The sequence below is a fragment of the Pleuronectes platessa genome, chromosome 6, assembly GCF_947347685.1.
Source record: "Pleuronectes platessa chromosome 6, fPlePla1.1, whole genome shotgun sequence".
Taxonomy (NCBI): domain Eukaryota; kingdom Metazoa; phylum Chordata; class Actinopteri; order Pleuronectiformes; family Pleuronectidae; genus Pleuronectes; species Pleuronectes platessa.
In genome coordinates, this window is record NC_070631.1 from 9030256 (window position 1) to 9173163 (window position 142908).

Below are 142908 nucleotides of genomic sequence, written 5' to 3' on the forward strand. Positions count from 1 at the left end.
TTTTTTTTTTTCCACCAGACACTATTGGTAATACTCTGCCACATCCAAACAGCCACAAGCTGACTGGCTAATAAATGTTATATTTTTGCATCTCTGGCAATGTCAGGTTTTACATGAACAGATGGCAGAGGGCTCAGGGCTGTGGGGCACAGCTTGCCTGCCAGAATGCAATGGAAACTTTCTCTGCAGGGAGTCGGCTCCGAACACAACAATGTATATTCTGAGCTGGCCATTTCAACGCAATTGCTTCTGATGATGTCCCATTTCAATTATTGATATAACAACTTAAGCAATTAGAGGAGGATGTCAGCGAAGGGTTTGTCTCAACACGCAGATACATGGTGCCAAACTGACTTGGTCCAAAACATGGGAGGCGACTGCAAACTGGCGTCTTCCCTGTTGTCTGGGATATATTGTTTATTTGGGAATAAGATCAAGTGGGATAGAAGTGTGCAAACTGGTGACAAAGGAGAAAGGGGAGGTGCTTCAGTAATCAACAGAGTATAGGTCGGTAAAGTGGACTGGTGTCACGGTCATATACGACTCAAGAAAAGCTGATTAGAAAGAAGTCGTTTTAAGGTGTAAGGGCCCGAGCACTGACAGGCACTGACACAGTGGGGCCCTATCGAAATTGTAAGGATTATTATTATTCAGGCAAATGAATAGCTAATGAGCATGGTATAAGAACAAGTTCATTATATCATCTCGTTGCTCCCATGTTTCCTTTTGTTCTACTCCCACGTTTACAGACATCTTTAAACTGTATCATATTACATATTTTTGTAATATATTACCCCCCCCCCCCCCCCCAAGCTATTGAAGCAAGGACTTGACCAACTTTGTTAAATTAACAGAACTTCAGTCAAGGATGTTCTTTGACAGCAAAAAAGCCCTCCAACCTGTACAAAGCATTCCTTTTACATTAGCAACCCTAGATCAAATCTTGGAGGCAGAACAGAATTTCTACTGAAGTTATGAATGCTCTTCCCATTTATAATATGGTTCAATTCTCTTCTTCAGGCATCTTGCCCCTTTTGTTCTGCTTCAGCATCCAGTCAACTGGAATGAGTTGAGGAAGAACCCATTTACCCCGGGGGGAATGGTACCAGCTGTGGCCTTCACCAGCATTTCTTCACCATTTTGACACGCGTGCAACAAGCAAAATTAGCTGGTCATGGAAATATCACAGGGCATAAAAACTATAAATAACTCCATGTCTACTTCAATTGATGTTCATGTTTCTTTGTGAAATTAGATTTCAGTAAACCAGTGAAAAATTCAAAAAACAGAACGAAACCAGTTTTGATGTCAAGGAAAAAGGCTGTTCGTTCGACATTATAGGTGTACAATTTAAAATGACACAAATATGTGCCCAGATTGCCTTACTTTCATCCAAACACACATGACACCCACACAATTGAAAAGATTTGCAGAGGCTCATAAATATCCATTTCTGGGCTAAAACAAATTATCAGAAGGAAAAAGAGATCCATGAGACAATTTCCATTTTTACACATTTATTGTTAATAACCAGTTTATTCGTTCTCCTCGCTCCTCAGCCTGGCGTTGGGGTTGGTGATCTTGATGGCCAGCTGAGCTGCTCTCTCCACAATAGTCTTCCTGTTCTTGGAGGAGACGTTGTGGGCGATCTCAGCGGCGTGAGTCCTACAAAGGGTTAAGAAATACAGTTTTAGTTATCGACCAATGTTACTGAATGTGATGAAGTAAAGGCGGTGATGTGCTGAGTCCATATTCTTAGAACAACCAAATGTAAATGCTGACTACTAATACAGTAGTGTCATAATTAATAAAGGATAATTTAATATAAATATCGTCCTTTTAGAAGCTTAACCACAGAACGATGGAGAATGTTCCTCAGCACATCCTTAGTGTTGTGGGTTTATGCTTTAAAAACACACTTTAAAAATTTCTACCATTAAGAGCCTGTTTGACTTTATCACTCGTTCAAATAATCATTTTACAAGTGGGCACTCAAAAAAAGCAGTCAATTTGTTTAATATTGATCCAACACTTGATCAGTTTGAAAGTTCAACTTGTCTCACATAATCACAGGCACTAAATCCAGGTCAGATTGGTTCATAAAACATTTTAGTACGCCAAATTTTTGTTTGCTCTGACTTTTCTAACTTTTAAAGATAAGATAATACTTCTCAAATCAAAAAGGCATTTTCATGGATTCATTTACTCAATAGTGACCAACTTCTAAAATTGTCAAACATCTACCTTGACAGAGAAACAGTCAAATATTTCCAATTATTTTACCTTTAAAGCTCGTTCTGTGAGTTTTTGCAAATTGTTTCCATAAAGACTTAAGATCTGGTTTGCATTGCACGGTCTACTGGCTCCGGTGGCCTTGTTCTGAACGCAAGGTATGCTGTATTACCTGCTCTGTTGAAATCTTTTAACATGCAGTTGCAAATGATCATTACTCCGAACAGCAGATCAATCTCTGCTCTGATGTTTGCTGGACTATGGTGATGGTCAAAACTTTGGAGGTCAGTCGGTCAAACTCAGGTCATTCAATCATCAATTGGGATCAAAATTGTAAAAGCTGTTTTATACTTTTTCCTTAAATTACCAGGATGAGGCAACTACTGTGATTTGAAATGTGATGCAAGTAGCAACTCGCCTCAACCTGTCTGCTATTGATTTATTGAAGCTCCTAATTTTACAAATACCCAAAGAATCTAGGTGTTTACCCAAGTGTTAGCAACATCAAAGACTACACCTGGGAACTCTGCTCTACAGGCAGATACATGCAGTACTGTAATTATCGCCCTTTAATTAAAGAGCCAAAGTTGAACTGTGGGACAGTTAAAAATAGAAAAAGTCAGTCCAAAAACTTGTCGCCATTCAGGATGACTTTACTCAGTTTGTCCATAGGGTTTCTAAACATGTCGTTCGTCTCATTAGCTTTGTTTTATTTAATCTGTTACTTTTGCTGCCACTTCAAAATATATAGTTTTTAGGTTGCGCAAGACGGCCTGTATTTGGAAAACTAAACAGTAACAACAGTACTATAATCAAAAAGATAGATAATGCCAATGTTAAGTAATTTCCTTAATACAATTGATAGTCAATAAATCAGTGCCAACTGGAAACTTAAAATCTGAACTGCATATTTTCTATAAAGACTAGTCAGCTTGACATGGACAGTTAATGCAATGACCAAGCATCTGAGTCGCAAATAAAAACAACCCTATGTTTAAAGCTGCTGCTTCATCTATTGACCAACAAATAGTTGCATATCATTGTTCCACAGGAATAGTTCAGCATGACACCACGTTAAATAGTTACACAAGAGGATAACTTTTGCCAGGGATATTACTTAAGAGGTATGATAACCTTAACAAAATGATGGGTCTAATTCATAACTATAGAAATAGTGGGTGTATTATGTTACCTTCAATATTAATACGATCAACAAAACTCTTCAACTCTATTAAAATGAAGCGAGAGCAAAAGTCTTTGCAGGCATCTCAAAACCTGCAGACAGAACCATCCATGTGCGAGTCTGATACCAATAACCCTGCTGTGTGCTCCACATGATGTTACTGGGTGTGCTCCCAACTACTTACTTGTTGCTCATCATCAGGACCTCGAGTTCCTTGATGTTGTGAATCAGGAACTTCTTGAAGCCACTTGGCAGCATGTACTTGGTCTTCTTGTTGCTACCATAACCGATGTTGGGCATCAACATCTGGCCCTTGAACCGCCTGCGGACCCTGTTGTCAATACCCCTGGGCTTACGCCAGTTTTTCTGTGGGAGATACGCGGAAAAAGAACAGATTAATTCCCTGTGTATCAATCCTAGAAAGTTAACGCAATAATCAATCTGCCTCGCACCTTGTGTGAGATATATATATATTTTAAAAACTTACCGCAATCTTGACATATCTATCAGACTGATGGCGAATGAACTTCTTGGTTCGCTTTTTGACGATCTTAGGCTTCGTGAGGGGCCTGAGGGCTGGCATGGTGACTGGGGAGGGGAAACAGTCAGAATCAAGTTAAGATGTTACGTCAACTTCAGAGTTGTGCCTTTCACACAACGTGCTTTGCTGGAAGTGACTGATTAGCTGTTTACTAGCAAACATATCAATTGAGATGAGCCATGGCGCCTATTGCAGGTTATTAACTGTCAAGTTAAATGGACTTAAACTCACTGAGTGTCTGACCAGCAGCAATAAACCAACGTGTTGAGTTAGCATGGAGGTAAACGTGATTACCAGCGTTAGCTAGCTATTGGCTATCGTGTTCATCTAGCTCTTTAGCCGTGCTGCTCTACTTCCAGCAGCCACAGCTCCAGCAGTTTGTTTCCGACTGGTTCATTTGAAATAATTCACATGGATCCCATGTCTGAAACCGGTAGTTATTTATTCCTCAAAGCTCACGTGTCAGCGTCCACTGACTGCGATAGCACCATTTCACTGTGATAGCATTAGCAGCCGCTTTAGCAGCAGCGGTGCCTCACAGGTCAAAATCATGGAACTAAACTAGCAGCCCGGTCGATATAACGCGACATGTGTGTGAATAACGTGTTTGATGCACGAGCCACAGCAGGATGATCAACTAAACACCCAAATCGCTCGGATTATCATAGATTGCGTGAACTCACCAGCCGATGCGAATCCGAAAAGGACCTCTGCAACGGCGGAAGGGAAGAAAAAGGACTTCCGCGAGTGCTGCAAAGCCTTATGGGTAGCGTAGTTCTCCTTCCTTTGGAGCGCGTTAGCCCAGGTTATGTGGACTTTATTTATTTTTTATTTTTTCTACAGCGTCTGTGCTCGAGTGGAATTTATATATGTTTGCCTTAAAAGCGTGTGAAGTGAAACAACAGGAAACTTTTAATGTGTGTCAAAAGTGACGTCAGGTATAAAAAAAAAGCTGCGCATAAACATCTGGAAGCCCAACTCTCGCATTTGTTTACTGCGGTTCGTGCGCACTTCCTGCACATATGAAGGGGAATCGAGGATAGGTGTAGAGGGGGCTTTCTGTCGGAGGGATCGGATTGACCTCGAATACCTGTTAACTCTAACACAGGGGAAGTTTTATTCACTTTTTCGAGCTGTCAGAGAAGAGGAGTCAGCTGACTGGAAGCCACAGGAAGTCAGGGTGTGTTGTGATTAAAAAGGTACTTGGTGTTTTATTTGTTGTCACATGACGGTGGCTGCGCGCACCTATGACTTGTGTATTTGTCTCATGACTTGTTGTGTTGCAGCGCTTACAGATGGAGTATCAGACCCTTGCCAAGTGAGTGTCTTCACTTTTTTCACAGCAGACTTGTTTAGGCAGTTCTCTGGTGAGTCCGAGGACCCCGGAGTTAACTTTCGTTTCCCCGTTACTTTTTTCCAGCCAGCAAAACCGAAACTACGGAGTAGCCAACCCCGGTTATGTCCCGGCAACATCAGGACCCGGTAAGACATGGAAGGTCGATATGTCATTTACCACTGAGTTTAAAACAAATTGCTGATTTTGAACTGTTTAAAAAAAAAAAACACACACACACGCATAAGTGTGATAATTACACACTTCCGTACGGCGCACACCTTAGAGTGACGTCACGGTGGATGTCCAGGTTATTTGAGTTCTGAAGCCGCGCGAGCTTCGCGAGCCGCGACTTTTACCGCACGACTTGAAGTTTTACCAGATCTAGGTTGAGTTAGCGAGTGTTTAGTTTCACACCGTTACTGTACGACCTCCGAGAATGTACACGAACACAGAGGGGCAGGGTAAGTCTCTTTCTCTCCTTCCGTCTTATCGTTATATGTCTACGGAGCCTCATATTTCAGATGGATTCCCCGAGAAAGGCAAAGTGGAGTCAAGCTGTGGTTTTGGTTGATCGTCTGTGTCATAATGCAATAAAGCTTTACGGGAATCTAACTTTTACGAACGTCTAGGTTTGTGGAAACGACTGAACCTGTTCTTCTGGTTTCTTGCAGCAATGTTCGCCCCACCCGCAGCAGCGGGAGCAGCCGCAGCAGCCACCGCGGAGGGACCCAGCGCTCCACCGGCCAGCATGTTCGACAGCATGCCGGGCTATGAGGGAACAGTGTCGGGAGGAGGTACAGTCAGCCGCACCTCTGACATCCTCAGTGACACAGAGGAGGTCACACCTATGTGCTCGAACATAATTTGGAATAGGGTTTTTCATTTAGTGAATCCAAATCAATTTCACTCAGATTATTAGGAAATCTAAATGAGCTTTTAAGCAGATAATTGGTAAATCTAAATCAAATTCACCCATAAAGTTGGTAAATAAACATTCATTTCATACGGAAGCCCTGAACGGACTTGGAATCTTACATTATATTTCCTCTGTTGTCCAGTGAGTTAATTTGAGTTGTTATCTCGTGATAACAAGATAATTAACTCGTTATCTCGAGATAACAAACCTTTTTTTCCTCAAGATAACGGGATAATTAATTTGAGATCACAATCTAGTATTGTTGTCAATCACAACTGATGGATGACTTGACAACTCATGTATATGGGTAAGCCTATTTCTGTATTTGCTTTGTGCTTTATAAATGCTTTATCCTGAATTAGTAGCCTGGATGCCAGACGAACTTAGCCCCGCCCACAACATTTTAGGTCGGGCTAGAATTGTGAGTCTGACAACGTCAGGCTACTGAATTAGATTTGTTTGTAAGAAAAAGAAAAAATGAATGCAGGTGTTTGGGTAACTGAAAGAATAAAATGATGTGGTTATCAAGCTCTTGCTCATCTGACATTGCTACACTGAATGGGAAAGTTCCTGTAATGATAGGCTTTATGTAGACTTATGTTGAGATGACAAGGTTTTAACCAGTTATCACGATAACAACTCAAATTTAAGTCCCATGTCTGTTTAGGGCTTCCGCAATTTCTTACAGATTGTTGGTAAATCGGAATATTTTGATTTGCATATAATAATTTGCAGCTAATCTAAATCACTTTTACCCTGAAATTTAGAAAATCTACATAAATTTATCCCAGATAAATAATATATTTAAATAACTTTTTCTCAGATAATTGGTTCTTGGTTCGCCTAACTTCATCAGATGAGCTTGTTGATTGACTGGTCACTTTATTAGTTACACCTGTTATTGTGCACAAGATTTATGAGCTCTACCAGAAAAGTAAGGAGGCTTTTATCGTAAAGTTTTTACCAAAGTGCAGTAAGAACTCAAATCCATATGTAATGTGATCACTCTTTGACTCTAAAACACAAGTTCTCCTGATGTTGCACAGTTTTCACTTGTCACGCAGGTTGTTCCTGGTCAACATCTTGGTGAACATTACCACGGTTCTGTTGATTGAGTCTGTCTCTGTGTTTTCTGTCCCTTCATTTGACCCCAGCAATCCAGATACAACAGCTCTGTCACATGATATGCCTTTACAACGCCTATAATGGCCTGTTTTTCATTTCAACCCCCTGACAGTGTTTTTTTTTTACTGGAGTCATATTCAGTGGTGGTGTTTTACTGGATAACAAGGATGTGTTGTAATATAGTATTCCCTGAGTGTTTGTTTATAGGGTATGTAAACATTTACCATTAGAAACACCTCTAACAGAGAAACACCTCTAACACCTTTATGATCACTTCAATAATAATCATAAAGGTAAATGAATACCTCCCTGAACAGTATTGTCACAGTAAAGTTAGAATTAAGGCCAAACTGTTGTTTTAGATCTAAATTTGGACCAGGTAAAGTTGTCACTAAGTATATACTGAATGCAAAATAAATGATTGCTCTGATTAATGATAAATGAAACACTACTAAAACTTTCAAAATGTGCTGTAGGTGGATTTCTGCCCCCTCCAATGCCTGCTTCCCCAGTACCTGCGCCTGAGCCTGGACCTGAACAACCAAACTGGAAGTAAGTCTCATACTATTCCCTCTCTTTCAATATTACCTGAATATTTGAGAAAATTCCGCATGATAATGAAAGTCAAGCTCTGGGCGCTGGGTTGAATCACCTCCTTTTAAAAACTGAGACTTGAGGACTTTCTGTACGTCATTCTTTTACTCCTCACAGTATCCCGTCGATAACTGAAGACACTGCTCGTGAGGCATTCATCCTGTTTGCCTCCAGCAAGTGCTGCTACAGTGCATCACCGGCCAAGAATGGTGTGATCACCAACATGGACGCATTCAATACATACAGGGTGGGACAACGTCTGTTCATGTGTGGTTGGGAACTATTGAATTGTATGACAGTTATGGATAATAAGCAAAGAAATTAAAGTAGATTGTTTAATCATGTGTGTTTTCTACACTCCGGCTTTGTTATAGTATCGTCTGGAAACCTTTACTGAAACCAGGTCTACTGAGTGGAGTCACGAGCCATATAAAGGTACTGTCACCTTGAGAATCTTCTGCTCTGGATCTGTAACTAACCATCCTTTTTTATTTTACATTAATATGTTGATTTTATTTTTCTGATGATAACATGTTAGACAATAATGAAAAATGCTCAGCAGCATTTCCTTGAGCTAACGATAACATTTTCAATTTGTGTGTGTTGCCAGACCAAGAGTCCTGAGCAAAAGGATTTGGACAGATAGAAGTGTCCAAATCCTGACAATAGAGATGCTGGAACAAGCAAATGTTGTGGTTTAAAATACTGATAATCATCAAGTACTTGATGATTATCAAGTACCTAATAATCATCAAGTACTTGATGATATTCAGTAAATTATTTCAATACTCTTTCTGATGTCCATCAGACATTTAGTTTGACTCCTCAGTGGCGATCTGATTTATTTAGGGCAGCCAGTGGATGCCTACGCCCAACCACCTCCAGGGCCTTGGGATGTTCCGGCTAAAACCCCCAGTTATTTTCTGGATGACAAACAGGTCATCAAGGTTCCCTACACTTCATCTACGAAGGTAAATAATAACTGGAGTGTCTGGAGAAGAAAAACACCCTGTCCTTGTGTTTAGAGATTCTCTTTCCTGATAAGAAACATTTCATCTACAGGCCTGCCACGCTTGTGTGGGAATGGGGCGAAAACCTTGCAAAGAATGTGCCGGTGCTGGTAATGTAAGTCACTCCACCAACCAACCACAGCAAAGGTCACTACAATACCTGTTATTGGACAATCACATGATCATGTGATTCATTTTCTTGCTCCTGTCAGAAAGTTTGTTGGGTGTGCAATGGGTCTGGTTTCCGGAGCGGAGAAGACCGATGCCACCACTGCAACGGAAGAGGAAGGGACAAGTAAGAATCACCCACAGATTTCGGAACATTACATTGTGCTTCCTCTACAACATACAGGTAGTTATTAACAATTGTTCTGTTACAGCTGCAGCCACTGTGGGGGGCAAGGAGCAAAGATATGTGAAGTGTGTCAAGGAAAACAACAGCTTCTGGTCTACATCAAGCTCACTGTGAAATGGTGTGGTTTCCTTCTTATGGTTTATCTGTGAAGAATATGAGATAATAAAGCAATGAGTGGGTTTTCCTTATGATCCTGAGCTCATCAACATTTATGATTATTTGATACTGTTAATCCATGTTTAAAAGTTCTAAAATTCAACTGGATAATTTCTTTTTTATTCTGTTTATATGCATTCAGGATCAACAACTGTGACAACTATGTTGTTGAACAGTTGAGCGGACTGCAGGTGAACAACCTCAGCACAGTGTCTGGGAAGGAGATGTTCAGAGACACTCAGTATATGGTAAAATATTGTTTCCTACTTTTACAGGAGGCACAAGATAAAGGTGGGGGAGTGTAAAACACATAGTACAAACACATTACCTAGATTTTGGTGAGGAAATTGTCCTGGTGTCCTCAGTTCACCTGCATCTATACATCTGCTCAAACAGGCTCACACGCTTTCCACACAGAATGTGTTTCAGTCATTATCTAATCAATAAAGCAATTTTCACAGCTCACATAACTTGTTACACTGGTGCTTTTCAAGGGTAATTGCTTCAAGTCTATTTCCTTCAGTTTGATTGTGTGTTGTGCTCTCGACACCATGAGGTAATGGGTGGTCCACTGAAAGCACTGTTGCTGAACACGTCCTGTGTGTGACACTGATGGAGGAAGGAAGTTGCTGCTGCATATCTGCTGCTTTTACTTTGCAGCCTGTGTACTGTTGCTGGTGTTGGGTCTAATACTCACTCTGTGCATTCCTCACAATAAATGCTCAAATGTTTGTCATCTGGAATGATCTTTCAACCATATTAATTGGGATTTAAACTTGAATAATGATTCAGCACTTATATTTTTCTGATCCCCCGGTGCAGGTATACCCAGTGATGGGCTTCCCAGACCCTGCAGTGGTGAATGCTTCGCAGCGCCTTGTCCATGAACACCAGGGCAAGTTCTCCGCGACATCACGTATTCTACAACAGGTATTTACAATATCTTCGCGTGATGCCAAACATTTAGTTTGGATTGGACAAATCTTCTGATCAACTTACTTCTGCGTGTGTAACATGCTCATATCTGCTTTTCTCGTCCTGCAGCGTCATACCATCGAGCTGATCCCCGTCACCAAGGTGACCTACATGTGGAAAGCAAATTCAAACATCTACTTTGTTTACGGGAACGAGTTTAAAGTTAGTGCAGACAACTATCCTGCCACCTGCTGCTGTAGTGTAATGTGATGTGACTGCAGTGGCTGTGTATGAAGGCGCTCACTTTCCAAGCAAACAGACGTCTAAATATGTTACTCACTGGTTAATTCCATGGATTAATGGAGCATTCCCTGACATGTGAGCAGTCACAACTTTGTTTAAGTTTGTCATAGATATTGATGAGCTACAATTAGGTAGCAGAACTCGTGTAGCTATTTGTGTAAGTAATCTATACTGAAACTCAATTTGCCTTTGACTTATCATGACAACATCTAATGTCAAGAATTCATGTTTGTTATGTGCCATTTGTATTTGCGTCACAGATAATCGTGTTTACTGATCTAAACCACATCCCCTTGATACCTGACACTTTTGTACTTTTATATGATATCAGTGATTTATAATCAGTAAAAGCAGATATTTCATACATTATATTATTTGCTTGATATTTAAATATCACCAAATTTGCATTTAACCAAATCCGTTTGCTGTCTTTTCAACATTAATTATTTTTATATTAATTAAATGTTAAGGATCTTACAATACAATAAAACAAAACAAAATGTAACTTCTATGCAATGATTCATAATTTTTCAATAAACGTGCTTTGACAATTGTTTTGCTCCTGAGTCGTTGCGTCATAAAACGTCGACCGTCGCTGGCTAAATGACGTATGGAACGTGTTCGCCATAATGATAATAAAGCGTGAGCACGAAGCTGTAATAAAGCAAATGAAGCTGCGGCTGTGACACGCGGATCCACACGGAGCCACCGAGGAGCCACGGAGGTCGGACCGACACCGGTGGACGCCAGTCTCGGTCAATTTTGGGAGAAAGCGGGGAAGAGCCTGAGCGGAGCAACGAGGTTAGCATGCTAGCTCAACGTAGCCAGGCTTCCCTGTTATGCTGCTAGCTAGCACCCCCAGCGCCTGGCTTCATGTAGGGGCAGGTTTCCTGCTGGTGCGACCGGGATTAGAGTCTCACACAGTGAAAGTGAACATGTCCGAACTGCTCCGTGGTCTGAAGCACGGGAACCGTCACCAGCGTCGCTAGCGAAGCCAAGTAGTTTAGCTTCCCTGTTTAGCCAGAGTGGAGCTGGAGCAACATCGCAACAGGCTCTGTGATAGTTTGCTGCTGCTGCCTGGAGCTGCGAGTCTCTCCTGTGAGTCGGTGCAGGGGGATTGGACGTGTCGGAGCCCAGAGTGAAGCTCCCAAACAGAACCAGAGAAGGGCATGAGGAAGTTCGAGCTACGTGCTAAATGCTAGTTGAGAGTGACCGAGATGTTTGACAGTTAAAGTCCCCGGAGAGAGGCTGCACCTGCTCGGATGTTTGTGAAGCTTTTGAAGCAAATCTCTGTGTTTTGTTCCCTCGATCGTAACGAACAGTATTTTATGTGATTGCATGATGAGGTGCTGCAGCAGGGTTTGTTTCAGCCCCTGTGAGTTGTAGATGAGTGTGGAGAGGGGACTGTAGAGTCAATATTAAGCTGAGGTTTCATGTAAGTAAGAACATTTATAGTATATTTTACAGTATTGTTGCAATTACGTACAGTTGTGAGACTGAAAGATCAGTCACATTTGCCTTTTTTTTTTTGCATTTTAACACTTTAAGCACTTTTTCCCGATGATGCGTAAATGGTTTTATTTAAGAAAGGTTTACGTGGCATAACTTGTACTTACTGTGGAATATTTGTAGAGTTTAGTATTTGCAATTTGACCTGATTTAAAGGAATCTGGTTTCAATAATATTTGATAAGATAAGTAATCTATATTACGTGTATGCTATCCTGACAGGCAACGCTATGGCGTCAGCATCTGCCAGCGTAGACTCCAAGGCAGAGCTGACTGCTCTACTGGAACAGTGGGAGAGAGAACAACAAGGCAGCACCCAGGAGCTGGTTAGCATCCTCACAAAGTAAGGACTCCTGCTGCTTGTTACTTTACTGCACTGGGCTGAGCTGAGGAGTCACACAGACATCTTAATGTGTTACTTTGCTGTACCTTCTAGAATCTCCGAGCTTGTTGAGAATGAGACTGAGGAGTACCACAAAGCAGACCCAGACCCTTTTGATGATCGACATCCTGGTATGAAAACGAAACTCATTTAGCCAAGAGCCCTGGAAAGTGAAATGTTATGAATGTGTCTGACATATCCCTCTTGGCCACTAGGGAGAGCTGATCCAGAATGTGTGTTGGGACACCTTCTCAAGATCCTGTTCAAGAATGATGACTTCATGAACGCAGTAAGAGCGAACTGACACTTGTTGTGCAACACTTAGAGCCATTCTTAGCGTCTGAGTCAGAAGGTGATTAATTTTTTTTTATCAATGTTTTTTCAAATTTCTTCTGTTTACAGCTGGTGAATAGCTATGTGATGACCAGCAGAGAATTTCCCCTCAATGCAGCGGCTTGTCGTCTGCTTCAGAACATCATGCCTGGACTGGAGACAGCAGTGGTCTTTCAAGAAAAGGTACAATATTCCTGACTTAATTATTAAACCCTTTTTTTTTCTCTTTTCTTTTATGCCCAAACAACGTGTTTCCTTTATTTCAGTTATTATGGTAGCCTGTATTGTTATAGTCTTCCAAATACATATCCAACATGCCCTTTTCAGTGTTTAAATGCACGTAAGGAGAATATGTAATGTAGTACATTTAATGTCATGACCTCTACTGGCAACATTACTCATTCATGTGTAGCAGGCTGGTATTTAATAAAATCACACATATTACAGTGAACAGGAAGCTTCAAGAGTTTTCAGAAAATATTTATTGTGCTGTCCCCTGTATTAAAGAAGATTTAAAATGCAGGTGGGGCAAAGGGAAAAGGCCGAAGTGGCAATCCCTAAAACAATAGTAGTATTAGTGTATAAAGTAAAGAACTGAAGCCGCATCATCACTGAGTCACAGGACTTGACAATCCCATCAAATTCAGATAACTGAACAGCTTTCATATTTGTTTGTGGAGTCCCAGTCCAACCTGCAAACTATGTTACACTTTGACCACCGTGTAAACTGAAATTTATAGATATTGATACCTGATTATTTTCTAACTGAAATATTTGTTTAAATGTAACTTTCGATCTAGAACCATGCTTGTAAAATATTTTTTGATGCCCTTATACATTTTTAAAGGAAGCACAATATATAAGTGGGCCAGTATTTTTTTTTACCCGATGAGTATTTTGTTCATATTCTTTTTTTTAAATTTAATTGACCTTTGAACTGTGTTTGTGTTTTTCAGGAGGGTATTGTTGAGCGTCTTTTTACGTGGGCCCAGGAGGCAGAGCAGCCCCTCAGAATCTATGCCACAGGCCTGTTGGCTGGTGCCATGGAGAATCAGGACATTGCAGCCAACTACAGGGAGGAGAACTCTGTTTTGGTGAGTCCGGGATTCTCCTTTGTCAAATGTCAGAAAGTACATAGTGGTGGACAACGTACTACAGCAGCCAATACAATTCTATTTCAACAAGCATTAGAACTATTTGCTCCTCATCAGTAGGTGGTGTGAAGTCGCAGCTGTCGATTCAATTTCCATGCTCTGGTTCGACAGGTGCCTTTGATGCTGCATCGGTTACGTGAGCTTCAGGATAAGGATGCTGAGAACAAAAGGGAAATCAAACGGCCCAGCCCCAGGAAGAGTTTGAGTGAGCCTCTGCTACCTTTAGATGAGGAGACTGTCGACGGAGGCTTTGAAGAGAAGCCCTTCATGCTGGGCAGAAACGGAGCTGAAAGGGAGGGGACAGGGCCCGAGGGGGATGGAGAAATTCCCTTCTCGGCCATTGAGCCTGAAAACGAGCTTTCGTTCCGTCTCAACTTCCCTCAGAAGGCCAACAGCCATGCCAACTCCGCTGTTAAAACCATGATGAAGCCCATGTCTGCCCCAAGTTCACTGTTACACCCTGGCATTTCTGATGGCAGCAGTTACCTAAAACGAAAGGCAGACAGGGAGCTTGGCAGGACCACAAAACAGAAGCTGAATTTCTCTTTGCCAGATCCGGAGAGGAACTTCAACGAGCTCTCCAACAGCAGCTGGTCCGAAATGAGCCCCTGGGTGATAGGGAACAACTACCATCTGTACCCTCTGACCCCAGAGATCGAACAGAGGCTCATCCTGCAGTATCTCACTCCTCTGGGGGAGTATCAGGAGGTGGGTCTATTGACCTCAGCTGGCTCATTTAGAACTGCAACAATTAGTCAATTAATTGATGAGTTGACAATCATCTATTTTGAAAAACAAATAATCTTTTTGGTTTTGTTGTTTCTCAAATGTGAGGATCTAATGCTTTGCTTTTTCATATATTGTAGCAAACACAAAATCTTGTCTTGGACTTAAGAAATGATATCACTCTATTTTTTTTACCATTTTATAAAAATTCATATAAAAAACGATTGGCAGATTGATCAAATTAAATGATCTTTTGTTGCAGCCGTAGTATAATGGTATTTTGCATCATATTTAGCTTATCACCATAGGTTGTGTATGTGTGTCCTTGTGTTGTCACAGACTTACCAGCAGATGTCAGTCTTCTTTAATAATGATTCTGTTGTGACATTACAAAAAGTCAGTTTGGAAGGGACACCTCATGCTCAGTTTATACAGGACATGTTCTTAGCAGGCATTATTTTTAGTTGAACAATATATTGTAGCAATAAGCCAAAAGTGACAGTGACATCAATGATGTGCTCTTCATGCCTTCTCCTCCTCCTCCTCCTCCTCCTCTATTCTGCAGCTGTTGGCAGTGTTCATGCAGATTGGAGCTCGCGAGCTACTCGTGCACTATATGGATCTAAAGCAGACCAATGATGTGCAGCTCACCTTTGAGGCTCTCAAGGTAAACACACTCTCATGTAGTTGACCCCCCCCCCCCCCCCCCCCCCAAAAGTGCTGAAACACAAGGTCAAGCTCTCTAGACTGTCTCTCTTCTCCCCTCCCCTCTCTCAGTACCTGGCATCTTTGCTGCTGCACAAGAAGTTTGCTGCTGAGTTTGTGGCTCACGGAGGAGTTCAGAAATTGCTGGAAATCCCCCGGCCGTCTATGTCTGCCACCGGAGTGTCTCTGTGTCTCTATTACCTCGCCTATAACCAGGATGCAATGGAGAGGGTACAGAACAGACACACACGGCACAAATACAATAGACTTTGAAAATGTGCCAACCACTTTTTTCGGTTTTGCTGCATATGCCAAAGACAATGTAGTGTTATGTGTTTTATAGCAGTAAAAAAAAAGAAAGTAAAACTATATCGGCATTTGTTTGTAATTAACTAGAGATTCCTCTACCTTTTTGGTCATTATATTTATTATGAAAATCCACTGTGGCTCTGTATTTAATGAAAATTATGTTTAATTTTATCAGTATCTCCTGGATTCAGAAACGGTTCCATTTGTATTCACTGCTGTATCTTCTCCTCTCAAGGTGTGCATGTTGCCCCACTCAGTCCTGTCCGATGTGGTTGGTTACACGCTGTGGCTGCTGGAGTGCTCGCATGCATCCAGCTGCTGCCATGCCACAATGTTCTTTTCCATCTCCTTTTCTTTCCGTGCCGTCCTGGAGCTTTTCGACAGGCAGGATGGGCTCCGGCGCCTTGTCAATCTGGTAAGTACAAACCAGCAGCTGCCTCCTCGCGATCCCAACCATGTAAAACTAACCATGTGTATCATTCATCGAAAATACTGTGTGTTTCAAGAACTGCTAAACCGAGCAGTGGCTGTCATATCAAGATGTAACAGATGCTGATTGTGTACCAACATATGATGTCGAACTGATTGTTTTCAGATTAGCACACTGGAGATCCTGAACCTTGAGGACCAGGGAGTGCTGTTGAGTGATGATGAGATTTTCTCCAGCAGGCAGACGGCCAAGCACACCTGCATGGCCCTGCGTAGGTACTTTGAGGCCCATCTGGCAATAAAGGTGGAGCAGGTTAAGCAATCCCTGCAGCGCACGGAGGGGGGTGCCCCCATTCACTCTCAGCCGTACTACAAGGTACACACACACACAGAGGTCAAACGATATCTGAGCCTGACATTACTGGACACTTGATTTCTTAATGTATTTTTCAGATATTAGGTGAAGTGCTCTCTTTATCAGTAACCATTTGTGTTCTCGTCTGTGTCCCAGGCGGTCAGCTATACTCGTGAGCAGGTGGTGGAAATGATGGAGTTTCTGATAGAGTACGGACCACTGCGACTTTACTGGGAACCGGCTGAGGTCTTCCACAAGCTGTCGTGTGTTCAGCTCCTCCTACAGCTCATTTCCATTGCCTGTGACTGGAGGACCTACTATGGCAGGTAACGATATGGCTGTCCTTTCACATCCTGTTTACATCTTTTATCATTTCCCACCTCCAGACTGAGAGAGTGATTAACCTCATTGTGATAGTTATTGTTTTATGATTTTCTTCTCCCTGTAGGAGTGATACAGTTCGTTATGCCCTCGACATCCTGAGTATTCTAACAGTTGTTCCAAAGACCCAGCTGTTGTTGTCTCAGGCTGTTGCTGTGCTTGATGAAGGAGGATCCTCTGTTTCCACCGTAGGTAGGTGTTATCACTTAACTATGAATACACTTTACTTAAAGTGCGACATTTGAGGATATGTAAAAAATATTTCTTCGTAAAGGGCCAGCTTTAGCTCAAGTGTTTTCTATTTGATCTGAAACGGTGTAAAATTACCTGTCCAAAGCCAAGAGTCATTAAAACAAGCACCATGCCATTAATATAAATGTTTCGGTAGTGTTTACGTGAGTTCAATAAACCATTAGAATACCTCTTGCATGGTGTGAACATTAAGTTCAATTTTCAACAGCACAATCAAAAAAAAATGTATTATTACCCCCCTATTTTTGTTCATTTAATAAAACTGTGCCCAGCTCTGCCGAGAGATGGCAAAACTCCAGGTTTTTATTTTTCTGCAAGGTTTTGTATTTCATTTTTGTATTTTGCTCTTTCAGGAATCAGTATAGTCTTGGCAGTGGCGGAGGGAGAGGTATTTGTGAATGATGCAGAGATTCAGAAGTCGGCTCTGCAGGTTGTCATCAACTGCGTCTGTGCTCCAGATAAACGCATGTCCAGCATTGGCAAGTTCATTGCAGGCACCCCCCGCCGCCGCCAGCCCCAGCAGACCAAAGCGAGCGAGAGTGTGCTCACCAAGATGTGGAACGTGGTGCAGTCCAACAATGGCATCAAGGTAGAGTCAAATTAATCCAGTCACTGAAGCACGCTTGATTTTCTCTCAATTGGCTTGGTTCAGTCAAACTGTGTCTGAATTTGTCCCAGCGGCCAAAACGTTTGAGGTAGATTTGTGCACCTGTTAGGAAGCTGTTAGGTGCTGCAGCAGTAACTGGACAGGATCTACACACACATGAAAACACCAAGATATCCAATGCAAGGCTCTGACCTGCACATAAGGACATGTCGAGCTCAGTCTTACAAGATGTAGTTACAACATTACCGAATTAAAACAGGGGAAACAGTATAACATCCAAATTTACAAGAAGGGAGAAGGATGGATGTCCTCAGCTTGCAATAAAAATGTAAGAATGATTCGTTTTTATTTAAAAACTTTTAGAGACGTGTTGAATGTAGGACATTTTTTTGAAATGTGTTGCATCCTACAGAGATTTGTTTCTGGAATTTACCCAACACCCATTTATATCAATGGAGTAGAGAAAATAATACAAACACCTGTCAGTATAATGCAATACATTCCCTTTTTAGTAGTTTTAACTGGTTTTAATTTTTATACTTGATGTCAGGTTTCTCATTTGCACTTTCCAAGGATAAAAGTGAGATAAGAGAAATCACTGCCGCTCATTTCCTTACCTTTAAAGGTATTTGTCCACCTCTCATGATGGGTGCTTTTTAGTCACAACTGGGTCAGCTTAATGATTTAGGAGCTTTCTGTTAAAAATAATTACAAACATTCCCTCAGTTCTGTCTGCCGTTGTTTTTTTTTAACCTGCATTCTGCGCCTGTCCTGCAGGTCCTGTTGTCCCTGCTGACAGTGAAGATGCCCATTACAGATGCAGATCAGATCCGAGCTCTAGCCTGTAAGGCTCTGGTGGGTCTGTCTCGCTCCAGCTCCGTCAGACAGATTATCAGCAAGCTGCCTTTGTTCAGCAGCGGACACATCCAGCAGCTCATGAAGGAGCCTTTGCTTCAGGACAAACGCAGCGAACACGTCAAGTTTTGTAAATTTGCAGCTGAGCTCATAGAACGGATCTCTGGGAAACCGCTGATGATTGGAACAGACGTGTCACTGGCGTGGCTGCAGAGGGCCAGTGTGGTCGCCCAGTCCAGGATCACTTTCCCTGAGAAAGAGCTGCTGTTGCTTATTAGGAACCACCTGGTGGCCAAAGGCCTTCATGACACAGCCACCATTCTTACCAAAGAGGCAGAACTCCCGATGGCGTGTCTGTCTCTTACTTCACTTTCTACTTCTGCTTTCCCTCCGGTTGCTCCTCCTCCACCTGCCACTCCTGTTGCCACTCTCCCCCGCACACCACGGCTGGCCAATGGTGTCGGCTCAAGAGTCGCAAACCATCCTTCTCTTTCATCCACCCCCGGGTCCAGCCATCCACAAACACGTCCTTCAACATCACAATCCGCTGGGTCCTCAACAACTGCTTTCCCCAGTCCGTCTGTCCCCCTATGTAGCAATGGGAACCCACTGATCGGCCGAATCGTTTTCTCTCGTGAGCGACAAGCATCCTGCCCTGTGGTGAACTGCAAGAAAACACGTGTTCTTAGGCAGAAGTCTGACCATGGGGCCTTCAGCCAGAGTCCAGCCATGAAGAAGCAGTTGGACAGGCTCTTGCCTTCCCCCCCTGTATTAGACGGCATCATCACAGAATACCTGAGGGAGCAGCACGCACGCTGTAAAAACCCCGTCGCAACGTGTCCGCCTTTCTCTCTCTTTACACCCCATCAGTGCCCCGAGCCCAAACAGAGACGCCAAGCACCAATTAACTTTACTTCCCGACACACAAGGAGAGTCATATATCCTAAATACGGAGGAGTAGATGGAGGCTGCTTTGACAGACATCTCATCTTCAGCAGGTAGGTTTCCAGTTCCCTTTGGGCTTTACGGTTTCCTCTACAATTTTTTATTTTTTTTCCCTACATCCTTTATTTCTTTTTGTCTAGGTTCCGTCCCATCTCCGTGTTCAGGGAGGCTGATGAGGATGAGAGTGGATTCATGTGTTGTGCCTTCTCCGCTCGCGAACGGTTCCTGATGCTCGGGACCTGCACAGGGCAGCTCAAACTCTACAATGTGTTTACAGGCCAGGAGGAGGCCAGCTACAGCTGTCACAGTTCAGCCATCACTCACCTGGAGCCCTCACGGGTCAGTACGGCCAGCTACCGATGCATCATCTGTTTCACATTCTGGATGGTAGTTCCAGTTGCTGTGTGTAATCTTGCATGTAAGATATTTGGTGATCTACTTGAAAGTGTGTTTTGCCAATTGTTATTATACTGGGATCTTTGCCTGAGAATTGGATTTGTGGGGAAAATCCATGTTGGGCACAACATTGTGTTTAGGTCTTAAAATATGCTTGTGGACAATTTTCAACAGTTGTATTTTGTATTTTTAGGATGGCTCTCTGCTCTTAACGTCAGCCTCTTGGAGTTACCCCCTGTCTGCACTGTGGGGCATGAAATCAGTGTTCATCATGAAGTAAGTGATGTTTTCACATGAGTCTGAACTCATAATTTCACCAGCTAAATTCTTTTACGTAAAAATCCTGAATAAAATATTTCTTGAGTTATTTAGAGCGTAAAATTACCCGGAAAGCCCCGACCACATGGCAGCTCTCTCACCACGGACAATCGATCCACAGCTCAGTTAGGAACCAGTCTGTGATTCCACTGCCTCCATGTATGAGGTCTTCTCTGTCCAATGGTTAAGCAGCTTTTTTTGCTGTCAAAACAGGGAGCTGCCAAAAAGAGATGACATGCTTTTTAATTATGCACGCTAACAGCCTGAGGGCCGCAGTCTTCACTTCATGGAACACAAGCACTTGGCTTCATTCATCCGCACACTTTAACCAAGGCACTACCGAGACTCAGCCGATGGAGTGATTTGCTGTACCGTGACTTTAAGCAGTTACAGTTTTAACTATTCAGATTTTCCACACATACTTGACTCTGTGTTTTCGATTAAATGTTGCTCTCGTTGTCTCCAGGCATTCCTTTCTCGGTGACCATTACGTGGAGTTCAGTAAACAGTCACAAGATCGCGTCATTGGAACTAAGGAGCATATAGCACGAGTACGTATGACAGCATTTCTTTACCATCATTGAACACAGGAAGTTGAAGTGTAATGGTAAACGCTCAACTGAATCTCTTCTCTTCGTCAGATCTACGACATCCAGACGGGACAGGTTCTGCTGACTCTCAACAACCCAGACCTGGCCAACAACTACAAGAGGAACTGTGCCACCTTCAACCCCACGGACGACCTGGTGCTGAACGACGGCGTGCTGTGGGATGTGCGCACGGCTCAGGCCATCCACAAGTTTGACAAGTTCAACATGAACATCAGCGGCGTGTTCCATCCCAACAGCCTGGAGGTCATCATCAACACGGAAATCGTATCCTTGACACTTGATGAGGATTCAGTACAGTAAGAGACATACCTGTCGACTGGGGAGTAAATTAAATCCCAAACTCATCCCTTATCTCTTCATAAAATGTAATTAGCCTTATTAAAATATGTAAGTCAGTGCATTGAGTACTGTAGCATTAGCGGTTAAAAACATGGATATTTTAGTCCTCTAAATATAAAGTCTGCAGTTGCAAGAGTAGTCATTTGATGATTTCATTTATTGCTAAAGTTATCGGCTAAGAGTGATTGCATTCAGGATGTAAAAAAAGAAAGCTTGTATCAGTGATTGAATTTGTTGTCGCTTCAATTATGGGACGACTATTGAGCTTTTACTTCACTGCTAACCATTAAATATGTATTGCAATGAAAATAGATTTTTACCTCTCAGGGGACGGTTTTAATCACTGGCTAATTAAGTTTGTGGCCTATTTAGTTGATACAAAACCTTAACTGGGGCTTTAGTGGGACCTGCGGACCTTCCACCTCCTCCACACTGTTCCTGCTCTGGACCAGTGCAGAATAGTCTTCAACAACAACGGCACCAACATCTATGGAGGTAAATAAGGACACCGCTGCATGATGGGAAATGTAGCGCTTTTGGCATCAAGCCTACAACTCCTTTTTACAGTCGGTGCAAGTGTGTGAAGTTGTGTAATTATGGAGCGTGTGTGTATTTGGAGACTGTATATGCGTGTGCGTGCCTGATTCCACTGTCACATCGAGCCATATGGGCAGAGGGAACAGTGTTGGACTGGCAAAAGACAAAACCAGCTGGTTCACGCTGCCTCACAGGGAGAGAAAAGGGGCGTGACGGCTCTGATCACGCGAACACCACTTTAATCTCTCCGGAGCCAGAACCCCGGCTCACCAGCTCGCCATGCACAGTTTTTATTTTCTTTCTCACTCTCCTCTGTGGCTCTCTGTTTTTGCAGCAATGCTACAGGCCGATGATGAGGACAACATGATGGAAATGCAGATGAAAAGTCCATTCGGTTCGTCCTTCAGGACCTTTAATGCCACAGACTACAAACCAATCGGTAATCAGGCTTTCTGCTCTTGATTCACTTCAATTGATTTTTACCAAAAGTCTTGAGCTAATTAAATGTTTCACTTCGTTACCTTTAAAATTATACCCTGTTATAGCTGGTGATAATTTCACTTCTGTAATACGTTGTTGTTTATATTGTCATATTGAGTCCTAACACCTTCTTTTCTCTCCTCTCAGCCACTATTGACGTCAAAAGGAATATATTTGACCTTTGCACAGACACAAAAGATTGCTACTTAGCTGTGATTGAGGTAAATTCTTATCATTGTGGCTTTAAGATGCAAGTACTTTTGTGAGAGGTTGTAATAATCTTTGTATCTGTAAAAATTATGCAGAATTTCATATTCTCCTCCTGCTTTTTTATCTGTCTCCTAGAACCAAGACTCATTTAACACAGACACAGTGTGCAGGCTGTATGAAGTTGGCCGCCAGAGACTTGCAGAGGAAGAGGAGGAGGACGAGGAGGATCAGGTCGTACTTTATTGTTTTATTTTTTGATAATAATGATAATTTATATAATATAATATTTTTGATAATAATAATTTTTTTGTTATTTGTGGACCAGGAGGATGATGATCAGGAGGAAGATGATGACGATGATGACGACTCGGACGACGATATGGACACCGACCCCCTTATCGCTGAGCTAGAGAACGAGAACGGCGGAGAAGACGAGGATGATGAAGAAGAGGATGATGGGAATGAGGAATTTTCTCCCTCTGATGACGAGGTGGCTCATCTTCTCGAAGAGGACGGCGAGGACAATGACGACGATGACTCTGACAATGATGTTGATCTGGATGGCGACAATGGTGAGTAGCACGTCACGTTAGCTACTTGTTGGCTGCGCTACATTGAGTTCTATTGATCCATCATTTTAACATGGCTTTTTTTCCCATCGTTTATTCTGTAATTGTGTAATTTTGTTTTTAATTGTCCTGGTGGTTGTGTTATTTGTGTGGAGAAAAGCTAAACCTGCAAAAATACAAGTTAATTCACAGCTACCTGTTTTTAGATTTTTTAGGGTTAATCATATAAGAATTAATTTTGACACACAAATGCAAAAAAAACCTTTTTGTGATATATGTGTTAAATTTTTATAATTTAGAGTAAAATCTATAGCAAAATAAAATGGGTAGCCTTAAATTTACCCCGAAAAAGAAAAAACATCAATTCACTTAAAACTTTTCTACTTTTAACAGAAAACCTGATACGTCATCAAAGCGTTTTGACGGGAATTTGTCATTTGAACACATGAAAATTTGAAAAGAGCTTTAATCTGCTGCATCAGGTTCACATTATGCCGGAGCAGTTTTTATGTTTGTTTTTCCTCTTCACCCTCTCCGGCGCCACATCTGTGTCCCTACGCTTCTAAATCTGTACATCTGTCTGTCCCACAAACAGACTCTGACACCTCTGACCTTGAGGATGACATCATGTTATCCCTGAACCATTGAGGAGACTTCGGCGTCTGGGACCGAGGAGCCGGACAACATGTCAAGACTTCTGCTTCACAGACATTTGAGTTGTGGGACAGGAGGCGCCAAAAAGAGAATACCAGCCGATGAGGTGGGAGATAATCTGGAGCACTGCCAGTTTGTAACTGTAGGTGTCTGCACACTTTGGGAGTGACAGCACCAAGGAAATCCAATAAGTGCTGGCCAAAAGAAATGATTGTATATGATATAGTTTTATAAAACAAAAGTGGGCTTGATGATGATTGGAAAAGCCATTGTGTAGCTGCAGTGAAGAAAAGTTTTATATTTGATCACATTAGCGGCTCTCTAATGAGCTTCTTTATTTGATATTGATTCACACCCTTTGTGAGCCTCTGGTTGGCCGCAGATTAGTGTTTTGTGGGGGAAACAACTTCCATTGCCGGGCTGTGGGCCTGCAACTGTTGAACAGAGGATACAATACTTGCTCTTTGTACAATGCTTGTATTTCACCACACCTGGAATAATCCCAAGAACTTACTGAAGTGCCGAGTTAGGCAGCTAATGTGATGCACAAACATGTTGCTGATGGTTCATCAAGCGTCAAATCCCACTTTCAGGTTTGACTCTCACCATAAACCGACGACCAAATTGCCACACACAGCAGTGCCATATCTGACTTTGCCTCCTGATTTCATTGTGTAAATAGATAAGCTCGGTGCTGTTGAATCGCTGAAGACACCATAACTAGTGTGGACATCGAAACCAAACTGTTACATCTGCTCACTGTCCGCACAACACAGACACAGGGTTGTGCAGCGCTCTACCTTTTGTGTTAACTCACTCACCTTTACTGAGCCGTGCCTTCATTTGGGCTCAGTTGATGTTGATGATGGCATAGGCTCAGTTAAACTTAGTTTTATGTTCCAAAACTGAGGATATATCTCAATGTCTTTGGTTCAGGACTGAAAATATGATAAGCTTCATTCATTGGATCTAGATCAATCTTTAAAAAGAACTTGAATCATTGACAAAACAGGAGATACAGCAAAACATATTCACGTGCGTTCCCTCTGATTGACTGACAGGAGGCTTCGTACTTCAACATTGTGAAAACAGATGCCTTCACTTGCACACTTTCTGAAAGCAGTGCAAACATTTCATGACTTTTCTCACGGTTTTGATTTGTATCTAATAATTTTGCCTGTTTTCTTTTCCATTTGGAGACTTGTGTTGAGTTTCTTGAGACAATTTATGTACATCTTGTATGTATCGAAAGTATTTTTACTATAATAAAGTTGCAAAATAAGTTGTGTGTGCTTCCTTAATGACGTGTGAACGATGCTCGAGGGTCAGTCGATGGCTGATAGGCTGTGACAGCAGAGATTTTGAAAAGGGAGAAAAATAAAACGTGTGTTGAAACTGGTGCCAAGAAAACTAAATGAAACAATTGTGAGCATACTTACTGTATTTATGTCCACATATACATCATTTATACAGTTTTCTGGATGTGTGTCTGTGCTTGTAAGTGGTTATATATTTGCACAGAAACAGTGAAGACCAATGTCAGCATGAAGTAAAGTAAAGGGCATGAACTCTGCTTGAAGACCAGGTCATAAATTTGACCCATTAATTCCAATTGTCTGTTTGGATCCCTAGAAATAGGCCAATATCTCCATTTTAAACTGAATTATTTTACAGAGTTATTCAAGGGACAGTCTACATTTAATAATACAGAGGTGATATATCTCATGCTACATGTTTTGCATGTGAGTAATTGGATCTTTGAGCCTGTAATGCCCTTTAATTGTTTCTACATGTGCATTTCCATGAAGTGGCATTACTCATGTCTCTTGATTGCTGGATTATGCATGCAGGGATTTGCCACTAAATTTCCCTGTGACCTCCCCAACAGTTAATAACATAACACATTAAAATAGTCACCAGAGCCACTTAAACAGGGATCAAATGAGTCTTAAATTGGGCGTTTGTGTGTGCGCCTGCATGCGGAGGCACGTGTGTGTGTCCATGTGTGCGAGGAGCATTTAGTGTGTGAAACGTATGATCCTGAAGAGAATAAAGAGATAAGCATGTGTGTGTTTGTGTGAAGGCAGGTGATGGATGAGATGGTGGGACATGCTTCTTATTACCTCCTCGGCTGCTCCTGTGTGTCTGCTGGCTTTGGGAGTGCTGGAGCAGATAGCAGCTTTCACTGTATTGGACGATTCCCTGTTTGCAGTGGAAACAGTGTCTCGTCCTCACAGTGCTGCCGCATCAGAGCAGAATGGAGCCACTGCAATTAAAAAGTACATCAGTATTCTCTGAAAAACATTATGTAATAATTCAGGATAATCCTCTTTGCTTTGTTTTTGCATTAACATGCACTTGTGTCACTTGAGCACCTTCTCTGCAAGTTTCCTATATCTACCTTCCCCCCCCCCCTGATATTTATTAGCAGTGATGCATATGTATTTCGCTTATAAAATGCTCCACGAGCCTCCAGCTTTATGTATGTGATTTGTACACCGCCCACAGTGTTCCACTTGAAGCAAGAGACAGATGGGAGTCAGTCACAGAGTCGCTGTGATGGAGAGAAATTACCCCACTGAATACTGCCCTCCCTCCCTCCCTCCCTCCCTCCCTCCCTCCCTCCCTCCCTCCCACACTACATCAGACTCACTGGAAACTCAATATTTACAGAATCACTCGTCTTTGTTTTATTCCAGTCATGATTGCTTTGCATGAGAAAGTTCTTGGGGTGTGTAAATTATATATATCGTGTGTTTAAATACATTATGTGTCGCCTTTGCACAGTGAAGTAGTGTTAAACAGTTCAAATCAACATCTGGATAAGAGCATTTTCAAGCCAAAACATCGACGGTGTTCCTGAAACATTCACACAACTATTAGACTGTTTGATGAGTATGTTCTGTGCTATAAGATTTAACACCATTCAGCTTCACTGACTAATCCGAACCATAATGGTGGATTTCTGCAGTCTGTGCCTCCACAAGCTTAAAGCTTCACAGCTACAGGGTGTGTGTCATATTAGCATCACCCCACAGACTATTTCAACAGCACAACCCTCTTCATAATCAAATAGTGTGCCATAAATCCACTTGTTACTCTGTGCACAAATCTCAACTAAATATTGGTGTTAATTGAGTTAATTGATTGACTAACCCTAACCCTTCTTTTCTTTTAGTTGGCATTTTGAAATGCGACATTTAGGCTTTAAAGAGATGAATAAGTATAATAAAGGCCTAATTCTTCTCTGGCTGGACTGTTCCAAACAGGGTGATGACTTTGAAAGTGGATTCAGACCTTCAGGAAAAGTAAAAGTTAAACATTTATATAACCAACAAATAACCAAATATAGTTCTTGTGATGAAACTCACCACTGGATATGGATTCAAACATAAACAGCAAAGTGTTGTTGGAGGTCTTGGACCCATCAGTCAAGTGCAAAGGGGAAATTGACTTGTATTGGGAACTGTTTGCATCTGATGTGTGGGGGGGCATGACTGCACTATGACAAAGCACCACTGGTGTATAGTGGGTCTGTTTCTCTGAAATGACTCAACCAGGAGGAGCTTCCCCCACATGGACCTGATCTGATCGGTAAAACACTTCATGGCCACCAGCTCCCAGAGCATCACACAGAATCAGAGAAAAGGCCTGTTCACCATGCAGCCACAGTCCAGCTCCCTGTAGAGGGAGAGGGGAAATAATGCAGGTTGTGTTTGAGATGGATGCAGAGAGAGGAGGAGGAGGAGGAGGCATATATTTGCGAATGTTTGACACATCAGTGTTGACAAAACGTGTCATGTGACGAGCATGAAGATGGCGCATCTTTCGGTGTGTTGCAGCTCTCTCCGTGTTTTCTTGCAGCGGCAGCTCGACACTTCACATCGCGGAGCAGCACCGCGACCTATTACCCGCTAATTACCCGCGGATCGAGCCGCGCTCCCGCTGCATGAGCGGCCAAATAGCGTGGATCAGCTGGAGCCGCGCGCGACCGGCTGAGGAGGAGGAGGTGGAGGTGGAGGAAGAAGGACAAAAAAGGATGTAAAGAGGGAAAAACGAAGAAATGAAATAAATAAGCTCCGAGGAAGAAGAGATAATATCGGATAGCTCCAATAGCACCTCTTGTCCTTTTTTTTTTTGAGGAGGGGGGGAGCAGGAGCCCGCTCACCGTGTGCGTGCATGCGTGCGTGCGTAATTGTGCGCGTTGCATGAGGTGGACACAGAGACTGCATCAGACTGGAGACACACGCCGGGACATAACACAGAGGAGACATCGAGGCTTCACTCTCTGTCCTTTTCCTCCCTCACACACACACACTCCTCAGGACACAGAGACATGTAGTGTGTGTGTGTGTGTTCAGCCTGGATCGCCTCTAGCCTTCAGCCCTCCTGTGTTTTTTCTCTCCAGCAGCAGCATCAGCACCATATCGACATAATGTGGCTCGATCTACCGGAGGGGAAATAACCAAATATGTGGATACCTACAGAAGAGGAGAAGATCGGAGTTGGTGAGTCAGTATATCTCTTCCTCTGGGGCCATTATTGTTCATGTGCGACGTTCGCTTTCTATTTATAATTGACTTTAATCGTTCGGATGGCAGCTCGTGCGTGAGGAAGCCGCTCCATCCTCTTCATCGACATCTCCTCTTCTGATTTACCTCCCCCCCTTTGTTATTATGGCCATCACACCCCAATGGCAAACACTTATAATGGCTGATATAAGCGGGCCAGTGGATGTATGGGAGGGGGGGGGGGGGGGGGGATTGCGTGGGATGGTGATGGGCTCCAGCCTCCAGCCCACCACCCTCCGAGACCCCATCCACACGGGCGCAGGCGGTGCTTCACCTCGGCTTCGTGCTGTTAGTTTTGTGGTTTTAAAAAGAATGCGTCAGTGTAGCATTGGAGCCCTTTTTTCCTCTCATATGTGCAGGGGCGGCGAGTGGGAGAGAAAAGGAGGTGGGGGGGGGGGGGGGTAAAAATGCCGTTCGTGTTCAAAACCACGAGGGGGCGTCGTGACTGCGTACCTCCAACAGGTGTAGGCTGGAGTGAAACAGAACCTGTGGACCAGAGGGCTGCATCCACTGCTGCAATGACTGGGCCACACCGTGCACGCCCCCCTGACTGTGTGCACCTTTACCTTTGATTAGGAGGGAAAAGTGCACACAGATCAACTGTTCCACATCCAATCATATTTGCATGTCATTGGGGGGGGGGGGGGGGGGGGGGGGGGGGGTCACTGCATAGAGTCCAATCACAAGGGACATGTGTCATGTATGATTATAACCTGACTGCTGAGATCCACTGTAGAAACAAAAAAAAGTCTATAGCGTAGGATTCTACTAGAAGGTTTTCATCTGGGGAATGAGTCATGTCTAGATACAGATTGTTAGTTGCAGGCTATACTCGTGCTGAGGTGCACACGACACCACACACACACACACACACACACCTACACATAAATGCACACGCCCACAGCCTCACTTTGTTTGGAGGCCTCACATGTGTCATGATCGCATTTAATGTCGCCACTCCGTCTCAGCATCCATCATAGAATCACTGCGGTTCTCTCATAGCAGTGAGTGTGCATGTGTGTGCGTGCGTGAGTGTGCGTGTGGTTTGTGTGTGTGTGTGTGTGTGTGATGAAGCAACAGTTCGGCGCAGCCTCCGCATCAGTCGGTGTGAAGTGACCTGGCGCTGTCCGCGGTGCTGAAACGCAGAAGCCGCTCTGTGTGTGAACCTACACACAGAACACACTGTACCTTGTAAAAGTCCCCCCCCATCCCCCATAAAAATAAAAAATAATTAGTGTGGTCGACCCTTATGTTGAATATTTCCCCAGCATCATTGTGGATGAAGCCCACGCTGCTGTTCTGCCCAGTTTAATCCCTGCATGTCTGTTGTCATCGCTTCTCCTGCCTCAGCTGTGACTCCAGTTGCACCATTTTGCACATTTATCATTCTTCTTGTCATTGCCCGTAAATTGTCTCTCACCAGTGTTACCATAACACCGATAGGAAACAGAGCTGTGGTCTGTCATCAGCCAGCCGGGGCCTTTCCTTTCTGTTTTCTCTTTCCCTTTCCCCCTCCTGGGTTATCTTAATGAGCTCCGTCTAAACAGGAAACAGTAGGAGACCACCTCATGAAACGTTAATGCCTTTCTTAGAATCGCTGTCTATTCATTATTTTGTTCTTTGTTGTGTTTATGCAGGAAATAATGATAATATTAGTTTGTAAATCACTTGTAGAGTAGCAGCAAAGGCCGGCATCGCATGTACTGTTGTGCTAATGATTATTTTGTTAGCTAATAATTACATACCCAGATGCTGATAGTCATTATGCCATGAAGTATAAGCAAATATATTGCAGATATTTGGAATTTCAATTGATAAATGACTGATAGATCATCGGATATATAATACATTTTTATATAATACATTTCAAAACACAGTCATAAGGTGCTTTACAAGTTAGACATGGAAAATGTAATGCTAGAAATCAGAAACAGTCTAAAAACAAACAATAAGAAAAAATGTAAATGCAAATTGATTAAATGCAATTGTTCGAGGACAGATATGACACATATTCATTATGTATTCATATATATTCATGATCATCATCACAGTTTACAGCAAATATTTGGTTCTATAAGTTCGACCTGTATTTTTCCTCATTTGCAAATGAGTCACTCATGGATATCTCGCATTCAAGCAGCCGCTTTCACAGTATTTCTTTATACTGTAATTGGGCCGAGCTGTGACTATAAGTCAGTACCTGCCCACATGAGACAGAGTGAAATGAATCAGATGGCCATGGCCTCATGGCTCACACACAAACTCCTGTAGCACCACATGAAATAGTCGTGCTGACGAGGCCACCATTATCTGAAAGGGACCAAATACTGTACGTTCATAGCAGAACAAAGGATGGAACTAATGTTCAGCTGAGAGCAGGATTAGAGAGATTAATTTGGCCTAAAGTAGCTTTTCCCTACAAATTTGGACACACGATTTTAACCCCTCGTGAAATCTCCAAATGGAAGTTGCACAGTTTCACTTTGGTGATCACCTTTTAGACCCATGGGCACCGGATCACAAATCTGTGTACGACTGTAGCTCTCTGTGGCTTTACTGACAAAACCGAAAAGTGCTTCACGATAAGTTCATCATCTCAGAGCACTGCAGTCGGGCATGCCTCGGCTCCCGTGACACTGATTTGAGATCAGATATGGTGGAATGCCCCCCTCCCCCCCGCCTGTGTGGCAGAATTCCTGAGGTTAGCAGGACTTCCATGCAGTAATGTGTCCCAGTAAGTGAGTGTGCATTCAAGTCGTGCTAAACGCCATGACTCAGAGGGTGAAGCCCAAAGACCGTTGGGTAATTTTTAACGTTTGCTAGATCTGGGACAGGACTGTATTCAAGCCGGGGAAGCAGGGACTCCACGGTCTCTGTGCTCATAATGCATTACTGGAGAGGTTTAAGGAAGCCTTCAGTCAGCAGTTCAGCTTCAGCTGAACCAGCTTTGATTGAGACTGGAGGTAAAAGGACTAAAGAAAAGCTCAAGAAATTAAGTTCATTCATTGCTGCAGTTCAGACGAGCACAGTGTCCTTTTAAATAAAATGTTCCCGCAGCGGTGCAATTAGCACCCTGTGTTTTTGAAGAAAGACAAACAGCAGAACATTTAGAATCTATAACCGTGTTGACTGTTGCAGTAGCAGGTATTTGATGACCTCCGTGCCTTCTCTGCAGCATGTTCCTCCCCTGTGGGTCATTGTAGATTTACTCCCTGTATGTGCAATGCTTGTTCTGTTTTAATCTTCACTATATTACATATAGAAGTAAACATTTTTCAAGAGGTGACAGCATGTCAGTGTGTACACTGAGTTATTAGCTTCACTTGCTCTATTGTATAAAAGAAAAAAAATCGATTTTTATTAAAGAAAAAAACAGATCTCACTCGTAACAGGAACGGGTCAAAGTTCAGACACAAAAAAAGAACCTTAAAGGTCGCTCAGAATTCAGAGTGAGATGATCTTTTGATTACAGTTTTGCTGATGTAATACAAGACAAACCTCTCAACATGGACACGATCCTGGTGGTCTTACATCTTCTTCTTCCAACAACATGGAGAGCTCTGAATCACCTCACACACCTGTAATCTTCACATTCACACCGAAACCCATTGTACACGGCTACACTGCAGGATTTAATCAACAACGGAACCTGGTAGTTGTTCCTCGGCTTTTATTGAAGAAGAAAATAAAACACCTGTCTGTCACATGCCATTTTTATTCTGTTTTTATTTGGCATGTTTTCCTAAGCTCAACTGGGGGAGGGGGGGGGGGGGGGATTTAGCAAACAAAGGCATAATAAGGAGCGATAATAATTCTCGTGGAGGCTGACTAAATAATTTAAATTAATTTTACTCAATTCACAGAGTCTGTTTGTATTAAACAGCAATGCTTGATACACACACTGTGATTTTTACCCCTTTGATTCTCAGTGTGACATCACATGAGGTCAAATTAACGCCTTACGTATTGTAACTTAATGGAAGAAATAACCCAAGATTATTATCAGTCCTGTGTTCTCACGTCACACCAACGCAGAGAACATGTCTTCTTAAAAGACCAATTTCAGGCTTTTTGGTTAATATCAGAAGAACACAACTGGACAGGGAGAGGAAAATGTCTAACTTTATATTTGCTTCTTGATATCACATCATGAACATCCTATTATTATGAGTTTGTTTAGTTAATTAAATCTAAAGCATTTAGAGTCGTCTTGTTTTACTTTACGTTGCAATTTCACTTTAACATTTCTGTAGCTTTTCGAGGGATGATTCTATATGACTAATGTAAAAGCTCTGTCTCATCAAACCTTTGATTATCCATTGATTAGAAAGCGTTGTACCTGGGTGAATATCAGTTTTCAACTCCCAGGCTTTCACTGTATATGACTGCATATGAGGGAAGTGAGGAACAGTGTGGAGCAGTGGGAGTCTCCTCCTACGCTCCAACCCTGTAATTCAAAGAAAGAGAGGCAAACATTCCTCCCAGTACCTGGTTACACAATAATGACCGTGCAGACTTCCACTGAATGGAGGGACAGTCTGGATCCGATCCGCCGCTGAGTAGAAACCTTTGCTGTTGCCAGCACTTCTCTCTCTGCCCGTCCTGTCAGTCCTTCCAACATCCTACGTTCAGCATGTTGAAGTCCAAAGGTGAATTTCGTCGGTTTTTGTTTTTGAGGATATGCTAATGCTCTGCAGCTTTTAGGCCCAACGAAATAGTGTTTGCACAGCCTGGAGGTTTTTTGAGAGGGAGGACTATGAAAATATGAGCCGGTGTGATGCGGCCATCCCTCGCGAACATGACAATCTCATCTTGCTCTGACGTGGCCTTCACGGAAGAGCTTTCATCCGGCGTGAGTTCAGGGGTTTTTGCTATTCAAATGAAATAGAGGCCATTATAGAATAGGTCTCTCAAATAGGAGATACTTAGCCCTGGCAGGGAGAAGTCCCAGAGGCCGACTTGAAAGGTGACAAGCCGGCTCTTTAAGACTATCCGTCTCTGTCCCTCTAATATGAACTGAAATATGCTTGACTTGAACTCTAGTGCCGCGCAGCATCCATAAGCTTGCCATTTTAAAAACGCCTCGATCCCTGCAGCAGCTCCAGTGAAGAAAAGCCCTCCAGTTTGTAGATGATCTGTTGCCATAGCTACCCGAGCACAGGAACTGAGCACTCGTTCCCCTCATACAGCCCAAGCCCCTCCTCCTCTTCCTCCCCCTCACTGGGTCCCCTGGCTAGTTCATTAGCATAATGATTCACACCAAGCCCTCCTTGAAGGGCCACCATTTGTAGGTTTTTTAGAGCAGTCAGTGGAGCCCTGTCATTATTAGATGAATCTGTCCTTACCGAGGATTGCACACTGTATATTACGCAGCAAACTGCAGTGCTGCATTGATTAGAAAGGAGGTTCCAGGGGATGCACCATTTCACCGTACCTGAGTGTGATGACGATAAAGACCTTGAATCTTGAATCTTGATATCCTGCTTCGACGGCCTTCACTGTGGCATCCATCCCCGATCAGGTTCCTAGTCAGGGGGAGAGTCACATGTTTTTCTGTGTACGGTCAAAGATTGCATGATGCTGCAAAAGCAGGTGGCAAAGAAGGTCTAAGCTAATAACGGCCTATGACAAGGCAGGGTTAAGCCACACTACTTAGCAGCCCGCGTGGGCTTTACTTTGAGAGACAGTTCAATTAACGTAACGCAAAAATCAGGCCGCTTAAGAATTAATTGCCTATTAAAATGACTTCCCACTTCAGGGTGGGAGCTTGTTTACAGTTCACTAAGCAGTGGTTCCCGCATGATACTGTGTTTAGATGTTTGTATTAAACAGCTTATTAAAAAAGAAGCTGCAGAAACAGGCCTGGTTCAACCCCAAAGCACGTTCTGTGAGGAGACACGACAGCGTGGAGGCTGCACCTCGTTTGATCACAGGTCACACGGTGCAAACAGAGATGGTTATCTGTGATGTCAGGACTTATAACTACAATGAGGTCAAGTGTTTCTTCATCGCGGCTGTCTCTTTATCTGTTTCCCTCTTTCCTCCTTCTCCTCACAGTGATCTGCAACTTCCGGTCCTCAATATGTCAGGCCCTGGTCCTGGAGATTGGGGAAACTGTCCAGATTCTGGAGAAGAGCGAAGGTAATGACAGGCACATCTCTTATGGCAATGCACACATGTCATATGGCACAGTTATTGTGATGGCTTGTAAATAATCACAGGTCTTTACTGCAGGTTATCAGGTTGAACACTAATGGGGAAAATGCAAGTTTTTCAGAACATAAGAAAAGTCTTTATTCTTCAGTTAAAGCATAAACATGATGGTTAGTTTCAGGTTTATTCTAGCCCTGTTAGCATCAGTATTTAAATTAAACAACTTTTAAGGCAATTTGGTATATAAAGGATTTCGTAGGCGTCTTTCTCAATCAATTTGTTCCCAGACTTTAGAGGGCTTCAAAAAATATGCTATGCTGCGTTCGATGACACCTCAGAGCTCGGCCCTCGGAATGACGTCACACCCGATAACCCCAGCTCATAGTGCACAGGAACAATGTTTACGTTAGCCAGCTAGCCATGGTTATTAAAACCAGTAAATAATTACAAACTACGTGTATTAAAACATCTACAGATGGTCATTGGACAGTACCATGTGTACGACACATTTAATGACAGAAGTGCTAATAAACAGTAAAAACCCTCTGAGTCAGGAAATCATGAAATCTCTGAGTCTCTGATAATATGGTACTGATTTAAAAATACAGGCAAAAGATAATTTTAATCATTTTGTTTAAGCTTAGTGATGTCACAGGTAAACATGAATAAATACACATATTTTGTTGTACATTGTGATAAAACCATATAAGAACACAAAAGAATAAAATGTAGCGTTTCTTTAAAGCTGATTTGTAAACCATAGAACCAAGTACCACAGCAAAAGGGTGTAATGTCCCATACTGCATACAATAATGTGTTTCATAGCAGGTTTACTGATGTGTATTCTGATCTTCCTTTAGGTTGGTACAGAGGCTTTGCCACCAAGAAGCCTTCCATCAAGGTAATTATAATATTATATATATTGAATATACAGATACTGGGTTTACACTGTGTTAATTCCTATAGGCTACATAAAGATTTCTGTATTCTGACTCTATTTCTTTGTATTTGAAGCATGAGGGACACAGAGAATTTTTTTTTTATATGAAATGTAACATGACCGAAGCTCCTCTTATTAGTTAGCACATTTTTTTTCATGACTGCTAAAATAATATTTAGCCACCCATTGTTTCACATAAGCTTGTTCGTCAAATGAAGTGGAAGCAGCACATCTGTACACGGCAATCTGAATCCCAAGCTTATATCAAACACAACAGTGTTTTTATGAATGATAATATGATGTGAGGGACGGGCATCCCAGAAATAACTCTGTCTCGACAGCAAAGAGCTTAATGACCGATTAACTTATTGAGCAGAGCTTTGAACAGACAAAAATAGAAATCTGCTGACCTGTAATTCCAGAGGTGCTTTAACAAAGGCACCGTTTTAACCATGATATTCTGAATTCATAGTACAGAGGTACTAAATATAATGCCATCCACAACAGTGAAAAAAAATACAGCGTATATGATAATAATAAAATGAAAATAAAATTTGAATTGTACATCGCACCTTGGTATGAGCGCCCCATCATTTTCCTTTTAAATTGCAATATGAAACTGTACAGATGTGCAGTATTACTAGTATCGTTGGTGGCTGTGGCTCAGGAGGTAGAGCGGGTGATCCACTAACCAGAAGAGCGGTGGTTTGATCCGCGGCTCCTCCAGTCTGCATGCAAGTGTCTCTGGGAAAGATACTGAGCCCTAAATTGCCCCTGATGGCTGTGTTGGCAGTGTGATAGAAAAAGCGCTGCATTTAATGTGTGTGTGAACGGCTGAATGTGACCTGTAAACTGCTCTGAGTGGTCATTCAGACCAGAAAAGAGCCACATAAATTCAGTCCATTTATCATTTACTACTGCCCTGTTTTCCCTCCTGTGCAGAGTTTGAGATCAAATTTTGTTTTCTTTTCTGCCAGCAGATGGTGCAATTAGTAATTTGAAAACCAGTCACTTTACCAAAACAAGGTTTTTATGGCAGTTTAGATGTAATTTGTAACATTAAATACTTGCCTGCTGCAGGACATATATATACACAACATTAGGATTTAACGTTTTTGACTGAAGCATAGAGAAGTCTTTATTTTCTTAAATCTATATAGATGGACGGATGGATGGTAGATAGATAGATAGATGGATAGATAGATAGATAGATAGATAGATAGATAGATAGATAGATAGATAGATATATACTTATGTTATGCCTCCAGTATCACACACAACAGTCAAACACAAGAGCATAGGAATAATAAAAGGTAAAAATGAATCAATAGTAAGTTCACTGCACTGAGATAATAGTCTCGCCACCAGAACTACTACAAAGCTGTCCCTGTAAAGAAGCTTGTGCTCATGGAGATATTGTATAAACAGGGTTAGGGTTACAAATCTTTTAATTATAAGGGTGATTGAAAGACTCAAGTAACTGAGGCAGAGGATTGAAGTCAAATATAAATACAGATTAAAAGATTAATAACTGAAGCTATACAAAGTTTTGCATTAGACTAACATAGCCTGTAAAATGATGGTACAGCAGAAGTGTATTTAAATAAATTTATTTAAAAAAATAGTGAAAACAGTACAAGTAGAGACTAGAGATATAAAAATATAAAATCCAATAAATGTCTCCGGTCTCAGCACAGAGTTTGTTCATCCAGTATCACTGTGATGGATCCTGTGCATCATGCCCAGTCAGAGGAGAACATACAGTAGGTGCAGAACTCTGAACAACACAACAGCATCACTCCTGACAAGAGATCAATAACCTGCACTGCAGTAAACGGTTATTAAATCTGACTGACAAATCTTTTCCTCCCATATTTTTCAGTATGGAATGTATATGATAGGCGTCATCAATTAGAAACCTGTGGCAGAGCAGGCTGCAGAGTCACGGTACAAAGAGAGAGAGAGAGAAGATGTCACGTCCGTCCACCCGCGGAACAAACAGAGTGTAGCAAAACAACCAGATTTATTATTAGAAGCATGAGAGCAGCAGGTAATTTCTGCTCTTCTATATGTGGACTCTGCTTTAAACTGAAATGTCAGGAGCTGAAGTGTTATGTGATGCTGCAGAAAGGTTTTTAAGAAAGCAGAAATCTGTCCAGTCCTGGTAAATGTAGGTGTTAGTGGCTACACGCTGTCCTTCTCTACTCTCATCTGCTATTTACAGTTCTCGCTAACACCCCTCCATTTTGTTATGTTCTCTGACTGCCCACAGCCATTCGCCCCCATACTCTCTCTGTGCTGGGAGAATTAGTTGTGTTCACCGTGGCCAATTCCTTACATCTGGGAGATTAGAATTAGAAAGATGAACTGCAAGGTTGACAGTTGGCATCGCCCGGTCTCTCGTGCCATTCCCGGGCTAAGCCGAGCCACAATAGGGCTCCTGCACGTTGCTGTGTGTGGGCTCAACATCCCTTTCCCCCCCCCCCTTCTTCATATGGATGAGAACGTTAAGCAGACATTGTTCATTTCCCTTTAACGTATAATGTGACATCGGTAGAATTGCAAAAAAATAATTGCGATTTTGTTAATAACACAAACATTGCCATGCACTTCTGTTGCGGGAGAATTAAAGACAGCATCCTGTCACACTTGCTAACATCTCTGCTCCTTCCTCTGTCCACAGGGGATTTTCCCAGTCAGCTATGTCCACTTGAAGAAATCCACAGTGACCAACAGAGGGTGAGTTGCACGACAAAGTGTGTTTCTTTTGCAGTGTCAGAATTAAGAGCACACTGCTTAGCCAGCTTTTCTTATTTTTCATCAATTCGAACATAAACAGAAAAAAGCGTTGTTTACAAAGAGTGATGAGAAAAAAAAAACATAAACATATTCGAGAAAAGGAGTGCGAAACGTAACTTTTGTTTTTGACAGAGACGTTTACAGCCTGAACTGCCTGAATGGGTTAAAAGCTTCGGATGGACAACTTGAATGATGCATTTCAAATAAACCCATTAGGCTACACTCAAAAGTGGGCGTCACTCAGCATACACTATTTAGTTGAAGTGGAGTATATTTGCTTTTATGCCATTATCAACAAAAGGACCCCACATGTAATTTATGAGAACCTAATCTCCTCCATAACCATATCATCCAGCCACTTCTTAAAACAAAGGGAAAACTTAGATTAGCATTCTCTTAGTGATTAAAAACGTAAAGAAAGTGTAATTATACAAACATCGATTGACTTGCAGGGTCTCACCTCCGACCCCACACGTTTCCTCTTGCTACTGATTCGGATAAATCCTGGTTGGGTATGAGTGCCGATAAGCTTCCAGTGATCTCTAGAATGACTTTGACGCAGAACTTTATATTGACAATGATATCGTATGTGCTGTCAGAAAGGACGTCCATGTCTGCAGAGGACAGAATAAAGACGGAGACACAGACAGACAGCAGAGCTCTTTATCAGCCTAAACTCATTGAAGTAAAAATCTTCAGGCTGGGATCTGTGGTTCGGTGCGGACTGGGACTTGGCTGTTGTATCACCACCCTCCAGTTGATTCACCACATAGCAGGAGCACTCTTGTTTGCACTCAAACAATCAAAAGTGCAGACTTGGAAATTGACATTATTATACTCCCTCGCACTGGGAGTTGCACTTTGTGAAATCTGCTTTGCTGTCTCACAGAGTTAATGAGGTGACACACCTACTGCATCTCTGAAGTTCGCCCAGAGCTTCCTCGCCACAGACCATCCCCCCGACTCACAGTGTAATGGAGATGTTTCACTGATACAGTTTCAGCGTTCACTCTTTGCAGCGTAGGACCGAGCTTAGTGAGCAAAGTGCAAAGTCTCACTAGAGATCTAACCTTTGGTGTAATGTTTCTCTATGAAAGTGGTCACACAGGGAGGAAGTGTGTGGTGGTTTTTTACCGGAGAGCTCCACCCCCGGTTTCTAAGTGCAGCCAGAGAGAATATCATTACTGTAGTTCTTTTTTTTAAGATTTCTTATAGAGTTGTTCTGAAGCAGTGACCTGCATTCATGTTGTTTTTAATGCTTGCTTCAAAGTTGTACGTATGTAATTACATTACTTTAATAGAGCAAAAGTACTCATCATTAGACTCAAGTGATCAAATACCTCTGCAACAAAAGTCCTCTTATGAAAAACACATTTAAATTCACTAGAATTTGGAATTTTATTTCACATTGCACACATTTATTATCAATACTTTAAATATGCATTTTTCATTGAAATCAATAAATTATTCTCTGAGAAAACCGACCTATCTCATAATGTTAAAGAAAGTGGGAACAACTAATTCCTGGAGCTGCCCCATGGTCCATGATCTGGTTCTTTTCCCCGACCCAAACTCCATCCTTCCACCAAGTGTCATGGAAATTGGTTCAATTGATTTAGCTTAATCCTGCTTGAAACAAACACACCAATGGACAGGGTTCACATTTGACATCTTCTGTATTCAACATTTGTTAACAAATATTGTGATATTATAGTTTAACAATCAAGCTTAACTTTAACAACAGGTATTCACTGATGATCAATAGTGAACTGACCCCTAAGGTTAAACTAAAGCAGGTGATACCTCTGAATGTAGCCCAGTGGTGAGGGTAGTTTGAGCAAGTCAGCAAAAAAGACAACATGTCAATAACACATCATATCTGTGGCCCCATTGAAGCATGACCACAGAGGGCGCTGTTGTGAGGATTGTACTGTAGTTGGTATTAATATCAACCAACAATACTTAGATACGTCATATTTTAGTTGAATCTCCAGGCACAATACTCTCAGTTTTTTTAAGTGGTTCTCAGAGGCACAACTAGAATACAAATTCCTGTCATTGTCTATTTCCTCAACGCAATTTCCTGAAAATTCACAATATGGTTGTTTTGAAAATCATAATGTAGATTCTACACTGACATCTGTATGTGTGCGTGTGTGTGTCCTTGTGCGCGCTCATATTCATGCACGTCTTTTTTGTCCACTGCAGGTTGTGCGAGACGGTGGTGCCCCTCGAGGACCCGATCATCACAGAGACCACCTCCACACTGCAGGAATGGGGGGTCCTGTGGAAGCAGCTCTACGTGGTCAGTAGCACTTACATCAGAACAAGACACTAAGCCGAAATAAATGTGAGAGCGGATTCGACATTAGCAAGATATCCGAGGGAGTTGAGAGAAAAACAGCTTTTTGCGAGAAGAAATTGCATCTATCATTGTTTCATTTGTATCCTCCTGAGGGGGTTTGATGGACTGTGCTTTCTAGAGTATGTTTTTCTTCTCCGCACTCAGGAGGTGGGGAATAGCCTGGGATTTAACCCAATCATGCATTGACACTTCCTTTCGATTTTTCCCCATAGCACGTCATTCCGAGTCTCACCTTACATTTTCATATACGATCTGCGTGGGGACAGAAACGGTGGCCGGGTACGGATAACGGCCTTCAGACCTGTCATATGCGATTTCATGCTGTGTCATTCAGCCATTGATTGATCCTCGCCTGCCTCTAGTCGTTTTCTGCATCATCTTCAAATCCACCACCTCCAGTCAGCCTTTACTTGCCGGGCAAACGTGATTACTGGAAACTTAAGGCGTCCTTAATCCTGCTAAGTGTCGAGGGCGCAGGCCGAAGTGGTCGGTGGGGTTTGGAGTTTGGAGCCGAGTGGCTACGTTGCAGAGCTGGCAGCATTTTTTTTTTACATAACCTCTCACTGAGGACTGCTCATGCTCTGAGCAACCAAGGAGCCCGGAGGCATTGGTGTGGTGATGTAACTTCTTCTGAGGCCTGACTAATGTGAAGGGCTGATTTAGCAGTGCTTGTTTTGGTGCTCACCCCCCTGTGTGATATGGGCCATGTTGCCACAGTTGCATCCACGATAACAGGGGTTCTCGTATTGGCTGGATGTTGATCGTTTTCACCGGATTTTTGCCAATTAGAATTCATGGTGCGACTTCAGGGAACGATGGCCTCAGCAGAACTGTGTATCCGTTGTAATGTACACAATGAGCCCTCGTGGAGTAGTCGTCCAAACGGGCTCATCAACGCTGACAAAAGCCTTTTGTTTTTCAGCAGCAACCAGCCGCTGAGAACATGCACTGTTGTCCTCATTAAATTTGCACGGGCACTGTGGCGGTGCTTAATCTTTCCATTTATGCAAGCAAACCTGGGAGGTAATGTGGGCCTGTCCTATCATTAGGCAGAAAAGTGTTGTCCTTAGTCTGTGAGAAACGCTGATGAAATTCATTACCGTGAGGAGGTCAAAGCACACTTACCAGGGAGAGGAGTTAACATGTTGTTCTTCTATGTGCTGCAGGAGTGGTTCGGTCAGAAAAACACTTACATACTATGCACATGCAATGTTTTTCCTTGTTCAACTGTAGTATTACACAGTATGAGGTGAATTCTGGGATGATTTTCAGTATCAGTCTTTACACAAATGCCACAGTAGTAGGACATAACATATCCTGGCTAAGTCTCTTTTGGCTGCTTCAACAGAAACACAAGGTGGATCTGTTCCATAAGCTCCGTCATGTGATGAACGAGCTCATCGACCTGCGACGGCAGCTGATCCAGGGTCATCTCGCCCAGGACCAGACTCGTGAGATCAAGCGGCACATCACAGTGCGGCTTGACTGGGGCAACGAGTGAGTAACGCTTAATACTGAACGCACATGCATCAAGAGACCGGGCTGGGGATTGAATGCTCCACAGCAAACATTTGTCTTTAACAGTTGGCCACCAAAGAATACAATATTTCCTTGGCACTGGAGAGATCTACAATGCCGGCTGAGTGGGTGCATAATAGCATCCTCTATAATGTAATTTTATGGTCATTTAGCAGATGAGTGAATTTCAAGCAGCTTAAAGTCAACGCACATCCCCCTGGAGGAACTGTAAAGCTGTATTCCTAGGGTTGCCAGTTTCAGACTCCATCCAACTGAGCACAGACAGGCATCCATATCAGAGATAAAGATGTGAGGGCTCCAGCTCGGCGGAGGAGGAGCTTCATGTGGACGGGCCATCTGTCAATTTAACATAAGATTCATTGCACAATTGCACATAAAAAACACTTGCTTGTTCACTCTGAGCTCCCTCACAGGGTCGGTCAGCGTCACAGTGTGTGTTTCACGATTGAACAGTACGTCTTAAAGGGGACATATTATGCCCGTTTTACTACAGTTGATATGGTTCCGTGGGGTCTTAATGAAATGTCTGTTACATTTTTTGGTCAAAAAACCACAAGGATCATTTAAAACAGCACCTTTTTACCCTGTATACAACAGCCCTCCTCAGATTGACCTGTTTTGAGTGCCCCGCCCCCCGCCCCCTCTCACCGCCCCGCCCCCCCCCGTCACTCACACACACACATCCAGTTTTCAAGTCTTAAATCTCCCCTTAGCATATTTAAGGTTAAAATCATTTTAAGTCACTGTCCTACACATATATTTCTGTATCCGTTTGTTGTGTTTCTTCATTGAAGCTACAATTATCAAACTACTACACCTTCTGCTAAAGATGTACATTATTTAAATACATGCAATTAGATATGTGTGTATACAGCATATAATTGCATATGTGTATTTATTCATACAGGGCATATATTCTGAGCGTGCACACACACACACACACACAGACACACACACAGACAAAGGGATCGTGGGCGGCTACAGCTGTGGAGGCTAACACTGCTGCAACTTTTGCGGCGAAATGCACTTAAAACCCCGGGTATGAGTTTATTTTAAAGCGAGCGACGGAGACGGCAACGAGCTGCTGGTGATCGGCTCAAAGACTGGGGGGGGGGGGCTATGCCATGTAGACCGACTGTGACGTCAATTCTGGTCGTATTACCATTCGGTAGACGGTAGACACGCCAGATACCCAAATTAACGTGTAGAAGCACTACAAACGTGGAATTTTCATAATATGTCCCCTTTAATGTTGAGAACATTTAGAAGTAGAGCCTGGGATACTGTGTTCAGCCTGTCGGGGGTTTGTGGTGCACACTGACCTGAAAGCTGCAGTGATGATATTTCATGGTCACCGCAGCCCTGAGAGAACTCTGTGACTTCAGGCTGAACAATTTGGTTTAAGTAAAAGGTTATATATATACACTAGTACAGCATGAATCAGTGGTACATGGATGCCAAGTATATTTACTGCAGCTCTGTACTTAACTCTTTCATTCCCACACTGAGCTGCACATCACTGTTCAAACCCATGAATCCTCGTTCCACTGAAGAATCCCACTGTTCCCAGTGATGGTAAACATGCTGGAATAAAACGATGCACAAGTCAAATCTAAAAGTGTCCTTCAGGCAAAATGACGTAGCAACAATTAAGAGTCTCCTGTTTAAATATTCACAGAGTTTGTAGAAAACTGATACATAATGCAGTTCAATTTATAGTATAAATAGAAGTTGAGCTGTTTAGGCAGGAAGTTGGGATATTTTTACTCCTCTACTTTTCTGAGGTGAAGCTTAACAACTTTAAATCCTGTTGCTATGAAATCTATCCAAACATTTAAAATAGTTTATATAAAAGGGTTAGGGTCAGCTACCACTGTTTCTTGGCCATGAACAATTGTTTTGCAACCAGCACAGACCATAACTGCACCAGCCAGCCCAGTACAAAGACTTACTGTATATCCCAAATGTCAAACTACTCACTATCAGGATATTATCTTCGGATACCCGACGAATGGTGGAGTAAACAGAACAGTATTCCTTCTTAAATATACTGTTATAGTATAATGTAGCATGTAGAATAAATACTCAGATAAAATACAAGTAACTCAGAATTATACCAAAGTAATCTAAAGGAAATGTGCTGAAAAGTGGTTATAAAAGATTTTTTATAAAGGATTTTTAAAGATTTTAATGTGTTGAGATAAACATCTGATATCTGAAACTTTCCCTTTTCACCATAAATTGTATAATGTGACATGTTTGACTTTTTAAACTCTAATTTCTTTCTTCCTTCTCTCCTGACCCCTCTTTCACAGGCATCTTGGTTTAGACCTTGTTCCCAGAAAGGAGTTTGAGATGGTGGATCCAGATCAGATCAGCGTATCTGAACTTCACAAGCTGGTACGTTGGATAACATTATATTTAAAAAAAAAAGTGCATGCTGTACAAATTCCTACCCTGAATTATTAAATAGATTAAATTAATAAAGCGAACATGTGCATATGATTAAAAATGCAATAACTAATCCCCAGCACATGCATACACTCATCAGTAGCCATGACTCACATCACGAGGCCTTTATGAGCTTTGTTTCCATCACACAGAGCGGTTTTACATATAAGAAAGTGTTGCTGGATGTGTAGGGATGTGTGACCGTACCGATTATCAAACCATCCATAAGAAGGTGACTCACAAGAGATGGAGCACGATGCAGCTGCTGCAGCCGCCTCATGTGACCTGTTCTTTATGCTTATCTCACCGCCATATTGAGTGTGTCCCTTCCCTTGCGTCCACGTGACTCCCACCAGCCCCGATCGCTGGCTCGCACTGCAGACGTAATGCAAAGTGACAGGGCCAGGTGAGGCGGGGGGTAAATACATAGGAATGAATTATTTATTGTTACTTTTTTTTCTTTTTTTTTTGATAAGTTAACATAACATATTTTAGTTCTGGTTGCTCTAACCCCCCCCCCCCCCCCCTAAACAGACTAGAGATACATTCCCATGAATAAATAATGTCTCGAATGTACTCTGGCTGCCGCGGTGTTGGACTTCCAAACCTGTCCAGGGACACAGGGGAGACTTTCAGAGGCAGATCTAATTTTAGACGCACGTGATTACAGCACAGATGTTATGAAATGTAATGTAATTCTGCTGGAGATGGTTATCTAGCAGGGGGACCCTTTCAGGTTAGCTGCTGATGCGCCCTCCATCTGCTGATCAAAACATGTTCCACATGCCCTGCAGCCTCCCATTATCCCGTCGCCATGTTTCTCAGCTTTGCAGACACACACACGGTGTCGGTGCACTAAATGCTCTGTCCAGAAACAACAGCGTAGCTCTGCCTTGGCAAAAAGCCGCCTGACTCTGTCGATGAAAGTGAGCTGGTTTTTCTGGCAGGGCACGAGGTCTTGGCACCTCCTCAGGTAGGGGAGTAGAGGCGTTCTTTCAGGCTGCTGAGCAGAGAGGTATGTGTGGGCGACAGCGGCTTTGTCCTCTCCTCGCCCACACGCTCACATTTTGCCTCATGTGGGATTCTTTTAGCGCCGCAGGAACAGTAGTGCCGACACTCTGCATGTACGTAGGTGAGATTTCTGTCCAATTTGAATCTTCAGCTGAGGCCTTACTTCGGTAGCCTGTGTCTGAAGCTGCTCTGAGGTAAATAGGTTCAGCTCTGTGTGGGAAGAGGACTGATCTGACATCTTCTCTTTTGAACTTCACTCCTTTTTAGCACGTATCCAGCAGACACTGTGGTCAGCAAAGCACAAATCAGGTACAGTCCTTTCAAAGCTCTTCTTCTGTCTGTTCATCTCTCATTTCCCCAAACATACCATCCCCTTCAGACTCGTAGCTGCTGGTTGGCTGTAATCCTGGTGACCTATAAGAGCATGTAGGGTTAAAATTAAAATTACAAGGCGTCGCTGCCAAGCTCCATAAGAAGCTCACAGCAACTCTGCCAGGAAGTGAAGGTTGATTCCCACTGGGACCACATATGCCCCAAAGTATGCAGGAATGGTGCTTTAAGTCACTTTGAATAGAAGTGTCCACTGTATTTTAATTGTTTGTGAACACCGGTTTAAGGACTATATTAAGAAGTGTAACATTTTTGTCTTTCTGCCATAGTTATCGTTATCTTAATTCTAATAGATTTCTCATAGAGGCTGAACTGATTTTATAGAGAAAGATGTGAAGCAGAAGTGGGCAATGTTTGGACCCTCGATGGAAGTTAAGGATTTTATCAAATGTAATAGTGAAAACTTAAAACAATTTGCATCTAGATGTTCTTTTTTTAAAGATATCAGTTATATGGTATACTGCGATATTAGCCTTTTTTCCTATATAAATAAATAACATAACATAATATCACGACAAATAATGAATGATATACTAATGGGGAAAGCTTTGTCTGGCCTTGAATACAATCATATACGTCACAGATAAAAATCAATGACAACATGTTGGGCAATAAATGTGAATTCAGTTGAGTCTTCACCTCACCTCAAAGGGTTTATTTTGTAATACTAACCCTTCATTAGTGATGGATCATAGGAATTCAGAATCGTTCATTCATGTTTTCTCTATCTGGACCGCACCCTGTATGTCGGTCTACAGTAAACACTGTGTTCTACAATGGACAGGATGTAATAAAGTATAGAACATGTACTTGTGAATGACTCACCCCATCATTGATCTGTGAAAAACAACTTTATCCATAAACAGAAGAGCAGTTGCTTGGACTCCTCCTCCGTTGGGACCCGTCTACTTAGCGGTCACTGTCTTGTGCGTTCCCAGGGCGACAGCACGAGACAGCGCCATGGCGACGGTTGCCGTGTCCCCGTGTCGCACCACCTCTTCATCAACCTGAAGAGCTTCACCTACAACAGCATCAGCGAGGACGCCGACGTCTTCTTCTCTCTGTACGACACGCGCGAGGCCAAACAGATCAGGTGCGTGGAGGAATGTCAGTGAAAGCATCTAACGGCCTTGGATGGTACACACACACGCGCGCACACAAACAAATTAAGGTGCCTTGCTCAGGGGCACTTAGACAGTGGGGGTAGGGAGAGTCCGAACAGATCCATGTGTTGTCCATCCAGGTATGTTTTATTGTCACTGCGAGGAGTCGAACCAGAGACCTTCCAGGCTGAAGTCCGTAACTTTCTGCCCATAGTCCAATTTTTCTGCCACTAGTCCACCGCCTCTCACACACACAGACACACACACACACACACACACACAGACACACACAGACACACACACACACACACACACACACACAGACACACACACACACACACACACAAACACACACACACACACACACACACATATCTACTCACTGGTTGTTGTCTCTGTAGCTGACTCCCGGTTTCCTTTGCAGTGAGAAGTTTATGGTGAAACTGAACAAAAATGGCGGACCAAAGAATCCGGAGAAGGTTGATCGCCTGTGTGCTCTCTTCACGGTAACACCCCCCCCCCCCCCCCCTTCTACCCCGTGAATACATATATTCAGTATTTCTTCTGCTGACGTTGAACCTCTCATCTCCTCTCTTCAGGACCTGAGTAGTAAAGATTTGAAGAAGGACCTGTACATCGTTGCACACGTCGTAAGAACTGGTAAATAAACTAGCTTGGTTTCACATTCCTTATTATTAATGGGAGAGATTTTTTCCCTGTTTGAATCTTCTTCTCCTTGTTGTGTCCAGGTCGCATGCTGCTGAACGACTCAAAGAAAGGCCCCCCCCATGTGCAGTACAGACGACCGTATGGCTGCGCTGTTCTCGCCATGAGCGATGTGTTCCACACCATCACAGACCTCAAAGAGGAGAAGGACTTTGTGCTCAAAGTTTATACGTGAGTACGAATGAATCTGTTCGTCCTCCTCTTTCCTCTGGATTATAAATTCCTCTGAAAAGTGAATACAAAAGTGTAATTGCCTGACTTCTGGACTTTAAAAGGGAAAGCATCCAAGTATTTCAGCTACAGAGGTGTAAATATTGTGCAAATGTTGTTCCTGATAACCTAGTGCCTCAGTGTTGATGAGCTGTGTTTTCGACCAGAATGATAATGAAGTGTCCTCTTGAAAATCAATAGTTGCTCGCCCCGGGCCTGAGATAGGACACTTGGCGTGTTGTGAATCCGGCTGCTTCTGTTAGGCCTCGCCACAGAGAGCCACTCTTATCCACCGGCCGACCCAGGGAAGGAAGGAGACGCAGAAGGAGAGAGGAAGACACTGAGAGCGATGGCACACGGATAATTGAGCAAAGTTAGAGGACAAAGGAAAATAACAACAAGCTCAGCGTTTTCTCTTGCCAGTCAACAGCTAGAATGTCTCCCGGTGTGTCCTCCTCGGTGTCCGCTAGGGGTCAGAGGTCATTCAAACACTCCCATCCTGTTATATGACGTTTTTCTTGTGGAGAAGTATAAACTTTACATCTCGGTGTGAAATCTAGATTCCTGGAATAGAAAGCTGTCGTTTTTATTGGATTTCTCTGCTGAGGCGCTGAGCTCTTCCCTTTGAAGAGCAAGCAGTGATTCAGTAGTGAGCTGCCTCCAAACTGTCGGCTCCTATAAGGCTCCAGCCCGTGCATTTCCCCATGCCTTTCCCAGGGGCCTACGGGCCCACAGTAATGAAAAAGGCTGGTAGAGGGCTGGCTGTCAGGTTTGCTTAGTGTGCTGTGCATTTGGGCTAATGTGTTGCTTGATAGCACCTCCCCCTGCTGCTGCTTTTCTCCAGGAGGAAATCGGCTCTGGGACACATGCTGTTCATATAGTCCCCATGCACAGAAACCCCATCCCTCCATCTGGACCCACTAATGGGTGCGTTGCTACAGCCCGGCTCCCTCCTGTCTTTTCTCTCCAGGTGTAACAATGAGAACGAGTGGTACCAGATACATGAGAACATCATACGCAAGTCCAACACCAAGTACTCGGCTCCCAGCACCAACTATGGTAAATTTGTTGTCTCTGTAGATCTATTAATTATAGTTAGAAAGTCACTTTTTCTGTGGCTGAAGTCACAAAGATATTTATGTATTCAGAAGCGAGGTGTGCAGTCATCACACAATAAGCATTCGTGGAAGTTGCCCCAGATTTTGAGAAACACAAGATTTAGAGCTGAATCCAAACGTCACTTGTGATGTGCAAAACTGTGAAAAATGACATTTGAAATAAATTCCTCAGCAGCTTTTCTCTGCTTTGTCCCACTTACCCTGAATAATCGACAGAACACACTATCGCCAGTTTTTATAAACTATTTATTTTTCATATTTACTGTTTCCAAGAAGTTGTTCAGAGGGAGACTGTGCTCAGTGAGCTGCGGTAAATCCACTTACCAGAGACAAAATGTTTTTTATAATATGTGTGAACCATGACTTTGTTAAGAGCTGTTAAACATCCCTTACTATTTAACAGTAATTTTCACTGTGTCCAGGGCTAAATATGACATTACATGATTATTGATTTACTGTTAAAGGTATCTATTTGCCTAAAATGTTTTACTTTAGTTAAAATAATCAATTTTGGATTCAACAGATTAGACTCTTTTTATTTAAAGGGGCCAAACAAGTGCACATTGAGTGAAGTAAATAACTAATAATAACCTAAAAGCACATGAAGTTTATTTACTTTCATATTAAAACTGCATACACAAGCAACACAACATATAGGTTGTGCTAACCTATATGTTGTGTTGCTTGTTTATGACAGCAGGAGATTTGTGAAATGAAGTATTTAAAACAAAATCCAAAACATTTAATTAATTATTAACCGAACTGCTGCGGCAAGTCGCTCCAAGTCTGCAGGCAGCAGGATCATATGCACAAGCTCCAACTGGCCAACTGTCTCAGAGTCCACTAGGATTCTGGTTTACATGAGCGTGGTGAGGCCTGAGGCTCCACGGCTCTTTGGTGACGCGAGTTCTCTTCAGTCACGGCCCCGGATCAGTAGAATCAGGTCATTAAAAAGAATTGTTCACCAAATCGTCCAGTGCTTGACCGGAGCTCAGTCTGCGTCTACGTCTCACCCACTGAACTGAAACGTGGCCAAATCAATAGTGTGAATTCCTCATGATCCTCGGAAGTGGAATTTCTGCCACCTTGACAAGCTCTGACAATAGTTTTTTTTAAAGTTTTTAAATGTTTTCTAATAAGCTCTAAGTGTTTTTCCCGATCACAATCTCTCTAATCGTCTACTGATATTTACTCTAAAAGTGAATAAGTATAAAACGTCAGGCAATTCCATCCAAAAACAGAAACTCCCTTCTAAATATTGTGAAATCATTAAATGGTTCTGCAGTTAAAGTTTTATAAATTTGAATCACTTATCATCACAGCGTTCAATATTTCCCACCCCTGTTAAATACAATTAGCGTAATAGTGTGAATCAAGAAACATTCAATCTTAGAAGTCAGATCAGGTCACTTCACATCTTAGGTACGACACAATCTCTCTGAGCAGGAGTTTACAAACTGGACTCACTGTTTAGCTGAACTCTTCCAATTCACTCTTACTTCTCGTCTCATGAGCGACTCACTGTTTAAATTATGACTCATGCCTCACAAAAATCTGTCACAGGATTTGTGCAGCACCCGTATTTCTCTTTGTTTCTTTGTGTAATTCAACAACACAATTTCTCCTCCCTCTCTCCGTTCTCCCTGGCTCTGATCACGTCTCTCCATCCTCTCTCTTGTCTTGTCTTCTCCTCCCCCACATTCTGACTAATGTCTCTTAAATACCCCTCTGTCCCTCCCTTCTACTCCCTCCCTCCATTTTTGTCTCTTCGCTGTCTTTCCTTCAATTCCACTTTCCTCCCACAACCCCACACCTCCTCATCTGGCCTCTCCCCCATTTACACACACACACACACACATTAACTCCCACCACCACCACCTGCCCCTAGGCCTCATCATTTCCCTGCAGTTGCTGCGGGGCGAGCTGGAGCAGATCAGACGGGAGAACCAGGCTGTGTTCAGCAGGGCCCTGGCACTCACACGCAAGCTGGGTTTCCCAGACGTCATCCTGCCAGGTAAGGAGGCATAGACCAGTGGGTGGTAATGGGGATGGAGAGGTTCAGGAAGGAGGTGAAGATGAAAGGCCACTTGCTCTGGATGAATGAGAAGCAAATGAAAGGATCAGGTTACTCAGGGTGCAAATGAACGAGGCATGGAAAAGAAGGAGGTGGGACGAGTGAGATCTGGGGGGTAAAAGAGTGAAGCAGCAGGAAATGGCCTTAAAGGGCTGCAGGAGAGCAGAGTGGGCTGTGGTGACGAGGGCATGGTCGGTTTCACACACAAGATGTACACGATGTACACGATGTACAAGATGTACACGATGTACAAGATGTACACGATGTACACCATGTACACGATGTACACGATGTACAGTCCAAATGTGAGATAGTCAATCTACAACTCAAGTTTCAGGCTCAAAGAGGTTACATAGTTTCAGTGTTCTACACGACAACCACTAGATTTTCTTCTGTGAGGAGAAATGAGATCTTTCTTAATTCCGACCTCATTAATCATCTCACAGCCCCTGAGATGGATACATTACCATTGTACATGCATTTGTTAGAATAGACACACACAAACAACAGTAAAAAAAAAAAAAAAAAAAAGGTTTTCAAAAAGAGAAGAGGAGGGACAGTTTATTTATTTTTGTATATTTCCTCAGCTTATATTTCACTTTGTATCTACTGAGAATGTATGCTCCTCTCCTCTCCTCTCCTCTCCTCTCCCCTCCCCTCCCCTCCCCTCCCCCCTCTCCTCTCCCCTCCCCTCCCCTCCTCTCCCCTCCCCTCCCCTCCCCTCCTCTCCTCCAGCTCTTTCCACTTTGCCTGAAATACCTCCCAGTATCACTCCTTGTGACTCATCTGTCCCCAAGGAAATGACTCGGATATAAATAACCATAATCTGATTTTATAAATAACTGCAATATCTTCCTGCACCGTTGCCACTGATATTTATTCCATTAAACACTGACCTCACAAAACAAGGTGCTGCTGCAGTCATGAGCTGCAGTGTGCTCCAGCTCAGCGGGGTCATTTCTCATTGACGGGAACAACAATGTGTTCTTGCACATCTGACTCCGCACAGCAGCTTAATTTATGTTGACCACTCGTCTGTGGAGCAGAGGCTGACGTGTACTTATTAACATCGCCTGGGAGGAGACATGATTGTAATCATCGTCCTATGAATTCTCTGAGATGTCCTGCTGGTGTCGTTAAAATTGAACCTCAAGCTGAGGGGGCGGGGGGGGGGGGGGGAATATTCCATGTACTTCTTTAACATTGTCGAGCCGACAACGGACACTTAAAGAAAGAATGAAATGGTCCCAGCAGAACCAGAGATTTGACTTTGTTATTGTGTTAATTGTCATAGGAGACACGCGCAATGACCTCTATCTGACCCTTGAGCGTGGCGAGTTTGAAAGAGGCGGCAAGAGCGTCCAGAAGAACATCGAAGTCACGCTCTACGTGCTCTATGCTGACGGGGACACGCTCAAAGTATGACCCACGTGCACACTAGTCGTTCTGTCCCATATCACCCATGCATGACTCACGATGCGTGTAACCTGCCTCCCATCCTTCCACGCGTTCATTTGATCAACCGCTCACGTCGATAGAAACTAATCTCCTTTCTCCTCTTTTTCAGGACTGCATCAGTTTGGGCAGCGGGGAGCCCAGCACCAGCGAGTACCGCTCCTTCGTCCTCTACCACAACAACAGCCCTCGCTGGAGCGAGATGGTCAAGCTGCCCATTCCCATAGACCGCTTCAGAGGGTCCCACCTACGCTTCGAGTTCCGACACTGCTCCAGTGAGTCAGTAATGCGGCCCAGTGGCAGTCATCCCTCAGCACACCAGTTTATTAGGACAGACTGGATGACGCTCCGAGCCGTGCGAGTGTGTGGTGTGTGCGCAGTGATGATGCATGATACTATGATGTGCTTTTCTTTCAGCTAAAGACAAAGGGGAGAAAAAACTGTTTGGTTTTGCCTTCACGCCTCTGATGAGGGAGGATGGGACCACGCTGTCAGATGAGAGCCACGAGCTGTATGTGTACAAGGTATGAGCGGGTTTCACACACACACACACACACACACACACACACACACACACACTCGCGCTTGGAGTGTGAGACGAAGACACCTTTTGGTTTGCCTTTATCTTTGACCTGTGTGTTTTTAGGTTTTCAATAAAAATAGATGATGGCCTAGCTGCGGTGGTGTAGGTGGGGGGGGGGGGGGGGGGGGGGGGGAGGGTGTTTCTGTGTTGATGGAGCGTCCCGTCCTGGGAGACAGCTTCATAACATGTTTTCAGAGTCTTGTCAGATTTTGACAGCGTGATGAAATGTGTGTTTTTTTTCCTGCTCTCCATCATCAAAAGCTGGAGCTGCTGTGTGATCATGGATCCGCCCTCCATGGTCTAAGAACAATGTGATTTGGTATAATGGGAACAGCGTTTTTACCATTATATACCATCAACTTTAAAATCGACCACAGCTTTAGGGTTGACACATTAATAAATCAATATTATTATGAGTGTTTAAACCACTCAAAACTGGTATCGGGCCTAATCCAGGTTTCTGAAAACATAAGCAGTTGTTTATCAGATCCCAACGTTCCAAAAACCCACGATCATAAGCCTCCAATCACCAACAATGGCCAACTATTATAAAATATGCATTTCTGGTTTTGTCATTGGTCAGAAGCAGCACAACAAGATCTTCCTACAGTTACATAACTGCTGCAAGATGGAGGAGCCAATGAAATGTGTCTGTGCTCTCCAGGCCAGACATTAAAAACCAACATCACTGACACCCTGCTGTAGTTATATGAAGGCCACTCATCCACCAACACTTTGTTCTGAAACGTGTGTGATGATATGTAACAGTCTCCGAGCCTTAATGAACGATCTCTAAACCTCCTGTGTCCGACCCACTAGTGTGATGAAAACGCCACCTTCAGTAACCAGGGTCTGTATCTGAGCCTGCCCTGCTGTAAGGAGGACTTCAACAGCTGCCCCAACCTGCCGGCCAACCTGCCCTTCCAGAGAAGCCCCAAAGAGGCCCTCTGCGTCTCCACCATCCTCTGCTCCACCAAACTCACACAAAATGGTGATCTCATCTCATCTCACATGCTACACTCCTTTTTAATACATTTTCTCTTCACTCTGTTCATTTGGTACTGAACTCTGTGTGATTTTCTGTTTCCAGTCGACCTTTTGGCTCTTCTGAACTGGAAGGCCCATCCGGACCGGGTGTTGGACATCCTCGGTCGACTGCGTCAGATCAGCGGCGAGGAGATTGTCAAGGTCGCTGTCTTCAGATCATTTAATTAATGAGATGCAGGATGTAAAGAATATATATTGTCTCTGTTGCTTCCTTGACCACACACATTTAATTAATCAAATATTTAGATTCCCTAGTTAAAAACTGGAAAACATAAAACTGACTTTATGGATTATAGATCATATAATAACAATAATGATAATATTATCTATGTGTTGATCAGATTTCAGGTTTAAATCTTTGAATGATGATGCATGCTGACTTTTTTTCATAAATAATCAGAATAAAACCTCTGTTAGTGTGTGAGACAGAAGAAGCCACATTATTATTTCAGGACTTATTGCCGTGTGTGTTTTGGATGAAGGGGGCTACCCTTTGTTTCTATTCTGGTGCTCAGCGACGCCTTTAATGTGATGGCGGTTCTAAGTGTTGTCTTCGGTTTTCTCCTCACAGTTCTTGCGAGATGTCCTGGACACACTCTTCTGTCTTTTAGATGACAACACAGATAAATACGGGCCACTGGTTTTCCAGTCACTGGTAGGAAATTTAATAAAACGCACACAACTCCAATTGAATAATTGAATGTGACTTGAAGCAGAGGAAATAGACACAACATCTTTATATACGTGTGTGTGTGTGTGTTCAGGTGTTCATCATCAACTTACTCAGGGACAGCCGTTTCTACCACTTCCGACCTGTCATGGATGCCTACATCCAAAACCACTTTGCTGGAGCTCTGGCATACAAGTACAACAACATCTACTTGATTCATCTCGGTAAACATGACAATTCAAATACACACCCACACCGTTGCATGTGATGTTGACTGTCATCGTCTCTGCAGAGAGCTGGTTCGATGTCTGAAGTGGTACATGGACCGCTCGGCCGAGGTTGTCCGACAGGACCACATCCAGGAAGCCATGAGGGTAAAGAATCACAGTGTCTTGGCTCCTTCTACTGGGATTAATTAGTATTAAGTAGTAAGACATATCGACGTGGTCAATAAGGATAAAGATAAGGGCTGATAAGGAGTAATGTGAGTAGTGAATTCACTGCAGAGAGCAAAGCTAAAAAGAGGGACCTCTGCAGGTATTGATACGTGCAACATTTACACGTTTAAAAAATTTTCGGATAAGATTTAGTTTCGATAACTGAAAGTTGGAAATGTTTCATTAACGTATTGATTTCCAGTCACCATCCGATTTAGTGCTCAGTTGTTATTCTATGTTACGGAGCTGCTCATTTCCTCCCACGTGTCGTGAACCTCGGCTGACTGCGTGTCTCCCTCAGGCTCTGGAGTATCTGTTCAAGTTCATCGTCCAGTCTCGCATCCTGTACTCGAGGGCGACCTGCGGGATGGAGGAGGAGCAGTTCAGGGCGAGCATCCAGGAGCTCTTCCAGTCCATCCGCTTCGTCCTGAGTCTTGACAGCCGCAGCTCAGAGAACCTGGTCTTCACGCAGGTCAGACAGATGAATGTCACCTGTCTTTCTTTATTTTCTTTCATAAATGTATTTATTTTTCATTTATCCATCTTCACAGTTTGAGTTTCAGTGCTTTATTATTTTATTAACTTGTTTCTCATTTCGTTCTTGTGACTTGTTCCACCTCTTTGTTCTGTGCATTTGGTGATTGATGCTTTAACCCCCCGACCCCCCCCCCCCTGTTACCCCATCCTTGGCTTGCTCTTGGACAGTTTAGGGGTGTGACCAGCTGCATGCCTGTCTGTGGTCACGCTCAAGGGCTCTCGTCCATCTCAGTAAGTCACAGCGCCACCCAGTGTTGGCTCGACAGTGCAACAGAGGCTGTCGTGAATGGCAGCCTGTTATATCAGATTGATGTGTTTTAGCTGATAAGCAGTGAGCGGTTTAGATTTTCTTTTTACCGAGATTGAATATGAAGAAAGTTTTCCAGCAGGAAGATCTTGATCTCGTTCCTTCTGGATTATTAATAACAAACTTCACCTTTGGATATTCTCTCATGACAGTGTGTTTATAATTTTTGTGATGTTTTTATGAATGAATGTATAACATACGCTTAACTCTTCTCACTTTGTTCTCGCCCTCAGGCAGCACTGTTGAACAGTTTCCCTGATATCTTTGATGAGCTGCTGCAGATGTTCACTGTTCAGGAGGTGGCAGAATATGTCCGGGGCACCCTGGGGAGCATGCCCAGCACAGTGGACATTGGCCAGTCTATGGATGTAGTCAAACTGCAGTCCATAGCTCGTACAGTGGAGAGCCGCCTCTTCTTCTTCCCCGGTGAGACAAATATGAAGGGTAACAAAGTCTTTGTTATTCTCTGAAGTTACCACAGCAGCCATTTGTATATGTGTCTGTATATGGTTGTGTGTGCAGCATTACATTTTTCATGCTTTCTTTTTTTTATTCAGAGTCTCGTAGTATTTTGCTGCCGGTGGTTCTGCATCACATCCACCTGCATCTGCGCCAGCAGAGGGAGCTGCTCATCTGCTCTGGTATCCTCACCAGCATCTTCTCTATAATCAAGACCAGCTCTATGGTAAAGTACATTGTGTTTTACACATCTGACTGAAAACCCCATGTGATGACCACAAACTGTTATTTCTAATTACAGTGATACATCTGTAGCTTGAACAGACCGGAGTCTTTCCATGACGCAGCATGTTTACATCTCAGTTGTTGACTCAGTGTTTTTCTGCTTCCCTGTGCTCTGTGTCTCAGGACTCTTCGGTTCAGGAGGAGGTGGAGATGATGGTGGAGAGCCTCCTGGACGTGCTGCTGCAGACTCTGCTGTCCATCATGAGCAAGTCTCACTCTGTGGAGACGTCCAGGGGACAACGCTGTCCGCAGTGCACTGCCGAGATAACCGTAAGCTTCCGCTCCATGCTCCTCTTCACTGTGCACTCAAAACAAGTCGGATGTCGTGATTTTTAAAAATGTGATTACCCTTGTCTGTCTCTCTTACAGGGGGAGTATGTTTCCTGTCTTCTCTCTCTGCTCCGACAAATGACAGAGCTCCACTTTCACCATCTACTGAACAACTTCCACAGCAAGGAGGAGCTGAAGGTGAGAAACTTCAAGCAGAGCAGTTTTCTTGAGCCTCTCTACTACATAGATCTAGACTGGGTAAACACTGTTAATATATTCATCCAGGAGTTCCTGTTGAAGATCTTCTGTGTGTTTCGCAACCTGATGAAACTGACTATCTTCCCCCGGGACTGGAGCGTCATGAGGCTTCTAACTAGTCAGTGAGTCTGCTTTTCCTCCTCTGTCCCACTGTCACTGTCCCAGAGATGGTAAGGATGCACAGACAACTATTAGATCAGACTCTCCTCAGATAATCCTGCTCTGAAGGTGACGCTCGTGTCTCAAATTGTTGCATCTATTTTTGGCCGCTGCCTCGTGTGGTAAGCTGACGGTGTGATGTTTGCCTTCTGCAGAATCATCGTAGTGACAACACAGTTCCTGTCTCCGGCGCTGCACAAGAACTTCTCAGAGGCCGATTTTGATTTCAAGGTGGGTGCTCCGACAGCGGGGGGGCCGGCGTTTTGGGGAACTCACTACACTACACAACCTCAAAATATTCAATATTTCTCACTTGAAACTCATGTGATTTGTACAATTTAACGAATGACAGCTAATTGTTGCTTTTGTCTTCGGTGTGTGTGTCAGGTGTGGAACTCCTTTTTCAGTCTCACTGTGCTGTACATCAATCAGCCCAGTCTGCAGCTGGAGGCGCTCGGCCCCGCCAAGAGAAAGAAAGTCCTCGACAAGTGAGAAACTACCAAACACTTAACATTCTTTAGGACTCTGGTTCTGTTATTGATTTAACTCTTTAACACTTGTTTATCCACTGTCTTCTTTCTAGGCATGGAGATATGAGAGTGATGATGGCGTATGAGCTCTTCAGCATGTGGCAAAAATTAGGTGGGTCATCTCTTTTCAAGTACCACAGTGCACACCCCAACGTGCCACTAACGTATATGTTGCTACCTGCATTTAGATCTTAAAGGTTCTGTGTGTAGAGCCTGGTGACCTCTAGTGGTGAAGCTGCATGTTGAACCTGTGGTAGCCTTTGATTGTCTAGTTTGTCCAGTCGGGGTTTCTGTAAAAAACATGGCGGCCTCCGTAGAGAGGACCCGCTCCTGATGTACATACAAAGTATCTAAATATAAATGGCCCATTCTACAGTAAAGAAAACAAATGATCACTAGGATTATTTTCTATGCAAATTTTTCGAATAGATCCCTTTTACCTAAATCTTACACACACGACCTTTAATGAAATCAGCCTGGACAGTTGCTCACATGAACATCTCTCTCTCTCTCTCTGTCTCTCTCTCTCTCTCTCTCTCGCTCTCTCTCTCTCTCTCTCTCTCTCTCTCTCTCTCTCTCTCTCGCCCTCCAGGTGACAATAAGCCCCACTTCATCCCGGGAATGATGGGGCCCTTCCTGGGGGTCACCCTCGTCCCTCAAACTGAGGTTAGGAATATCATGATCCCAATTTTCCACGACATGATGGACTGGGAACAGAGGAAAAACGGCAACTTCAAACAGGTCATTAGGACGGTTTCATGTCACCTTATACAGACTGTGCACTGGGGCTGTTATGGAAGCTGATATAAATGGACGGCTTTTTGCCACGCACTGTAATCATCTTCTTCCTTTTTTCGTCTGAATGTGTTAACGTGTGTGTAGGTGGAAGCGGAGCTGATGGATAAGCTGGACAGCATGGTGTCAGATGGGAAAGGCGATGATAACCACAGAGAGCTCTTCAGCCTTTTGTGAGCATCAAACCTGTTTATTCGGCCTGTGGAGTGATATTCAGAGTGAAGCTGCTCTCATGCTATCCTAACACACTTCTCTTTGTTGTCTGGCTTTGCACACCCCAGGACCATGCTGTTCGGCCCTTATCCGAGGTGAGGTGTGGCGCCTTCCACGGGCCGAGGCCAGGAGACGTCCTGATTCATGTCTATTTACTTCCCTTGCTGCTTATCTTGAGTAAGAACGCCTCACTGTATTTTTTGTGCAGCCTGCTGGAGAAGATAGAGCAGGAGACCTGGAGAGAGACGGGGATCTCGTTCGTCACATCAGTCACGAGACTCGTGGAGCGATTGCTGGATTACAGGTGCGCTGAGATTATATCACGCATGATAAACGGACTAGTTTGTGTTGCAGCACAATGAGAATCCTGAATCTTTATGTTCAGGGACTGCATGAAAGGAGATGAGACGGAGAACAAGAAAATCGGTGGCTCTGTCAACCTCATGGTAACACATTACTGAGAGGCTCTGGATTTGAAAGACACATTTCTAAAAGTAAAAAATTCATGGACTGAGAGTTTGACGATTCCTTTGTGTTATATTTTCATTCACCGCCAGAACTTCTACAAGTCGGAGGTGAACAAGGAGGACATGTACATCCGTTACATCCACAAGCTGTGTGACCTGCATCTTCAGGCAGAGGACTTCACAGGTAACAGAGACGCCCGGTGCTGGTTCCTGTGGTGTGACGTGGTTCAGTCTTTGTTGGCTGAATACAGGTTTTCACAAAGACTCTTTTGGTCTGGCACTGATTTCACTTATCTTAGATGATTGGATGTCTTCTATGAATTGATGCCGAATTCAGTTTTACTGAATTTGACATTTAAATTCATCAGGCTCTCCAGTCAGTTGGAGTGAGGTGTGGGGCCGACGACTCATTTGGGGAAACGCTCGTCATCTGTAGTCTTGTTTCATGGCTGTACAGCAGCAGAGAAGGAGGGATGCTGCTCTGTCCTAGTGTGTGTGCGAGCGCAGTGAAGGTTAATGACAATCATCCATTTAACGATCGCAACTCTACCCACGCTGCTGACACGACCCGCAAGCTTTTAGCCACGCCACTCACGAAAGAATTTCCCTGGGGTTAAGTACACTCTTCAGGATTGTGTGTGTGAGTGTGTGTGTGTGTGTCTGTGTGCGCGTGTGTGTGTCTCTGTGTGTGTGTGTGTGCGTGCGTGTAAATGTATTTGTTCAACATCTGTGTCAGTTAATTTTCATGCTCCTGTCAGGGCGGGACAAATCTTTATCATTAACTTTTATGGCTATTATTAGCAAATGGAGATCAGTAACCTCACATACTTCTCATCGCTCCATCCGCCTTTAACCTGAGGTATAAATAACAAGAGTGACTAACAGTGTGTGTGCGCGTGTGTGCGTGTGTGTGTGTGTGTGTGTGTGTGTGTGTGTGTGCAGAGCCTTTAAAGGTGATAGCAGCAGGACCCAGACCCTCTTTTGTTCAGCAAACCGTTTTCTGTAAATAATCCTAAATAAGCCTCAGCAGACCAAGGACTGAGTCTGGGGGCAGCATCCTTTGAAAACTGGGGAAACCAAAACCATAGTTGACTGGATTTCTTGATCAGCCTCAAATAAGAAAGATTATGGATAAGAAAATCATGAAAGCCGAGGTGTGGAAGCTAATTATCACACAGAAAGACTTTAGCACTGTATTTAACGATAAATGACGCATCTCCAGTTCCTCTCTCCAGTATAAATTAAACTTAAATACCCTGGATATACGAACGCTGCCATCTTGTGCATTTGGAGTCTTCACAGTAGCGATCGGGGGATGGAGCGAGATCCTGAACGATCATCAGTGTGATATTAACTGCCTAAAATAACAGAAACCACTATTAATACACGTACTGTAAAATTCTATTTGACATATATCCTGAATTTGGTCTATGTCCCATACACAAACATGGAGGAGGCAGGATCCAGGTGATGATCCAGATGTTTTGGATTCACTTTGGGACAGCAGTCATGTCGTCCATCTTAATATACAGTCCAGGGTAGAGACACGTTTTAAAGGTAGATGTCTGGCATTGACGGGTAAAGATAAATAAGACATCACGTTATTGCTTCATAGTCTCCACAGGCACCAGTTGTTTTATATGTGTCTTGTTTTTCTGAGATTGAAATCCCATTTGTTCTATGGATTGAGGTTAAAGCAGATTTTACTTAATTTGACTTTCAATCATGTAAACAAGAAATCATAGGAGCTTGACAATCTGTGTAATCATGTAAATAACTCTAAGTGTCTCAGCTTTACCCTCATCACTGACAGTGGTGGTTTTTATTGTGTGCATGCAAATGCAGCCAAATATGACTAATTGAGTCCAACCTTATCCATCACTTTTGTAAAATAAACAAAAGGCAGCTGGCAAAATAATGAAATCACATTTCAGTGTTGTGCAGAGCTGGCTGTGATCGCACATGTGGATTCTCTGTGAATCCCTGTCTGCCCAAAACATAGATTCTCATCATTCATCTTCAGAAAGGGAAAATGTTTCTGCTGGTTGTTGTATTGATCAGTTCAGGGCTGCAGCTACTTATTACTTTCATTGTTTATTGATCTGCTGGTTTATTTTATTAACCAATAATCATTTGATCTTTAACTTTCGAGATTTCTAAAGATGATGTCATCAAACTGATTGTTTCCTCTAATTAGTGGAACAAAACAAAAATATATTTCAATTATGTCATAAGATAGAGAAAAAATGAAATTTCTTACCATTGAGGAGGTTTGTGGCTCAACATGCTGGTTGATTATTTCTTTTGACAATTTTCCAGTAACTGCTTTGACAGTTTCACAGTTGTTTGCTGGGAACACTTCCTGGTTCAGTCTGGTTTGCTCACTGCACACAGGACATAAAATATCTTCTACCCTCTCTGTTGTCTGCATAACTCACACCCTCAACACATTCGATAACTGCGTGAAAGCAACAAGAAACACTGTTCATATTAAGTTGTGACAAAATGAGCAAGACATATTTTCATATTCGAGGATTGTGCCACAACAAGTGAGAGAAACAAGGAGAGGGAATGAGAGAAGATGATTCTAGGGGTCCAGGTGCTCTTTGCACCTCCGGTCGACAATACACACAAACATCTTGTGCTTGTGCCACGGACTGCGCTTTGTGTCACACACACCATCTGGACCCGCAATGTCCGGGAGGTATCAGTTCATCACTGCGGCCAGATTGTGTTAAACTCCTCAACATCTGCAGCTTTGCTAGAGAGCAGGCGAGCAGGAGGAGACGCTGTCAGTGTGCTGACCTTTGACCTGCTGTCCCCTCTCTGCCCTCTCTGCCACAGAGGCAGCGTTCACCCTGCTGCTGTACTGGGAGCTGCTGCAGTGGGAGGACCGGCCCCTGAGGGATTTCCTCCACTATCCCTGTCAGAGCGAGTGGCAGCGCAAGGAGAACCTGAGTCGTAAAATCCTCCACTACTTCAACAAGGGCAAGGCAAGTGGATTGTTCTGTAGCTTCACCTTTCTCTCCTGTTTTTACTCACTTAAACCAGTGTTAAAGGCCGACAGTGTCTGACCGGTGTTTGGCTTCAGTGCATCTGAAATTATCACTCAATTGTATACAGTTTTATTTGTGTAGCGTCAAATCACAGCATTTATTTTTCCAGGCATTTGAAATGGTAAGGTTGAGAAACAGGGAGACCCGACAGTTCTCAGCAAACACTGGAGAACAAACCTTTACTGGATCCAGACAATAGAGATGGTACACTTATAGGAGCTTTGTGCTGAATACTACACAACAGAAATGAAGTTTTACAGCTTTTAAAAAAATACATATTTAAATAATATTCCAGTAGCTGTTTGTTGCAGCTGTTCCTAAGATAATATAATGTTGCTCTCATTAACACTGGCACAGAAACAGAAGCCTGTGGTGTTATGTATAATGTTCCTCCAAGTTCTAATCTATCTCCAAACATTTTTCAAGTCCCCGGTGAATTTTATTGTTACTTTGTTATGATGATTCATTTACTAAATTGAACTAAAAATTACACAATGGGGGAATAAATACTTATCCTTAACCGTAGTACAAGTGGCGATAGCACAGTGTGAAAATATATGTTTAAAATACAGTAATTTACTGTAATAATAACATTGTAGCTTTTTACATTTATTTTCCCACAATTTAGAGACTGTTATTTGATGTTTTACTGATTATTTTAACTCTTTATATACTGTTGAGTTGCAAAATCTTTATTGATGCATCATATTTTGCAAGCAGATCATATGTCAGATGTAGAATCACAGTAAAGCAGATACATGTAATGATGTGAAGCAGGAAGCAGCTTAAGATGAATCTACTCCTGTCAAATACAGCAGTGTCTTTTCTACGATGCTGAAAGTGTTAACCAGAAATAAGAAGTACTGCTTTCGAGTACCTCCTGAACTCTCAAATACTTTTTTGTTCTAATTCAAACACTGAGTAGCATGATACTAACATGTAGGTTTCACCCACACTACTATACTATAACGGTCAGTTGAATACAATGTGATTTGCCTCCTCCTGGTACTCATCCACTAAATTACATTAGTGGTCTCTGGTCTCTGTCGTCCGGAGGGGACGGTGCCCTCTGGACTCTGGAGCAGCTGAAGGAAATAAATGTGGCCTCCTTCATGAACTCTGTGTCTTCTCGTGTTTTTTATCACTGCCCTTAAATTACAAAAAAAAAGCATTGTGAGAAAAAATTCTTCCAGGGGAAATATAAATCTAAATGTACATCGAGACCAACTTGAAGGTTTGCGACCTCAGTGAATTAACGATGAAAGATGATTTAGAAACTTGATTTAGGGGGAAAAGTCAGAAATTCAACCCAACTTGTGTTAAAAGTGTTTTTATGACACCATCTTTTCCAAATGCTGTAAATATAGATGTATGTTAATCCACACACGACCTCTTGGAAAGAAAAAAGAGCCTCATATCACATCATAGACATCATATTGGCTTCTGTGCACTGATCCCACTGTTCACTGTAAACATGTGTATCTTAATCTTAATCCTACTAAAGAAAGATATAGAAGTTAGGCTCTAACATGGATGAAATGAAGGGAAATGTGTATTTTTTTTTCCAGTTCTCCAAACTTTGCCTTTTGAATAACGATTTGTCTTGATAGTGAATGATACATTCGTCTTCACTGATTTCTTCCATTTGCTCTTTATCTCATTTATATGTGACTGTGCAGTGCTGGGAATATGGAATCTCTCTCTGCCGGGAGCTCGCTTTCCAGTACGAGACTTTATACGATTATCAGAGCCTCAGCTGGATTCGGGTGAGTGAAGTCTTCCTCTTCCTGCCGTTATTATCGATCAAGCATCCTCTGGTGATGATGTCTGTTTGTGTGTGTGTGTGTGTGTGTATTGCATCAAACACAATGTCCTGTTTACCTGTGCACGCCCACGCTCACCAGAAATTGCAGTGAATTCAGTGACGTGTGTGACTGAGTCATTACTCACGGCGACTCTTCTGCGTATTTCTCAATCTGTGACAGAAAATGGAGGCCGCCTACTACGACAACATCATCGAACAGCAGAGGATTGAGCCCGAGTTTTTCCGAATGGGTTTCTACGGCAGGAAGTTTCCTTTCTTCCTCAGGGTGAGACTTACGCAAAGCTCGTCTTCCTCTTCTCTGTCCTGACACAGTTTGGATTCTGCTGAAGCAGCCGCAGCCTCACTGCTCAGTCACGCTCAAGGACAGACAGCCAGGATGGGAAAGTGATGTAAAAGATGAGAGTGGCTCTCAGTAGAGCTCAGTCCTCAGTCCAACGCCCAACAGTCCCCTCCAATTCACGCTGAATTACACACACTCGTTAAGATCAGTTCCCTAAATGGGCCTGATTTTATTTTCATCGCCATCTATTCATTATTAAAAGGGTGAGAATGCTAAAAAATTCAAATAATCCGCAATTTATCTCCACTCCTACATTAAAGAAACACATCAACAGCATCAGTAAAGCTTCTTCCACATCTGTTCAACCATTTATAACAGTCAGATGCTAACATTCCAACTTATGTATTTATCTAATCTGAACAGGAGCACAACAACATGCCGTTTCCACTGTGTAGCGGTGAAAAATGCAGCTGCTACAAATCTAAATTGATGAAAAGAATTCAACCACATAAAGACTTTTATGGTCCCCTCACCGGCTTCCTGTTTCATCCTGGTCAGACTATAAACCTCTGTTTCTTAACTTAAAAACTCTCCGGAGATTTGCAGCGTCCTATTTTTGGCAAAACTCCTCCGACCTTGTGGGACTGAAAGCTCAGCTCACACAGTGCTGGAGACACATTCATACAGTATTTAAGAAAAGTGCAAGTCGTTGGGAAACAGTTCAAAGTGATGAAGACGTCAGGAAACATCTGCATTATTTGTTCCCATGGTTTTGCCAGTTACTGAATTTTATTTTAAATCAGAATTATTTCTCTATACTGTTGTGATTTATATTTATTTCTGCCGACTCTTCTTGCCTGTCACTGTCCGGCTTGTCTTCATCCACTGGTTATCTTCTCCTCTCTGCAGAATAAGGAGTTTGTCTGTCGTGGTTATGACTATGAGCGGCTCGAGGACTTCCAGCAGAGGATGCTGGGAGAGTTCCCACAAGCCATTGCCATGCAGCATCCCAACCAACCAGACGACACCATACTGCAGAGCGATGCTCAGTGTATCCTTCTTGTGTCACTGTGGCCAGTTGTCTTATTTGCTTGTTTATAATGTAATATTCCATATAATGTTTATTATTGTATATTTAGGCTTTTAAGACAGTTTTGTGTCATAAATAGAAAACTGCTAATCTGCACATTTGAGAAGAATATTTGGCATTTTAACCAATTTACATCTGATGCAACATAATTATATTTCAGCTTCAGTATATAAATGTTATGATTACTTGGTTATGGTTAATGATAGATTTGCTTAATTCATTTCTTATAAGCCCATATTGGAATTTATGGAAGATAATTGGGTACAGTGCTTATGGATTGTAATTTAGACTTTGATTTCCAAAGTGAGAAAGTGACACTGTCAGCCTTTCCCTCTGAACGTCCTTCCTGCTCCCCTGCGAGCGGACTCGTCTCTCTGTCGCTTCCTTGACTCTCTCTTTCTAGATCTGCAGATCTACGCGGTCACTCCAGTGTCAGACATCTCTGATGTGCCTCAGCTGGAGCGTGTGCCGGAGAGGATCAAGAGCTTCTACCGCATAAACAACGTCTGTCGTTTTCACTACGACAGGCCTTTCCACAAGGGGCCCAAGGACCGCGAGAATGAATTCAGGGTACGGTGAGCCGGCAGCGCCCCCTTCAGTCCACGGCTGCCTCACAGTCTCGACACTTTTAAATAAAAATGTAAAAATAGAAAAAAGTTTCAACGTTGACTAAAGTGTCAAAAAACTGCTGCTGACTCAAGCAGAGATTTGTTTTGCTAGATTTATGTGGCCTCGCAGAGGATGTAAGCAGGTGTAGCACCCCCTGGTGGCCACAGTGGAGGACATTCAGCTTTTAGGCAGAAATGCATCTAAAATCTAAATTCTGTAAATCTTAAGTATTTGTCTGTAAATTGAAAGCCTCACGACTAAATAGGAAAAGATGAAGTTGGTAAAGTAAATGTCACTGCAACTTTTTTTGTTAGACGCTAAAAAAACAGCTTCATCAGGAATATTTGATGTTGACAGTTGCCTGGCAACATGAGCAACCCACCGACTGTCATGGGATTGTGATGTTTTTCAGTCACAGTCGCATCAGGTCCACTAAACATCAACTCTAAAGTCATGTCATTATCACATATGTCCCCATTATGTTCCAGACTCTGTTGACTTTGTTCCATTAAATCTTCTCCAGCTGGTAAATTCCCTAATATCTTAAAATCTAAACATTGTTATTGTGATTTTAGACATTCACCCAAATCCAACAATTATATTCACGCTACACTTATGTATTAATTATAATTATATAAGACTCAAAGATTGTCAAATAATTTTAAAAGGTTTTAAATAATGGAAGTGAGGCAGATTTAATTTAATTTCAATGATAAAACAGTTCTTAGAATTGTTGACGATTCTTCTCCTGTTTGTGAATTTACAGACTCATTTGTTTCAGAGTAACATCCATCGTCAGTGTGCTCCTCCATTGTTCTGCCCCCCCCCACCCAGTTTTTCTAGTGTGACCACAGCCAACAGAAGAAAAAAACTCATTCAACCTGCAGGGCTTCAGAGACTTGGACCAGACAGGAGCTTTACTTTCCTCTGACACACTGACCCACATTAGGAATCAAACCACCTCAGAACTTTAACTCCCCAGTGAACTGCATGTGACGCTACAGCACTGAGTTATCTCTTTGCCCGGCGCTGGTTATTTATGGACGGTTAGACACAGTCAGCTCTTCACTCGACTCCATTTTCATGATACTACCGGATGTGGTTGATAGTGAACTGCACCATGTGGTTCTCTGCCTCTTCAACAGAGTCTGTGGATTGAGAGAACCACCCTGATTCTCTCGCGTCCTCTGCCTGGGATCTCCCGCTGGGCGGAGGTGGAAAGGAGAGAAGTGGTGAGGAGCTCGAACAGTTATTTGTTCAATCATCTTACTTTTCTCTTCAAAATGTAGTTTACATACACATACACACACAAATCCTTCCCTTTACTCAATGCTGAGGGTGAATATATGTATTTCTGTCCAGGTGGAGGTGAGCCCTCTGGAGAACGCCATTTATGTGGTGGAGAATAAGACCCAGGAGCTGCGGACACTCATCAGCCAGTACCAACACAGGCAGCATCACGGTAACATCAACCCGCTCAGCATGTGCCTCAACGGGGTCATAGATGCCGCTGTCAATGGAGGCATCGCCAGATATCAGGAGGTACTGTCACAGGGCAGAGGGAGGGAGGGAGGGAGGGAGGGAGAGAGGGAGGGAGGGAGGGAGAGAGGGAGGCGGGGAAAGCTGCCGAAATGATGAATCTGTGATCGTCATCCTTTGACTCACCCTCTCCTACACCAGGCGTTCTTTGACAAGGACTACATCAGCAGTCACCCAGAGGACACGGAGAGGATCACACATCTGAAGGATCTGATGCAAGAGCAGGTCAGACTCGGCTTTTCACATTCATGATACGGCGAACTCCTGGTTTAACAGACGCACTCGATAACCGGGTGAATATCTCTATTGACTTCATGACAGGTGCACATTCTGGGGGTGGGACTGGCGGTTCACGAAAAGCTGGTGCATCCTGAAATGCGTCCCCTGCACAAAAAGCTGGTCGATCAGTTCCACATGATGAGAACAGGTTTACACCATGTGAGTACTTGTGTTTGGGGGATTTACATTTTTCCGTTTGGTTTTCAATCCTTGCTCACGTTTATAAAACTGTTTGCAGAAGATGTGATGATAGAAAGGTTGTGGTGTGTTCACATGCAAATACTTTAATGCAATGTGTGAGCAGTGTGGTTATTCAGAGCAGTACATGGTTGGGTCCCAGCAGGGTGTGCCCAGCGTGGATCGATTTGGCCCCGCAGGCTGTCAAGGGGTCAGCTCTTCTCGAAGCAGCCTCTCCTCCCACAGCCATATGAGCCCTGAGAGCGTGCGTCTCATACACAGACACAGGTCAGTCCCACACAGAGACGCACATCTGTAACGGCGTCCCCCGAGCCTCATCCGCCCCTGCAGCAGGGATAAATGTTGTTTCTGACATTGCCTCTGTCCACAGCCCTCTGAACCTCCAGGGCTCGATCCGTCACTCGTCGTCCTCCCTGTCGTCTCACACGTCCAGTGAGGCAGGAACCCTCGGCATGATGCCTGACGGCCTGATGGGAGAGCACCCAGAGGAGGCGCTACACATGCAGGTCAGGCCTGGAACAAAAACACACACATGGGTGAAGATGGAATGGAAATTGTATGAATTTTATAGAGCACCACTCACGTTAAAACCGGTAAAACATTAAGATATAAGTAATTGTATATTACTTGATTTATATGATTTATGCTATATTTTCCATCTGATAATCAGGAAACTTTCCTTTTTATTTCGGAAAATAATATCTGGTATTTATCTGTAAATTACTATGAAATTCGTAGTATTAAGTATTAAGGGTCGTGGTGAAACTGGTCAGTGCTACATTTATTAAATACCAACTTCTTATATTCAAGAAGAAACACTACAAAACTATGTAGTGGAGGTTTTATGAATAGATCCTATATATTTAATGGTGTACTTACAGCATACTATAATAATCAGCTAAATATTGGTTAAGATTGAGAAAATTATAATCAAGTTTCCAAGAAATTTGCCAAAATACTGTTACCATGTTGTTAATGCTGCTTTTGTGATGTACAGGACGTTTTACCTCTAGTTTTCTGTCTCTTAGATGTAATAAGAAAGATAGGAAGATGATTTGTTTTCCAGCTCAGCGCTTTAATGGCTCTTGTTATATTTAGCGTATGTTCTGTTTTGCAGCCGAGCCCCTCCTCCTCCAGCCTGAGCTCCATCCGCTCCAACTCTTCTCAGATTATTAACTCGGCTCCCTCGAGTGCCAGAGGTGAGTAACGCAGCTGCACAGAGTCTCACTGGACCCGGAGACAGACACTGAAATGATCATTGGGACCAACGACCATATTTATGTGTCTGCGTATATTATATTTATTCTTGCATGTTTTACCAATAAGGGAAGTTAAGGGGAGCACAAATTAAAAAAGATCCTCCACAGATTTCTCATGAATCATCCGTCATCTCTTCTCCATCCAGGCTCTCCATCTTTACCAGATAAGGCCAAACACAACCGAGAGGTGATGATACTGTTGCCGTCTCATCGTGAGAGGGTCAACAACGCCATGTACTTCAACATGGCCGAGAACGGACAGGTGAGAAAACTGTACAGATTGCTATTTAAACATATTCAATCTGTTTTGGATTATTAACTGTTCTTTCTTTTCCCAGAACAACCACATGCAGCGTGCCTTACTCCAGCAAGTCAGCCCCTGTAAGCCGTGTGCTGATCCTCACATGAACATGCCAGAGAAAGGTATAACACACACCCACACGCATGTTAAAAACAGATCGTCTTATCACAGTATGTGTTGATTTACTTGTATCTTCCCTCTCCAGTCTTTCCCAATGCTCCCAGCAGCTGGAGTCTAGATGGAGAGAACAGGGAGCAGATGTCCTACATGCCAGGATCTACTGGAGGGGTAATCATGCCCCCTGTCCCCCCCAGGTCCTTCCCACCAGGTACTGTCCTCTTTTCACTTTATCGTCAGAGTTCAGAAGATGTACTTTCATTTCAAACCAAGTTCTCAAACAGACTTTGAGATCTTCTCTTCGCTTGTGTGACTTTGAGGTCTTCTTGCAGGACACTTCCTGATGCACTGTGATGCGTACCACCACCAGAACAGCGAGCCCCCCCCCGCCCTGCCTGTCCGCTCTCTACGAAAGGTGCGTCCATCAGAAAAACGTTACGTTGAGTTTACCAAATTGTATTATGTCAAGTGGTTGCTCAAAATAAATGTATCTAAATTCTGATATATAATTTAAGCTAGTGTAAAAAAAATTATTTAGTTATTATTTTTCAGTAATCTGAAATGAATTAAAAATAAAATAGGGTTCAATAACACCCTAAAAGAGTTAAAAGTCAGATAATCTGAGTTTTTACATCATGATGGACAAGATAAAAAATAGCAACTTTTTGTTTTCAATATATTCCACATAGAAGTTGCTTCGTCAGTTTTGTGGAGGCAATTGTTGAAAAGTCGATCTCGTCAACTGCTTTTTAGATTTATTTAGTTTTTTTGCCTTGTTAGTTTTTTAATTGCTTATCTGGACTGAATTTCGTTAACAGCCAAACTGGCTCTCTCTGTATTTTTCATTAATCGTCTTCCTCCTTCTTCTCGTTGCTCCTTGCTCCTCTTTCTCAGATTATCAGCACTTTGTCGTCATTTACAGTCGATCTATTATATATACACCATTTCAAGTTAAACAACTCATCCCAAAGTGCCTGTGATTGAGTGTCAACACCAGCCAAGTCATAATTACAAAGCAATTTTCAATGGTTGAAGCATGACAGATGAAGCAGCTGCTGAATCTCTATCTTCTTTTACTTGAAGAGAATTCCAATATTTCTGACAGCATGTGAAGGCAGCGTGAGTCAGGTTGAAATTCAGGTTGTCGAGTCTCTGCTTCAACTGTAGCTCAAAATAAAGACCCCCATGATGCTCACTGTCTCTTTATCTCTGTCGCCAGTCTCCTCTGCACCCGATCCCCGGCTCCCCCACCAGCCCTCAGTCAGCTCTGGGGGGCAGTAACTCCACCCTGTCAGGCAGCGCCAGCAGCGGCGTCTCCTCCCTGAGTGAGAGTAACTACGGGGGTCAGTATCCGGACCCTGGCCCCATCAGGAACGATGCCTTGGAGCCTCTTCCCAGCCACCTGTGGTCCCCGCCTGACGAGTACCTGGCCTCTCCCTACCTGCACATCCACTACGGCGGGCCAGAGATCGACTCCGTGGACCAGGTGCGCCCCTTCCACTACCGCAGCCCGTCCTCTCACCCGCACAACCACCCACACCCTCACGCTCACGCCCACCCGGGGCTGGACAGCCACTCCCACGGGCCGCCGCCTCACCACCACGCGCCCCCCCACGGCCCACACCACATCCCTTACCGCCGGCCTCAGCCCCCAGCCGTGCCGCCCAAACCCTACCTGAGGGAGGGCTGCATCCCGGAGGAGGAGCTGCCCCCCCAGCCCATCCCGCTGCCGCGCAGGATCTTCCACTCGCCCCACGGCCACAGAGAGGACCTGGGCAAACACGCCTGGGAGCAGTGCATCAGCGAGGAGCACGAGGAGACGCAGTGATGAGGAGGAGGCTCCACTTTGATGTCAGTCAGAGCTTTTAACTCCTTGTCTTTTTTCTCTCTTCACCTGCACTGGGTTAAAGGAGCAGTTACAGAAAAAGGCTCCGGCATGAATCTGTGTGTTCAGTCAACGCTTCTCGCTCTGTGTTTTAACTCCAGTGCAAGTGACAGAAAGAAAAAACCAAAGGAGTGAACCTGGATGAATCCACAGTTTGAGGCTCGACCACTGCTCCCTGTGGCCTCTCACAAGTGATCTGAAGAAAACGATCAGCTGAGCGGGACAGATTAACTTTGTTCAAACATTGATATTGATTGTACACGACTGTACAACTCGTCTGTGAGCATGTTTTTTTGTTTTCATTTGAGAAATAATACAGCAACAGTTTTGTGAAATATGATGATCAGAACCAACCAGGTGCAGTATAAGCTCTGAACTCCCTCGATTTCCGCTTTTCATGTCATTTTCACGACGACAGGTTATTATTCACAGTGAAGTGACTCCTCCGCTTTAAACGCTTCATATATACGATATTCTTATTTTGATAAATTTGCTACATTATGGTGTTTTCAAAGGCTTAAGTCCATTTTGTTTTTCAAAACACTGTTAAGTGCTCCTTAATAGTGAATCATATCAAATGGCGCACTGTAATACGTGTTGCTGCTGGGCTGTCACACACAGCAGGTCTCTAGGGTTGGACTCTCTCCTCATGGACCGGCTTCTCAAGGGATATGAACTTCAGTCGGCGGCAGACTGACCATTTCCTGTCCGTACCGCGTGTACGGAAACCTACGTGAATGTATTCAGATGAGATGTTCTATTCGTGTTGCACAAGCTGCAATCCTGGTTTTTTCGTTTTAAGTGCTTTAAGTTGAGTCTATGTTGAAGAAGTCTCTATTTGTCTCTTTTGTGTGACAATGATATCTTGAGGGGGGGATGAGAGCATCAAAGAGGACTGATGGGGAGGGTAGGACAACAACAGGCAGGTCCTACGAGGACTCTCCACATCACACCTCAACCTGCTGGACTCTAACACCACTGCTGTTCTCTCTCTCTCTTCATTTCCCTTCCATCTTCTCCTTCTCTGTCTGGTTGTCAGACCATGCTAAGCAGTGAGGGCTGAGCCTGGACAGTCCCACTGGCATCTGATGACACTGTCTGGAGCCTGGCCCGCTGAGTGGCCGGCGGAGGGGCCCACTCACACAGCGTTGGAATTGCCTACCTGCCTTAAGTGCACTCAAATGCAGTTTGACCCCCTCACCCAGACTGTGAGGAGTTCATTTAGCGACGGCCTGCTCTCCTTCTCATCCTGTCCGCTGTACCTCCAGAAGAGGAAAAAAAAGATGTCTACCTACAGTAGTGATGTTTTCGTATGGTTTCATCCCGCTTTGGTTTTCAGATTGTCGTTCGGTTCGTTGCGCTAATATTTCTTATTCTGCCTGCGGCTCTTTCTCGATGTGCGAAAAAATTGATGACGTGTTTAAGAAGAAGGTTGAGGGCCGGACTCAGAGGGAGGGTCACGTGACGTGGAGCAGAGGGACAGCGCTGTTTATTGAGACGGACTGAGGGTGGAAGGATATAGCTAATATTTTAACAATTACTTGTTTTCCTGGTTGTTTTTTTGTTTTCTTTTTTTTGCAGGTGGACGCTTTGTGTTACTGTACATCAAGTTGTCAGCTGACTAGACAACATCTATTTTTGTATGTGAGATCATCAGTTGTGTGAACATATTTCAGACCGAGACAGAAGGCCCAGGTCCTGCAGCTGTACTTTGTATGGAGATGAACCTGAGGTTAGATATATACAGTATGTGAGTATCTCTTGTGAGCTTGATGGCACTGAGGGTAACTGGTGACTGAAGTGATGCTCAAAAAGTGCGTACAATAGAGTTTTCAATGTAAATTCTGTTATTGTACATACGGCAGTATTGTGAAATATTTTTGAGAATTATTGCAGACACCCCAAAAAGGTTTATCATTGTTTTGTGTATATACATGTACTCCAGAGATCAATGTAATTGATAAATATCTATAATCAGTGTTTGAAAAAGGACAAATCCATTAGACTGTGGCTGTCTCCACCGTTCTTGACTTTGAGTCTTCTCATATAAATACTTTATACACTTTTCAATGTGCTTTCCTGTACATATGGTGTTAGCATGATCAAACAGTGTTTGGTTGTAAAAGTGGTTTTCCTACTCCCATAACTGCTGTGGTATGGAATTCATTAACAATGCCAAACATTAAAGACAATCTTTTATCAGCTCGAACTCCCTCCTCCTTACCTTTGCTGGGCTGTGATTGGTGGAGCAGTGTGCGGCGGCGGCACTAGAGGGCGCTGTCCGTCATGGAATTACAAGGCTGTGATACCAAAGTGGTGAAAATGCGTTATGTGTGTGTGTGTGTGGGGGGGGGGGGGGGGGGGGGGGGGGTACCTTTGTTTTATTGGTTGAGGACATTTTGACTGTGACCCACCTTCAAATGTTTCAGGTTATCCAGGTGAATATAGGTTTAGATTAGAACCAGGATATGGGTTAGTATAAGGCATTCAATTGGCATGGTTAAGGTAAGAGGTAGGGAATCAATTCAATTCAATGACTCTACCTCACAAATATAAAGTGTGTTCGTGTCTATCCATTGTTATGAGGCCAATTTTGGTTCAAAACCATCATCGTGAGGACATTTTGATTGGTCCTCACAAATTCAAAGGCCTTTTTGAGATGTAAGACTAGGTTTTAGGGTTAGGGTTGAGGTTAGGATGAGGGTTAAGCACTTAGTTGTGATGATTTATGTTTGGGCAAGGGGCTAAGGGCTAGGGAATGCATTATGTCAATCAGTGTCCTCACAACTACACATGTACACACGTCTTTCTGTGGTTGTGAAGAGCAATTTTTGTTCCAAACCATTTGTTATGTCGTCACAGCTTCACAGAGCTTTTTAAAGGTAAAAATTTGGTTTCAAGGTAATTGTTAGAATAAGGCATAGAGCAGGTTAAGGATAAAAGAAAGCTTAAAAGGGAAAAATAAATAAGTAAACTTGAAAAAATAAGAAATTGAATAATTAAAGGTGTGATCCTCACAACTATAGACAGACAAAAAAAATTCAAAACATTCCAGCTATATCTATCTTCACAAGCACATAACAGACACAAAAGGAATATTGTGTGTTTGTGTGTGTGTGTGTGTGTTTGTGTGAGAGTGTGTGTGCGTGTGTGTAACATGACACACAATCCCAGCGGCTCCACCACACATGAAAAGAGGAGACAAACTCTTCAGCTGCAGTGACAGCTCTGGTCCCTGCTCTGCACCAACTCAAGCTCCACTCTGTCACTGACATCGCACTTTGATATTCAAATGCAAATCCATGCGTTTGTGTACATCTCATCTGATGTGCGACTGGAGATTAAGTTTTATTTATGTGAATCATGAAAGAAAACCCTCAGAAGCTTGTTACAAATAAATACAGCAGCAGGATTAACACATCTTTCCTCATATATCATGAACATAATCACTGAGTAAATGATGTGCGGCCTACAGATGGCACAAGTGACCTGATGAGACTAGATTCTCTAGATTCTAATGTTTGGAAAGAGCTTTAGTTCATGGTAATCATGAGAAGAGGGATGTATGGAAAGAAGAGAACAAAAAAAAGCAATGAACAAAATCAAACTAAAGTATTATGTCAATAGAGAGACAGACGGACATGTCCAAAGGCCAGTACACAGAGACAGATACATAGAAAATGCCAAAAGAAAATCAAGAATGTCCAGGCCGTGGAAGACTTCAGCTGAATAACACATTGCAGGCGTAGGCTGTGTCTGCTCGACTCTGGAAGTGAACGTCTTTGGCCCCGATGAGGACGAGGCTCTCTGCGAGTTGCATATCCATGATGCCGTCACAGGAATAAAAAAAACAAAAAAAAACACAGAAGAGCTGGGATGAAAGGATCCGAGCTGCCTCTCCAGAGGATGATGATGCTGCTGCGCTGCATGCTGATGCAGATCCTGAATTTAGATTTTTGCAGCATCACTATGGCTCTTCTCATTTTTTCCACCTCTCTCTCTCTCTCTCTCTCTCTCTCTCAGCGTCTTTTTCAGTATCTTCCTCGGAAAGCATGTGCTTTGTCCTGAGGGTCTTGAAAGGGATTGATGTCAGTATATAACAATGTGCTCTCCACACAGAGCAGCGTGTGATTCAGTATCTCCTCATGTTTGTGCAACACTCACTTGCATGTCGGTGCATTATTGCTCGCCATGTGGGCAGAGCTCCTGTCTCTTCCCGGGTTGCACCGTCTCATTCTGCAGTTATTGTTCGGGGCACGGGAGCTCAGGGATGGGAAAAGCAGCTCTCATAAATTCTGGCAACCCGAATGAGAAGCTGTCATCCAGACAGTGTTTGGAGGGGAAACAAAAATAACCTGGCAGTTAAGGCTCTGTCCTCCTGAATGTGTGTGTGTCCTGCTACACTTATCACTGATTTGAGATTTGAGTGTTAAATCCCTGTGATGCAAGAAGAAGAAGAATAAAGACATAAACTTGGAGACGATGCATCCACCACGTCAGGAAACAAAGACTTTTAATAAAGGAAACAATACTAATAAATAAAGGTTAATCAAGTTGCTCATTCAAAAGAAAATCCAACAAAATGAACATAACACTGAACAGTAAAGTACAGTACCATAGCACAGATTATTTAAAAAAAAAATCCCCCACCCCCCCAAGACATTTACAAATTTTCTTAAAAACTTTATGAGGCAAACATAGACATTGTATAAAAGCATCGTACAGTAGAGCATTTGTCATCTGAGTATAATTTACAAATTTATTGAAGGATAAATACTCACAGCTGATTATCTAACTTGAGACACACATGTGAAAACTCTCATTTGAACATGTGTCTCTCAGGTGAGGTTCCAGCCCTTTATTTTTATTTTTTTATGTGTGTGTGTGTGTGTGTGTGTGATCAATATCAGGGATGAGGTGACGATGAAAGCAGTCCATCAATTCATGGGAAACTCACAAATTATCTATAACCGTAAATAACTGTTTTAATAGCTTTGTCCACATCTCCATTGGTCTCTTCTCTGTTGGTGCATCACAGAATAAAAGTCAAGAGCGTCTCTGCCGGCGGATATGGCTACATCAGGCGTCTTTGTGGAAGAACACAGCTCGGCCGTCCTTCGTCCGTCTCTGTGGACTCGAGAGACGCAGAGGCTTCATCAGTAGGGAGCGAACTTCTGTCTCTCTGGCTTTTTGATGCAGTTGGCGGAGGAGATTTTGGCGGTGTAGGCGGCCAGGGTGGTGTGGGAGGGTGCTGCAGGGTTGGGGGCAGGGTTGGACAGAGTCAGATAGGGGATAGACTTCACCCCCAGCAGGCCGGAGAGGGGCATGCCTCCGTACGGGGAGCCCAGCATATGAGCCGGGGTCAGGCCGCCCATCGTGGCCATGGAGGGTGTGGGGGAGGCAGCTGGGGAGGCTGGCTGGGTGAAGGCCATGTTGAGGTCGACCGGAGATGCCATGGTGGCTGCCTGGGCTGTGGATTTGGCTGTCTCTAAACTATGAGGGCAGAGATAGGAGGAGGGGGGGAGGAAGACAGAGACGGGGAAGAAAATGAAGATTAGAGGATTATACTGTTGCTGCAACACTGAGGGGAGGTTGTGGAAAATTATTAAAGGGGAACTACTTTGTTGACTGAAACACACAATAACTACTGAATGGATTTTGTGGAGGGACGGACATTAATCCAGAAATTTGACTGAGGTGTTTTCATGACATTTTCACTGATTTCCCCCAAAATAATGTATAGATTTTCATGATGGTGATTCCGCGTCTATATGGGAACAAATAAGGCTATAGGGTATTCGCGGTCGACTGTATTTACTGTAAAGTCGATTAATGTTCTTGTTGAGAGTTCTATTGTGGGGGAAATCTGACACAACTTTAAGTCAGTGTTGTTTGGGTTTTGAAGACTAATAATCAGGAAGTCAAAAAACTGTGTTGTCGGTTGGTAATATAGGCCACAGGATTTGACAAGGAGAAGAGATAAAGTTAAAAAATAGATAAAATCTCTGGTTTGGCACCATTGCCTGACAATGTGGAGTGGAGAACAGTTACCAGTTCTCAACTCAAGGTCATAAATAGAGTTACTGCAAAGTTTCTTCTTGTGTTGCACCATATTCTTGATATTTTGGATGGATTTATAAAAAATAAGGACAAAGAAAATGTATATTCAGAGCCGCACTGCAAATACTGAATTCCAAGCTGTTACTACGTCGTTCAATACAACCACAAGTTGACTTATTCCCAAAAGGCCAATTAAGGGCTGCTCAAGAACTAAGCCTCATTACTGCCTATCAAATCACAGCACGACCTTTGACCCTGAGAAACCAGGTCTCCCTGTGTTGACTCGTTAGACGGCTGTACGTGCTGCTGGGTCTCACCAGGAGGTAATGAGGTACTGGGCCAGGTTGATGTTGACCGGTGTTCCTGTGATAGTGACATGGCGGTCACTTGTCCCGTCCAGCTGGCTGCCGATCTTGATCTGCGCTCCTGACACCTGCCGGATCTCGTTGATCTTGGTGCCCTGACGGCCGATGATGGAGCCGATCAGCTGCAGGGAGAACAGAGGTGAGGGGAGATCGGTCAGTTTGCCTGAATCATTGAAGGAGCAGGGGAAACGCTTTGAGAGCGGAGGCTTCAATAAATCATTTGACTGAATTGAGCTTTTTTTGTCAGAGGTGGATCTGTTATGCTGATGGAAGGGATTCTGATAAAAACCACTACGACTCATAAAAAAAAAAAGGGCGTGTAGTCGAGCTGACTTCATGCAGACCACTTCAAATATTGCAGTAAGAGTGTTTGTCTGCAGTGGATTGGTCATCCATCATGCATGTCAAAAGCACTTTTCCCCCCAGAGTCTCCCTTAATTGCTACTGCGTGTGCACCGGTAAAAGAGACGGGAGACGGCACATTTGCCTGTCATTAATCTGAGTGGCTAAAAGGTTATTGATTCCTTGGTGTGGTGATGACTTCCCAAACAAATCACTTCCCAAACACACGCCAGGCAGATGCAAAACCTAATGTGAAAATAACTCAAATATATAACGTACAGTCCCATTGGCTGCGGCGTTCTCACTATACCAAGAGGAGATTAGACAGAGACACAAGTTTTTATTGCATACCCACATACATTATCACTTTTTCTCTGCTTCTATTAACCAACCCGGACCCTCAGCTATTAGTGACAATAGATATTTAACAGGCCGAGAGCTGGAGGCTGCGTATTAGCTCAAGTGCAGGGTGTCAGGGCTCAGCGACATGGTTACACTGCCAGATATATAGTGAACAGGACAGACAGTGATTAAGTACTGTTAGTTTGTGTGTATTGGCAGCTTAACAGCAGCTGACATGGAGGTAGAAATACACAAGGCGCATGCGAACACACACACACACACACACAAACACACAATAACACACACAGTGTTCTTGCTGCATTTCACATTCCTTTCCTGAGAAGTAAGCAGCCTGTTCTACAATGTCTGATTTGTCACACCGCGACCTGGTTGGTCCGCCTGGCTATTATTGGCTCCGCAGTTTATTCTGGGGGTGGGGTAGAGGTGCGTCTCAGTATGTGTGTGGTATGTGTGTGTGTGTGTGTGTGTGTGTGTGTGTGTGTGTGTGTGTGTGTGTGTGTTGGGTGGGAGACAGCTTGAAGCCCAAAGAGCAACTCGCATCTCATGAGACAATGGCCAGGACAGCCCCTCGAATCACTGATAACGTCTCTACCCCACTGGGACCAAGACTCCCCACTGGCCTCTGGCCTTTTACACCAGCTGTCAATAGATACCAGCTGTCAACCCCTCGCCCACTTTGGCGAGCATGACCTCATTCAAAAGCATTCCTGTGTGAACAACCTAAAAAAAAAACACAAACAACCTGAAACAACACTTTCAAAATGCCACGAGAGCTAAATAAATGACACAGGAGACACCGGGCGTGTGCTCGCCCCAAGTGATTATTCCTTCCTAAGCATTCCAATAACGGTAACACTGCACGGTGCGGCTGGTCGTCAACTATTAGTGGCCTACATATTGTTGAGTTCCTGCTGAGGCAGCCATTTGAAAGGGTACAGGAAGAAGGATGGGATGGTGAGGGCGCAGCCATTTTTCTTCTGGCTAAATCTTCCTTGCGCAGTATTAGAGCACATCCTGCTGACTGGGTGTAAGCAGTTTCTCAATGCATCTGTGTGTGTTTGTGTATGTGTGTGTGTGTGTGTGTGTGAGTGTCAGCACACAGCGGGATTGTACAGTGGTTGAGTGTGGCCAGCCTGAGGGGGGGTGGAGGGCTGAGGAGGCTCAGTCATGGCTACAAGTCATCTCCTCTGGAACAATGGCCGGAGCTTACAGCTGTCCCTGTCACGTACAGCCCTGGACTCCCTCATTCCTCTGATGCATTGTGCCACTCGCCATGTGGGGCTTTAGTTGGAGGTTGAAAAAAAAGCCTTCGGGCATTTAAGAAATGTTGAGCGGTTGTGGCGGATATATCCTGTAGAGCTGAGTGAAGCCTCGAGTAATCAACGCTTGTGCTTTTGTCTTATTTATATTGTAAAACAAAGAGACATTAATGTTTTGTCTTTGCAGCTATAACTTAAAGAGATATACAAACTACACAATTGAGAGTCACACTGTGTTCTATTGTTTCTTATTGTTCACAAATCCCTTGACAACAATGAACTGATAGTATTGAGTATGAAGCTCAGTCCTGATATGTTTATTCCTCTGTGACACAAGCCTCTAAAATTGTCAAAAAACGGAATGATGCTCCTTTACCACCCAACATGGCCGCTGTAGAGTATTTCTGAGTCACTGCCATGAATACTATCTTGCTGCAATAAATACTTTGAGTGCGTATCCCTCCGCAGCTGAAAATAGTCCCAGACAAATGCACAATCAGCTCCTGTTTGAGTAGCGTCTGCTGAAGACTACAATGCCTGGCTGTTTGGAGAAATTACCGAGCATGTTTAAACAGTTACATTTTGAAAAGTTAAATCTTCAGAAGGATTTAATGAGCTTAAGGAACGCTTTGTTAGTTATGTTATGTCCCTTTGTTCACATGAACACAGAAAAACAGCAGCTGTATCTTGGAATCGTCTGAATCTTCAGCATGTCGCTCTTTTGAAGGATTGTGGTTCGGTTATTACACCAGATATCAAAGCTGCGGCAAAATGAAATCATAAATTACAAATAGCTTCATTGTGAATTTGGCTTCATAAGTGAGCTTTCGTTATTATATTTCCAAATGAAATTCAAAAAGAGGGGGAATTACTGCGATTAATACACAGACGCTCACCATGCGTTAATATCACAGAGATCATGTGAAGGGGAAATGCTCTCTGACTTTATTGTGAAGAAGTGAATCTACGCTTTCTGCCCTCGGATTGCGACGGCGTTTCATCAAACCCCGGCGAAGCCTAAGTGAAGAGGGAAAGGATCTTTGTCTGTTTTCTTATTGGCTGTTTTGACAGCAGACAGCCTCTAAGTAGGTCAGGGAACATGAGAGGATTTACTGAGCACTCGTGGGACTCACTCGGAGGCACCGCAACTGCAGCCCAGACAATAATGCAAAAAGGATCCATATCAGCTCAAAATCCCTTTAACCTTGGGTTAGTCGGAGGTCAGAGTAATGAGGGTAATGAGGGTAATGAGCGGGTTGCCAACATGTCTCTCGTCTCTTTTGAAGTCACGGCAGATGACTTTGCAGCATCTGCATCCGAAGTCACCTGCTGCAGAGATGCGGTGTACTTGCGAGATGAGCTCCGACATGTTCCTGTTGTTTTTCTCGCTGCTCACATGGGACCAGACCAACATCATAAAGACAGAAAACTCTCAAGTTATGAGCTTCTTTTTTCTTACGTCATTGGGAATAAGCAGCTCCTGAGACGTGTGAGAGTTCGTGTCCATCCCTGAGAAGAGAAAACACAAGCAACAACCGAATGAAACAGACAAGTCAGATATCTCCTCCTCTCCTTTACTTAGGGAGGCCACACAATCTGCCGCTGTCACACTGGGAGAAAAAAAAAAAGAACTGCCAGTGGAGAACTGCCAGATACAGTGAAGCTGTTACAGTAATTTCCATTTTAATGGACTGATGTTTAACACAGCTCTCACTCTTTTCTTTTCTCCCAGTTCTGCGACTCTGTGGAACGTATCATTTCATGTAATAGCTTCGCTCTAAGACCGGGAGATATGAGAAGGCTATAAAGCCTCTTCTACTCCTGCCTCAGTGACACCATCCCATAATCAGAGCCGCTCATGACAGCGAGCGCTATTTCTCACATCTGAAGGCAGGTAGCACATCTTTGACAAGGTACAGATAGAGCAGCAACACAAAGACAGTGTTCCAGTTTGATAATTTTACATCAAGCCTTTTTAAATATAACCATGAACTTTAAAAGTTAGAGCAAATACTTACTGATACTACTCCCGTACATACCGGGTATGATATTCGAAGCCGGCTGGGCCATAGGACTCAGGCCTTGCTGCATTGACAGCTGATGTAGCTTGGCCAGCTGTAAAAAAAACAAACAAAGAGAAAAAAATTTTAATTCATTGTATAGAGTATAAAGCATTAATTGAATATTGAATTATAACATATCTGCACGTGGTCGTACCTCTGAGTGTGGAATGCCGTATTGGTTTTGCAAAGTGTAGGCCTGGAAGAGAGCGTCCTGCATTAGGCAAATTAAAGCAATGAAACATTACACGTAGGCAATAAATCGGCAGCCTCTTAATGGAAGTGCTTCACTGTCGATACCTGCTTTTCTTTTCCAGAATAAGTTAAATCAGTTTTTATAGTTCAGCCCCAAACGCATACAGACAAAGAATAACCATATTTTCTCATGTGCACAGACGTCTGTGTCGTAGTTATGTTTTTAATTTGCCGCAGTTGGGAAATTCATGTCTCAGGTTTCTGCCTTTCGCCCAAATAGTCAGTGGAGTTCTGTCACAGCCTCGATGAAAAATAAATGATTCAACGTCTCAGTCCCTGTTACTTTGAATTCCACACAGACCTCAATGTGACGGTGGGACCGTTTGATCGGCTCCTGTGAAAATTGTTGGTGGAACATCCTGAGGAACCAACTGTTAAATATTATTTTAACCCATATGTTTAAGAGGGGCTTATACCCAGACTCCACTGCTGTGCTTGTCAAACTATTAATAGCGTATTTAAAATGTTTTCCCTTCTGACCTGGTTAAAATCTTAATATGTTTAAAAGGACCGAAGTGGTGATTTCCCCTTTTACAACAAACTGCTGCTTCTTTTGGTGAAGTTGAGAAAATACATAAATGAAAATTTAAACCATGCTATAACACCAAGTCATTTGCCTATATATATAATAATACTGTAAATATTTTTTTGTAAAACCAAAGTGTTTATTCTCCATATCGACAGCTTTAACTCCCTGAAAATAAATTGAAATCAGAAGTACAGCATCGTTTTCTATAGCAGCACTAATGAAAACCTGTCATCAGTTCAAGTGTGTTTTTGGAGCTATTAAAGAGTCTCCTGCGATAAACGGTCATTTTTTATTGTTGTGAGAAACCTAAATAAAATGTCATTCCCGTCAGTTCTGTTCCTAACAGACGTTTAAAAACTAAAAAACTGTGTCTGAAAACCAGAGGACATTTTTTTGGGGGCAAATGACCATTTCCTTATTAAGGTAATTAAGTTAACCCGATTTTGTAATAGAATGTATTCTTGTTGTGCGCTGTAAAATATTATTTGTGATATCCTGCCTTCTGCCTGCTAAAAATGTAAAAAGCTGCATAAAATCGTTTTATTCTCCACAAAAAAAGAACATGGTTTATGATTTAATTATGTGAAATCCTAATATCTATCCACAGTAATGAGTGAGGGTGGAGTCTGTGCAGCCCTCCGTCGTTACACTCATTGGTTTGAGCAGACAGCACTTAGCCTAACTCGGGTCTGCCTGACGCCAACAGTCTGCCTACTATTACCAGCATCCTGTAGGGTCGTAAAGTGTGTGTGTGTGTGTGTGTGTGTGGGGGGGGGGGGGGGGGGGGCTCAGCTCTTGTCTCACTGCATTAGAGCATTTTTTTTGCAAAAGGAAAAAACACAAACAACAACAACAATAAGCAGCAAAAATCCATCCAGCTCTTTTTACGGCTTGAGTGATCTCCAGGTTTGGAACTATTTACATATCGTTATCTAGAATTACATTCCCTTTGTAATCTCAGGCTGATTTAACAGACGCGGCTGTGTCCATTCTGATATCATGACAGCGTCGGCTATTGCTGTCATGGGAGGGAATTTTGCTGAAGCCCAAATGTTTCTGGTGCAGAGCGAGACGGGACTAAAACAGAGACGACAGAGCTGCGGCGGCGGTGGCGCTGTGATGGCGTCGTGTTTCGGGCGAGGTTATAGATCTTACGACAGGCTAGAACAATAGCCGCAGCTTACGCTCAGCTGTTGTTGCTAATGCCTCATGCCAGATGATGGACTGTGTATATTTGGACACGCCACACGACCGCCTGCTCTCACCCGCCACTCAAACCCTCACAGCCCTGGAAGCTCAGGACGTTTAGAGGGGCCGGTGTTAGAAGCATGAAGACAGAGAAGAACAGAGAGTTAACATGACTAATTATTTTCAGTTACCTGCTGGAGGTCCAGGCCCCCTTGGGCGACTGAGTACATAGGGTGGGGGGCATATTCAGATGCCTCAAACACCTACAAACACACAGCAACACAGGAGAGAATGAAACATGTACTTCATTTATGTGTATTTATCAGCTAAAACCTCCGATGATCAACTTGATGTGAACATAATAAATGAAAACCTCCAATGTCGTCTTTTTCAGGGCGTCACTACAGATCAAATTTGGTCCGAGCTGCATTTTCTGACACTTTAACACACCTAACAAGCTTACGGGCTATGACTCATCTGCAGGCGCTCTCCCATTCCACTTCATTTGTCCCCTCTGACAAATTGCACAAACATCCCTGATCCCCATGCCGCCTTCGTTAAAGCCACCTCCCGGTGACCAGGAACTCGCCCGGGGTTCAATTTGATAGCCTATTATGAGGAATATCAACAACAACAAAACAAGAAGGCCATTCCAGACATGGACCAGAGTCTGAGGCAGCACAAACACTGTCAGGACCGCTGACAGCTATGCAGAGTATCTGGGTGCTGCTGCAGCCAGAGGAGACGGCAGGTCTCCAGTCTCACTTGCTAATCTTGTGACCTGCTCCATAGGAGGCTGGATATCTGTCCCCTCTCAAACAGAGGGAACTATAGCACTCAACCCCAGCCTCTCTCTCTCCCACACACACACACACACACACACACACACACACACACAAATCACCCGATCCCCCACTGAGGAGCACTTACACGAGTATTGTTTCATTGCAGGGGTTCGCCCTGACTCCGAGGAGAGATTCGATTATTGACAGTGTCTTCTCAGATGCCTCTCAAATCACCATTTGGACCTTCAAGTAAGTTGTGAAGGTGAGGGTGTCACCTCCAAACACTAATCCAGTGGTTCTCAAATGTTTTAGCTGCCAGTCGATGCACCAATTCGGTGAGGACAAAAATATATCTACAAAAATAGGACGAGTTACCATAACATTTTCAACAGGCAGTCATGGCGCATGAGGCATGAATCTGAATTCCAGCAGGTCAAATTTGTCCCATTCTGCCCCTCCCCCTCCCCCGAACTCCCAACCCCCTGTTAAGCTTGTATGATCCTACAGGGGGCCTCACCCTACAGTATGAAAAGCCCTTTTTCCACACGTCGAAAACCCACTAACATCTGGATTTTTGTCTGCAATGGGAATGCAAACAATTGGGATTCACTCTCGGGTAAAATCATGTGTTTTAACCGGTTCTTGTTCCGATCAACAGGGATGAAAACACGACATCTGATGAACTAATTGCTTCTTCTGTTTGGCATTCAAGACGCTGAACCTAAGATCTCCTTCATTTACCTGGTTCCCTGCGATGAGGAGGGCGCCTGGTGAGGGGCTCGGTCGATAGGGGATGGTGGCCCCCTTCGGTGGAGACTAAAGAATCAGAAACAGAATAAGGGGTTAGAGGTTTGTAATTAATCTTCATTGTTAATTTCATAATCATGAAAATGTTGTTTTTCTTTTCTAAAACATTAAAATATTAAGCCTCGTGGGGTCAAATGTTGTTAAACTCTTTGCTACAGTAAAAAATGATTCATGAAGTAAACTGCTAATGCCACTGACATCTTTCCCTTCCTTGTTTTGTTTTTTTTAATTAAACTAATCATTCATTAAATAATTGAGTTATAAGCAGTGAGGTGAGATGTCTTTGTGGATGATAGCTCGGAGCTTCAGTTTGTATCAGATCTTAAGGATCGGCAGTGGTTTGCCCTTTAGGTAGATCGAGCATCCACAGACAAGAACACGTTTTAAGATAACATTCCTTAAACACCAATAAGAACAGAGGAGATTGTGTGCTGTACACGACCGTGGGTATCTTATCGACTAACTCTAGCTTTGGTAATAGCGTTTCGGGGGTTCAAAATGTAGAGCATCTTTTCTGCTGGAACAGACACAGTAAATTCTTTGTATAACTTTGCATAATTTAAATCTCCGAGCCAAAAGCAAGAAGCCTCTGGCGCAGAATCCTAATGAAACTCGCGAGCCTTTGAAGAAAGCCTTGGAAAACTGGATCAAGCTGGCAATTAGTCAGTCAGGTCCAGCTGCAACGCTAAAACAAAAAGGACTTGTGCACCTCCATGAACACAAACGCACAAACTGTCCTTGGGGCTGTTTTTTTAAAAATCTCATCTCCTCCTCGCTTTTCTCAGGAGAGCTGTTGTCTTAAGGTGGACAGAATCTGCTGCAGGTTGGTTTGGGTTTCTCCAAAAATACCGCGCTCCGATTGGCCGACCGCACCTCTGACTTCATCATATTTTTCCCCGACGGCAGATTGCATAACAGAAGGTCAAAACAATAAAGAAAACCGCTTCCTTTGTTCTGGTGGAGGATAACGCTGCAGGATCTCGTTGACTTCTATGCAACATCGCGGTTGGTCACGTTACATAAGGCGGCTAAAAACGCATTAGAGGCTGCTGCAGTGGAATAGAAAATAAGTGCATGTTGGTAAAAGAGAAAACATGAAACGTGGAAAGCAGTTATTACCTTTAATGCAGCTGAAGCAGCAGCGCTCCGACAGGATGTCAGCTATAGGTGTGAGTATTTGAAGTAAAGAGAGCGAATGAATGCTTCCTACCTCCAGGATTACTGTGCAGATGAGCTTGACACACTGGATTACTGAGTCCTGATTCCCAGATATCGTCACCCCTCGCTCAGTGGAGTTGGGCAGTAAATCCCCTGCCACCTGTATCTGAGCCCCGGTGCTCTGCAGAGGATAGGGGGGGGTAAAAAAAAAAGAGAGAGATTAGTTTGATTCTGGAGATAAGACAAGGTGTGATTATCCTGCCTTTATTATTCCCAAACCTCCCTGCTGGCTTTTTTTTTTTTTCTATTCTGAAGGAGACAGGTCTGTCCCGTGGTACGTGTTAAACGTCAAGTCCTGTCAGGTTAGAGATAAGTGAAAAGTCACCTGCGCAAAAAAAAAAATGTGATTCTGTTCATTTTCAGCTGACACATCCCTAATTCAGCACGTCTGCAGGCGAGGTGGGTAAATTCATCTGCATTAGCTGATGCCGCTAACAGAGGATTTCTGGAGGCCAATGCTGAACTGCACATATCACAAAAGTGCCTCTGCAATGGGAACATGTGTCCGTGGAAACAAAACACACAAAAGAAAAAGCTGCAACTGATACTAATCTGGGACCTCGAACATCATGAGAAAATCCTTCTGAGCTCATAAAATCATGCCGCTGAAGGTAAAGGCTAAAACGAGAGGCTCTATTTGTAGAGCGGCACGGAGCTAGAGTAACTGCGTCATACGTCTCTGGCAACAGATCTGATGAATTTAATCCTAATGTTTCAACTGAGCCTAAATGTAGTCAGGAGTTGTTGTTCCCTTTCAAAGCTGCCACTGCTGCTGAAGTGATTCATCTTGGCTGCATTGTCTCACTAATTTCCTGCCTTGATGGCCTAAATCCAATTTTAGTCAGACACCGACCTCAGTGCAGACACATGGTATCTGCCTCAAATCATTATTTCGTATTGTTTTTAGTTTTTTTTTTAAATGTTGTGAAAAACTAAATTTGTGTTTTCCAGGATTAGTTCTCATTTATAAATAAATACCTGCAAAACTAATGATATTCCCATCAGCCTCAGCCGAGTCCAATCGTGTTCTCATGTTTATTTGTGTCTCTTATGATGAATCTCGTTAGATCTTAGTGAAGGGAGAAAACTATCCAATGGTTTTGTGTCAACAATAAAAGACTATCACCTCTGGATTTTTAGTGGGAGAATGAAATGAAGCACATTGATTGGTTAACAAATCTGGGAGGTGGTGGAATAGGCGATGCAGACAAAGATGGTGAATATTTGAGTAAAGGAAATAGCAGGAAGTCAGAATAGCATTGTCAGTGTGAGCATGAGGATTTAAGCATTTAGCTCAAAGCATCGCAGCCTCACAGAGCTACTGACACGGCTGCAGACTTGTAATTGTTGTAAAATGTAGCTTGCAATGTACTTTTTTTTATTTACTAAACTAAATTACTAATAATGTGAGTGCAACTGTATTTTTCTAATTTACGCAAATTCAGTTACTCTAATGTTTTACATATGTGCTTAGCTTGTAGCTCTTGTGATAACTAACTTGATCCTAACATTTCCAGCCTCAAAAAAACAATGAACTTGAACTGTGGTTGCAGTGATTCTCAATAAGAGCATCTTATATGCACCAAGAATATATTGGTGCAATTATGCAGCAGGGAAAGGAAAAAAACAGCAAGACTGTATAAAGGGAAATATCTCTCCACTCTGCAGCTTTATCCTGCAGATTTGTTCTCCTCATATTTCAGTGTTCGACCAATCTGGCAGATGTTGTCGATTTGTGTTCTGGATGCTCACCTCCCTGATTTCCTTTATCTTGGCCCCTCCCTTCCCGATGAGAGAGCCACACTGGCTGGCAGGGATGACCAGCCGCAGGGTGACTGGTGGCTTGGAGCTGATGGTGCCGTTGGCTACCAGTGCAGTGAGGTCCTGAGGGGGGGTACAAGAGAAGATTGGTGAGAGTCGGCAGGAATGAAAAAGAGGAGCGACAGAAGGAGAGGGAGCCCCAGAGGAGAGGATCAAATAGCAGGGGTCAAAGTGGAAATGGGGGGGATGCACCACATAGATGGATGGATGGATAGATGGATAGATAGATAGATAGATTATAGATAGATAGATAGATATATGATAGATAGATAGATAGATAGATAGATAGATAGATAGATAGATAGATAGATAGATAGATAGATAGATAGATAGATAGATAGATAGATAGATAGATAGATAGATAGATAGATGGATGGATGGCAGTTTCTACAGCGCTGATATCAGTCCCAGTTCAAAGGGGATCTTGGTTCATAGAAATAGCAGGTGGGGTTTGGGCGTAGAGCAGAGTAATGCTGTTTGAGTCGGTGCATTGAGAGTCCACAGTCGACCACAGGAGGCCGGTCAGTGATGTATTCAGTGTGGGATCTGAAAAAGTCTTTTCAATTATTCTCTATGAAAATTCTGAATTCTGCATGAAAGGGAGAACATTAAGTGCAAGACGGGCGGTGAGCAAACCTCGCTCTGAGCTTTTCACTCTTTTTCACATAAAGCTGAGCCCGGGCACAGTGTCTCCATGTTATTCCTGCTGTCAGCACGCAGGACCTGCTCGCCTTGAGATGTCTCTCTAAAGATATTCAGAAATGAACCCGAATGAAGACATTTATCTTTTTATATCTCATCTCGTCTTCTCTTATTTGTAGAATCTAAAGTTTACAGTGATCACTTCCATGCATTGTGAAGATATGTCGAGATTATTCTTCATTTATTCCATCCATAGTAAAAACAGAACATTGCAGTTTTTTAACCTTTAAGCTGCAATTTATATTTAATGAACAGATACGAGTGCAGTATCGATCTTCTCATTTAAATCAGCAAGAAAGCTCATTATATGGTGGCACTGAAGGATGAATACACTGCAAATTAAGAAACATATGCAACTTAACGTAATTTAAACAAAAAGAAAATGTAATAATCTCGAACCAATCTAACCCCACATGCATAGCATCTAGAAACTAGAACAGCCCTCAGCAGAGCACACACCTCTACCCAGCCTAACAGTCCCCTTATGAAACACATTTAAATTCACTTGATCCAGATTTTTATTTGGATTTGCACCAAATGCAAACATTCAGATATCTCTCCAAAACATGCAGGATTTTTTTTCATCAAGATCCATAAATTAATCTCAGAGGGAACGAAAATGATGAAAAACACACTTATCTCACAATGTTAAAGAAAGTTAAACAATTCCTGATACAGATCCGTATTCAAACTGTATCTAATCTTTCCTGACCCATAATGCATCCTTCCACCATATTACCTGATACATCCAGTAGTATCTATGCAATCTTGCTAAATAACAAAAATCCTGCTAAATAATAAAAAATGAAAAGAAGTATAAAAACACAATCTAATGCTTAAGCCTGCATCTTTTTCCAGATTTTGCTTCTCTTTGTAAATAAGCATCTTTCTTAAAACTATTCCTTTAAGCTGTCATACTGGACAAACCCTTTCAAGAGGCTTATTGTGATAGATTATCTCTAATTATTTTTTATTTTAAAGGCATAGAACCTTAAATATCTATGCCAAGATGTATAAAGTTCAAATCGACATATTAACGTCAGATTTTAATAACATCCTAAAAAAAGAATAGGTGCAGAATATGTCCATTTTATCTAGAATGTGTTAATTAGGTATTTTGACACGGAACCTTCTGATTTCCAGAGAGCAGGTAGCAGACGTCTGCCGGCTGCTGTGGGTGGAGATTGAGCTTCTAATTAATGAACAGTGTCTCTGTGAACCTTTGAAATGTAAATACATCCCCCTGTCTCTCTTCCCCTCAGAGTTCAACACTCAATAAATGTGTCAGGGAATGATGTTTTTGTTTTTCAGGTTTGCGTTCGGGGGCCAGTCTGCAGTAAAATTAGCAGAGTTAGCCTTAAGAGGTGACAGCGTGGATGTGTGCAGCCTCAGTGGATTTACTTATGACGGGAAACCGTATCATTTTTCCAATAACGTTAAATTTGAAAAGCACATTCTGACGTGGCTCCTGTGCCTCCTGCTCCGTGTCTATATTTAGTGAGGCGGATCAGGCTCTCTGACGTCTCGTCTCATTAGGAGAGGAGCACGCCGCTTGTCTGTACAATCAGAAGACTTTCTCGATTTGATCTAAAAATATAAAACCACATCTTAACAACTGCGAACATCCCCCCCTCACCACCCCTCTATTCTCCTGTTCACTCGCAGGGAAAATAGACTGTCGGCAAATTGGCAGAAATAACACAGCGGGTTACACGAGCACCACTTGCGAAACGAGTTGGTGATCTTAAATCCCCGGAGCATATTGTGTTTCTGGTGGGATAAGGATGCAGATATGGAGAGATTATGGGGCTTTTATGCACGCTGTGCCTCGACACCTGGGAACAAAACACACACATAATACTGTAGTGCGTGTGTCTTGTGTTAACAGATTAAAAGATCTCTATTTTGTCTATATATACGAGGAACAAAAGCCCCCGTCGCCATGGAGACGCAGTGAAGTTTCAGGGTTGAAAAGAGGTGAGTGTGAAAACATCTTTTATTAACACCGCGCCGCGCTCCCAGCCGGAGTGTGTTTACCGAGGGCTGTCGACCTGAGCAGGGAGCACCTGTTTCCTCACCGGCGGGGTCGGCTGTGATGCTAAATCAGAGCGAGGGCGCCCCTCTCTCTCCACCGTATTAATTAGCACAGTGATGGACAGTCAACATGGGGATTAATAGCAAGTGGATCCCGTCGTCTGTAACTCATTAAAATACCATGAAAACATGTGCGAGTCCTTCTCATTAGCGGATGGAAATTCGTGTCCTATGCGCCGAGTGGATTGAGCACGTGCAGCACAATGAAAAGCATAAAGGTGTTTAGTGAAAACGCCCGAAGACAAACAACCAGACGAGCCAGACGATCCCGTCCACTTCCAAAACTTCAAATGTTTTCCTTCCATCACTTCACTTCAGAGCTAATCGATAGTGGTAAAGTGCATTGTGCTAATGTTGAGATGTTGAAGCTCCGGAAATGTTTTTTTTTGCGATACTGGTGGTGAAATTGCTTCCTGCACTTTTCTTTTTCCATCTCTCACAAGCAACTTATTGTGTCTCATTGTATCCTGATAGATTATTTGTCCATATATAAGAAACTTTGTCAGACACAGAATGACCCTGTTTGGATTGGAGCACTGTCATGGTGGCTTGTTTGAGAGGAGATGACGACATGAGCTCGCGATGAAAATGAGTCTGAGACACTCACCTCCTCCAGTTTAAATGTGATCATGGTGAAAGCTCTGAAGACGCTGTCTGTGGAGCCGGTGATGGTGATGATCCTCTCAGGACAGGATCCCTCTGAGATGTTGACCCGAGCGCTGCTCTGTGGGGACAGAGGACATCACATCACTTTAAAGGAACACTTTGGGATAAACCCTTTTTAACATTGTCACAGACCCAACATCCTAACCTCACTTAATGGCCGGACACCATCTGGTACCACATCTACCAGCAGCTATGAAGCTCACTAATGAACAAGTTGTATCTGGATAGAAACTATAGAAAATCATTGATGGTTGTCCAGGGAGTGTTGTGCTGGATTACTAATTTCCTGTGAGTAATTTCCTGGTGGCCCATGTTAGTGGATATTTGCTTTTTTTTTAACGTTTTGATTTTCCAAGTTCCTTTACCTTTTTTGGGGGGGTGGGGGGATGAGGGGTGACCCAAGGAAATAACCTGTGAGTTTCGGAGCAGATCCAGCCAAAGGGCCACATCCATAAATGTGTTATCACCATCCCTAACGTTGCCTAATAGGGTGTTTTCCCCAGTGAATAATTCATGTTTCCTGATGAAAATAGTCTGGCATATTTACTGCACTGGTACCTATGAGTGTGTGAATTTCTTACAGCTTAATTGAATTCAAGGGAATTGTTAAGCATTGAAGATATGAGTTCTGTTGAGTGTCATTCTTTATTTTAAGCAATAAGCCAACATAACTGCAGCTTCATATTCCCCATAGAGATGTGAATCGTCTTCTCATCTGACTCTCAGCAAGAAACCAAATAAACACATTTCCCATAATCTCAAACTATCCCTTTGACCTTCCTGTGCATTGGGTTTCCAGAGGCACAGTGGCTGCAGGGCACACCCACAGGTAGTTAAGTCAAGTGACCTGAAAGTAAAGGAGGCGAGGCTGACAGCCAAACAGCACATTTCTGTATCTCTGTAAATCTAATAAAGTTTCTCCTCGGAGCATTGCCCTCAGACGACAGAGCTCCTATACTGCGCTCCTCTCCCTCCATTTTGTGCCCTTGTGTTTGAGTTAAATTCACGTGAGCAGAAACAGGACAACGCTCTGACCTCCAGGCCATTTTCTCCAGTCTTTCCAGTGCGTCATGCTCCCACTGTAGCTGTAAGCCCTGGGGACGGACTGACAGGATAAGGCTCATGCAGTTGGGAAGTAACAAAGGCCAAAACTGGCAGGCTGACTGGATGAATGGATGGATGACTATCATGGGTGAGTGGTTTATCCAGCAGCTCTGTGGGGCTGCATTGTCCCATGACCTCACTATTCCCCTGTTTATCCTTCTGCCTCATAAAGTACAACATTAAACCTTAGCAGCCAGCGAAAGAATCAAATGTGCCGCCACAGTGTCAGCCGAATTACTCTTTTTTCTTTAGTTAACCAAGCGGCATTAGTTTAGCTGCACCCTTGAGATTTTCAAAGAGGGGAGGACGGAGAAAAGGGGAAGTTGTTTGAAGCAGGTAAAGAAAGAGAAAGGGATTTGGAGAGAGTGCAGCGAGGGGACTGATGGAGAGAGAGGATTTAAATTGAAAAGGTGCTGTTATTGCCCAAAAGGCAATTTGGACAATGTTCAAGTCCTGTATGCTCAAAAACTCCCAAACAGGCTTTATTATCAGCTTCCTCCCACAGCTTTATTATTAATACACGCATCTGAAACAAATCCTGACCAGTTTCAAAATGAGCCCTTGAAATTAAACTATGGTTTTCTCTTCAGATTGACCTGCTTGTGGAAAATAAAAGAGACGTAGGGCTCGGTTTGGGGGTTATTATCTGAATTAGTGGGCAAAATGGGCTTACTTCATCTGAACGGCTGCTGACACACACACACACACACACACAGCTCAACACACTGACTCTGGGATCAGTGAGAACAGGCTCATACGGCAAATGCACAAATTGACGTACCTCTTCTCGTATTCGTTTCACAGTCTCTCCTTTCTGAAAAAGAAAGATGAAGGACAGCTTTAATCAGAATCAAACGTTTGAAAATTACAATCCCATCAGTGTCCTTGAAGTCCGAGTGAAACCTGCTAATACAAACCCAGCGTCTGATTAGAATTCATCACAGGGAGTTTGCACTAGAGTTTCAATTTGCGATACACGGCGGCGGTGGCCTCTGCACTGCTGTCGGAAAAAAGATACATCACCTGCCGCGTAATGGCTGTTTATTCAGTGTGTGAGACGAAAGAGCATTTTGACAGACTTGTATCACAGCTCTGGTTGGGACTGCTTCTTTCCCTATTCCACCATTTTTCTTTTGGCTCATGTCCACCCAAGCTGCCGCACCCTTCGTTTCCCGCCTTCATGCACCCCGTGACACTCACTTTCTTACAGGAGCATCAAAACCAGTATCATCCAACACCCTGGGCTGCACCGTTATTTATGTGACGCTGTAGGAAAACCTATTATTTGTGGTCTGGTGTCGGCCCTCTATTGATGGGAAAGAGATGAGAGGTTTGAGATAGGAAGAAAGGAATGCTCGGAGGGTGGAGTGGCAAGTTATTAGTGGAAGTGCTGCAGATCAAGTGCCTCTCTCCGTCGAGCTGCTCGGCGTGAGCCAAACTCATCCCTCTCCTCCTCCCGCTTTCTTTTTTATTCTCAATTTCCTCCGAGATATTTTGATTTCTCTCGCACGTCCAAGCATCCATTGTGATGTCTTTCTCTCCAGCGCTCTTTACACATTTTGTTTTCATCTATTGTTTCTTTTCTTGATGTGTGTTGCATGTGTTGTTTTCCAGTGAACACAGTGCAGCAGGGCCCTTCCTAACAGACGCTGGGAGTGCCCACGAGGGGCCGGCGGTAATATGTCTTTGGAGCTCGGTTTCAACAGGAGGCTTTCAGTCAATGCACTAATGTTTTTGTTTGATGGATTACTGTGTTGCATTATTGGTGGGGGGGGGTCTTAAGAGGGTTGGTTTTAGGACAATTACATTTAGGATGGGGGTGTTCAGAACAAGAGGGTTTTGTGCTCTGCGTTGATTTCAAGACAGAGAGGGAAATTATTTTACAGCGGCTTATTATGAATTCACATAAATAAGATTGGTGGCAAGGCTCGATGGATATTAAGTGTAGATTTGCATATCTGACACAGGTGTAGCATTTTAATACATCTACCGGATCTCAATAAGGATTATTCATCTGTGTTTATGATTAATATATATATAAAAAATATATAATATATAAAATATATGCCGTATTTTGTATAATAGAAAGAAAATAGGACATCTCACCTTTCCTATGATGCTGCCAACCTCCTAAAAGACAAAAAGATTAGAGTATTTATTTTTTCAAGTGAAAATATAAAAGAAGCATTTAATCTTGATAATAATCTTTCATAATTCATCATCTCTATAGATCATAAAGCTGTAACAAATGTGCACAAAAAAAGGCCCAGAGAGCTACAGTGGGCATTCATTCATAAACAATGCGAGCAGATGGCTTGTACCTTTCCATGCATGAGCAGTCGTAGTGTGAGGGTCACTCCCAAGCCCCCGTCTGCGAAGTCCTGCTCACAGTTCATAGCGATGTGGGAGTGGCATGCAGGAAGACGCATGAACAAGGCTCACTCGCTGGTCACACTGTCAAACGAAGGCCAGCGCTCGATCTCTGGCTCTTCAAGGTTCTTCAGTGCTGCTCTGAGAGAGAGAGAGAGAGAGAGAGAGAGAGAGAGAGAGAGAGAGAGAGAGAGAGACGGAGAAAAACTTAGGTTGAAATAAACTGTCACTGAATTTGCTCAGGATCATAAAACACGAAGAAAGTCATAAACTTGTGCATTCACGCTCGGCTTACAATCACGATGTATCTCATAGAGACTCCCTTATCAAGCAACATCATTATTCACTGAACACCATGTACCACTATTAGAACTAATGGCTGTGTTCTAGTTTAGTTCTCGGAAACCACACGCTTGCTCTGTATTTAACTGCACTGTTGACTGAATGATAATTTCCCGGAGCGAGGACAGATAAAAAAAAATGAAATATAAAAAAATAAAAAACGTTCATGCCATCAAAGACATTTCAGGCGGCCATGAGCCCAACTTCTCTGGGAGCAACTTCTTCATTAGTTGCAGTCGATGTAATATTGATGGTGATTCATAACAAAGTCATAATGAGGAGCATTGTGTGTGCAGGATATTGACCACAAGCACCAGCAGTGTCAGCAGTGTTGCAGCTCATCAGAGCTCTGGGGTCCTGACAGACTGCGGGCGGCCATTGATGACTAACACACTGTCTGTGTCTTCATTAACCGACGAGCAGTTTCTCTCCCAGCGAGAGGAGCCATTCTTGAAATTGGACTCGAAAAAAAAAGAGAAAAGGAATTTCTTTTCAGACGAGCGCGGCATGAGATCCATGCAAAGTTAATCAAATTCAATGTGAAATAGTTTTAGTATCATCGGAAAGTGTTGGAGTTTCTCCGGGGACCTGGTGTTATCTGCTCCAGCTCGGTCAGCTGGAGAATTTTTATTTTTTTCTGAGGCGACAGATCAGAATTTATAGAGCGACAGCAAATGAAGAGCATCTGTAATGATCCCAGAATAACAACATGGTGGCAGCTCTGTGCGTGTCAGTTGTGTGACATGCAGTATGATGAACGTGTGTGTCAGCCAGCTGCTCACCGTCTCAGTATAATGTGAACCATTAGTTCATGGACTCACTTTCCACCCTGATTTATATTGCCTTACATTTTTCAGTGAGGAAGTAGATAGATAAATATGTGATAGTTAAAAGTAGCTGATGTGGAGGTAGGAATTAAGTCAGTAAATGTATTCAAGTCGTGTACCGTGTACATTTATTTTATACTTTCAGCTACTTTGCAAACATCCGATCATTTATACAAAATCAACAAATTGAATATGATGCTTTATTATAAACTGAAGTCAGAACTGGCCACATCTCGACAGCTGCAACATTTAAGTGACGTACACACTGATCGATCAATAACTATAATTCAATACATTTTAGTCTGAGTAGCCATTCCGAGTACTTTTTCAATTGATACTTACACTGTTGTATTTGTATCTCAGTTACATTATGCAGACCTCATGGCAACAAAGTATTTCTATACATCTGATTACTTCTCCCACCACTGCTTAGCTAATTGAGGAATGCGTACAATTTCCACAAACCACTAAACTAAGGATCACATAATTATGCCAGGTCTCATTTAAATGCGTCATTAAAATGTTTTTAAAGCTGCTTCTCAATTATTGTGGTGAAAACTGTGGAATTCTTTACTGCCATAAATCATGTTGACCACTCGCATTGAGAAAATAACACAGAAACAAATTATTCTCCCCACTTTGACTCATCAAGGCCACTTGTTTGTCTGCCAAGTGAATTCCAACTAGCCTACAGAGCCACTGTATACCAGCCCTGTGCTACAGACACCGCCTGTGTGTGTGTGTGTGTGTGTGTGTGTGTGTGTGTGTGTGTGTGTGTGTGTGTGTTGTGTGTGTGTGTGTGTGTGTGTGTGTGTGTGTGTGTTTTAAAGAAATCTGCATGCTGTTTGCATCTCTGTTGAGCCATGTGAGCATAACATGTTTAATAAATTGGTATTATTTTACAAGATTCCAATTCGTATGAGACGTATGGTGGGTGGGCTTAATGCCTTTGCTCAGTGCACAAGGCCATTGCTGCTTCGCTGACTTATTTATGCACTGGATGCTTTCAAAGCCACGTTCAGACGCTCGCATGCCCGCTGCTCTAAGAGCTTCACTGCCTGGTTGAGTTCTGTATTCCCTCCATGGCTGTGACACGGTTTGACATGGCAGTCTGTCAAAACGTGGCAGTAAGTGGAGCATGCTGTCATTTTGCTGCATTAGATTGTCGTAAACCAAACTCTCCCCCTCTACTCTTTTGGAAGGGATGCTCATTGGTATTATTTTCTTTTTAAAACCTATCATTTAGAAACTGATTTCCATACGAGTTCCATAAATATCAAACAAAGACCAGGGGGTTGACTGGAGATGAACAAGGAAACTGGAACATTTCGCCCGCCGTCAGCCACAGACGCGGGGCCAAGTAATCATGACTTTAAGCTTGATCGATGCATATCACCGAGCACATTTGTACAACCCGTGGGCTAACTTCATTATGTTTAAGCACTGAAGGGCAGGGCTAAAATGTTAGCACTTTATTGCATTAGGAGTTAATGGTTTGAGGGATCATTATGCGCTGCTCTGTGGGTTGATAACAAGGCATGTGCTCTGCGTTTGTGTGAGGGTGGTGAGCCTCTGAACTCCTCATTTCCAGAATCCCAAGCAGCAGCGTTCCAGGATGAACAGAGCCCCTCTGTTCTAAATTAGACCTGGTCACACAGAACAGGGAATTAGCGTGGGGCCGACTGCAGCGCCGGGCTGCCAAAATACAGTCGGACCAGGGGAGAGGCACAGAGCCCATCTCCTGTCCTGCTCCTCTATCATTGACTGTTCACCTTGGTCCTGCACTGCCTGACTGAACCCAGTGTACAGGGGGCCCTGCTGTGAGTCACCGCTTGTGTTCATATTTATATAAACTATAATAAGCTCGACTTTGTGAAAATCAAATGACACAGAAGCAAATGGCCACAAAGCCATGGCTCCTCTCAGTCTGCTAATACACAGCTGATGTAAAAAAAAAATACGAAAAAAGGTAAATGGTAAATTTGCTCTATTCCAACTTAAACAAGACTTTTGGCACAATTGGCGATCACGTCTATCATGAGATTTACTGAGCTCTGGAAACATGGGGACATGTTCAGCAAAACATATCAACAACCAATCAAAACAAGCTAATTTGCCAGATAGTTTAAATTACGCTGAAGATGATGCTGTGAGTGAATCCATCTGAATTGTTAATGATGATCTCTGTCTGTACAGTGTGTACTAGGTCAAAGCTGAACTACAGAGTTGGTCTGTTCATTGTGTTAGATGCGCACAATGGGCAGCCTGTGAATTAATGTTATATTTAGTTGTTTGCCTTACAAGCAGCAGTTGCTCTTGGGATGTGAGCGTCATGCTATTGGTTGATCCACCACTTTTTGTCTAGTACCAACACCAGGTTGACATTTATGCCTTTTACAAGAATATGTTTAAAACTATTGGATGGATTGCAATGAAATATTTTGTTTTCCTGTGGTAGCAGCAGCAAGTCAACATTTTACAGTGAAATATTCCGACACCGGCCAATTGGATTTGCACAACATTTCCATTGTCCCCAGAAGATAAAACCATGTGACTTTGGTGATGCGTTGACTTTTCCTTTAGTGTGAACCATGAGCTTGACAGTAGCTGTTTTCGAGGGAAATGCCTCGACCCTCGGGTCATTGTGTTAAACATAGGTGTGGAAGATGGTGACCATCCCATCAGCCAAACACCTGAATGTAATACTGTCATTGTGAGACTGTTAGAGCAGAACAGAAATGAACTGATACAAATGGAGGTGATGGAAATGCATGTGAACTGAAAAATGGAGCGATGAAAAATGGATATGAAATTAAAAAGCTGAGTGATGAATTATCAAGTGATCATTGATCAATGATTGATTTAAAGGTGATTTGATTAAAACAGTTGTGATACGATGAAAATAGAAAACAGTTTATTCATATTCACATTATTCATCCTTTAACCTTAAAATTGCCATTTATCATTTAAGGGTGGAAATAACACAACATAATGATCAGGCTTCTAAATTAATAACCGAGGTGATGAAGATGCACGTGAATTGAAAAATGTTGAAAGAGTGTTAAATTGTCATGTGATTTGATTAAGTTATTGACTATTTATTATAACATATTGCCCTGTTAAATAACTGGTCTGTGTTCCTTCATTTAGCATTCACCCAACTGACACTTATCCTTTACAACATGCAATTTATGTTTTACTGTAATTAAAATAATCTATTGCTATTCTAACAACAGAGTAAGAATACTACCTTATATATATATATATATATATATACATACTTGGGTTTAGCACTGCCAACCTATAATACACTTTTCAAAATATACATAAAACTATATAATAACATGTGATGGCATGATTAATTTACAACACACAAATATCTGCCTTACTGGCTCTAGTAATTATAATTCTGGCAGTTATAGAAAAAAGATCCTTTTTAAACACCAAACAAACAATGAAATAAAAAATACCCTTTAATATATCCAGAAGTTTATTTTGACTTCCACGAGGCGGGCATCAAAGATGTCATAGATAAAAGCAGCCAGTATACATCCCTCGACAGCCGCCAGCAGTAGTATTATTTTTTTCCTGGCCCTGTTGTCTACTCAGCGAGACTGTCGAGATGAAAAGGATGCTGTTCATCCTGCTTGTCTGGAGGACTGGACACCTGTTCTGAGACAACTGTGTCCCCAACAGAACCAGCAAGCAGACGGGCTCTGAACCAGCTTAGAGGAAATGAGGAAGGAATGAGGGCACGCCTGGTCTCCATGGTGGAGGAGGAAAACAGGGCTCCCCTCTGCACACGGGCACATACAGAGGACCGGGGGATTGAGTGTCTGCTCGATAAACCCACAGAGTCGACGGGGATGGGGTGTTCCTCGGGGGGGCGCACACCCTATGGAGACATAACTGAGAGGGTGTCGACGTGTGTACACGCGCACAGCGCGGGCGAGAGGTGAGAGACCATTCACACATGCGACCCTACACACACACAGAGACACACACACACACACACACGCATGAAGCCACATTCCCATGTCTCTCTGCACCAAAACAAAGAACGCACAAACCCACATACAGCTGCTGGGATGAAAGAAGGCAGCAATTCACACACACACAGCCCAAGTGTGGACAGACTTTGATCTGCTGAGGAGCGCCACACGACGCTCTCCAGTTATCCATCACGGACAAACTCCGACGACATGACGACACAATGAGAGTGTCGTCTGCTGAAGGAAGAAATGACTTCGAGAACAAATAGGAAAAGTAAAACATCGAGCTTCCTCTCCACTAGTGATCAGTCACTCTCCTCCAAACTTAAAATAGACGCCCGGGGAAAAAACACGGGCACACACAATTCCACAGTAAGGCACACAAGGGTACACAGAGAAACACATGTTGTGTCTGAAGCTGACTACATCCTGTACATGAGCGAGTGTGTAGAAGCTCTAGATAAAGGAAGACGTCGAGGCTAACGACTGCATATTAACACGATGCTGAAAAGGCTCCTTGATTAAATGAACTCAATTCCAGTTGAATGAAATATTCAAAGAGGAGCTGAATGTTTGGATTAGCTTCATGAGCTGTGCGGCAGAGAAATATTAAAACGGCAGAGAGGAGGATGTACAGATGACATTAACATCTCGTGCATTCATTTGTTTGGAGAATGTCTTAGTTGAAAGTGACGTACAAACGAGGCTGAATCCAAACAGACAAGGGGATCTCAATCCCTGATGGCTCCATGTTCCAACTGACACACGTTCGCAAGTAAACAAGTAGTAAATCCTATTTTAGAAAGAGCTAGAGTCTGATCAATAGATGGAGGGATAGATAGAACGATAGCGGGAGGGAGAAAGAGAGAGAGGTCATTTTAGAGGAGTAAGTATACTTGACAGAAGAACAGATAGGGGTTCGGTCGACTGAATCCAGTAAATGAAGTCTGCTTTAAACCTCCTCTTAGATGTTCATGTATCTTACTGTCAGCTGCAGCTACAGCCAACTGGACTGTGTGAGCTCCTGAACACTGGGTTTCAAATCTCGAGTTTTTCTCAGTGTCTTTAAAGTGTCGTGTGATTTAAAACACAATAAAGTCAAGAATCCTGTGTGTTTCATCCTCGAAGCCTCAGCGAATCCTCTTCCTCACACAGTGCTGACAACTGTCATCATTTTTAATTAAATATCATCAATTTGGAATATGTGCACATGACGTCACTGAATCACACCCACTTTGATCCACAGAGAAAAGAAAGATCACCTTTTTTGATAAGAGAACCACCATAAATAACATAATAAGATGATGTTTTCCTGTCTGTGCTATACTTAAGATAAGCCCCCAATTAAGAAACATTTGATTAGATGAAATGGTTTCTGTATTTCCAAAATCTCTACAACGAGATGAGAGAGCGAAGAAGGGGGGGGGGGGGGGGGGGGGGGCGGGGGGCGGGGCTTAGGCTGTGAAACAGGAGAGGCTTGAAATTAAGGAGCAGTGTCTCATCTCTCAGCATGTCTCTCTCAGCTGTGTCACATATAATGGGAGGGGTCAGACCTCAGCGCAGGAGGGACTGTCCTCTCCCTATCAGCCCCCCCCCCCCCCCCCCCCCCCCCCCGGCTTTATGTGGTGTTAGAACACAACTGTGTCGGCCTACAACGCGAGCCGCCGGTCAACCTCGGGGCCCCAGAGGAGGTTATCAGAACCTGGGGGCTGCTCGCTGCTCCTGGAGCCAGCTCGGCTTCCCTGCAGCAGAAGAGGACACCAGCCTTCACTGCAGCCACTGCACCCAAATGTGGGCTGATCAGATTAGCCTGAGTGCTTTTTTAATCCATACTCTGTGGCGTTTTAAAAAGAAGGTAGAACTACAAGATTTTCCTGCAGACCGCAACGAACAAATCTGCCAAAAAGGTTGCAAAGAAAGTTTTCTAATTCAAACTGCTGTGACAAAATGACTGTCGCAGGGGTTTAAAAGCATCTTCAAAAGCGGTGTGGGTTGACTGGCTGACGTGAGGAATTTGGAGCTCTGTCATGTCGCTCAGTAAATGAGCTCCTTGTTTGCGACAAAATTCTCCCTCATGCCCAAACCATGTTTTTTTTTGACTAGATCAGAAACAAAAGTCTCTTATCGACACACAGAGGCAGAATATATAATCAACACATCCCCGTCTTTTATCAGAGCGGTGACAGCTCCGGAGCAACAACATCTACAAATAATTGACACCAGAAAACTGCATCTTTTTAGCAAATCCTGTCATAATCTCACAGTGACAATCAATACTTCCGGGGCTTCGTGTTGTTGCAGCGACTCACAATCGCGTCGATCCGTCTGCGCCACATCGACACAGATCACCTCCTGAGTCAGAGTCTGCATAATAACCAGTGAATCCGGTAATTAATGAATAGCAGGGTAATTGACGCCTCTATTATGGCGGCCTATCCTAAGCCCTCAGTGTCTGTGACTGTCAGACTGGTACTAAGTTAGTTCAGGCTGGGTGGTTATTCTTAAGAACACCTTAGAAAGAACATGGCCACCCTGTGAGAGCCATACATTGATCGAGTGTTGTTTACACAAAGGATCCTCTCTCCTCATTAGGTAAAACCAAGTTCCTTCCTCCTTCTCATTATTGCCACTGAGAATAAAACAACACAAACATACAGATAATGAAGCGTGTGAGGCCGTGCTTCTGAGCCGACAGTTGCCTTCTCTCAAGAGGCTGCTGGTTCCAGTCACAAAGTGACACAGCCAGAGCCGGAATTTACACTAGCTTCATTTAGTAGTGGGAGAGCCCGTGGACTGTGATATAGTCATCTTTATAACTTACCAGACATGCGTGATGTCTCCTAATTCCTTGTTTTATCTCCACGCATCTGTCCAAAGCCTGAAGATATTTAAAATACTATTTATATTAAAAGAAAAGAAGATAATCATCATATTTATGATTCCCTAAGGCAAAACACTGATTATCAATCAACCATCTATTTAATGCAGCTCTCTCTCAGTTGTAAACCATATTTCAGGTCTCTTGCAGTCATTTTAATGAATTAACTCACTAGGTCCGAATGTCACATCCTGTTTTCATTCGATTATACAGTTTGACTTCACCAGAGTGTTTGTCCCTCTGGATTCAACGCTGGCATTTTCTGGTCATTTGCTTTGCCTTGACTTACAATGGTACGCTTCTCCTTATTAGAGAGCTTCTATTAGGGACCATATATCACTCTGAATGGTTTTTTTTGGCATGGTGGAGAATACACTTTGGCAGGGTATTAACTCCAGCTTTTATCCCATCCCTCTCACTGGATGAAGGTCACACTCTCTATCTGCAAAATGACTTTTCCTCTCTTCTCTTTCATCCCTGCTTTCCTCCCATCCTCCACACCAGGGCATGAGTCAGAGAATCTGACACCTCGGAGGGAGAGAAAGAGAGGGAGAGGAAGGAGATAAAGATGGGAGACAAATGGGGAGAGAAAGAGGGACAGATGGGGACATGCAGTCGGAGAAAAGAGGAAAGGGGAGATGATCAATATTTCAGAGAAACAAGTAACCCAAGAAGATGCAACCCAGTCTCATCAGAAAACGTTCAATGGCAACGTTGGTCCACTTGGAACGACGTTACCATCTCACAATCTGGCCTCTCAGATTGTGAGATGGTAACATTTAGTCCTCCCATTGTTTTGCATTGGCGTGTTCTCAGGTCACGTGACTCTCAAGCTCCCGTCTGCGGAGAGGAAAACATGGCGGAGATTCCCTGTTTTTTCAGATAAAAATATAATTTTGTAACTTAGTTTGGGCATAAAAATACATTCTGACACCATTTCTAGCGAGAAATGTGCTCTTTGCTTCCACAGTCTTCAGCCAGTTCGTGCTTATGATAAATATTTTAATAGTTATCACGCATGTGTTTATCGTTGCTATGACGGTTGCCATGCCACCACGGTGCAGCGTGGTGTTTAAATCACAGTCCCTGCGTGGTGTCCTTCAGTGATCGTGAATGTTATTCATGTTATATAATAGTAATATTTGAGGCTAGATTACATCTCTAATGAGAAGGAACCTGCGAGTCTTTTCATACCGAGGCCGGCCCGAGTGCGCGAGCCGAGCGGCCCGAGCGGCGCGACCAGACCGAGTGCGCGAGCCGAGCGGCCCGAGCGGCGCGAGCCGAGCGGCCCGAGTGCGCGAGCGGACATGACGTGTGGCTGTCGTAAAAACCCTATTTGTAAACAACCAGCCCTTTAACTCGGGGCTGCGTCATAAACACGGCGCGCTTGGAAGACCACGATGTCATCTTCCTTCTGTCAGGTAAGTAGTTTATTGTTTTTAAAGATCGTTACGATCTAGGTTTACAGTCCGAGTGCGGAGAGAGTCCGTCAATCCACACTATGGACGCTGTTCATCAGCTAATACGCCATTGTTAGCCACATGCTTCAGCCCACGGTAGCCTGTGCTACCTGGGAGGTGAATACATTGTTGTTGAAACCAGTTCAAGACGCTTAGCTCATCATTGAGGGACGCTACAATATAAATATAAACATGAATTTGATTTATGAATGCTTTAGATTAATAAGGAGTGTATTTCTCTACTATTACTCCACAATATCAGGTCAATTTGGTTTAATGTATAGTATGCACTATGACAATAATGTTTCCATGTTATGGAGTTGCGATTCATTTTATAAAACAATTGCTATGTTCTGTTTTTTAATCAAGGAGGATCCCAGTGAAGCTACAGGAGTTTCATTAACGTCAACAACTTGGACCGAACGGTTTGTTTTGCTTGATGAAGAGCAGGAAGGGCAGCCTGGAGAGAAAGAGAAGCCGGGTTGAGCCCACTACCATCATCCACGTACCACGAGGAAGATGAGGGAGAGAAATGATCCTACCATTAAAGAGGTACTTTTAAGTTACATACCAGAAACACCATTTTATATAATGTGCTAAATATACATTTTATTACATCCCCAAAGTACGCTTGCTGAAATACAAGTTTATATCACACTGAAAGAATTTTGATCAATCATGCTTCCCTGCTGTGATTGTTTAACTGGGAAAACAACTTTTTCCACAGGAAGGCAAGTAAATTTAAGGAATACATGTGCAAAGTTTTCCTCTGTTATGTATAATGATGACCCCCATCAAACATAATGTTAGCAATATTTACACCTTTTAATTTATACTGATTATTTCTGTCTACATGTGTGAATTTGCCTTCATTAGTTTCAGAAAAGAGCGATGATTTATCGGTCAGTGGGCGGCAGCACGAGACTCCGCAAACTAGTCTGTAAGCAAAGCAGACGAAGGCATCGAGGTTGCGGCCTGCCATCATTGTTATTTTTGCTTAAAGGGCCGAATATGTTTCATGCAGGAATATTAGCATTTCCCTTATATCTACCAAAACTGCTTGTTTCCCAGACTGCAGTTTTGTTTTGATCCGATGTGGTGTGCAAATACAACCGTATCTGCAATGGGTTGTGGGGCATTAACATTTGTAACTCTAATTTTGTTTTGACAGACTGTGAAAAGAACGTTGAGAACATCACCACTCTACAGGAAGACACAGTCCAGTAATGGGTGTCAGAATTTCAGTAGTGAACGACAGTTACTGTGGAAAAATGTGTGTCATTGTTGTACAATGTCCTTTGACTCTGTTTACACAAGGTTAACACAAAAAGGTTTGATTGTAAACTGATATTGGTATGAATTCATGTTATTCTCCTCTTCACAAGAAACAAACAATCCAAATTACCTGCAGAAAGCCCTTGATGGACGCTTCAGCTGCATCGTCAGACTGGCCAGACAGCAAGATGCCAATTTATTTGTGTAACATTCTGTGACCAAATGTATAGATAACTTTTTGTAGATTGTAAAAAAGATAACCCATTTATTAAAAAAAAACTACACTAGAATTACCGCACTGCGTTGTATGACTCCGCTAACCAGTGCAGTGTCCGTCTACATATTTCTACATATTTTCTCTCGTATAAATGACACTGTATCTCTTGACAACTGAAACCATAAGATGAGGTCAGTGTGGCCTTGACCTTTTGACTTTAACACAAATACACAGTTAGACAATCCGAAAACATACAGTTATGCCAAAATATATTTTGTTTCACATTCTAGATGGCATAAGCAGAGACATCAACTCAGGAAAAATATTTCTGTAGAAAAGAAAGCCCTGTACGTGTGTACGTATGTATACATACACACGTACAAACGCGCTATTGAGACGTTTTGTTTTTTATCATATATTCTCAGGAAGGACTGATGCATTTACTGAGACGGGACGTGAGGGCCTACTCTGCGTGCTCAGAGTTCAAGCCCAGCAGGCTGCAGCGGGCCTGACATATTCTGGAACAGCAGCACAGTCTTTGGATGACTCCTCTGAAGATGAAAACATGGCGAGGTACTTCTCCACTGATGAAGAACTGTGAGGGCTGTGATTAGCTACACTCTCTTGCTACAAGGCTACTCTTGCTACTCCCTGGCAGCCTTAGGAAGGCATTAGCTTGCTGTTGGGTAGCTGTTAGCTTCAGCATTTTTAGTTTTTAGCGGCCTGTGTGACGTTTATGTTTAAAACCAAAAAATCAGAGGGAACCATCTTCATAATTTAACACTATGGTTTGTTTGTGTGTCCTTCAGTTCTTCTCAAGTTAAGCAGTACAGGTGTGCCTCAGCTCCACGGTCCCTCCTGCAACCTCCGCTCCTGATGCTAACCTCATGTCTCCATCACACCAAGCAGCAGACCTGGATTGACAGACCTTTCTCCAGAGCTGCCCCCTCCCTCTGAAACCCCCCTCTCCAAAACACTATTTGTGTAGTTTTTAAAGTATTTTTTGCATGAGAATTGTTGATCATAACATTTCCAGCAGATGCCTTAATGTAATGTTTGTGCACAATAAATGACATTGATCATAACATATTGCTATTTCCTTGCACTTCTACACCATGATATTGTCAGATAAGATGCTGATTACATTAAAGCAGTGAATGCTCTTCTTTAAGCAACATAAACACACAATGATCCAATGGATCGGAAGTAGAATGGGCACATTACATTCTGTAGAGAATGCCTCAGTAATTGAAGTCAGAAAATAACTTTCTTTATCTGAGGTTCCAGTCATTTATAGTCACAGCAGAGCACACAGGTCTGGTTGTCTAGGGACACCCATATCATATTGTTTAAGATGTGTAACATCAAGTTTGTGTATCAGTGCAAAATACATACCGTCATTAGTCAAGAGTTCACTCTCTTGTTTACACTAAATTTAGGTGACCCAGATGTTTCACAATGCAATCTGATAAGGTCTTATGAGAAACATTCTTAACATTAAAGAAATGAACACAGAGGATAGCAATAGATGTTTGACTCAAATCAGTAGCTGGTAATCAGCAGCCTGACTTTTTCAAACACATTAATACCACAATGAATGAGGCAGGGATTATCTATCAGAAATCAACTATATCGTCACATTAGGTTTCTCTTGAGCTCATTGGAATTACCTTCACATTCCACTCACTGTCACCTGAACCATACTGTTGTTTCTGTATCTACAGTGACTTTTAGGAAAACATGTATAAAGCAATGTATAAACAATAATACATCTTATTTATATAGAGCTTTTCAAGAAGTGCAAGTACTTAACTGAGGGACAGCTTATACAAACAATATATATGTCTTAAATTCATGTGATGGGACAGCCTCTCACTTGGATGTAAACCAATTTTAAAACACATTTACTTATACTGGAGATCTTTTAAATTAATGTCCCAGAAATGATTTCTGATGGAAAACCCCTGCCTCATTCATTGTAGTATTAATGTGTTTGAATAAGTCAGGCTGCTGATTACCAGCTACTGATTTGAGTCAAACATCTACTGCTATCCTCTGTGTTGATTTCTTTAATGTTAAGAATGTTTCTCATAAGACCTTATCAGATGCATTGTGAAACATCTGGGTCACCTAAATTTAGTGTAAACAAGAGAGTGAACTCTTGACTAATGACGGTATGTATTTTGCACTGATACACAAACTTGATGTTACACATCTTAAACAATATGATATGGGTGTCCCTAGACAACCAGACCTGTGTGCTCTGCTGTGACTATAAATGACTGGAACCTCAGATAAAGAAAGTTATTTTCTGACTTCAATTACTGAGGCATTCTCTACAGAATGTAATGTGCCCATTCTACTTCCGATCCATTGGATCATTGTGTGTTTATGTTGCTTAAAGCAGAGCATTCACTGCTTTAATGTAATCAGCATCTTATCTGACAATATCATGGTGTAGAAGTGCAAGGAAATAGCAATATGTTATGATCAATGTCATTTATTGTGCACAAACATTACATTAAGGCATCTGCTGGAAATGTTATGATCAACAATTCTCATGCAAAAAATACTTTAAAAACTACACAAATAGTGTTTTGGAGAGGGGGGTTTCAGAGGGAGGGGGCAGCTCTGGAGAAAGGTCTGTCAATCCAGGTCTGCTGCTTGGTGTGATGGAGACATGAGGTTAGCATCAGGAGCGGAGGTTGCAGGAGGGAGCGTGGAGCTGAGGCACACCTGTACTGCTTCTCTTGAGAAGAACTGAAGGACACACAAACAAACCATAGTGTTAAATTATGAAGATGGTTCCCTCTGATTTTTTGGTTTTAAACATAAACGTCACACAGGCCGCTAAAAACTAAAAATGCTGAAGCTAACAGCTACCCAACAGCAAGCTAATGCCTTCCTAAGGCTGCCAGGGAGTAGCAAGAGTAGCCTTGTAGCAAGAGAGTGTAGCTAATCACAGCCCTCACAGTTCTTCATCAGTGGAGAAGTACCTCGCCATGTTTTCATCTTCAGAGGAGTCATCCAAAGACTGTGCTGCTGTTCCAGAATATGTCAGGCCCGCTGCAGCCTGCTGGGCTTGAACTCTGAGCACGCAGAGTAGGCCCTCACGTCCCGTCTCAGTAAATGCATCAGTCCTTCCTGAGAATATATGATAAAAAACAAAACGTCTCAATAGCGCGTTTGTACGTGTGTATGTATACATACGTACACACGTACAGGGCTTTCTTTTCTACAGAAATATTTTTCCTGAGTTGATGTCTCTGCTTATGCCATCTAGAATGTGAAACAAAATATATTTTGGCATAACTGTATGTTTTCGGATTGTCTAACTGTGTATTTGTGTTAAAGTCAAAAGGTCAAGGCCACACTGACCTCATCTTATGGTTTCAGTTGTCAAGAGACACAGTGTCATTTATACGAGAGAAAATATGTAGAAATATGTAGACGGACATTGCACTGGTTAGCGGAGTCATACAACGCAGTGCGGTAATTCTAGTGTAGTTTTTTTTTAATAAATGGGTTATCTTTTTTACAATCTACAAAAAGTTATCTATACATTTGGTCACAGAATGTTACACAAATAAATTGGCATTAAAGTTGGCATCTTGCTGTCTGGCCAGTCTGACGATGCAGCTGAAGCGTCCATCAAGGGCTTTCTGCAGGTAATTTGGATTGTTTGTTTCTTGTGAAGAGGAGAATAACATGAATTCATACCAATATCAGTTTACAATCAAACCTTTTTGTGTTAACCTTGTGTAAACAGAGTCAAAGGACATTGTACAACAATGACACACATTTTTCCACAGTACCTGTCGTTCACTACTGAAATTCTGACACCCATTACTGGACTGTGTCTTCCTGTAGAGTGGTGATGTTCTCAACGTTCTTTTCACAGTCTGTCAAAACAAAGTTAGAGTTACAAATGTTAATGCCCCACAACCCATTGCAGATACGGTTGTATTTGCACACCACATCGGATCAAAACAAAACTGCAGTCTGGGAAACAAGCAGTTTTGGTAGATATAAGGGAAATGCTAATATTCCTGCATGAAACATATTCGGCCCTTTAAGCAAAAATAACAATGATGGCAGGCCGCAACCTCGATGCCTTCGTCTGCTTTGCTTACAGACTAGTTTGCGGAGTCTCGTGCTGCCGCCCACTGACCGATACATCATCGCTCTTTTCTGAAACTAATGAAGGCAAATTCACACATGTAGACAGAAATAATCAGTATAAATTAAAAGGTGTAAATATTGCTAACATTATGTTTGATGGGGGTCATCATTATACATAACAGAGGAAAACTTTGCAGATGTATTCCTTAAATGTACTTGCCTTCCTGTGGAAAAAGTTGTTTTCCCAGTTAAACAATCACAGCAGGGAAGCATGATTGATCAAAATTCTTTCAGTGTGATATAAACTTGTATTTCAGCAAGCGTACTTTGGGGATGTAATAAAATGTATATTTAGCACATTATATAAAATGGTGTTTCTGGTATGTAACTTAAAAGTACCTCTTTAATGGTAGGATCATTTCTCTCCCTCATCTTCCTTGTGGTACGTGGATGATGGTAGTGGGCTCAACCCGGCTTCTCTTTCTCTCCAGGCTGCCCTTCCTGCTCTTCATCAAGCAAAACAAACCGTTCGGTCCAAGTTGTTGACGTTAATGAAACTCCTGTAGCTTCACTGGGATCCTCCTTGATTAAAAAACAGAACATAGCAATTGTTTTATAAAATGAATCGCAACTCCATAACATGGAAACATTATTGTCATAGTGCATACTATACATTAAACCAAATTGACCTGATATTGTGGCGTAATAGTAGAGAAATACACTCCTTATTAATCTAAAGCATTCATAAATCAAATTCATGTTTATATTTATATTGTAGCGTCCCTCAATGATGAGCTAAGCGTCTTGAACTGGTTTCAACAACCATGTATTCACCTCCCAGGTAGCACAGGCTACCGTGGGCTGAAGCATGTGGCTAACAATGGCGTATTAGCTGATGAACAGCGTCCATAGTGTGGATTGACGGACTCTCTCCGCACTCGGACTGTAAACCTAGATCGTAACGATCTTTAAAAACAATAAACTACTTACCTGACAGAAGGAAGATGACATCGTGGTCTTCCAAGCGCGCCGTGTTTATGACGTAGCGCTTAGTTAAAGGACTGGTTGTTTACAAATAGGGTTTTTACGACAGCCACACGTCATGTCCGCTCGTGCACTCGGGCCGCTCGGCTTGCGCCGCTCGGGCCGCTCGGCTCGCGCACTCGGGCCGGCCTCGGTATGAACAGACTTGCAGGTTCCTTCTCATTAGAGATGTTATCTAGCCTCAAATATTACTATTATATAACATGAATAACATTCACGATCACTGAAGGACACCACGCAGGGACTGTGATTTAAACACCACGCTGCACCGTGGTGGCATGGCAACCGTCATAGCAACGATAAACACATGCGTGATAACTATTAAAATATTTATCATAAGCACGAACTGGCTGAAGACTGTGGAAGCAAAGAGCACATTTCTCGCTAGAAATGGTGTCAGAATGTATTTTTATGCCCAAACTAAGTTACAAAATTATATTTTTATCTGAAAAAACAAGGAATCTCCGCCATGTTTTCCTCTCCGCAGACGGGAGCTTGAGAGTCACGTGACGTGAGAACACGCCAATGCAAAACAATGGGAGGACTAAATGTTACCATCTCACAATCTGAGAGGCCAGATTGTGAGATGGTAACGTCGTTCCAAGTGGACCAACGTTGCCATTGAACGTTTTCTGATGAGACTGGGTTGGAAGATGTGGATTGCCCCTGCCCCCTCCTCGACGCACAAGGCACCGGGTAAAAAAACATGGAGATTAAATTCATCAGCGCACAGATGCTGCAGGAGTCCTCACTCCTGATTTTACTGTACAATATTCTTTATGGTGGCGTAGAGGATTGCTGCAAAATCCTACTGTTCACAGCATAGCCTATAGCCGAGCCAATGGTGTGCTGTTGGGTGAGCAGTGGTACTGTGCACGCCGAGCTGAAACTACACATTACATAAGCCCCACAACAAACTGAACACAAACCCAAAAATAGTGCAGTCCCTGTTAAATATTTCAGGCACTCAGCAGCTGAGGGAGGGCTGGGGGATAAAAAGCATCTCTCCTCCTTGGTCACAACACACACACACACACACGCACGCACGCACAAACAGATGCAGATGGCCAATTGAAAGAAAAAACCCTCCATTAAGCGTAGTGTGCAGCAAAGCGGATTACAGGCACGAAGGCAGACTTTTAGCTTATTCGCCTGATATACAGCACTTGCTCACTGGAGTGGCGTACTTAGAATATACACCTATCCTCGTTTCTTGAGGCGCTCACTGCTCTACGTACAGTATAGGAGGCATGAAAGCCGCTCTTTCAGGGTTACTTCTGAACTAAATAAATCACGCTCATGAGACTCTTTGTAGAGACACAACAGCAGAGTCATGAGGCTTGTTGGGTCAATCTCCGGAGCTCAACACAGTGCTATCTTTTCATAGCAGGGAGGGACAGCCCGCGGCTCTGTCAGCCACTAATGCAGTCTTAAGAACGACGGGGCGGGTCACACTCTGTTCTAGAAGAAAGGCCCCCTTCATTGCAGAGCCAGAAAGTCCAAAACAAAAGGAAATCTACGCTGTTTATTTGCATAGAGGCGTTCATGTGATCCATGGTCCATGACTTTCTTGCACGACATGGCCTACTTCATGGTAAAACAAAGGGTAATGAGCACAGCAAAAAACGGGGGAAGGTATGGGAGCTAACACTCAAGGGTCTGGAGTTATTGGATAGTGACAAGCACAGGTTAATTACCCAAATGCAGGTTAATTGCTACAAGGGGGTTATCTCGAATATTGGAGAGGAAATTAATTTGTTTCACAACAACGCTCCTGTGACAACAACATCTAAATGAATGTCTGAGTAATGATGGGGATGCTGAGTTGCCTCATAAAATGTAAAGCCCAAAAGCACTATAAGCTACTCCAGGTGTTAAGTCAGAATAGAAATGATTCGAGACGAACTACGAAGTCGACGTGACTTAAGAAAATCAAATAAAAGGTCTGTACGAATGAAGATGTTTGGGAACAGTATACGCTCCACTGTGTTGTTGAGATTATCTCGAGAAGCTGTAAAAGTTGATTGAATATCCACGAGCTCTCTCTGCAGAACTGTTTAGTGGAGTGAAGCCACTCAACTGGGCTGCATTTACTTGATGACTGCACACTAAGACTTAGCATTGTGCCGATTTCCCTCCCCCCCCCCCTTTCAGTCTGCAAGAACAGCACCTTGGTAGATGAGAGGGATTATATTGGCGGCTCGCAGATGTCGGAGCAGCACGTGTCAGGTCTGGCTTCTGTTATTTATGAGGCCTCTCAGCCCCAGCCCTCGGTCTGCAGCAGGGATGCAGGTGGGGTTTCATTATTGAAGATGCTCTTCCACTTCTTATTAGATCTCCGACTCTCAGAGTGCATTAAGGAATTGCATTTGGACGGAGAGTCAGCAATGCATGATGGTCTGTTATTGTGCCCCCTGGAGTCCCACTAAAAGGTACGTGTGCCTCTCGAATCAGCCAAATCGCACGAGCCATTCCCTTTTCCCCTTTTTCAAGAACACACAGTGTTTTTTTGCACTCAAGCAGATGCCCCCCCTCTCCTCCCCCCTCCCCCCTCACTACACACACTCAAAGAGACATGATAAAATCCTATTCCTTATTGATATCCGTTATGTGCCTGCTGTGAAGATAAATCAGGAAAATAATCACGCTGTTGCTCCCTAACTGACGAGCAATTCTCCAATCGTGTGCCTGCTCTATCCTATTTGAGTTTGAGCAGATGCAGAGTGGAGGTGCACGTGTAAGATTCACGAGCTCCTCCTCAGGGCAGCAAGACCCTGGATTTCCTTAATCAATCAATCGCCTGACGTTTTTTTTACATCGACTGTGTTGTACTTACAAGTCTGAAGAAGAATTTTATATGGGCCTGTTGAACCCACACCGTGCAAAATAGATCAAAGCGACAAAAACAGGCTCGATTTTTTTTTTGCAATTTACAAAATCTGAAAGAAAATATCAAGATGAATTTGTACCACCCAGAGTATGAAGGAATATTATGATAACAAGTCGGTTTTGCCCATCTATGCTGAATCGAAATAAGCCACTGGCTGTTTATTGAGTCCAGCAATTAAGCAATCTGGAAACCGTACAAGCAGGAAGACTAACGGTAATGGAGGCTAACTGTACCTTACTCACATATTAAATCTAATTGTGGAAAAAATAAATAAGAAACAGCGTCCAACCAAACAACATCTGCACTGACTTTTGATTTAATTTGGGTCAGCTCATCAAGACCCCCCCCACACACACACACACACTGTAAGACTAATGCAATTAGGCATCCTGGTGAATAATGTTGCTGTCACACACACTCGCTGCCTCAGCACCAAGCAGGCGCCCACAGTATCTTGTTGAGAATGATCTTTGTGTTCAGGGCTGGCCGGGCCACCGGGGTCCACTTTCATTATCGTAAAAACACACGCACACACACACACACACGCGCAAGCACACATACACACACACACAAGAGACCAATTGTCTCCTCGGTCTCATTGTTGTCCCCTGCTCATCTGGCGACTTTCTGCCATATGCTGGGTTTTAACAGCCCGGTCAGTTTATGGCTCCGTTAGTTCGGCTCCAGCGCGTGAACATAGCAGATTATTTTATCCTTGAATCTAATCTACTCATGTGAGCGCGTCCAAGTTAAACCGTGACACACTGTGGTGATTCAGAGAGCCAAGGATCCCACTGGTTAAAAGACCCGATTGAACCTTTTACTCGTTAGTTATAGTTAAAAACATAGTGGAGGATTGTAACACTGCGTTTTGACGGTCGCGAGCTGTCAGGACCCGTCACCCGCGAGATACGAGCTGTTTCAAGTTGGAGAATAGGGAACACGCAGTCCGGAAACAATCGGAGCCACTCACCAGTTCTCATGCACAAGGTCTCAGGCTGCAGCTCCCGCTAAAGTATCCCCATGTATCTGCGTTGACCGGGCTTCGCATCCATGTAGAGTCCAGTGACGCGGGTGTGTAGTGCGCACTGTCCTCCCGGTGTGTCAGCAGCCTGGAGTGCAGGGGAGGGAGGAGACACGCGCACACAGAGAGAAGGGGGGGGGGGGGGGGGGGTGGATAGAGAGATGAGGGCGGTGGGGGGTGCACATGCACGCAGCGGCCACCCTGCTCACCGTTAACCGAGGCAGCCCGTGGGAGACGGCCGAGTGCTCTCTGGGTAAAATAAATCCCGTGGCCCAGCTGCGTTCAAGCCTCCGGTGCGTTCAGTGTCCCCCCGCCTCGGTGGCTGTGGTCCTCCCTGTCCCCACAGGAGCTGCTGGGAGCGCACCGGGCGCTGCAGGACACACGTGCACACCCAGGAGCTTGTAGATCATAAATATGCGGTATTGTGTCAACTGGATTGTTTAGCTGAGACATTTACAACGCTCAGGAGAAGTCACATCTTTTATCTCAGGGTTAAGGCAGCTATAAGCCTCCTATGAGTCTTAAACCGAATTTAAACCGGAGACGTGATTCATTGTCTTCATTAAACTTGGAGCAGATGCGAGCCTGATGCCCTTGACATTTTCTTTTGAAGTTTTTCGTGTGAGATCGTCAGTTTAACTTCTCTCAGGCAGCGCCATCTTGCGTATTAGTCGTGGTGTTGCATTGTTTTAACAAGCGACACAGTTTTTCATTGCTGAGCAAAGCAGAACAGTGCGACTATCCATCCATCTTCTATCCCTGCACAGACTCTGGATCATCAATCATCAATCAATCAATCAAATTCTATTTATATAGCCCATATTCACAAATCACAATTTGTTTCATAGGGCTTTAACATGGTGTTACATCCACTGCCCCTAACCCTCAACAAGAGTAAGAAAAAACTACTAAAAAACCCTTTAACAGGTTAAAAAGAACGAGAGCCACATGTGAAGGATCCTTCTCCCAGGACGGACAGAAGTGCAATAGATGTCAAGTGTAAAGGAGAACATCATCTAGAAGGTTTTAGCAGCATTGATAAGGGTAAACATTTTGTAGGATAACTGAAGGTCAATGAATTGATGGATTATTGTCAGTAGTGGTCAAGTATCTGAGGAGCAATACTGTGTATCAAGCAGTCCTGCTGCAATCATAGTCTATGGTCAGCAACCAGCAAGATCATGATCCGGATGCCACTAATATATCACAAATACTACAACTAATAATAATAATAATAGTAATCATCATCATCATCACTATCATTATCTTCATCACAGTTAACATTTCAAAGACCAGTTATCCATAGCATTTGGCAGATGCTTTTTTACATTTGTCATTTGTGAGACAGCATGACTGGGACCCAGTGATATTTAGATTGTAAACAAAACGCTCCTGTAATGAATTCCCACTTCACAAAATAACTCATCGAATTAAAGACTTCAGAGGAAGACGTGTCGACAGCTCCCACTGCTGCTGGGTGGACGTATAACTTGAGCGTGACATCTCCATCTATTTCACAAATTATCTCAGTTGTTTCTCAGGTGCCTCTCGTTCACAGAGAAGAGTAAAAATAGGGGGACCGATGTGAGGTTGTGTTTATAATTCAAACTAAAACACACTTCATTCATCGTCACTGGACATTTTGTATTATCCTCAGTTGTGTTTTGTGGCTTTGTCTAACTGATGGTGATGTTTTGTCCTGGCAAAATAGGACTGAGAGTCTAAAGTGAGTAAAGATCAGCTCTCAGAATAGAAGCGGATATTAAGAGAAGATATATTCACACTGTTTAAGGCTATTAGCCGTTTATTTCCTAAATGTATGATAAAAGTTATGAGTCGGCGAGCTGCTCAATTTAAACACTCTCAGAGTCACTTATTGAGATAAAAGAGATGGAATTACCAGGTGTGATTACAACTCTTACCCAGAACCGAGTGAATAAAGTCACATTAGACCTTCAAATAATCATATGTCTCAAATGTTTTGGCAGGGACACATCCCAGTGAAGGAAGCAATTGCAGAACTATATGCTGTCATATTTTATAATATGTCAACCGCTGCAAAGGCAGATCTATAGCTTCCAGATAATAGCACCGTATGAATCAAGCACTTATCCGTGTAAAAGCTTTCCTGAGTAACTCGCTGTGGTCCACCTGGCCCACTGACAGACTGACATGTTGTGTTTCGAACAGTAGGAGGTGCTGTGTGATTTCAAATCCATCTTGCAGCGACAGGGCACTTTGTTATGAAAAGAAAAAAAAGTGCAACCACCATAGGGGTGTGGGCCCGAGACCCGCTGCAAACAGCCATCAGTCACAGTAATGTGGCTTCGAAACAGCCAAGGTGCACAGTTGGATTTGACGCAGCCATCAACCAGGAGAGGGAATTGTGATTGCATCCGTACAATGCAACGCAGATGCATCACAGAGATTCACATGTAAATTTAGGTTGAATTTAATGGGATGGATTCACTTTTCAGTGCCTGAACCACACACATGGGGGATTTGTATTTGAATAAATTCCAATTTACTTTGGCTCAGCCTGAACTGCCTGCATGCGTTTTCACTGCAATATCATCATTTAGAAAATCCAATTGAGCTGGAAATTAGATAGTGATGTCAAATTCACAAAAGCGTTGTTTGTGAAATCAGCCATAATATACAGACTTCCAATTTGCTTTGGCAAACACAATGTACATCATCCCTGCTTGTCTGGGAGCATATAAGCTTAACAAGTAGCTCTCATGCTAAATGGCACTGAAACCACGAGAGACGACACCAGGGCAGAAGCTACAATTACTGAGCTGTGGAATGTCTCTCTTCTTCTCTCCCATCCTCTCATGCACAAACAAACATAGTTTAACATTCTCTGCGTTGGATTTCATGGCATTTTTGAAAGAAGTGTGTCTTGACAAATGGTGATTGAAGACACATGGGGGTCGAGACACTTTTTGCTTTTGTCTGCTTCCACATGCCGGAGCTCAAAGTTGGGCTTGCCTTTCATTAAAGGAACTCCTGCAGGAGCTTGATCTTCTTGAAAGCTGAAAACATCTTTCATACCCTGTCGAACAAGGAGCAATTGACGTTCCTCTTTTATTCTTTTTTAATGTTTGCTCATTAAACATGAAAGCAAGTTCCAGTGAAAACTCCAAAATAACTTCTTTCATGCTTTGCACGATATGAGCCGCAGACGCTACAGGTGTTTCAGTGTCTGCCGTACCTTTAAAGACCGAAACAGTCCCATAAATAAAATACTCTCGAGCAGTGAAGTCCTATTTAGTGTTTGCCACCGTGACAATGATTTGCATTTAGATGCTGAGTGGTGATGTATATTAGAAAGCACATTTCCATATATCCTTCTTTGAAGATTTAAGGCTTTGCTTTGAAGCAAGTATATTAATTACAACAATGGAGGCAAAGGAGACATTGGATAGAAACAGACTGGAGTTGGAATACTAATAGATGACTTAGTATTAAACAGGATTATGTTTACCTTGCTCAGCAAGTGTTGTTTTGTATATACTTCCAGGAAAATAACACTTAGCACAGAGGACGACAAGCTGATTCCATATTTATGTTCAATATAAATGGAATATAATCAGATTTAATTTCTACCTGCTTCTTTTCCCATCAGTCAAACCTTGGTTAATGAAATTCATCATGCAATTCACATTAGACAAAAACATTTTTATAAACGTACTCTGAAGACAGTAAATATAATTTGTTTTAATTAAATAGAAGTTAAATGACATTTCAACATAAGGAGCTTTAAAACTCTACTGAATTAAAGAAAGAAGAGGAATAAAATACCTAAGATCTCTCCGCTGTGTTCAGTGTGTTCAGTAAGTCAGTGAGTCAGTGAGTCCTCTGACAGTCAAGCAAATCACTAGATTTTAGGTGTAAAACCAAAACCATTAGAGATATTTTCATTAATGCAGTAAAGATATTATGGTGTATAAATGGAATTTTATTATTCTTGCAAAACAAATCTACCTATGGGTTCAAATAAAGTAACCTTAACCTTAATTTATCAGAGTCATCTGCAACTCTTTGCTTCACAATATAATAAAAAAATGTCCTCACAACTAACTTTGGCACTTTACTTGTATTTCTACACTGCAGTATTGCTGATGAAAAGATCTGAGAATTTCTTCCACTAGAGAGCATTGGTGGCTGAAATCAGTCAAGTAATTACGTGACATGGACAAATATATGAAAAGATTAAATACGTCAACATGGCAATGTAATCTACTTAAGTCCTTACATCATCTTGTAAGGAGCAGTGCTGGCCTAGTTGTTACAGAGGCAGTGAGGTGAAAGGTCACGTCTCAGCATTGGTCAGTGAAATGTGGGCTGCAGAGTGAATTATGAATACTCACTCTTCTCAGCTCTGATCGACGTGTCCTTGAACAAAGCTTGTTCGCTCACTTCAGACTTCACAAACATGGCTTTGGGGTGAATAAGCACATTTAAACAGCTGCAAACAAATAATAATTTCATATTCCACATTTATTTAACACGATAAAAGTGCCGAGAATTCTGTACTCTTTCACCGTGGTATATGTGGTGTTCAAAAGTGATATGTAACTGCACCACAGATGATAAAACAACTAGATATGTCTTAAATAAAGCCTTAAAAGCAATCTCCACAGAGCTGCCATGACATTGTTTTAAGTGTTATCGCCTTTGTCCTTAGATTTAAAACTGAACATTACACCTTGACACCCCTTTATGTAAAAAACATCTTCCGGACAGGACCTTAAAAAACAATATTTTAAAGCCTTGTGGAGGCAATAGTTTAATGCCCTCCATACTTTTATTGAAGACAAAGATCAAAACTACATTTCTCTTTCATCTGATAATAATGACTCTCCTCCTGCACCCATATAAATTAAGCTTTGTTCAAAACCGTGTTCCAGTTCTAAATGAATCAATAAAAAAAATTAAGATTTCATGCAGGTTCCGCTTTTCCATTATTACAATCATGCAGCAAAGCCAAACATGAAACTGGTGAATGTCTCAATGAGAACCCACACAGCTAGGTGCTGGTTGTAGGTTCCTGAAATCAGTATCTGATTTAAAAAAAAAGAAAAAAAAAAAAGGATCACTTCCTCTCACATCATGCCAGATGTGAGAGGAAGTGATCCTCCCGGGTACGTCTGGGACAGGCCAAAGGATCCTGTGTCATCAGCATTTGAACAAATATGCAAGGTAGGCAACATTACGACAGTGTGGTTCCTGTGTTGCGGTGGGAAACAGCCTGTAGGCAGGAACTCAATCTGATAAGTATGGTGAAAGGTGAGAGAAGTTCTGACTTTCAAAGAGGTGCAAGAGAGGGAACAATAACTCAAAAATGAAAGTGGAAATTATCGGAATAAATAATCAGCTTGATGAAACGTATGTTTACCTTTGCTCATTTGGGCCAACACTTATAAAGAGGAACTTATAACTGAGGAACGACACTGGAGCCTAAGTGTAGACCTAAGTATGAACAGCTAAATCTGTTCAATGAGAGTCTAGATCCAATAATAGTAGGGGATGGGGTATAGAAGTGCACGGTAAGTGCACTTTCGGTGCTCTTAGGAGAGATGAGCTTTCAAGAGGTTCTTGAAAACAGAGCGGGGCACGACTGCTCAGATAGCATTCAGTGGCTTGTCCCACCATCAGGGAATCACAGACAAGTCTCTCAACTGCAGCTGTCCAGGAGTGTTTGAAGGAACTTTGGGGTCCCGAGACAGAAGGGAGATGGAGGGGGCTTCTTTGTACCAAATCAAACTATTACTAAATAGCTGTTGTTAGAAAGCTCATGGCAGGGGGCCTTATTGGGGGTATCCAACCTTAAGGTGGCCTGTTCATAGCTGATCATTGAATTCGAGGGGGTTCTCACAGAATTGTCATGGTGAAGTGTAATGAGGTATTCTCTGGGGCCCCCTCTCAGCTCAGGGACCAAGGGCATTGCCTGCTTTGCCAATCCTGTTGCAACACCCTGAAACGGCCTTATGCACAAGGATGGCGATGTCAGTCAATGCTGAAGGAATGGAGTGTCAGAGGAGGAGAACAGGATAAAATGGAGCTCATGACATAGAACGGAGCTGATTGTCATATGTATTGAATCTTTAAATTCAAACAGAAAAGTGTGAAATAAAGCTTTTCCATAGCTTGATGATAACCTGTTGCAGGGCCGGGTCTAGACAGGCATGTATGAGGGGGCAGCCACAAATCTTGAGGGGGCATTGTGCCTAACCCTAACCCTAACCCTATTTAGTTTGAGGGGGCACAACATTTATTTGAGGGGGCCAGGCCCCCTCTTGCCCCTGCCTAGACCCGGCCCTGACCTGTTGTCCCAGGACATCAAAGCTCTTGACTGTAGTGTCAGATAGGGTTATCTGCCCAGTCTCATGTATCAGGTATGAAATGCACCTTCAAACAGCTTTTGATCTTGAAAATGCACTGAAGTGGGGAAACAGGTAATGAGATCTGTGCACGAGCACAATACTGTACATGAACACAACACCAACCACTTTTTCTTCAAAAACTTTGGCAAAAAAAAAAGTGATTGTGGCTGAACAATATTCAAAAGAATGAACACTAATATTTAATTATGGATATATTTGCAAGTTTTACACTACAGCAGCTTAATAATGAGCTCCTCATAAACACAGGTTTTGTCAGGCCAACAATAGAGCACATGATTTGTAGCGATAAAGGGCTGCCATAAAGGATAAAGGCCGAGATGTTTGTAACTATGCCAAAAAAGGACAAACACAATTTACAAGAACCATGCTGTGAGCGAGCTGGTTAGCGTGCCAGTTTGTGCCTGTTTCTGTGCCCCAGGAAACCATTGTTTATTCATTGGTTATTAACCCTATGTTGTCCCAGGCCTTATTATGCGGGGCGCATAATGAAAGCTAACTAGATTAGCAGTAATGTTCTCCTGTTATCTAATGAACAGTATGAGCAGGGGATCAAGTATTAAACCTCTAATACCTTGGTGAGACGCGACATTTCTTTGTATCAAAGTATGTAAGTGCTTTAAGTGCTGTTAAATACTGGCAGGTCATCTGCACTATCTGTCATCAGGTAGGCCCTTAAACTTAGTTTTACATTATTTTAATAAAGAAGCATGCAATTGCAGAGTTGCTTGCATTTAATATTCAAGAGTTTTCTCCTTTATGAACTTAAAAAGGTTTTTATAATAGAAAAACAACAAGTGTATAATTCTCAAAGTAAAAGCTTTATTTTGGGTGTTTATGGAAAATAGTATTCTACTGCTTAAAAGATTGGCGGCATATTCAGGAGCCAACAGACTTGAGGTTTATGGGCATACTTAGACCACAGATTATTTTTCATCAGGTCTATAAAGCATCCATACAATAAATAGTGAGAAATTATAGTCAGAGGCTTAGTGGCACCAACATTCTCATGCTGGACACTGATTAACTCATAAATACAAATGTTTTTGCACCATCATTATCCTTCTGCTTGGAACTCCAATATAAACAGAAGGTCTTTTGAAAACATACAAAAGAAAAGATAATAATTATAGTGGATACATGTTTTCAAATACATTGTGATTTACATTCTATAAGTGCACGTTTGAGCTTGAGGGGAAAAAGAAGGAAAAGGTCCTCAAGGTTTTGTTTGTCTGCACATGTCTGTACAGATTCCAGGAATGTAGAGAATGGTGAGTGAACAACAAGAGGGGCCTTGTACTTTTGGGTCTATCTCCTGCCCACCCTGTAGATTAGCTTCTTATCTGTTAAATGAGACAGTGCCGACGGATTTGAATAACAGGGCTTTGGCATGAGCACCACGCTCCGTGCACAGAGAACTCTGCTGTATAACAGAGAGTCCCTGTGCAGGAGCTAAGCAGCCCAGGCAGCCTTGGACCAAGCAGTGGGTGGATATGGCGAGAGACATAATAGTCAGCTTCAGACGCTGCTGTTCCTTCTCCCAGAATGCCGCGTTTTTTTTCCACCTGGTTGTTTTGTATTGTGGCTACGACAAACATGGGATTACGAGTGATTCGCCCCAGAGTCTATATTTAATTCACACTCTCCCACATATCACCTGGATGTGTGGCTGTGATTCCCGAAGCTGTTAACTCCTTCCATCTCAGTCTGCAGTGTTACCATGTGGACAGCCAGGCAATGAGGCAGGCTGAAATGCACCCTCCATCTCGGTCTCATGATTTCATCTGGCTTGTAGTCTATCTCACCCGGGGCCGGAATTGATAGGCGGTGTTAAGTGCACACCTGGGACCCAACGTTAGGTTTTCCAAACTTTCTCCCCATTTCCACCCTCCCTCAGCCCAGGGCCCCAGCCAGTTTTCAAGCAGAAGGGCTCCAGCGCAAACTTGGCGGCCCATGCAGACTACTTAGACAGAGCTGCCGGCCACGTTAGGCGTGAGGGCCAGTCACCGTCAGGTCCAATGGATGAAACTAGAGCACATTCCTGAGACCTTACACAGTCTTGCTGGTTAATAAATCTCTCAGCCTGCCGAGGACCGAAAACACAGGAAGGTGATGATTATCTAGACCAGAGAGGTAACAGAAGAGGACACGAATCGGGTTACACTGAACAGGCTTGTCACTTTGTGCAGGGATTGGACTTTCCCAGATATATGAGCCGCACACTGGGGGTAAATCTGACATCTAAGGTTACCTGAAGGGAAAAGTAAAAAAGATTTAGAGTCAAAAGCCAATATAGCAGCTCTTTGGGGCTGTACTTGGTGCTTTAAAGCCAACTGCTAACACACTCAAAACTTACATTGTAATGTTCAGCAGGTATAATGTTTACCAAGTTGCCCATCTTTCTTCTGTGTGATGACATCCTAACATTTGCTAATTGGCTCTAAACACAAATTTCAGTTCAGAAATGTCATTTTAGTGACAAACCACAAATATTGGACAGTTTCAAACTTGACGTTGGCCGTTAAAAGTGAAGTCATGACCAAAGTCATTATGATTTATGTAAAGTCTAACATAATGTGAGTGAATAATGACTGACACGCTGCTAGCCACTAGCATGGCTAAACATGTCCCCCGTATCGTGATTGTAATCTCACCAATCACTTGATTTAATGTATTCATGTCACTTCCACACAGAATTACAGCCATAACTAAACTTAAGTGTTTGTGAGTCAAAGCCATTAGACTGATTATTACAGTTTCTCAACCATTGGTTATAGTTTTAGCGTGCTAGAGAGTAATTCGGAATCCTGTTAAGAAAAGTGCAATCAGGTTACGACAACGTTGGATTGGGTTAAAGTTATTTCAGGTGATTGCTGAAGAGTTGCCTTCCACATTTAGGGGCTTCAATGGAGTGCTAATCACTCATCTGAGTTCTGATTTGATTTCTGCTCCTCACTGGGGTCAGCCTGTGGCCATGCCACTTGCTGATCTCTGTAGTTGCTGATGTCCTCTTGATCGTTTCAGTGTCATTAGGACCGTTTCTCTGATAACAAAACTGTTACCCCCTAACAAAAGCCACTAGGGGCTTTTCCCTCAGACTTTCATTTATCATGTGGCCTCAATGAGAGTGGTGTGTTTACTATGTAATGGAGTAGCCTCATCTGCCACTGGTCGAACGTACAGAAATGCTAATGAAGAATCCACTGTAATTGCCTTTGGGGTCTCTGAGGTTGGATTAATTATGCAGTGCAATTTGTGAATTATCAGCTAAATTGCCTCAGCAAGTCTCCGACGGGATTAAATTACAGTGAGATACGTACGTATAAATAAGACAAGATGAAACTACAAGTCCCAATTTGCATTTCAATAAGACGTAATATTCGGTAAATCATTACTTTTCGACCAGGGGCTCGCCAACAACCATTTTCGGCGTCAACATGTTCAAGTGACGATGGAACCTCTTTGAAAACCTTATTTGGCTGAGCTGTGAGAAAAGAGAACCAGAGGGCAGGAACAAACAAGAGCTGCACTCTGGTCTATAGAAACTGTGCCCGAAGGAAATCCTCACTCTTCCTGCTCTATTATCAAGGAGACACCCACTGCAGACCGAAAAAACAAAACCTAACAGGTAAATGGTGTGTTGATGAAACATTCTTTACAGTGTGACACCGTTGATCATGATCAAATGCTCCTGCAAAATAATATAGCCTGCTCTCTTTCCACAACAGGAACAAAAAAAAAGCTATTACAGGGCAGATATTTTAAATTATGACCGTGACAGGAATTGTGTTGAAAAAGAGAGATCTCTGAGAAAAAGAGAGATCTCCGAGTGCAGCGTAGAAAAAGCAGAAACGGGTCTTTCCGTTTGTTACCGAGTAAAGCCGAGAAGGGCTGTCTGAAGTAATATAGCGTTGTGAGGGAGAGGAGATTGGCTCCATTCAGGGTCTCACTACTCAGCCAAACCCCTTAGTGGTCCAACAGTCTGCTCAGAATAACCCCTCTAATAAGTCACTTGGAAGAAAATGTGGGGAGTCAGCTGATTCCTAATCCGCTCTCTTTCTCGCCCTGTGCTCACACATCAAGAGTCAGATTGATATGTGCAATCACATGAAAGCCCCTCTGCGGTGGGGCTATCATGGTCTAGTAAAGCTGCAGGTGTTTTTGTGTATGTGTCTGTTTGACGAAATGAGAGCCGGGTGATGCATTTCCAATGGAAATCCCTCATCCATAATATGCCTCGAGGGTAAACAGCAGGAAGAGAGAACAGCAACTGTGGGGTATTGCGTGTATTCTTCTCAGCAGACATGATATAATTTACATGTGTCTGTTCCGACGATGTATTCATTACATTTAGAGAAAATTAAGAGGCATAATATAATTATGAGAAAGATTCTCATTACTCTGCGGGCATGTAATGTGTAAATAAAATCAGGTATTTAAAAAATGTATCTACTGAACATCAATGTATTATCTATGAGATAATACATTTTTATGAACACATCATTATTTTACATTAGGAAAATCGTAAGGAATTTCATTACATTCAAGCGTTTGCTTGGAATAGAACATAACTTTATTATTCATCAAACAATCTCTTCTCTAGATGTCTACATGCAGACAGCGAGTGCACATGCTTTTCTCTTACTGTTGCCTTGCAGGGGTGAACCAGTCAGAGTGATTCCGATGATTGACAGGTCTATGAACTCCTAGAGACAGACTCTGTTTCTCTATCTTAAAATCCTAATCAGGCTTGCCAAGGGTTTTATTAGTATATGACGGACCTTTCTTTGTTGCCATCAACATCAAGTTCATTCTCGCTCCAAGATATTCATACAGTGTACAGTTTATGTTAATGTGCAACGATAGCATCACATAAATGGCACTACATATTTCACGCAAATATTGTCAGCGGGGTAAAAGACAGCTAATCAGTTGTTGGCAAAAGCGAGTGATAAGAACAGCCATTTCCTCTGTTTTATTTGGCAGCTTTATTTGACAGTATAATGCAATCTGTGATTGCTGTTTCATGCAGAGTTTTTTTTTCCACTGTGGCTGTCAGTCTCAGAGATGTTCCTCTTTTTTTAAACATTTCCCTGCTCTTTAAAGTATAGTTCCCAATAGAGCTCTTGGCCTATTTAAACCCATAATAATACAGGCTAATATAACCAGTCATTCATGAAAGCTCAAAGAAATCTGAACAATGAAAAGGCTGCTTCTTTGTATGTATCCGTTTCACCTTAAAAGAGGAAGGTAGGAAGTCGTCAAGGTGAAAAGAAATCCTCTGCAGTGCAGAATGCTGTAGTGCAGGAAGTGGTTTAAATGTCTTGCCCACAGAGCCCCAAACCAGTACTGACTTCTCCAGGTTGCAACCACAATAACCGAAGTAACAGACAGGAACAGTGTTGAATAATATATATTTTTGTAAAGATTGTAAAGAGTTAATATATGAAAACAGGGATTGGACATTAACTAAGTTAACTTGATCTGACAGCTCTTCATCCTCTGGTGTTTGAACCCTTGAACTTTTAAACAACCACATGCTCGTGAGTCTTGTGACTATTATCACAGTTGCCTTCACTTGGCAGTCAAGTGCTTCTCTGAATGCACTGATGCAGGTCACATTTTTTTGGAAACTGTGTGCAACATGGTGGTATGATAATCCTACTGTGCCAAACTACACTACACGCCTCATCGATCAAATCCCACGATGTCTCGACTTTCAATTCAAATACGCTGAATTATTACACAAAATTTCTTAAGGCACTTTACAGATGTATTGTATCAATATATTAGAGAGAAACAGAGCAGATCGGCAACAATATGATCCTCATCTATTTGTTTCCTCTGGAGTTTGGTTTTTCCATCAATGCTAAAATCAACGTGAGACTTTTGTATTAACAAAGAATATTAAATGTAGATATGAGGCGGTACAGAGATATTTCAACGATTAGTGTAAATGCCGACATCATTTTGCACCTGCACAAACACAGAATAAGTCTTTTGTGTTGTTAATCATTTCAATACGGCTCTTTGGACAAATATAACCTTTAGACTGTGAAAAGTGTTGTCTCAACTTCGTGACTTGAGAAAACATTGACACACAACTTTTGCATGCATATACAATCTAAAGCTTTTAGACCTTATGGTAATGCTATGAAGTACAGAGGGATCAAATCAGGAATGTATTTTATTTTCAATACTCTCAAATAGAACACCCAAGGCAGTACATTGGCGTTTTAAACTTTATCACTGAGATAAATTTGAATGAAACAGAAGAGGCTCTGCAGGTTTATACAATATACGTTTTGAGTCATAGCATAAGTTCCCCTCATTTATGTCTTTAAAATGCACCACTATGCATCCTTTGCTGGGTAAAGCTCCCTTTGCTGCATCATTTCATTCTGTGGTTTTATTATGTGTAGGATGATTCTCTCTAAAGTCTTTCCAGATATGCTTACGGTGAAGGGCTCAATAAAAAAAAAAACGGACATTTAAATGAAATACAATGAATCTTTATTAAACTGTCCTTTGAGAAAGGCCGGCACTTAAGAAACAACTACCAGCTTTAACTTGTCAAATGTGATATGTCATGATTATATCTGTGACAGTAAATCTTTGCGCTGCATTTTACAAATAATGAATGGATTTACCTTTCATTCAATGCTCACTGTATTATGAAAGAAAATACAACCATAAGTAATCTGTAATGGCAGGAGATAAAGCCGTGAAGGTCCAGGCCATTCCTGTTGGCTGATAGTCGCCATTGCAATATCTCAGAGAGAGAGAGGAAGCCAGAATATTATATATTATGCATTTTTCCGTCTATTCTATTGTCAAGATGTTTGTTTTGTCCTTTTAAAATGAATAAAGGAACATCAGAGTGTCCCACATAAAACAAACATGCCCACGGCGACTTTCCCACAGCCACAGCGTTTACAGTATTCAGTTTCATTTTTACAGCATGGAAACGAATAAATCATGGCAACGACTTCAAGGTCCTAAATGTATAAGCTTGCAAGGGACACACACTGCTACTGAATGGTGTTGAGTGTTCTTAGAGATATGGTGAAGAAGTCTCATTGCTGGGGGGGAGAGAGGCAACTTTGTTTTTTGTCATCTAGACAAAATGTGTTCAATCTGTAGACTCCAGCCTTTACCTTTTTTTATACTATTACTTATGTTCCTTTTATCCTTTTGCCGGCACAAATTCTGTTTTTAAATGAAATTGGATTTTCCAAGTGCTAAAAAAAACAGGTCAACTGGCCTCAACCAAGTACCTGGAAGACTGAGGATCTCCACAGAGACACTGGACAGATTTGCTTCTTGTTTCCGCTGTTTTGTATTCTTGTTTTCTATCTGTCCTCTTTGTGAATCACCTCGTAAATGACTGTTTTGAAAGTTGCTGAAGTTGCTATAATTATGAGCATGATTGTGATTTACTCCGGATCTCTCAGATGAAGACTAAACCTCAATCTAAGTCAGGGGGGAATTCCTGTCACGTGGTTAGTGTGAGGTGTGGTGCTGTATTAAAAGCATCCATCAGTAATAACCCAGTTATGGATCAGTAATAACCCAGTTAGTGGTCAGTTCTATCCCAGTTAATGTCAGTTCTATCCCAGTTCATGATCAGTTAGAATCCAGTTAATGATCAGTTCTAACCCAGTTAATGTCAGTTCTATCCCAGTTAATGATCAGTTCTAACCCAGTTGATGTCAGTTCTAACCCAGTTAATAATCAGTTCTAACCCAGTTGATGTCAGTTCCATCCCAGTTGATGTCAGTGAACTCTCCAGTGTTATCTTTTCACCTGCATGTCTCCAAACCAACGGGAGGCGGAGTCACACATGACCGGTCTCAACTTGTGGACCTGTCGGTGAGGAGGACACAGGCAGCCGGGGCAGGGAGGGGTAGCTGCCGACATAATTACAGTACACACAGCGGTGGACCTGCTGCTGTGATTTAACAAATCTTAGGAATAACACCTTCCCTTCGCCGGGGCTCACCGACGCTGCTGCTGCTGCTCATCTCTCTGCGGCGGTGCGGGGGAAACGCGCTGGTTTTAATGGCGTTTGGGAAAGTCTCCGCGGCGCTCCCCGGGCACAAGAGGAGACATTACGGCGCGAGTTAGCTAACGTTAGCTCCACAACAAGGTCAGTTTGAATGGTGGCTTCTGTCGCTCTCCTCTTAAAGATGGCACCCACGTCACCTTCGCTAACTCCGCTCATTATTCCCACACCATCCACGCAGGACAGGTAACCGCGGCTATATTTGTCATCGGGCGCTCGCTCCTAGCAGGTTAGCTTGTCGGCTAGCCCCGCTCGGTTCGCTTTTTTTCCTTCTCCCCACCCGCCTTTGATGCTCCACGTTCGGGCAGCGGTTGGAGCTGGCTCACGTTGACCGTTACGGTGTGTGGAGGTTACGGCTTCGGCTATACCGGGCGGGTGTAGCCGGCGATCAGCCAACGTTAGCCGCAGTGTTTTTTGGAAGAGCCAGGCGCCGGAGCGGTGGGTCTGGTTTTTGGTTTCCGCCTAGAATAAAAACAGGTGCACCTCTGCGCTAACCACACGGACGCAGGACAAAACACTTAACGCAGCCACTTAACAAGGCGGCTGTCTGTGCGCAGTCTTTGGGGGGGGGGATACTTCCACCAGTACGGGTTTACCAGTGCGGGCAGCTGGGTGGTTTATCAAGGTGGAACGTCGAAGGTGGTGTTATCACTTCCAAGGGCCTCGTCTACCGAGTCCGGCAGAAACGGGGGCAAGCGAAGCGGGGCCCGGTAGCTAAGGTTTTTTTTTTAGTTAGCTAATGCTAGCTGCAGGACTAAACTGGCTACTGGGACATAACATCTTTAACCACTAACACGTTTGATTATAACATTAATGTCTGTGTTTTGTATTCCATCACAGCGAATTGGGATGTATTGTAATTGCCACACATGATTTGGTAATGTTTCATCTCGCAGGATGGATGTAGCCTAACCTAATGTTAGCCTGGATTCCCCAACGTGTTTGACGTTGCAGTAGATCCAGTAGGTTTATCTTCACCTTGTGTAACGAGCTGGTAATGACATGGTTGTTTTTGTTTTTATTAGCAGGAACTGATTTGGGTTCACAGGAAGCGAGATGAACATCCGATAAGTTGTTGATAAGCTCAGCAGAACAGAGAGTTATCTTCGCCTTTTTGTTTTCATGCTTGGAACTGTACTGTTGCCTCACGCTCCTCTCAATTCATAGAAAAACACACGGAAATTATTTGTTGACTTCCACACTGGGGGCTGGACAGCACATGGCGGTGGCTAAACGAGCTGGCTCTGTGGTCATCACGCTAGGTTACACTTCAACTCGGCCAAGGCCCATTTTGTGTTCCCTCCCCACATGTTTCATCACTTCGCGGAGGGCAACACAAGGGAAACATCCAATTGCACAGCAAGCTTGTCTTGTGGATGTGTTTGTTATTCAGCTCATGCACTAGCCAGAGGCTGCTGGATGTGGTACGTCAGTTCAATCGGCCCCGAGTGCCACTGTGCATCGGTGTCCTAATTATTTTTGATGGTTTTCAAGTTTTAACTACAGTTGAATTGCAGAAAACATGGATACTGTGGTTGTAAATGGTTTTGTCCCTCTAGTCCAGCAGACCTCAGAGTGTAATGGGCAGAACTCACCCACACTCAAGCCACTTTCATTGTGCTATTACAAAAAGTACAATGTAATATATACAAAAAAGTTCTGTCATAGAAACGTTGAGGTTGTGTTTATAGTTTAAATAGTTGGAAAATACACATCTTATTTACTCATGTCCCCAGAATGAAGATCTTTACATGAGCCTTGATACTGTGGCTTTTGAAACTATATCTTTTAAAAAAAATTCTAGCAGGAGTGCCACATAGCTTGGGGCCCAATTCTGTTTAAAGAAATGATCTATACGATAACAATGAGGCATAATTACTCCCTCTAGGACCCATGTGAATGTCTTTTTAAAGTGAGGCGTGTTCACGGATACTTTTACAGGCAGAGTGATTGTGATGAAGAATAATGAATGAGGGTGTAACAGGTCTCAGACAAGGACTCAAACCGTGGTCGTATTGCGAGACAGGATAATGAAACGATACCTTAACTTTACTGAATGGACTATTTGAACCAACCCTTTAGTCAGAGATCAACGTCTGAGCTGATTTATGGATTTATAGAATCACACACCTCAAACAAGCACGTTTTGCTGAAGCTTCTCAAGGTCAATCTGCTGAACTACAGGAAACACAGCTTGATTTCTAATCTTGTCGAGTCCTGTTTCAGTTACCCGTTGTTTCCTCAAATAACACCTGTGTTACTGTTAAGATTTACCAATCTCAATTGCAACCTATTGTGCACGTTTCATTTTAATAGTGTTAGTTGCTCATTAGAACGGCGTGTTGAAACACTGCAAGTCAGCATATGAAAACGTTTCATATTCCATAATGAGCTGTTTGAATTGAATTCTGAATTACTCACACTTTTAAATGAGAACGTGATAAAATCTAGGCCACATTGTGAAGAGATTACTTTGATGCTCAGATGTTTTTTTTTCTTTTTCTTGCATGGCAACAGCCCGAGGTGAAGTGTAGTGCTCAAATCTTTATTAAATTAAGCTTATGGGCTAAATCTATTTTCATGTAAATGTGTGTGTTTTACATATGAACACCAAAGGTTGGCTGAATCATGCGATACGTTTAGACTCAGCTGACATTGTAAGTCATTGAAGATTTGCCTTTGATCGCTTTTTCTTATCGAACCATGTGTTCGAGATTCATTGTTACGCAGCTCAACGCTGGTAAAATGTTTTCATTGCGGGTCGCTGCGCCAAAATCTTAACCACCACGCCAAAGATTTTGGTCGCACATTGGAAGCAGTTGGTGTGTACCATGTCATAGGGCAACATTTTTACCTGCTACACACACCACGAGACATACACAGCCAGGACATCAGGGTTAAAGTGACTGAAACGATCTAGATTCATGGTCCAACCCCATTGATTACTAACTAACAGAGACGAGCACACACACTCACACTGTATTCGATTTGTAGAGTACTAACCTAATACAGTACAAACCTTAAGGCTCAACTAAAGCATAATCGTCCTGTTTACCGAGCTGGCCACATATATTCTTTGCCAAATGTTTAACATTTATTCAAGAGAAATTTATGCTAGCAGAGCCAGAGAGTCCATTTTATTTATTGATTCGATTGTGTGTGTGTGGTTTATTTTATTTATGTTTTATTTATTCAGGATATTTAGCTATTCATAATTTTTATTCAAATGTCAGACTGAACATTCAAGAATTAAAGGTTCATTGCTCTGTGTAAAGGTTGCACTTGCATGATTATGCTACAATATCATTATATCAGTTGTATAACATGGTTTTTAGATGATGACAATAATATAATTATCTCAATAATATCTGGGACTGTCGAAACGAAACGAAGTTTGTCTTTGCAGAAGGCAGACCAAATATTTTTAATAATGCACCAAGCGAGATGTTTCCTTGCACAATTAATGTCTGTGAAGGAGGTTATGTTTTCATCTGCGTTGGTTTGTCTTTAGTACGGATTACCACGAAACTAGTTGGAAGCATTGGCCAAGAAAGAACCCATGACATTTTGGTGAGGATTAATTTAAGGGAACAGATCCAGGTAGTTTCTTGTATCACTTTCTTAGACGTGGTCAGGGATTCCTTTTTTAACATCTTTAAAGATTTCCAACTCAATAATTAATGGAAGCTTGATAAAAAAGTTATTTATGGCACCATTACCTAATGAGTTTGTGCAATTAGGTTTGAATCCAAGTAAAAATATGGATTGGGTAGATTTAAATGTCGTTTCTGGGGCCTTGGCAGAGATATGCACTTTACTGAGTGACATTCTAGTGTGTTTTTGATCTTTTGGAGATTTTCAGATTCAGGAGGAGGTGGACTGGGGAGAAGGTCATGGGGTGTAAGTTTAACCCTCTAAGTGACTGGGTAGATAATGATCACAGATAAGGTGCATGTCTCAACCTGGTTAATGGGTTAGGAGAGACATGACTCAGGACTCTCTTTACTTGATTGTCACAGATTTTCCTTTCTTTGAGACTTCGCTTCAGCAACTAGAAAAAATGGTGATTGAAACTACAGGATCCCTTTAGATGTGAAATGATTGTATGTTTTAGTTGTCCCAGCTGGCAGTCTAGTCACAACAGTCCCCTTCTGTAGACAATATATACCCACAGTAAATCACCATCATTTCCACTGAAGACATAATTTCAAGATATAGTTAGAGTTCTTTTGTCCTGCTTTTAATAGCCTGTTTTTATTAGTCACCAAAAATAGACAACACAGAATAGATGTTCCCAGCAAATATATAGTACACATTTGCTGCCTCTGTTTTCTTTACAGTTTTTTTGTCCAGTGATGAATCATACATTTCTAAATGCAAAAGCAGTGGGTTGGTCTGTGTCAATAGCAGTGAAATGAGATGTGAGCTCCTTGCAGTTGAATAATAAAGAAAAAGCAGAGTTAAGGAGAAGGACTCGGCTCAAATTCAAGCAAAAATAGATTTTAATGTTAAGATTTTTGGCAGGTTAACAAAAGGCTGATATTGAATTTGTCAGAAAGGAGATAATTGCAACTACACAATTCATAGTTGGTACAGGCACTCGATTTTTAGTTGCCTTGGTAGAATTAAATGTTTCAGTTCTAAAAGCGACATAAAAATACCACAGGCTGTGTTGTTAACTATTGAATACATGTGATTTACGCCTAATGTTTTATATGTAATGTGTTCCTAAAAAGATTAAGGGATTTTTCTGATCAATTTTATGTGTTATCTTTATTTAGTTTTACTTTGACACCAAGAGGTCTATCCACAGACTGAGGACTCACAGTCAGTTCCCACAGATCTGATCGCTCCACCTGCAACAGTGTTTTCTATTGAAAATCTTTCTGCCCCATTCAGCAGGGTAAATACAGGCACTCATGTGTTTAATAGGGCACTGTTAGAATACATGAATTGCAAACAAGTCTTTAAATGGGTTGTACAGGTGTTTAGAAATGGCTCAGATAGTAAGAACTAACTCACAACACAAACGCTGTTTATCTCCCCGTTTGTCAGATTATTTTTATTAGTACTATTTTCTTTAATATTATTACTCATGTAGGAACATTTTTAAACGAATAGTGTAAATGTAATATATCACATCAGCAGTGGTAGTTTTAATTTGAGTATTTGATTGGAATGGTACTTTCTTTTAACGTAATTCAGGTTTGGCCAAAATGTATTTAATTGTCTCACTGGGCGAGTGAGAGGATTGAACTACAAGACATGGTTTGCAAATCGGCTGATTTAAAGAATCACTGACTTTTATTCCGCTTATTAAATTTGATAGATTAGCCTCAAACAATGAGACTGGTGGTTTGTTGGCCTACGAGATGACCCATTGCAGTGCAGCCATATTTTAATGGTAATTTCTTGATCATTCATTAGTCATGAGTCATGGGGTTAGCGGAAAGCTGAGCTCAAACTGCATAAAACAATATTAGACAAATTATTAGAGGAAATGGTATAAAATACTTTCTACTAACATGGCACAGACGTTAGGAGCCATGTGCCAGTTAGGCAGTAGGGTTCCCGGCTTCTATCTGTTCCCCTCTGTCCGTTTGTGAGTGCTACAGGATTGGGGCTGGCTGGGTCAGCACAACAGAGGCTCTGGTTCCAACCCTTAGGGCATCTAATTAAAACTTACAAATAACCTTTGACACTCGTACATCTCATGAAAAGACTGTTACTCAAAATACAAAGACAGATAAGTGAATACTGTATCAGTAGGAGAACCTGTTCTTCAAATAAAATACATAAGAGTTACTTCCAAATATTGCTTCAGTTAAAAATTGTCGTGGGAAGACAAATACTACGACCAATCGGCTGTTGACTCATTCATTATTTCATGTATAATAGACACTCTGTGGAATTTGCACTGTAATGAGCCGTAAATTTTAATTTCGAACATGAATCTCAGATTGAGATGACCTATAAATCATTGTCAATTTGTGTCATTACTGAAGGTGTGTGTGGGACACTAATGAATCCTTTCAGGCTCGTGTAGAAGACACAAGATGCCGTTCTAAGAGCAACAAACACTTGTGTTAATAGCGTTGTGTTGGGGAGATCTGTTGAGAGCGGGATATGAATCATTATGAGCAGAAAGTTTACAGTGTAAGCATGTTTGCATTCCACTGATGATTTTGTCTTTTGCACACTGACATTTGTCTTGTATTCTGTTCTCAGGTAGCTGGCTGATATGGCTGTGTAACAGGCTGGCGGAGATATATTCATGGCTCACCAAGGACAACAAAGAAGGAAAATACAGCTGTGAGCTTAGCCAATAACTAAGGAATCTGACTCATCAGTTTATCATCAGACTGACTCAGTGCATGTGGCCTCGTCAGTTGTTCATAGACATCTGTTGGGCGGCCAAAAGCCCTGTTGCTATGCACGTTAAGAGGAGAGACATGGGCCGAGGGGAGGCTTGGAGGAGCGGGCTTCCTTCATGCAGGACTATCCCCCTGGTGCTGGGGCTTCTAGTGACCATGGCCCAGAGCGCTGTGCAAGAGCAGCGAGAGACAGTGGTGGAGATGATACCTTTCGAGTTGGAGGCCTCCATGCAGTCATCTGTGCTCGCTGAGCTCCAGGCTGCTTCATCATATATGGTTGAAGGGCCACCTACAGCTATCCAAGACTCCTCTGCAAAGAATGGGGGAGTGCACACTGGCATACCTGACTCCTCTGCAATCGTGGGCCAGGTGTTCCAATTGAAGGTTCCAACCGGGCCTGCCAATGCAAGCTGTAATGTCCACGTAAGTACACTGAAGATTCAACATAAAATTAAACACTCCATGTCGAAATTCATCCATTGTTGATCTTCTGTGGGAGATTTTGTGGAATTTACAAATTATTGCATGTAAACATCTTAATAAAGGTTCAATGTGTAGAAATTAGTGACATTTGAAGATGAAGTTTCATGTTGCAGCTGAATAACCCTCACCTCATCCTCCCGCATGAAACATGAAAGAGAACATTTGGAAGCATCTAGTTGTATTAAAAACTCGAAAGTTTTAGTTTGTCCAGTTTGGACTGCTGTAAAAATATAGAGATGACAACCCTCCCGATGTAAATATAAAGTAATTAAATATAATTGGCCCATTTTAGGGTAAAGAAAACAACAATTCATATAATTTAGATGATCAAATATCCGTGAAAACATCGCTATGATTATTTTATATTAAGTTTCGGCCATTAGATCCCTAACACCTACATTTTACACACTGAACCTTTAATTTCAATGAGATCACAATGAATCATTCAGTTAGTGTACAATACTGTACACAACACAGTACAAGGTCCATGGTTTACGTTTATACACTCTAAAATGTATTCCTCCTCGGATGTTAATGCTAAATAAAATGACTTAAAGCTGAGCCTAATTCTGTTACAGTAGTTTTAAGACAATTCTGTACAGAATTTAATTTGAATTTAATAACGCTTTGTTTTGGCCTCAGCCACTGTATACTCAATTGTATCATAAAAGATATGGCCATTTTATGTGAACTCAAGTTCACTATTACATTACTGTTTTGTCATTTTAGAAATACATGATATACTGAATGTTTCCCTCCAGTCAGATTTGATCACTGTATCACTGCTGGTTGAAGCTGCCTGTGGTGCAATTTGTTCCAGTCAGACTTTTGAATGAGATGAGATTATTATTGGCCCAAGTGGTGATGGAGAATGATATCCTGTCATACAGTAATAACTCAAAATAAAGAGTGATGACTCACATAGTGGTTATTATGAATAGCAGCTCACTCTGCTTCCTGTTCACATTTGGCACAATTTCATCAACTGAATGGAACTGGGGGGGGGGTTGAGGTTGTAGAGGTAGTGAAAGCTTTTTCTGCTTTTGCTCTACATATTTTTGAATGTTTAACATTCATCTGCGAGAATTTTATAGTTGCTGTTTAACAGCCAACTTGGTCAATATGAAACACTGAACTGAATACAGAATTATATCTTTGATCATGGAGTCACTTTAATTGTGCATCAAATAAAACCAAACATCTCCCAGTTTATACTTCAAAGATTTCCTTCTCTCATAAATGATAATAAAACATAAGCTCCTAGTCTGACTGAGTAAGCACTTTTCAGTCATTACTTGGGTCCTGGGAACTTTTTATGTTCATTTTCTGATATGATCATCACTTAAAGTTAGTAATGAGTTTTGCAGTTCAGTACTTACGTTTTATCTCAGAGGTTTCTCTATAATGTAAAATGGTATTGATGATATGGTTTTTCCCTCTTGTAGCTCACTGAAACGGGAAAGGAGACTTTACCCACCTGGTTATATTGGGACAAAGAAAGCTGCATCCTGAGAGGTTTGGCCCTGGAGCAGGATAAAGGTGTGTATCATATCTTGGTGTCTGGAGAGGAAATAACCGAGAAGACTGGCAGCCAAGTGTTCCCCAGTACAGTCTTCTCAGTTGAAGTCTACCCAGAAGAAAGGGCAGACACTGAACCGGCCCTGCTTACGCTACAGTCTGACATCAGTGGCCTCCAGCCTTTCACCTGTGGCTCTGAGGAACCTGTCACTGTCCTCACTGTCATCTTGGATGCTGATTTGACAAAGATGGCTTCTGAACAGAGGGCCAACTTACTGCGCATCATGAGAAAATTCTCACACGTGCCCCTGGAGCACATGAGGGTGGTCCCTGTTGTTAACAACCGCTTATTTGACATGTCTGCTTTCATGGCTGGACCAGGGAATGCTAAGAAGGTGGTGGAGAATGGGGCTCTACTGTCATGGAAGCTTGGATGTGCCCTCGACCAGGGCAGCATCCCTGATATTAGCAGTGTCCAATCCTCAGCAAAAGATGGGACCATGTCAGCCAGGCTGGGATACCCAGTGGTAGGCTGGCACATTGTGAACAAAAAGCCCCATGGAGTGAAACGGGTCAGACGCCAATTGAACAATACTCCTACACCAGTGCCCTCCCTGCTTCCTCCAACTTCCCACCCAGAGCCCCCTATACGGGTTGTTCCCACCCCGACTTCGCCCTCTATTGCCCCAGCAACAGAATATTCGGCTCCGCCTGTCCGAGGCCCTTTGCCGCTTCCAGTGAAGCCTACAATGAGGCTCAGGGATCAGATTGCCCACACACCTGCTCTTGGCGTCCCCCAACCCACAAGAGTACTAGGAACTACAAGCTCCATCCCTATCCAGCCAACCATGACCAGGCCTACAATTGTAGAGGCCACTGCTGTGCCAACAACCCCAAGCACCACCAAAAAAACCAAACCCTCTTCCACAAGGAAACCCAAGAAAGTCAAAACTTCCACTCCAGGTCCCCCTACCACAGCTAAACCACGCAAAACCACCACTCCTCCTCCTTTGCCACCAGACGTGAATCAAACCCCAGACATCCGTAATGCCATTGATCAGGTGAACGCATGGGTTGGTACCTACTTTGAGGTTAAGATTCCTCCAGATACCTTCTTTGACAAGGAGGATGGTACTACTGATAAGCTGCGTTTGACTTTGAAAAAGACCCCAAAAGAAGGAGTGAGCGAAACTTCTTGGATCCAATTCAACAGCACTATTCAGCTTTTGTATGGGCTTCCAGAAGAGCAGCACGAGGGGAAACATGAGTACTTTATGTTGGCTACTGATAAGGGTGGGAAGAGCATCATGGATGCATTTGAGGTTCAAGTCAACCGATGGTCCACGAATGACAAACCATCAGTTGTGTTTGCTGCTCGTTTTCATGGTGACCCCAAAACTTTAAGCAATGATGTTCAGAAGAAGATTCTGTTGGCTAAAAAGTTGGCCTATGCCCTTGGTGATCGCAATAGCAGCACCGTGACCCTGAGGAGCATCACAAAGGGCTCCATTGTGGTTGAATGGACCAATAACAGTCTGCAGCAGAGTCCTTGCCCAAAGGACCAGATTACAGTTTTGAGCAACAGGATCTCTGATCCCCAAGGTACACCTAAACTGGCCTTCGTCAAAGCCATGGAGCCCGACTTCAAACCCATCAACATTTCCATTCGTGGTTCTAATAAATGTCACAGCTACATATTCATTCCACCAGGAGAGGTGCCAATGCCTGTCCTTCCTACAGCCTCGCCTTCACCTGGGACAGGTCGTAGGAGCAGTGATGATGTTTACCTGCACACTGTTATTCCAGCTGTAGTAGTAGCAGCTCTACTGCTCATAGCCGGGATCATTGCTATGGTCTGCTATCGGAAGAAGCGCAGAGGGAAGATGACCATAGAGGAGCAGGCCACTTTCATCAAGAAAGGAGTCCCTATCATATTTGCAGATGAGTTAGATGATTCCAAGTCACCCCCGTCTTCCAGCATCCCCCTTATCCTTCAGGAGGAAAAGCCCCCGCTTCCCCCTCCAGAGTACCCTAACATGGCTGGCCCCCACTGTACCCTGCTTAACCAGGACCTGCTAGAGGAGTATTCTGTTTATCAAGATGATGACCCTAATGCCCCTCCTTACATGCCCCCACCACCATTCACTGTCCCCATAGAGGGAAAAGGCTCTCGCCCCAAGAACATGACATCGTACAGGTCACCACCTCCTTATGTGCCTCCCTAACGCACACTGGAGCTTTCAGTTTGGAAAGCAGGTGCAACGTGAGGATGCTTGTTGAAAACTACTGCAGGAGCAACTTTAATGTTCAATGAAATGGCTTTGACTTTGTAGAGGAGCAGGCAACCATACCCATATATTCGTCCATCATGGATAAAACACTGTATCTCTCAAATTCTACTACTGGCACAGGGCAAATGGATGGGGAACAGTTTGTAATCGCCAGCACTCTCTTTTTTTTTTTTGTCCTTCAAATCTGCTTTTGACTTCTTGCATATTCTTTTTTTTGTCTCTTTTTTGCCAAGAAGAGTCAGTTTTATCTTCAATGACGTACTATTTCTATTGTATAGAAAATAATGAAGAAGCAGGAAAGACTGAGGCCCATGGGGCCTTTGAGCAGATGTCACCATGACAACAGGCTCGAGGCTCTCCCTCACAATGTTAATCTTTATATGTTCTATATCACTCTATCTGTCCTTCAGCTAGGTTTACTAAGATTTTGCACCTGTTATTTCTAGAGGGGAATGAAATACAAAAAGCCAAACTGAAAGCATGAAACACGTAATTTACACAAGAATCGGTTTGTTTCTTCTTCTTGATCGTTCTGTGTTCTGGTTTATGCTTTGCTCCCTCTCGATAATAACATGCAAACATTGCACTTATGCAAATTCTTGTTAAACCTTGCACTATGTGTCTTGCACAGAATTGAACACACTTAGGTGGTAGTCCAATAAAGAGAAGAAAATATCTTTTTGTATCCTTGAACTCGCCACATGACTGAGATTCCTCTGGTAATTGATCACAAAGGACATTACACGGATCATGCCGGTTGGGGACGTAGCCTAATTATGTTACAAGATAAATAACTTTTTTTTTCTTTCTTTTTCTCAATGTCTGTGCTACTGAATCTGCTTGTGAGATGACTGGTTTTGCTGTTGCCAAGGTGACGTCTGTGGTCACAGGGCAATACTTTTAGGGTCGCTACAACAATAATGAACGGGCCAATGGAATTCTGTGGTCCACAGCGAGGTGAGAACTGTCAACCAGGTGGATCCACTGTCTTATATTGAATTGGTTGTATGGGTGTGTGTGGGGTGGGTGGCCAAGAGTACTGTAATATCACTGCTCTGCCTCTAGGGGTTGCACTGCTCAGTTGAGTGCTCTGCCTGTTGTCGGCTCAGATGAGGCATGGGGACGTGGGGATGTACATAATTGTGTGCCTGTGAAATTAAACAACTCCATAATGTTAGTGTTTTATCAGTAAACCTAGTCGAGTGGGGGGAAGGGGAGGGCCAGCTTGGGAAATTATTTTATTTTTTAATTGTATGTTTAGATTTATGATCACAATCATAAAAAGACTTTATAGTTTGTGACGGTACAAAAAGAACGTTTACTTACCCATCACAACAAAAAAAATAATGCATTATCTCAATATGATGGGCAACAAAGAAACAACAATATGTGAATTATGTACATTTCATATCTGATATCACCATAAGAAAAATGGTTAAAGATCTAATGTTTTTACTGAGTTTTTGATACAGTCTTAAACTTGTTTTATGAAAATATATTAATAAAATGTAATACTATTTGTAAAGCCTCAAAGATGGTGTACCGTTCATTTCTGTGGGAGCCAGTGGATTTACTGTGTTGTATGTGCAGTTTAAAATAAACAACACGTCAGGTAAGTAAGATGCAG

General features: G+C 42.8%; 6 protein-coding genes and 1 long non-coding RNA gene across 16 annotated transcripts; 5 read left to right on the plus strand and 2 right to left on the minus strand.

The window, feature by feature from the left end:
• Positions 1-1500: 1500 nt before the first annotated feature.
• rpl32 (ribosomal protein L32) lies at positions 1501-4700 on the minus strand. Its single transcript, XM_053425457.1, has 4 exons — positions 4640-4700; positions 3903-4003; positions 3600-3781; positions 1501-1665 (listed from the first exon to the last, which is right to left on the minus strand). The coding sequence occupies exons 2-4, from the start codon at positions 3996-3998 to the stop codon at positions 1536-1538; spliced, it is 408 nt and encodes a 135-aa protein (XP_053281432.1). The 5' UTR covers positions 3999-4003; positions 4640-4700; the 3' UTR covers positions 1501-1535.
• A 94-nt stretch (positions 4701-4794) lies between these two features.
• ssuh2rs1 (ssu-2 homolog, related sequence 1) lies at positions 4795-11219 on the plus strand. 2 transcript variants are annotated; one of them, XM_053425455.1, is made up of 14 exons: positions 4795-5155; positions 5243-5274; positions 5377-5438; positions 5964-6086; positions 7810-7885; positions 8045-8174; positions 8302-8362; positions 8777-8898; positions 8990-9052; positions 9150-9232; positions 9318-9410; positions 9591-9696; positions 10271-10378; positions 10493-11219. In XM_053425455.1, the coding sequence occupies exons 2-14, from the start codon at positions 5252-5254 to the stop codon at positions 10631-10633; spliced, it is 1191 nt and encodes a 396-aa protein (XP_053281430.1). In that variant the 5' UTR covers positions 4795-5155; positions 5243-5251; the 3' UTR covers positions 10634-11219. The 2 variants fall into 2 exon arrangements, with proteins under 2 accessions (XP_053281430.1, XP_053281431.1); XM_053425456.1 differs by lacking the exons at positions 4795-5155; positions 5243-5274; positions 5377-5438 and adding an exon at positions 5573-5753.
• A 46-nt stretch (positions 11220-11265) lies between these two features.
• Positions 11266-25003, plus strand: LOC128442849 (DDB1- and CUL4-associated factor 1). 2 transcript variants are annotated; one of them, XM_053425449.1, is made up of 25 exons: positions 11266-11467; positions 12397-12517; positions 12611-12687; positions 12772-12845; positions 12959-13072; positions 13846-13983; positions 14155-14751; positions 15335-15436; positions 15547-15705; positions 16019-16198; positions 16379-16588; positions 16724-16893; positions 17016-17140; positions 17554-17789; positions 18585-19660; positions 19748-19946; positions 20197-20279; positions 20788-20872; positions 20963-21196; positions 21673-21766; positions 22143-22247; positions 22436-22509; positions 22634-22729; positions 22824-23070; positions 23663-25003. In XM_053425449.1, exons 2-25 carry the CDS (start codon positions 12405-12407, stop codon positions 23713-23715), a joined length of 4641 nt encoding a protein of 1546 aa, XP_053281424.1. In that variant the 5' UTR covers positions 11266-11467; positions 12397-12404; the 3' UTR covers positions 23716-25003. The 2 variants fall into 2 exon arrangements, with proteins under 2 accessions (XP_053281424.1, XP_053281425.1); XM_053425450.1 differs by lacking the exon at positions 11266-11467 and adding an exon at positions 11804-12101.
• Positions 25004-28192: 3189 nt separating this feature from the next.
• dock3 (dedicator of cytokinesis 3) lies at positions 28193-72024 on the plus strand. The gene is made up of 55 exons (XM_053425448.1): positions 28193-28229; positions 34350-34433; positions 35306-35346; positions 38069-38124; positions 40393-40489; positions 41898-42046; positions 44404-44488; positions 45818-45859; positions 46879-47033; positions 47468-47549; positions 47643-47703; positions 47793-47940; positions 48950-49038; positions 50986-51111; positions 52466-52590; positions 52739-52901; positions 53044-53150; positions 54029-54200; positions 54300-54397; positions 54828-54911; positions 55021-55121; positions 55219-55300; positions 55665-55835; positions 56069-56131; positions 56441-56633; positions 56765-56892; positions 57075-57221; positions 57321-57419; positions 57507-57601; positions 57794-57869; positions 58026-58126; positions 58222-58280; positions 58761-58909; positions 59051-59136; positions 59245-59271; positions 59385-59480; positions 59562-59622; positions 59734-59827; positions 62488-62636; positions 64379-64465; positions 64685-64789; positions 65714-65855; positions 66298-66464; positions 67649-67735; positions 67866-68045; positions 68184-68267; positions 68364-68480; positions 68644-68786; positions 68890-69025; positions 69637-69718; positions 69925-70040; positions 70117-70201; positions 70285-70407; positions 70529-70611; positions 71416-72024. Exons 1-55 carry the CDS (start codon positions 28193-28195, stop codon positions 72022-72024), a joined length of 6324 nt encoding a protein of 2107 aa, XP_053281423.1.
• Positions 72025-77237: 5213 nt separating this feature from the next.
• Positions 77238-116222, minus strand: LOC128442851 (poly(rC)-binding protein 4). Of its 2 annotated transcripts, none has more exons than XM_053425453.1 (14): positions 116090-116222; positions 96021-96210; positions 95806-95829; positions 94481-94513; positions 92537-92653; positions 89065-89196; positions 87305-87433; positions 86029-86103; positions 84694-84765; positions 82688-82744; positions 82510-82585; positions 81930-81979; positions 78459-78628; positions 77238-77574 (listed from the first exon to the last, which is right to left on the minus strand). In XM_053425453.1, exons 2-14 carry the CDS (start codon positions 96126-96128, stop codon positions 77238-77240), a joined length of 1380 nt encoding a protein of 459 aa, XP_053281428.1. In that variant the 5' UTR covers positions 96129-96210; positions 116090-116222. The 2 variants fall into 2 exon arrangements, with proteins under 2 accessions (XP_053281428.1, XP_053281427.1); XM_053425452.1 differs by lacking the exon at positions 116090-116222 and adding an exon at positions 98005-98078 and having other exon boundaries at positions 82688-82729; positions 85972-86103; positions 96021-96099.
• Positions 105447-107826, plus strand: LOC128442854 (uncharacterized). 2 transcript variants are annotated; one of them, XR_008338900.1, is made up of 3 exons: positions 105447-105529; positions 105938-106120; positions 107486-107826. It is a non-coding gene; the product is annotated as an uncharacterized LOC128442854 (long non-coding RNA). The 2 variants fall into 2 exon arrangements; XR_008338899.1 differs by lacking the exon at positions 107486-107826 and adding an exon at positions 106740-107436.
• A 9875-nt stretch (positions 116223-126097) lies between the features above and the next one.
• Positions 126098-142814, plus strand: dag1 (dystroglycan 1). Of its 6 annotated transcripts, none has more exons than XM_053424616.1 (3): positions 126098-126178; positions 136844-137412; positions 138918-142814. In XM_053424616.1, exons 2-3 carry the CDS (start codon positions 136990-136992, stop codon positions 141213-141215), a joined length of 2721 nt encoding a protein of 906 aa, XP_053280591.1. In that variant the 5' UTR covers positions 126098-126178; positions 136844-136989; the 3' UTR covers positions 141216-142814. The 6 variants fall into 6 exon arrangements, with proteins under 6 accessions (XP_053280591.1, XP_053280593.1, XP_053280589.1 ...); XM_053424618.1 differs by lacking the exon at positions 126098-126178 and adding an exon at positions 130400-130422; XM_053424614.1 differs by lacking the exon at positions 126098-126178 and adding an exon at positions 130429-130699.
• The last annotated feature ends 94 nt before the right edge of the window (positions 142815-142908 follow it).

Excerpts from the sequence above, each read along its gene's own strand:
- rpl32 (XM_053425457.1), bottom strand. The coding sequence starts at position 3,998 with ATGCCAGCCCTCAGGCCCCTCACGAAGCCTAAGATCGTCAAAAAGCGA. Across the intron at positions 3,782-3,902 it reads ATAGATATGTCAAGATTGCG|AAAAACTGGCGTAAGCCCAG; the intron begins GTAAGTTTTTAA and ends TATCTCCCACAG. Across the intron at positions 1,666-3,599 it reads GTCCTGATGATGAGCAACAA|GACTCACGCCGCTGAGATCG; the intron begins GTAAGTAGTTGG and ends AACCCTTTGTAG.
- ssuh2rs1 (XM_053425455.1), top strand. The coding sequence starts at position 5,252 with ATGGAGTATCAGACCCTTGCCAA. Across the intron at positions 7,886-8,044 it reads CCTGAACAACCAAACTGGAA|TATCCCGTCGATAACTGAAG; the intron begins GTAAGTCTCATA and ends TACTCCTCACAG. Across the intron at positions 8,363-8,776 it reads GAGTCACGAGCCATATAAAG|GGCAGCCAGTGGATGCCTAC; the intron begins GTACTGTCACCT and ends TGATTTATTTAG.
- LOC128442849 (XM_053425449.1), top strand. The coding sequence starts at position 12,405 with ATGGCGTCAGCATCTGCCAGCGTAGACTCCAAGGCAGAGCTGACTGCT. Across the intron at positions 19,947-20,196 it reads CTCACCTGGAGCCCTCACGG|GATGGCTCTCTGCTCTTAAC; the intron begins GTCAGTACGGCC and ends TTGTATTTTTAG. Across the intron at positions 20,280-20,787 it reads AAATCAGTGTTCATCATGAA|GCATTCCTTTCTCGGTGACC; the intron begins GTAAGTGATGTT and ends CGTTGTCTCCAG.
- dock3 (XM_053425448.1), top strand. The coding sequence starts at position 28,193 with ATGTGGATACCTACAGAAGAGGAGAAGATCGGAGTTG. Across the intron at positions 28,230-34,349 it reads AGAGGAGAAGATCGGAGTTG|TGATCTGCAACTTCCGGTCC; the intron begins GTGAGTCAGTAT and ends TTCTCCTCACAG. Across the intron at positions 55,301-55,664 it reads ACATCCAGGAAGCCATGAGG|GCTCTGGAGTATCTGTTCAA; the intron begins GTAAAGAATCAC and ends TGTCTCCCTCAG.
- LOC128442851 (XM_053425452.1), bottom strand. The coding sequence starts at position 98,078 with ATGCAGATTTCTTTAAAACACACACACACACACACACACACACACACA. Across the intron at positions 94,514-95,805 it reads TTGGCAGCATCATAGGAAAG|AAAGGAGAGACTGTGAAACG; the intron begins GTGAGATGTCCT and ends TTTCTTTTTCAG. Across the intron at positions 92,654-94,480 it reads TGAAACGAATACGAGAAGAG|AGCAGCGCTCGGGTCAACAT; the intron begins GTACGTCAATTT and ends CTGTCCCCACAG.
- dag1 (XM_053424616.1), top strand. The coding sequence starts at position 136,990 with ATGTGGCCTCGTCAGTTGTTCATAGACATCTGTTGGGCGGCCAAAAGC. Across the intron at positions 137,413-138,917 it reads ATGCAAGCTGTAATGTCCAC|CTCACTGAAACGGGAAAGGA; the intron begins GTAAGTACACTG and ends TCCCTCTTGTAG.